General features: G+C 45.1%; 1 protein-coding gene across 3 annotated transcripts; it reads right to left on the bottom strand.

Annotated features, from left to right (window-relative positions):
• Positions 1-32,491: 32,491 nt before the first annotated feature.
• SOGA1 (suppressor of glucose, autophagy associated 1) lies at positions 32,492-105,640 on the bottom strand. Of its 3 annotated transcripts, none has more exons than XM_040434935.1 (15): positions 105,017-105,640; positions 93,235-93,459; positions 86,799-86,957; positions 76,926-76,979; positions 70,246-71,493; positions 63,965-64,096; positions 59,432-59,557; positions 58,228-58,458; positions 52,507-52,596; positions 52,003-52,155; positions 48,821-49,066; positions 38,364-38,423; positions 35,765-35,835; positions 34,178-35,612; positions 32,492-34,030 (listed from the first exon to the last, which is right to left on the bottom strand). In XM_040434935.1, exons 1-15 carry the CDS (start codon positions 105,488-105,490, stop codon positions 33,887-33,889), a joined length of 4,848 nt encoding a protein of 1,615 aa, XP_040290869.1. In that variant the 5' UTR covers positions 105,491-105,640; the 3' UTR covers positions 32,492-33,886. The 3 variants fall into 3 exon arrangements, with proteins under 3 accessions (XP_040290869.1, XP_040290870.1, XP_040290873.1); XM_040434936.1 differs by having other exon boundaries at positions 63,965-64,093; XM_040434939.1 differs by having other exon boundaries at positions 86,808-86,957.
• Between the last annotated feature and the right edge of the window lie 38,539 nt (positions 105,641-144,179).

Genomic DNA, 144,179 nt, shown 5'->3' with positions numbered 1-144,179 from the left:
GTTACCAGCATTCTTGCAGCCAACCCATTGATAGCCGCCCTCGTGATCCAGCCTCAGGGAACACCTAGACCGACAGGTGTCCGACTACATCGGGTTAACGGATGATGTGAATGCTCTGAGAGGCGAGGAACCCCTTGACTACTGGGTGTGCAGGCTTGACCTGTGGCCAGAGCTGGCACAATTTGCCATGGAACTCTTGGCTTGCCCGTCATTGAGTGTCCTGTCCGAAAGGACGTTCAGCGCAGCAGGGGGGATCGTGACCGATAAGCGCACTCGCCTAGCTCACGACAGTGTGGACTACCTCACTTTTTTTTAAATGAATGAGGCATGGATCTCGGAGGAATTCAACACCTGTGATGACCACGTGTAATTGAATTTCCTCATGCCAGCCCACACATGTCCGCCACCACACAGAATAAAGAATGGTCTTTGCCTTATGTAAATACAGCGGCATAAAAGGCCTTTTATGTCAGGTGAATGCTTAATTTTTTGGGCCTGTACTGGCCGACAGTTACAAATTTATCCTGTGACCGCCTAATGTACCTCCAGCCACAGAATCCAAAGTTCTTTGCTGTCAGGTGAATGCCTATTGTCTAATTTTTGGGGCCTGTACTGGCCGACAGTTACATTTTTATCCTGTGACCGCCTAATGTACCTCCAGCCACAGAATCCAAAGTTCTTTGCTGTCAGGTGAATGCCTATTGCCTAATTTTTGGGGCCTGTACTGGCCGACAGTTAAATTTTTTATCTCTAGCCACATAATCACACCCCTGTCTCACTCCTCTGCCTCTCATTATGGTGGCGTATGAACCGCATTCACCATAAGAACCTTCTAATGTCACAGGGTCATGTGGCTGTGCCCCCTTATACCCTGCATTGTTCCCTCTTACCACACGCTGTGCAGTGCCCCTAGTCATTCCCTGTACTGTGCCCTCTTATACCCTTTTATCCGGTCACGGTATGGCGGTGTTATCCGGTCACTGTACAGAGGTGTTATCTGGTCAATGTATGGCGGTGGTATCCAATAACTGGATGGCCATAACTGTATCCCTTTCCCTGCCCACGCCATCCTTTTTTAGACCTGGCATGAGCGTGAAAAATATGCAGATTGCAGTGCTAAGGACCTTTGCGCCACAATCTGTGTCAGAAATACGCCTAACATAGACGTATTTCTATATAATAAATGACCACCTAATTGTATTATTATTTGGGGTAGGGCTAATATCTTTATAGTATATAGATTCTAATGTATTATATTGTGCCCTGTATTTCCCAGTAGAAAATGATCCTTGGGAAACACAGTCCTCATCCCTGACCACCAGGACCAGGTAGTGCTCTGTCAGTACATGGCGGCATCCCCTCTCCGCCACGCTGCTCCGTTATGTACTGGTGCCTATTCTGACACTAGGGCTGGGTTCACATCCTATTTTTGCCATCCATTTAATGCATACTAAAAATGTATGTGTTAACAGATTCCTCAGACTGATGCCCTACAGTGGCGTCCGTTCACCATACAGTTCCATGGTAGAAAAAAAAATTACGTTAACGTGTGCATTTTTTTAAATGGACTCTGCAGGATACAAAAACGTGGAGTGCTGCACATTTGTATACATCAAACCGATAGGAAATAAAAAAAAATTTAGGCTCCAGCAGGGCACATTTTTGAGAGTTTCCCTTTAAGACGCATAAAAATGGCCCCTGATTAAAATACATATTTTTTGTGGGAATTTTTGCCAATGATCCTCCTCTGGTATATCACTGTCCATGTTGTGGGACTATTTGTACACTCATAGTTTGTATTTGGTGGCTGCAAATATAACCTGAAGGTTTTTTAGGTTCGCCTGCCATTAAAGTCAATGGGCGCGATGCGAACGTGTGGTTCGTAAACATTTGATCGCGAACGCGCGTTCGCGAATCGTCCCGGCCGATGTTCGTCCATTACTATCTGACAGTCTGGTTGCTATGGATACACTGGCAGACATTTTTGTCTGGTTGGTAGGGGCAGCACATTCTTAGTAACCAGTTTGTCTTAGGTTACTCAATGTTGAAAACTGCCACTGAATTGAGGATGGAGCAAAGTCAGTAAGAAGTAAAATTAAAAAGGAGAGAGAAATGTTCTACTTTTTCATAGAGTCCAGAAGACTCCTTTTCCCCACAAAGGCAAACGGTCATGGTCCCCATGAAGGGGGGGAAATGAATCAAAGCCAGTGCACCAGTTTTCTGTCATACAAAAGCTTTTAGATTTTACCACAAGCATCACAATGAAGACAAAAGGTGACTTTTGCCCAGGGCTTAGCTGGAACCAATATATTTAACTATAATTTACACATTTTCTATATAGACAAAAGTATTGTAGACATCTACACATTACATCCCATTCTAAATCCACATGCATTAATATGGAGCTGGTTCCTCTATTGCAGCTAAAACAGCCTCCATTCTTCTGGGAAGGTTTTATACAAGATTTTGGAGTGTGTCTGAGGGAATTTTTCATAATTCATCCAGAAGAGGTCAGATACCGTCGCTGATGTTGAATGAGAGGGTCTGGGTCATAATCTCTGTTCTAGTTCATCCCAAAAGTGTTGGATGGCTTTGAGGCTCTGTGGACAGTCAAGTTCTTCCACACCAGACTCCCCACCATGCCTTTATGGACCTTGCTTTGTGCACTGGGGCACACATATGCTGAAACAGAAAAAGGACATTCCCCAAATTGTTCCCACAAATCTAGAATCAAACAATCGGCCGATATGTCTTGGTATGCTAAAGTTTTAAAATTTCCCTTCACTGGAATTAAGGAGCCTAGGCCACCCTAGAAAAACAACCCCATAGTATTATCTCTCCTCCACCAAGTTTCACAGTTGGCACAATGCAGTCAGGCAACGTTCTCCCAGTATTCACCTAACCCAGACTCATCCATCCGACTGCCCCATAGACAAGAGCGATTCATCACTCCATTGAGCGTTTCCACTGGTCTACTCCATCCGACACTTGGCATTATGCTTGGAGATGAAGGCCCTGGAAACCCATGCCATCAAGGTCCCGACGCAAAGGAACTGACTTGTTGCAGTGGTGGCATCTTATTACAGGACCACGCTGGAATTCAGTGAGCTCTTTAGAACAAGCCATTCTCTCAAAAATGTTAGTAAAGGCAGACTAGGAGCTGGATTTTATACACCTGTGGTAATGGGACTGAAGGAAAGAACTAAACTGAATGATTAAAAGATGTGTCCCAATACTCTTATCAATATAAGGTATATTTGATTTTCTGTGTCATAAGAAGTGCCAAATATATTAAGAGACCTGTGCCTCATATGAAATGTCAGTTCTGCTTTGCTTTGAACCAAATAGTTGGGTCGTTAAAAGGTATAACGTTATGGACATGTGATCATGTAGGATCCGTACTTTTTGTGAAAACTAAAGCAAACCCAGTCACGGAAAAATGTTAAAACAATTCCTATATATCTACTCCAAAGTTTGCAAAAAAATTTATGGATTCTATACAGACAGAATATGTGGCCAGGTCAATGCAGTATAAAAAGTTTTCGGCACAAAGGCATTGAAATGTCACCTCTACAATTCCAAAAGTCAAAAAATTGTGGAGTTGTGGAGTTTTAAAGTGGAGCAACATTACTGCTCTTTAAAGAGGACCTTTCACAACTGTACAAAATAAAACCTAACTAGATCAGTGGGGAGAGCGGCGCCCAGGGGTCCCCCTGCACTTACCAGTATGTCTGGGCGCCGCTCCGTTCGCCCGGTATAGGCTCCGGTGTCTGCGCTCCCTCTGACTGATTTCTTGTATGAGGCGTGTCTTGCTGCAGCGCTGGCCAATCGTAGCGCACAGCTCATAGCCTCATACAAAAAAATCAGTCAGAGGGAGCGCAGACACCGGAGCCTATACCGGGCGAACGGAGCGGTGCCCAGACATACTGGTAAGTGCAGGGGGACCCCTGGGCGCCGCTCTGCCCACTGATCTAGTTAGGTTTTATTTTGTACAGTTGTGAAAGGTCCTCTTTAAAGGGGGTTTAAGGAGATTTTAAGGTTGATGACCTATCCTCAGGATAAGTCATCTATAATAGTTTGGCGGGGGTCTGACAGCTGGCACCCCTGCTGATCAGCTGTTTGAGGAGGCCGCGGGGCGCAGGTGAGCACCACGGCCTTCTCACAGCTTACCAAGCACAGCTCCATCCATTGTATAGTCACTGTGCTTGGTACTGCAGCCATTCACTGGAATGGACCTGAGCTGCACCTAGGCCACATGACCGATTAACATGACGTCACTGGCCTAGCAAGAGGCCACAGTGCTCACTGGAGTGCTGCAGCCTCTTCAAACAGCTGATTGCCGGTGAAGCCAGATCTGATATTGATGATCTATCCTGAGGATAGGACATCAATATCAACCCCTTTTAGGGTGGATTTACACATAGTGCAATTATATGCCACTGATTCATGTGTCGTACATGCAGATTTTGCTGCAGACTTGCCACAGAATTGGTGCGGACATATACACGGTGTAACATTATGCCATATTGAATCCACCCTATTGGGGTGATCTATCTGCACTGAGGTGGAGGCTGCGAGCATCTAAAGAGATTTTCTGGATTGCATCAACATCAGTTAAAATAACATTTATGACGGTAGCTGTAATTTTTTAATTATTTATTTTTCCTTTATTCCTTCTGTCTTCCGTTCTGGGCTGTGGTCACATGACCATGTCCATGCAGCTCTTTCTTATTTCCTGTGATGTTATGTTCATAGGCGTTTCAAAGCAGCAACAGGGTTTACATGGCGAAAACAGGTCACGGTAGTCCAAATTGACAAAGAAAAAGCGTAAGAAGATGTATCTGAGGTAAGTAACTACAGAAGCATATCTGTTAAATACCATAGTAGTCCCGGAAACACTTTTAAAACAAGTGCACTTTGGCCAATCTCTCAATTTAAAGGGGTATTCCCATCATAGACAATGGGGACATATCACTAGGATACGCCCCCATTGTCTGATAGGTGCGAGTCCCGCCTCTGGGACCCGCACCTACACCGAGAACGCAGCCCCGAAAATTGTGGAGTGCACACTGCGCATGCGTAGCCGCCCCTTCATTCATTTCTATGGGGCCGCCAAAAATACCCAAGCACTGGCTTGTCTATTCTCGTTGGCCCCATAGAAATGAATGGGAACGGTGGCCGCGCAAGTGGAGTGCGCTCCCGTTCACTGCCATAAAGATTGCGCTTGGTAGTGGCTGGACCTGGGGAAACCCGGACTCCTCCGGCCACCACCTTCTCCGCTCCGTTCTTGGACCCGCACCTATCAGACAATGGGGGCATATCCTAGCGATATTCCCCGATTGTCTCAGATGGGAATACCCCTTTAAGGCTGTAGTCCCCATAATGGGATTTCCACTTACGGAGGGTCCTAAAATCAGCATTGGGACAGGTTCTTTTTAGTGAAAGTGTAACACCGACTAGGGGCCACCTTTAAATCCCCCGAATTCCCTGTGTTACACTGCAAAACTGTATTTTTCTATGCATAAAACTACCAAGGGATAAATGCCCTAATTACTGGCTTACATAATGCAGGAAGTTTCCTCCTTTCCTATTGTGGACGCCAGAACGGCTGTGTAAAATGACACGGGTGCTTGATAATGAAAACAGTGCGCTTCCTGCCATGATGGCAGTGATACCACCAGACCTGGAGCGGCGGTATTTTGGGAGATTTTATTATAGGAAGAATGAATCTACTTCCTGCACTTGTTTCCAGTGGCTGGCTTTTTGTTTAAACTGGAAAAGTAACATCAAAGGGAAAGTAAATTAACGCAGAAAGTGAAGGGTTCTTACCTTCTCTCTTCCATCCTTTGATCTTTAGGCTTTAAAGGTGTTATGTCACGATTGATGTAAAAATAACAGTCTCTTTCTAACAAAGCTAGAACCACCTCTGTACCTTGCATGGATCCACAGATCTCCACATTCACAGCTCCAATTGCCTTTTCAGGCTGACAGCTCAGAAGGTGTGTCCCTTCTGCTACAACTCTCTCCATATCACACCTCTGGGAGGGGGGGGGGGGGGGGGTCCTTGCCACTGCAGCTCCCTCCCTATCACAATTTGGGGTGTGTGTCCTTTGTGCTGCAGCTCTCCCTATCACAGCTCAGGAGGTGTGCCCTTTCTGCTGTAGCTATCTCCTTATCACAGCTCAGGGGGGCTGTCTTTTCTGCTGCAGCTCTCTCCCTGTAATGCCACACCTTCTAACATTCTAACAGTAGATATAGCTGATAGCCAGTTGAAGGATGGAACTGAGCATGTGCAACCACCTAAGCAAGAGGACCTGTACATAACTAAACAGATTAAAAACCAGGGGGCAGCACTATAAGAACAGGAATATCTCACAACTGGTGCAAAGTAAATTACAAAAGAAACACGTTTTTCTCATTGAATTATATTAAAGTAATATTTAATGTTACCTCGACCCTTGTTTCACCGTTAGGCACTATTTTGCAGGTAATGCATAGTGATTCCAGCCATAAAAGCTTTTGTTAGCTTATCTTACCACGTAGTGAATTGAATGGTTCCACATACGGTCCGCAAAAAACCCGGAATGGACGCGAAAAGAAAATACGTTCGTGTGCATGAGCCCTAAAGAGTATGGGAGCAGGTTGGATGGCTGCAATCTAGCACTTGTATTATACTGGTCTAGTAGTATTATGAGTGATGGGTGTCTTAGCTGTTGTCACTCATCTCACAGCAGTGTCTTTAATGCTGGTGTTTGCTGGTTCTTCTGCTGTCTAACTTCTCAAGGATTCATTTGAGGCACAATCAAGTTGATCTGTCTGGAAAATTTATACCAGGAGCAGTAGCTCGAGCTCTGCACTGTGCTTCCTCTCCTCTCTGGACAGGAACTCCTCCTGGCAGGAAGCAGGACCAACCCACTCCTGCCCAAAGGGGAATACAGGGTAGTTAAAGGGGGTTTCCCATCTCAGACAATGGGATATGCCCCCATTGTCTGATAGGTGCGGGTCCCACCGCTGAGAACGGATCGGGGAAATGAATGGAGGGCGCACTGCGCACAGCTCTCCCCGCTCCGTTTTCGCTGTAGGTGCAGGTCCCAATGGTGGGACCGCACCTATCAGACAGTGGGGGCATAGCGGTGCGCTCCCATTCACTTCTATGGGAGCAGCTGGGAGCAGCTCTTGGTGGTGGACGGACCCCGGGAAATCCGGGGTCCTCCAGCCACAGCTCTTCCTGCTCCGTTCTTGCTGTAGGTGCAGGTCCCAGCACCTATCAGACAATAGAGGCATATTCTAGCGATATGCCCCCATTGTCTGAGATGGGATAACCCCTTTAACCCTGTTCCTTGCCTCCACTACCTTTTCGGTAGTTACAGCCTAACAACATGAAAAATACAGCTATACACAATAATACAAAGCTATTTACAATGCAATTCCAGGTCTGGAAGCAGGAAGTAATGGGAGATTTCGGTCTTTGTTTACATCATGGGAGCAATGTCATGTCTTACCAGTACTTGACCACTGAAACCTACCACTGGTCTCAGCAGTCATGTGTCTAACTTCCAGACATCACCTCTAAGGCCAATGATTTGGTGCAACTCTGCTAGCACATAGAAGAATGATGGCAGAGAAAGGTCCATCTGCCCTGCCCATATATTATTACCTTTTTACTTTTATCCTAGGATAGATATAGGTTTAGGTTTACTTAAAGGTAGATAGCGTTTAGAAAAACAAAAAAACTATTAGAAATCTTAATTATAAAAGGCTATCTGCCCACTAGATAATACTCATTAAAAAAGGATAGGAATATCCTCATCACCCTGTATAGTATATGTAGTGTGTAGCTAGGTTGCCACCTATAACTGCTTGAGGTGTGTCTTGGTTCAGTTAGATCAAAGTCACCTCAATCAGCCCAGACAGAGCCACAGTATTTTGGTAACACATACAACTAGCACACACTACATTAAAAGGGTGAAGGGTGAAGCTGACAAACATATGCAGGGTCATGCACAGAGCTCCGCACCTATCTGTGACCTCTTTGTTATGTTAACACATGTGTTGGACGGCACTCCTCTTTATCAATGGGTACGGTGCTCAGTGGTAATGAAGATAATGCAAAAAGTAGACCACGGCACTCGTGTTTGTGATTTAGAATATTATATTTTCATTTTTTCGTTATCAACATCCAGGAATAGATAAATGCAAACTGGCCAACGTTTCGGTCCTAACACGGGACCTTGTTCACGGCCTTAGTAACTTTGCAGCATATTGCCCATTGGATGCGGCAATCCAATGGGCAATATGCTGCAAAGTTACTAAGGCCGTGAACAAGGCCTCTTTGTTATGTTATCACTGGGTACTTTGATATACGGTGCAGTCCTGCTTTCCCTGCCTGTCACTCTCGATTAAACCTCCTAATTCTGAGGCTACATTTGAAGTCTCTCCTTAATGCTCTACGCGTTTCATTGTTGTCACAAGAATCAAAAACTCATCAGGAGCGGCGTGGAGAAGTATATCAGGATAGATTGTATCACTACAAAATAACATCGCTGTGTGCTTCTGATGGCATGCACATAGCTGAACAGAGCCTCCGGCCCTATGACGGCCGTGAGCCGCGGCCGCCCAGCATCAGAGCTAAATGGCAGTAGCCACACCTACAGGGAGGAGGCCGCACACGGGGATGTCCAATCATGGGAGAGGCAGAAAGTACTACGCCTCCCCCCCGTGCAGGGCCGTTTCTAGAGGCGGGCGAGGGGTGCGACCGCACGGGAACAGTAGAGGGGGGCGCCGTCAGCAGGGCCCAACGCCGGAGGGGGGCCCTTTCTGTCCGGAGGCAGCAGGAGTGGAGATGAGCGCTTCCATTGTGGAAGCGCTCATCTCCATATTCATCTGTATCGCCGTCCTCAGGACAGCGATACAGATGAACGGTGCGGAGGATCAGGGGAGAGGCTTCTACCTTGGCCCTTCCTCTGATAGGCTACAGGCCTAGTGCCTGTAGCCTATCAGAGGCCGGTGCAGGCGGTGCGATGACGTCATCGCGCCGCCTGAGCCGTACAGAGCGGGACACAGGCCGGAAGAGGCCTGCATTGCATCACTGACAGCAGCGTAAGGTAAGTATATGTGTTTATTGTTTTTATTATTTATAGTATACTGTGGCAAGAAGGGGGGTGGGGGCCCTATATACTGGCACAATATGGAGGGGCACTATGGAGAAGAGGGAAAGCACTATGGGGGCCCTATATACTGGCACAATATGGGGGGCACTATGGAGAAGAGGGGACACATCTACTGGGGGCCCTATATACTGGTATAATATGGGGGGGGGGCTCTATGGAGAAGAGGGGAAGCACTATGGGGGTTCTATATTCTGGCACAATATGGAGGGGGCACTATGGAGAAGAGGGGAAGCACTATGGGGGCTCTATATACTGGCACAATATGGAGGGGGCACTATGGAGAAGAGGGGAAGCACTATGGGGGCCCTATATACTGGCACAATATGGGGGGGCACTATGGAGAAGAGGGTATACATCTACTGGGGGCCCTATATACTGGTATAATATGGGGGGGCACTATGGAGAAGAGGGGAAGCACTATGGGGGTTCTAGATACTTGCACAATATGGAGGGGGCACTATGGAGAAGAGGGGAAGCACTATGGGGGCCCTATATACTGGCACAATATGGGGGGGCACTATGGAGAAGAGGGGACGCATCTACTGGGGGCCCTATATACTGGCACAATATGGGGGGGTACTATGGAGAAGAAGGGAAGCACTATGGGGGCTCTATATACTGGCACAATATGGAGGGGGCACTATGGGGGCTCTATATACTGGAACAATATGGAGGGGGCACTATGGAGAAGAGGGGAAGCACTATGGGGGCCCTATATACTGGCACAATATGGGGGGGGTACTATGGAGAAGAGGGGACACATCTACTGGGGGCCCTATATACTGGTATAATATGGGGGGGCACTATGGAGAAGAGGGGAAGCACTATGGGGGTTCTATATACTGGCACAATATGGAGGGGGCACTATGGAGAAGAGGGGAAGCACTATGGGGGCTCTATATACTGGCACAATATGGAGGGGGCACTATGGAGAAGAGGGGAAGCACTATGGGGGCCCTATATACTGGCACAATATGGGGGGGCACTATGGAGAAGAGGGGACGCATCTACTGGGGGCCCTATATACTGGCACAATATGGGGGGGTACTATGGAGAAGAGGGGAAGCACTATGGGGGCTCTATATACTGGCACAATATGGAGGGGGCACTATGGGGGCTCTATATACTGGAACAATATGGAGGGGGCACTATGGAGAAGAGGGGAAGCACTATGGGGGCCCTATATACTGGCACAATATGGGGGGGTACTATGGAGAAGAGGGGACACATCTACTGGGGGCCCTATATACTGGTATAATATGGGGGGGCACTATGGAGAAGAGGGGAAGCACTATGGGGGTTCTATATACTGGCACAATATGGAGGGGGCACTATGGAGAAGAGGGGAAGCACTATGGGGGCTCTATATACTGGCACAATATGGGGGGGTACTATGGAGAAGAGGGGAAGCACTATGGGGGCTCTATATACTGGCACAATATGGAGGGGGAACTATGGGGGCTCTATATACTGGCACAATATGGAGGGAGCACTATGGAGAAGAGGGGAAGCACTATGGGGGCCCTATATACTGGCACAATATGGGGGGGCACTATGGAGTAGAGGGGACGCATCTACTGGGGGCCCTATATACTGGCACAATATGGGGGGTACTATGGAGAAGAGGGGAAGCACTATGGGGGCCCAATATACTGGCACAATATGGGGGTGCACTATGGAGAAGTGGGGGAGAAGAGCACCATGGGGGCATTATATAGGGGCATTAAATACTGGCAACCATTTTGGTGCTACTATGGGGAAGGGGGAGAGGCGCATTATGGGGGCATCTATGTGGGGCAGTCTATAGGGGCATTTTATACTGGCACATTATGGAGCACACTATCAGTTGAGAACTCTCAATGTGGGACATTTGACGGGCTCTAACCTGACCCAGGATGAACGTGTGGCCTCAAAAGGCCCTACAAGAAAACCAGAGTATCACTGTAAAGCCCTCTGATAAAGGGGGCAATATAGTGATCTTGGACAGTGAGATATATGTGGAGATGTGCAAAAGAATCCTTGAGGATGAAACCTGCTATAAGAGATTAGACAGCAACCCTACTGATAGATTTAAAGGGGTTCTCTGGGCTTTTAATATTGATGACCTATCCTCAGGACCTTCCTGGACCTCTCCATCAGTGTAAACCAAACCAGGAGAATAGTCCGAAAAATGTTCCGTAAGCAGACGTCCACAAATTCCCTGCTTCAATGGAATAGTGGACATCCATTGCAACTCAAGCGAGGTCAGGGCCGGACTGGGACAAAAAATAGGCCCAGGCATTTTTGACTGAGCAGCCCAATCACATGACCCCCAACAGGCCCCACCCCCTTGCAGTCTAGGGGTGGAGCCAAAACCGGAAGCACAATTGAGGGGCAGGGCCAGCCACCAGTAAGATAGGAAGGCTTCAGCCAAGCTTTGCAACAACCAACATACAGACCTTGCAACAATATAGGAAGCTACAGAAAAGTCTTATAATATCCTCAGTGGATCTTAACCTCCCCATCCTCCACACCCTGTACAGGTCAGTGCCCCCGAAATAGCACTCACAGTTCTCCAGCAACTCTGGCAAATACCACCAATTCCATACACAGGCGAACCACAACACCACCTCACTGACAGCTTTTTCCTGGTCTGTCAAAGACAATACTCTATTGGCTGGGAAGTCTGCTGTGATACTCAATTTCCGCTCAGCTTTATCTGCTGTTGAAAAGTCCACCAGGTCGTTTTGGAGGCTAGTTCAACCTTTGTATTCATGGTGTTTCTTTATTATTAAATTAGTTAAAAAGATGACAGGATGAATTGCACTTTATTAATTCAATGAACTTACTGTCCGATTGACACAGTCAGCAGGAGGATACAGGCTGAAGAAATGGACCCCAGAAAGACTGGTAACAGGGTAGGGTTGGCTAGAGCAATCAGCAGCACTGTTCGTTCGTGCATAAGAAAAAAAAAACTGAATTTGACTACGCACTTCGCGTAGTATACTACATACCATGCTTATCAGAGGCAGAGCAGACAGAAGTAAACGAGCGCCGGTCTGTCAGGTACTAGTGCAGTCTGCATCAGCCTGCTCAGATGACCAACGCTCGTTTACATCTGCCTGCTCGGCCTCTGAGCAGGGCAATGAGAGGGAGGAGCTACCTCAACATGTGCATCGGGCATAACGGCCGTGCCCGGGAAATGGAATAGCGGCCATGCCCGGGAATAGCGGCCGTGCCCGGCCGAACACAATCAGGCTAACCAGGGGTCAAGTCCTGGGAAAAAAAGTGTGGGAACTCCCCCAAGTGCCTCCGCGTGATGTCACAGCGCGCGGCGTTCGCAAGGGGCAGGGGAGGTCGGCTGGAGCAAGCAAGTACTGTATTTCTTGCCCTATTAGACGCACCAGCCCATAAGACGCACCTAGGTTTTAGAGGGGGACAATAAGAAAAAAATATTTTTCATTACACTTCAGGTCAGACCACCAATGTTAATCAGACCTCAATTAATAGCCCCAATAAGATCCCCAATGTTAATAAGATCCCAATAAGACCTCAGATCAGACCCCAATATGAATGACCCCCAATCAGACCTCAGATAATAGCCCCATGCCTCATAGCAGCCCCCAGTAGCCTCATAGCAGCCCCCAGTGCCTCTCATCAGCCCCCCAGTGCCTCTCATCAGCTCCCCAGTGCCTCTCATCAGCCCCCCAGTGCCTCGTCTCATCAGCCCACTGCCCATACTATATGAAAAACGCAGACGCTCCTCTTCTCCTGCTGTCGGCTGTGCTGTGAAGGCTGCGCACAGCGTGACGTCACAGAGCAACTCACTCCTGTGCGCACTGCGCAGCCTGCAGAGCCGACAGCCGAGGACCAGGAAGCGGTGAGTACAAAGCATTCACCGCTTCCTTCCTGGTCCTTTTGCCCTGAAACTTTGGGAACGGCGTTCCTGCCATGAAAAAAGTGCAGGAACGCCGCTCCTACCCGTTCCCCCTTGACTCGATCACTGATGCGGCCCGGCCCACTGGGCAAATGCCCGATCCGCCCCTATGGCCAGTCCGGCCCTGAACGAGGTATCCCCAAAGGTCAGTACCTCAGAGCGCAGCGTAATTGCGCTGAATGGACAGACTTTGGGGTAGCAGCGGATGATCTGCACAGGAGATTCAGGCAGAGAGGCCCTGAATCATCTCTAAGGACGGCCTTTCAACATGCTGCGAGTTGTGACAGGGATAGCCTCCTATACATTGATGTGGCTCACAATGAGATACGAAGGACTCTACAGGATTCATGGCATATTCTCCAATCGGACCCGGTTGTGGGTGAATTGGTGGGAGAATATCCACTAATCACATACAGAAGAGGGGGAAATTTGAGAGACCGGTTGGTGCACAGTCCGTTTAACACTCCGATCAGTGGTACGTGGCTCCTAAGGAGACCACCGGGCACATTCAAATGTGGCAACTGTGTAGCCTGTAAAGTGATTTGTAAAGGCGACATGATAACCAGCTCCGTCACTGGACGCGGTTATAATATAAGAACTTTTATTAACTGCAGAACGGTGGGGGTGGTGTACCTGGTCACATGTATTTGCCGCAAGCAGTATGTGGGGGAAACGAAGAGAGAGTTCAGCAGACGTATAGGGGAGCATCTTTCGGATATTGCCAGACAGAATGATACCCCATTGTCATAGCACATCAAGACATACCACTCAGGAAGATCTGATTGTATGAACTTCCAGGGAATTGAGCATGTGAGATCGCCCCCTAGAGGAGGCGATGTTGATAATCTCCTACTACGTAAGGAGGCAGAATGGACCTTCAAATTACACACTGTAAAACCGAAGGGCCTAAATAAATTTATCTCGTACACATGCTTTATATAGGGATCTTCACCTTTTCTCTCATCTTTTGAAAAAAATCATCATATATCATATGGTACATTAATCCTGGGATAAACCCTTTTAAGTAAAATAATATTTTCTTACATTGCTTCTGATTGTGCCCCTCATTTCAGTTTCCCTTGTGAATCTTGTATAAACCTTTAGCATACATTATAGGGACAAAAGTATTAGGAGACCCCTGTCAACCTCAGGAGCTGAGTGGGTGCCATAGCCGCAGAGTGCCTGATGTCTTTGCACAGCACACACTTGGTGGCATCCACTTGTCTGTGATCGGCGACAACTTTTATCTCCTCAGATGTCGAGTTGAATTGTGACCACAGCATCAGTACGATCAATTACCGGGAGCGTTGCACTTCAGGTGACCGAATGGTTCACCTTGCCGGCAGATTGCATTGAGTTTTCATGGCGACAGGTTCTCTCTGAAAGAAAACATTCAAAGCATGAAATGGATCTTCATAATAAACATGACATGGAGCCAACAGATGATACCTTTTGACAGGGTAAGGGTAGGTTCACACCTTCCTTTAACTGATCCGGCAGTCTGTTCTGGCAGAAAATGGCCTGCTGGAGTTCACTGAATCCAGCCTCGCTGCGTCCATTGGAGGGGGCAGTATTACAAATGGCACGTATAAGGTAAAGCGACAATCATAACACAAGTTGTCACTCAGCCTTCATGAGGTTCTGTACTGCACATGCTCCTAGTTATGCAGCAATATGAAGTAAGGGGAATGCCTTCTATTATAATGCTGACTAATCCAAACACAAAAGTAGAAATTAACATCCGGCTATGAGCTTGTGAACAGCGGCAATGGCCAGCTGGGATAACTATTCTATCATCTGCATTCTGCAAAGTGACTCCATCCCAGCTCCTTCGTGTTGACATACACATACCGGCTGGATAGGTTTTCTCGGCGGCGCAGCAGGAGATCTTGCATATAAAACACTATGCAGAGGATTTAAAGTATGGCTTGGCTAGCTCTGGCATCTATCTAGCTGAATGGGAGCATTAGAGAGATCTGCTCTGGTGGCAGAGGGTCACGGACAAGGCGATTCTATTCATTCCCAGGATAAACAGCAGCTGTTTGGATTAGAAGCAAATCTCACACACTGACACATGTGGGAATCGGATCCAGAGAACCGCACAGCGGGGGACTTTCCAGCACCACAAGACCAAATAGTAATAAAGGCATCCAAGTCCAAATAAAGCCATGCCAAACGATCCCACCAGTGATCTGATGGTGTGATAAATTAACATGTTAAACTGGCTGACCTGCTGCATGTGCACTTGGCAGCTGAAGACATCTGTGTTGGTCCCATGTTCATATGTGACCGCATTGCTGAGAAAAATGACGTTTTAATATATGCAAATGAGCCTCTAAGAGCAACGGGGGCATTGCTGTTACACCTAGAGGCTCTGCTCTCTCTGCAACTGCCGGACCCTCTGCCCATTGGTTGACAGGACCAGCCATGATGACGTGGGGACAGCGAGTGATGATAATGTCTGTAAAGTGCTGTGGAATATGTCAGCTCTATATAAGTGAAAAAACTAAATGATAATACATCTGCAAGGAACCCCTCAAATTTCTTTTTTATTTTTTTTTAAAGGTCAGGTTCATCTTCTCACAAGTATTTCAGAAGTTCTATATTATAATCCCTGAAAATCCCTTTAAAGAAACAGTCGAGCACATGATGCTTCCTATAGGTACGACCACCTCTGTGCACTGCGGAAGATTCATGCTCAGGATTTACATGTTGTAAAACTATACTTTTGGGCAGCCCCTTCAAATACGTTACGAATGGCCCCCGGATTGTGCAGAAGGACAAGTCCCAGCCTAGCAGAGACAGTTCCACAGCAGGTTGCCTCCAAGTTCTCCATCAGATTACGGCTTCTGGTCAGATGCACAGCATGTTGTTGAAAGGGGTTGACTCTAGTCCAGTAGCTATTGAGACTTGCCCGAGCTTGGCTGTACTGGGCCCCCTGAGGACACAGTATTGTGTACATTGCGCAACCTGGAGCTGAGTGACAGCAAGTGAATGGCAAGCCCGCGTTACTGTGGTTACTACATGAAGCATCATTCATTTTCCTTAGGCTTGTATTTTCTTTTCTCCAAAAGAACTGACCCAACCGTCCCGTGACCGCCCGTGGATTCTCAATGAGGGCGCTGAAAGCCTTGTCTGCAGCTGAAAATGCTTCTGAACTATCAAGTAACAGGTTTAGTTAAGTTTTAGGCATTTTTACATGTACGAGGAGTCTGTTACGAAGATCAGGGGCACAGAGACTGCAGAGAACCCTGCACAAGAAAAATATATGGCCTTTGCTAGATTATTGGTCAAGACTGAATCCTAGATAAGTAACCGTAAAAAACCCCTAAGGGTGCTGCCACATGTTCAGGTTTTTTTATGCCGTTTTTGAAGCCAAAACTAGGTGTGGATTCAGAAAAGAGAATACTTGGTGTCTGTTTAAACTTTCTCTCCCTTTATGATCCACTTCTGATTGGGACTTCAAAAACTACATCAGAAAACCTAAACGTGTGGCAGCACCTTAAGGCCTCACGGTTGTGGCAGACCCATTCAACTTGAATGGGTCAGTGATCAGTCCACAACCGATGCGGAGGCACGGACAGAAACACCACGGAAGCGCTCCTTAGTGCTTCCGTGCCTCTGTTCAGTGGCGTAGGTAGAAATGACTGGGCCCCACAGCAAATTTTTGAATGGGGCCCCCTCCCCCAGTAATTTTTTTAGCGACCCCTTCCTTTCATGCCGCCCCCTATTCATGTGGCTAGTAAAGATCGCTCTCTCAGACCAGGGCCGGCTGCTGTTCCATCCATTTTATACACTGTCTATAATTTCATTGTGTAATACTGTTGAGGGGGCCCTGACAAAATCTTTTAGTCCTCCTCCTCCTCCTGGATGGGCCCCTAAGCACCTGCTTCCCCTATAGCTACGCCCCTGCCTCTGTTCCATAACGCTCCTTCCGGATTGCAGACCCTTTGCAGCGCACGGCCGGGTGACAGCCATGTGCATGATGCCTAAGGCTATGTTCACTTTTTAATTTATATTATCCTAAGATAGGTCATCAGTATCAAAATCCTGAAAAACCCCCTTTAAGGGGTCATTTACTAAACGTTATACACCACTTATACGCATATTAAAGTCACAGGCTTTGTCGCATGGCACTTTTGTGGCAAAATCTGCAACTTTTCCCAGCTCACAGCACTCAGGAAAGGAAGTGTGGTGTGGGCGGGGAAGCAGTCCCGGCTTATATCATTTTCCACGCCGGTATTGGCATGGAAAAAGTCTTAAATCTACGCCAGCAAGGGAGCTAGTGTAGATTCAAGTCTGCTGGAGAAAGCACCAAACGTATATAGAGCCTGCACCTCTATATGAATTTAGCACTTCCTCCAGGGACTTAAGACCGGCTTGGAAAACGCTAGTCTTAATAAAAGTCCCCCTTAGTGTTTTTCTTCTGATGTTTTTCATATAGGCTTCACTGTTATAACAAAAAAAACAACAACTTGCTATTAACTGTTTAAAATGCTTGAAAAAAGGCCTAGCTAAAGTTACAGTCTGTCAGTAAAAAGGCCCCAACTGCATATGGATTTATTGGATTTATACTGCGCCCTTTTAAAAGCTATATAAATGTGTACACAGTGAGCTCCCCCTAGTGGTGAAAGCAGGCAGCCAAAATGTTCTATTTTAACTTTATGGCTTTGTCAAAGAAGAAGGAAGTTCTGTATTAGGCTTTGACCCTTATAAACACATAATAAAATTACTTTGCATAGAATACTAGATAAAATAGGAACGCAGGGCCCCAGTCATATATTGGCCCCCAAGGCTAGTACTAATGCTCTTAGATATACATGCATTTTGGGAATAATAATCTCTTTTGTGGGGTATTATTTTAGAGCTATAGGTTTCTGAAGTTCTCCCCTATCAAAGACCACCAAGTCTGTCAATTAGGCTACTTTCCTCTGAGAAGTTTTACCATTGAGGCAGATTAGAACTCTAATATCCTTTAGATAATACCAGGGAGTTTTCGGGGCATTTGAGGACAGATCTGCTAACAGAATATTCTCTCATAACTTTGTGAAGTAACTAGGAGTGCTTTCTTGTATACAACATGATTTACTTGTCAAGATATTGTAAAATATATGACAGTTGGCAGAAAAATACTGAATAGATAAAGAGTTTTTGTATTCTTAGAATTTTGCTAAATATATATGACCTTCAGATGACTTGACAGACAACTTACTATGAATGACAGACTCCCTTTAAAGGGTTTTTCTGAGTGATTAATACTGATGACCTATCCTGAAGATCGGTGGGGGTCCGATACCCAGCACCACTGCCAATCAGTTGTTTGAAGAGGCCACGGCACTCCAGTGAGGACCACAGCCTCGTTGATAGTGGCTGTGCTTGCTATTGCAGCTCAGCCCCATTCAGCTGACTGGGACTGAGCTACACCTAGAACCATATGACTGATGAACGGGTTGTTACTGGCCTAGGAAGAGTCTGCAGTATTTATGGAAAGCCACAGTCTCTTCAAATAGATGATCAGTGCCAGGAGTCGGACCCTCACCAATCTGATACTGATGACCTAAACTGAGGATACACCATCCGTGTCAAACATTTGGACAACCCCTTTAAGAATCACAATGCCTAATTAAACAGTCTGCCAATATAAAACTTACCTTAGCTATATTTGCTGGTCATATCAGTCTAAAACTGCCTAGCACTTTATTCTGGTTTCCAACGGTGGGTGTGTGGGGTTAGTCCAAGATACGGACTCTTTAAAGGATCAGAGAAAGGGTCAGCCCCCCATGATCACAACTTAATCTTACATATGTTAGGTTTTCAGCAGCTTTAAAGGGGTTTTGCCATCACAGACAATGGGGGGGGGGGGAAATATCGCTAGTCTATGCCCCCATTGTCTGATAGGTGCGGGTCTCAGAGGTGGGGCCTGCACCTACACAGAACAGAGCGGGGAAAGTAGTGGAGGGCACACTCATTTCTATGGGGCTGGCTCAGCTATTTCCATCAGCCCCATAGAAATGTATAGGGGTGGGGGCCGCGTATGCGTGGTGCGCTACCATTCACTTGTATGGGAGCAGCAGGGAGAAGTGCTTGGTAGTGGCCGTACCCCGGGAAACCTGAGGTCCTCCAGCCACAACTCTCCCCACTCTGTTCTTGTTGTCTTTGATGGGAATACCCCTTTAAGAATTACTTATAGTACACTTACTTGTTCACATCCAGTCCCTCAAAAGTCCGAGTGGGTTGATGCCATCCTTGTCACTGAATAAAACCAGTGTGAGCGCTGGAATGTTCAGGCATTACACTGTGCTATTTATTAAAAACCAGTTGTAATGTATTGACCAGTTAAGTACATTTTCGGACATTTGAACAACAGTCTCTTACCTTTGTATTAATAACTGAATAAAATATATAAGACTGCGGCTAGAAGTGGCATCAAGATCACCATCTTCCATGTAAAATATCCGTGCAATACACTAATCTTGCCTTCTAGGAGTTTAAAGGAAATGTGTCACCAAAGATTTTATCTGCCAGTTAAAACTACATAGTATCACACATCCTTTTAGGTCTGTTTTTATCTTCCGATTGCAGATTTTTTTTGTTCTGTTTTCTGAACATGATTATGGGGTGGCCTTCTTACCGGAGTGGTTCTGAACAGCATAAAAAAAAATGGTTTATGGCAGCCCCATGGACCATAGACACAATAGACAAGAGGGGACCTCATTGACTTCTATGGGAGAGTTTTCTAGACATGCTCTGTGATCTGTGCAGAGGTCATTGTAAAAGGAAAGAATAGATAAGGGCTCTTTCACACTTGCGTTGTCCGGATCCGGCGTGTACTCCATTTGCCGGAAGTGCCCGTCGGATCCGTAACACCGCAAGTGAACTGAAAGCATTTGAAGACTGATCCGTCTTCAAAATGCGTTCAGTGTTACTATGGCAGCCAGGACGCTATTAAAGTCCTGGTTGCCATAGTAGTAGTGGGGAGCAGTATACTTGCCGTCCGTGCGGCTCCCGGGGCGCTCCAGAATGACGTCAGAGCGCCCCATGCGCATGGATGACGTGATCCATGCGATCACATCATCCATGAGCGTGGGGCGCCCTGACGTCACTCTGAAGCGCCCCGGGAGCCGCACTGACGGTAAGTATACTGCTCCCCCGTTCCCCACTACACTTTACCATGGCAAACAGGACTTTAGCGTCCTGGCAGCCATGGTAACCATTCAGAAAAAGCTAAACGTCGGATCTGGTAATGCGCCGAAACGACGTTTAGCTTAAGGCCAGATCCGAATTAATGCCTTTCAATGGGCATTCATTCCGGATCCGGCCTTGCGGCAAGTGTTCATGATTTTTGGCCGGAGCAAAAAGCGCAGCATGCTGCGGTATTTTCTCCGGCCAAAAAACTTTCCGGTCCTGAACTGAAGACATCCTGAACGGATTTCTCTCCATTCAGAATGCATGGGGATAATCCTGATCAGGATTTTTCCGGCATAGAGCCCCGACGACGGAACTCTATGCCGGAAAAGAACAAAGCAAGTGTGAAAGAGCCCTAAGCTTTGACAATCGCCTGTTGTGAATGAAGGATCCTGTCTTATCTATACACAGAGGTGATATCATTACAGGCAGGATTTTTTGACAGATAAGCAGGTAACTGCAGTACAGTGATCTGTATAGACTAAGAAGTGACGCGTTACTTTTTCTCTGCCTCTCCCGGTTACAGGTGCAGGTCAAAAACCCAGACCAGGTGCAGATCTTTTCATTATACTATATCTTAGCTTCACTACTGGTTTTGGCTCACAATCACTGATCAAATAACTGAAGTGTTAACTCTGCCTGAGCAGCGCGTGTTCAGTCCATTCATCGATACCACGCCCAACAGTGGGTACTGTATGGCACATGCCCAGTGTTGATGTGCACAGGTTGGCTTACACCAGGAGAGGAGTGGCAGTATCAACGATTAACACTGGGGGCCTGGGCACTTGCAGCAATAGACAACATCTCTGGGCACTTGCGAGCTCGTTAGCATATAGTTTCAAAGTTCGTTTTGTGGGCATCACAGCCACAGTACCATTTGTAAACTATGTATGTGACATACGGTGCGATTTGAGAAGTTTTAGGCTACTTTCTCACTAGTGTTTCTATTTTCCGGTATTGAGATCCGTCAAAGGGATTAAGCTACCGTTTTCTTTCCGTCATGGGATGCGGAGCAAGACCCACAATGCAAGTCAATGGGGACGGATCCGTTTAACTCTGGCAGTACTATCTGACACAATAGAAAACTGATCCGTCCCCCATTGACTTTCAATGGAGTTCATGACGGATCCGTCCTTGCCATGTTAAAGGGAACCGGTCATCAGCTTTAGGTTGACCTCACTGAGGGCAGCATACAATAGTGACAGAAATGCTGATTTCAGCGTTGTGTCACTCATGAACCAGCATCATAATTATTGCAGCACAGGCCTTGAAAAGAGTCACATCTACCTGAGAAGAGTCCTGGTTATACATAATCTCCTGCTCTCTCATCCATCTGCTGATGATTGACAGTTCTCTCCTAGAGAGAAAAGGAGAAAACTAGGTAGAAGACGGTCAGTCATCAGCAGGTGGGCAGGAGAGCAGGAATTCATGAATAACCAGGACTCTTCTCAGGTGGCCGTGACTCTTTTCCAGGCCCAGTCTGCAATGATTGTGATGTTGGTTCTCGGCAACAACTTACTTTTAATTTTTAAATGACAGACCGCTGAAATCATCTCACCTGTCTCTACTTTATACTGCTGTTAGTATGGGCAGCATAAAGTTGATGACAGGTTCCCTTTACCCCTTAGTGACCACCCATACGTGTTTTTACGGCGGTCACTAAGGGGCCTTAGGCTGGGCCGCCGCGTTTTTACGGCGGCCCAGTTTAAGCGCTGCACGGCTCCCCCGTGCAGCGGGGAGCACGGACCTGGCTCTCACATGAGAGCCGGGTCCCTGCTCTAACAGCCCCGACCGGCAGGAGTGCCGATCCGGGCTGTTTAACCCTTTACATGCCGGGCGCAATGGCGCCCGCTGCATGTAAAGTGGTGACAGAGGGAGCGGACTCCCTCTGTCTCCCATCAGCACCCCGAAAATGCGATCGCGGGGTGCTGATGTGTTGGGAAGCTTACCTTGCTTCCGATCAGGGCCCCGAGCCTGTCTTCAGTTATTTCCAGCAGGCTGTGCCTCTCTGGCGCAGCCTGCTGGTCAATATTTGAATAGCATTGCTATTGAAATGCAATGCATTATAGAGATAATGCATTACATTTTAAAAGCAATCAAAATACTGTATATTATAGTCCCCTTGTGGGACTATTAAGTAGTAAAAAAAAATAGAAAAAAAAATACACATTAAATAAAAAAAATTCCATAAAATAAAAAAATATGCATTTTTTTTCATTGAAAATACGCTTTTCAATGAAAAAAAATTGCAAAAAGAAAATATCCCCCATATGTTTGGTATTGCCGCGTCCGTAACGACCGGGACTACATAAATATTACATAAATTATCCCCTATGGTGAACGCCATAAAAAATAAAAAAAGACAGAATTTCGAATTTATTCTTAGTTTCCACCGAAAAAAAACGTAATAACAAGCGATCAAAAAGCGGCATTTACTCCAAAATCATACCAATGAAAAATACAAGTCGTCTTTCAAAAATCAAGCCCTCACACAATTCCATATAAAAAAAAAAAATTATGGGTCTTGTGAAGTGGCAATGCAAAATCATTTTTTTGGTTAATAAAAGGTGTTTTATTGCAAAAAAAGTAGTAAAACGTAAACAAAATTATAAGCATTTAGTATCACTGTAATCGTACTGACCCAGAGAATAAAGATATTATGTTATTTGTACCGAAAAATGAACGCCAAAAAATGTATAATGTAAAAACGCAGTGGTAGTATTGCTATTTTTCCCCATCTCCCTCCCAGAAAGTTTAATAAAAGTTAATCAGAAAGTTATGTGTACCCCAAAATGGCGCCATTAAAAACTACAACTTGCCCCGTAAAAAACAAGCCCTCATAAAGCTATATAGATGAAAAAATAAAAAAGTTATAGCTCTTGGAACGAGACCATAAAAAAAGGAAGAAAAACGCTTGGTCATAAAGGCCCAAACAGGCTTGGTCACTAAGGGGTTAAAGATAGTACAACTGGATCCATTCATAACGGATGCAGATGGTTATATTATCAGTAATGGAAGCGTTTTGCTGAGCCCTGCCGGATCCATCAAAAACGCTAGTGTGAAAGTAGCCTTAGATGAGTTAAGTAGCTGACAGACTCTTTAATAGAAAATCTTGATAAAACCTCAGTCTACACCGTTGCAAAAAGCAGAGTGTGTTGCCAGAATGATACACCGTAAAGACATTACCAAAACAGACTGATCTGCCCTATAATTTCACATTATTTTCACCAGAAGAAACTGTTTAAACTAAAGAGGAGGAGCGTTATATTTCTTGTTACAGACCTTAGCGGAGACTCTCCACCAATTGTTTCACCCGCTAGGCAAACAAGCACGTAGGGCCAAGATTGATACAATGTGTTCCTACGCATTTCAAACATACATTCAGCCTAAGTATCAGATACCTATGAAAAACCAAACAGGCTAAAAAGCAATACAATACGCGCACAGACTAGATTTCAGTAGTTTAATTCATGGACTTGTGACAGTTAGTTGACACAGTTACAAAGACACGACTGCAATGAAAAAGGCATGAAAGATAGCAAAGGGCATTTTTTACATCAGACAATTCCATTAAACATAAAAAAAAAAAAAAGGAACAAAAATCTTTGTAACCGCCTCGGCAACAGTGGTGCATGGGGCGGACGTTTAACTCTTAACATGACTGGGTCTTCATTTTTATCAAATTGCATTTCTTAAAAAGCAAACGATTTGTACGAAATTCCATCTCTTTTACATCAAAAAATGGATGGATGCTTTGAAATCTTTCAATTTTAAAACGTCTTGAGCTTGATCTAATTTTACTAATTACAACACATAGTTAGACATATTTACAAAAAACACTTGAGAAATTTTTTATGTTAAAAACTTTGAAAAGTTATTGGTATAAAGTAGGGGGGGGGGGGAATCTAAAAAGTTGACAAATCTAAAAAAAAAAAAAAAAAAATGTAAAATGCTGAAAATTGATGACAAATATTCTAAGAAAGTCGTACAAATTTTTACATCCTAAATGGTAACTGTCCAATTTCATGCATAAATAGTGGGGATTTGGGTACATTATTTATACCTATTATATACCCACATACACTCCCCACTTAAGTTGCTTCCCCAAACATTGCACTTTATGTATCTTCTAGCTGAAATCTAATTAAAAAGTAGGTGCGCAAAAAAAAAGAAATAAAATAAATAAATATTATATACAAGGTGGATTTCAAAAATAGTTCCAAAAACGACACAATTGGCTTATAATAGTATACAAAAATGTTGGAGAATTTTATGGTCACATGATAAGTGCATGTGACGAGACAGAAATATGAGAACTGGCTCCTGTTTATGTCCTATGTATCTCCTACGACTGCCCATATGACTCCTTGCAGTGTCTGCTGGCTTGAATCTTGTTGATCTAAATTTTTCCCCCCATCTGTATTTCTAAACATACAAATATAATACAAAAAAAAGTGTATAATATATTATTAAGGCCTCATTTCCACAACCATGCTCCAAATACAGATAAATTGCAATAATGGTAAAGGGAGCCTGTCAGCAGTTATGACCATGCAAAACTGCTGACAGCACTAGGTAGAGGCTGAGGACACCAGGGCAAACAAAGTTGGTATGATAAAAAAAATAAAAAACATAAGTCCATTAAGTTCAGGGGATGTGAATTAAGGGAAGGGAAATGAGAAGCCAGAATTCTATATATTTTTATAAGAATTGTTATTTAATTCCAAAAATTCATTTAAGCCTTTTTTTTTTTTTTTAAACCATCCACTGTTCCTGCCATTACCATGTCCTAAGGTAGACTCAAGATTAACATACCTTTAGAGTTAATATGACGTTTTAGGCTCCATTCACACGTCCGTGGTGTGTTGCGGACCCGCAACACACCAGGCCGGCACCCCTATAAATATATATAAATACATATATATATGTATAAATACATAAAGGGAATCAACTCGGTAAAGGAGGAGAGCATATTTAAAAGAAGAAAAACTACCACAAGAGGACATAGTTTTAAATTAGAGGGGCAAAGGTTTAAAAGTAATATAAGGAAGTATTACTTTACTGAGAGAGTAGTGGATGCATGGAATAGCCTTCCTGCAGAAGTGGTAGCTGCAAATACAGTGAAGGGGTTTAAGCATGCATGGGATAGGCATAAGGCTATCCTTCATATAAGATAGGGCCAGGGACTATTCATAGGATTCAGATATATTGGGCAGACTAGATGGGCCAAATGGTTCTTATCTGCCGACACATTCTATGTTTCTATAGAAATGCCTATTCTTGTCCGCAGCTGCGGAAAAGAATAGGACATGTTCTATCTTTTGTGAAGCTGCGGACCAGAAGATCGAGACAGCGTTACGCAAATGCGGATGCGGACAGCACACGTCCCCATAGAGAATGAATGAGTTCGCACCCGTTCCGCAAAATTGTCGAACGGATGCGGACCCATTTGCGGACGTGTGAATGGAGCCTTATTCGGACAGATTCTGCTCTTGCAAGTGCCCTGAAGGAAGAGAGTCACTATGAAGTATTCTCTGCTGCTTCACAGGCTCTGTCCTCTGCTCTGAGAGACAGCTGTAGCATCCAACCAGGAGACCACTACAGCTTCCACTCAGAGCAAAGGGAAGAGCCTAAGAAGCAGCTCAATGCAGACAGCACTTCACAGTAAAGCTCCACCTTCAGGGTATGTGCAGGAGCAGAAAAAACAAACAAAAAACTTCATGTTCACTCTACTCCTGATAAAATCTCCCCAAAAGGTATGGTTGTACTGTTTCTCCAGCCCCTACCTTGACCGTGCAGAACTGCTGACAGACTCCCTTTAAATACAAATGCTACATATGAATATACTTTATCTCTGTATTGACTTTTTCTTAGGGGGTCGTCATATGAAGACAACCTGGCTTTAAAACAGAAGGCAGCCTAATGATCAATGGAGCTTTAGAGGTCAAGTGGGACCCCACTGTAGGACATCCATATGTCCTAACAGCTCCGAGTTGTAGCATTATATTTCAGGCCTGATTTTTGTGCCTCTGCTGGAAACAAAACTGGCAAAAAGAATGTGCTGAATATTCACAATCCAACCACATGTATCCCTGTACAAACTAATATGGACTGTATTCAGGACCTTCCAAACCTGCAAAACCAATACGGTTGTGTGAACAAGGCCTATAATTACGGTACGGCGACAAGTGTTGCACAACATTTTATGTAATGTTTGCCAATTGTGTTGTTGTGCAACTGCGATGTGACAGTTGCAAAAAATGCAGACAGTAGAGGATTGTGTCTTTTCTTAGTTGCGCGACAGTAATTTACAGATAATTTGCACATATTTTAGTGTTACGCGACATATGTAGCCGTACCCTAAATGTAAATGGTGCTACAAAGAAAATTTTTACTTATTACACCAGCCTGCTCCTCTATATGTGGGTGCGAGCCCCTCTGATTGACGTTGTGTTTAACAAGGCCTCTCTATAGGAATGCATTATAGAATCATTACAGGCTACGTGCAAACATTAACAAAAGATAAGAAAGATCTATTTTGGTTTTCTAGGTTCAAAATAAGGACACATAAAATGATCCTAAGAAATACAATATAAGTGCTCTGTGATGTGAACTATGAAGCACATACGGCCAGTTATACTCTAGACGAATGATGTGGCAGCTTCGACAATGAAAATATACAAATAATCTACAGTGTGGAATATATATCATATGTGCCTACAATATAAGGTGTACTTTAATACAAGTGCGTGTTCTGCATGATTGTATGTATGAAATGGTCAATACACGGGTGTAAAAAGTCAGTAATAGATAGGATTTATTTACACCCCCAGAATAAAGGTCCCTTTACACGGGGCGATATTACAGCAGATTGTCAGAAAGGAAGCATTCCTTCCCGACAATCTGCTGCTCGCTGGTGGAGCAGAGATGGGGAGGAGCAATTACACAGTACGATCTGCTGTTGGAAAACGAGGATTGTTGTGTTTTCGCACAAAACAATCCAATTACCGATGAACGAGCATTTCGATTCGGGTAATCGGCGGTACAGTTACAGTGCCAATGATCTATGCAACTCTCGGCCCGTGTAAAGGGCCCTTAAGTCACTTATCTGGTAAGGACCAATAGCACTATTGGATTTTCCAAGGTCATAGTCTGAAAGCTAGCAAGACACCTACACTCAAAGTGACTGTTCAACCTAAAGGGGTTGTTCCAAGATTTAAACTTAGCCCGTTATCCCCAGGGCTGTCTTTGGAAGAGCAATAGAGAAGACCACCACTCTATTCATAAATGGGAGACACAGGATCCCTTTTCTGTGATGGGCAGGGATACCAGGAGTTAAATCAGACATCACCTGATCCTGTGGATAGGGCAGAAGTTTAAATTGTGGGACAACTCCTTTAAATAACTTTTCCCCCCATTTCTAAATTATGAACTCCTGACTACTTGCAACCATCACTAGAGGGAGGAGGCCAAGAGCTGGATGCATAACGTTTTATTATTAAAGGGAATCTGTCACCAAACTATGACGTTATACATCACTTACATGGCTCTCTAGCACACCTATCCACGATTCAAATGGTACCTTTGTAATTTGCAGGGCGGGCCAAGGAAGAGGCTGGAGAGGAGTTATGTAACAAGAAGGCAGAGCAGCCTGGGCTCCTACACACTAAACGCCGCCCCTGGGCACTTGCGAGCCCTCATTTACATATTGATTAAACGTTGTTTTTCCTGCTGGTGAAAGTCAGAAGAAAATTACAAAAGGTACCATTTGAATCATGGATAGGTACGCTAGAGAGCCATGTAAGTGGTGTATAACGTCATATTTTGGTGACAGACTCCTTTTAAGTTCAATGCATAAGCAGTATGCAGTAAGTTCTTAGACTCCCCCTGGTGGTGGCTCCAGGCAGCCAGGAATTTAAAGGAGTTCTTCCATCTGGGACATTTATTTATGGGATATTTATGTATTTTACTCACTTGCTGTCTCCAGTTGGGCTTACAATTTAAATTCTCTATCAGTATGTCTTTGGAGTGTGAAAAGAAACCAGAGAACCTGGAGGAAACCCACGCAAACACGGGAGAGAACATACATATTCCATGCAGATTTGAACCTTGGACCCCAGAACTGCAAAGCACAGGTGCTAACCATTGAGCCACCGTGCTGCCCGATATAACAAATAATAGGTGGGGGACCCACCTCTGTAACCCAATCCTTTCTCAAGAGTGGTGCCTGAATTGAATGGAGACCACAAAGTGCATGCATGGCATACTCTTGATTCACTACTATGGGACTTCCAAAAAAAGGCTAGAGCACTTGCTTACTCTTCTGTTTTTGAAAGTCCCATAGCAGTAAATGGAGGATGGCTGCACCTACTCCGCTTACTCTCCGTTCACAGGGCCCCGTTCTGTAGGCAGGAGTGAGTCCCAGAGGTTAGTCCGGCACCTATCACACATTTATGGCATATCCTATTGATAAATGTCCCAGGTGGAAATACCCCTATGGGCACTGTAATGGCAGCCATTAGCAATTATCACCTCTGTTTAGAAGACAGCACAATGTCTGGTCAACAAAGTTGTCCAAGAGGACAACTCAGGAATATTAAACTAGATTTGAAAACTATGACCGCAGTGTATTGGCACTTGCTCTTCCTTTTTTTTTATGTAGGTGGGAGATCAAAAAAAAAAATATATTAATTTTATTTTATTTTTATAGTTAAATTAGAAAAAAATTATTTTTAGAACCCGGCCTTAGTGTTGGATGTCAGGATCTGCTGTGTTAGGATGGGGTCCTACATGATACGACCACCGGATTCCCATGCAGAGTACAGCTAATTGCTGGGCTAAGCCTGCACTTTACATATGAAAACAACAGCAAGTACTAGTGGTAATCCATGTGCGGCTCCCCTGGTCAGATCGCACCAGGTACGGCCAGCCTTGTAGTGCATGAAATAAGATTACAATGTAAGGCTATTTACAAGGTGATGGATCACTACACACCAGGGACTGCTCAGCCTCAGGCTAGTAACGTGAACATATTTCATCTTTATTACTGGACTGAGAAAATGTACATATTCCAAATTAAAGGGGAATACTCTGTTTATTGCTGTTTTGCTTATTAAAAGCGCCATCATCGTTCATAATTCTGTACAATTTACTGTTACATATTTCCAGCTACCTATATTATATACACCTTTAAACTGAAAATGCAGGGCGGCCAAGTCAAAGCTACAGAACTCAGTACTGTAATGTAAATTAAGATTAAAATGGAAGAAGCCAAGCATTACAGGGGTTGTAGGAGGTTAGAAAAACATGACCCCTCTATGGACTGTGTTTGGTTATTACATTTTAAAAAGTTTGAGGTTCAGAAATGCTCGTAGACATAGAACCAAAAATCTCTGTTTAAAAGTCTGTAGCAAATATGTTATATCCCTAGACTCATCTGTACAGATCAGTTTTAGGTGCATACATAAGGCTATGTTCACATCTGCATCAGAGATTAATGTCAGGAGCCTCTGTTGCACATTCTGTCATGATGGACACCTCCGTAAAACCAGATGGACCCAGTGAGTTCCATCAGGCGCCGTTGGGGGTCCATGTTGTGAGAAATCCTTCAATGCCTTGAAGGAACACAACGGGCAAAACTGCTATACTGTGTTATACTTGCAGCAGGGCCTGAGCGGATGAAGCACCACGCAGGGATTCAAAAAGAACACCAAAAAGTAAATCGTACTGCACTAGGCATAACAGCAGTAGTTTTTCTATGAGTGCATCTTTAAAGTGGTATTCCGGCTATAACAAGTTATCCCCAATCCATTGGAATAGGGATAACTGTTAGATCGGTGGACCCTCACCGATCATGTGAATTGGGGTCCCAGTGGAATACCCTTTTAATGAGCTGTCCAATGCTGACATATAGCACAGAAAGGGACCAGAATTGAAGTGTGACCCAGAGACGGAGTGAACATAGTGTTACTGGTATATCATTGGGCATCCCAAAGAGAACACTTAGCCTCGAGACCTTCCCCCCCGAAAAATACATGGGGCAGCTATAATACAAGAGAAGTGCAGGAGCTAGTCCAAGTGTAATGATCATGTCCAAGAAAGGCTACAGAGTGGTGAGGAAGAAGTGGTATGGTCAGTTAACTTTACAGTGGAAAGTTTCCACCCAAAAAAGGAGAACCAGTGAGTGATCGTGTAAACCTATATCTACTTTTCATATACATGGTAGAGTGGTACCTAGTTATCGAGGGAAGTCACATTGGCAGTGTGAGCCGATGTGGCTGAGAGAATACCTACCATGGTACCATCAGCTAGCATACATGGCAGTAACCATCATAGAAATAGTAGTATGTGTATGCAGAATGGCAGTGTAATCCTTCAATACCAGGAAAAGGAGAGTAAAGGCCAATACTTCCCAAGGGAAGGGTCACCAAGTTTGCAGCTCTGCAAACTTTACCAGAAGGAATGTGTAGATGGGTAGTAGGGGACCACTAAACAAAATCAATGTACAAACGCTTGTTCTCCATACTTCTGCCACCTTCATTTCAAACAGACTGTTGTAATGGGATCTTACAGGTATGAGGGACCTTGTTAAAGTGAACATGACGCATGGTCCTTAGCATTTAGGTGCCTTCCCACCAATATGGTTTATAACAAAGTATATACTTTGGAGCAAAGGATATAAAGCAGCTGGAAACCTTAAAATATACATTATGGTTAACACAGAATTCAGTTGGCTCAAACTAAACAAAACCAAAATTTAAAAAAGTGGTGGAAAACCCAGAAAGTACCACCCAGCTCACAAAGCTTTCATAGGGCCAATATCAGTTGAGTCAGTAGACAGATCTGAGATCTGCAACTGGCCCCCAAAAATTTGAATTCACTACTGTAAAGCTTGCTGTATGTAAATAGCATAAAAACGTGATTATGTAAAACAAGAGATCCAGATCAGTGGTGGGCGCAGCATTGTAGTGCCACACGCCAATGAGCTTGTCTACCGTTGGTCAGAATGCCTGTGGACATCAGCAGATATCTCCCCAAGCAACTACTTAGGGCTTGTTCACTTTGCCTTGACTTCTCTATTATTCTGTTCAGTCAGAGGGACAGAAAAAAAACAAAAAACGGACTGAGTGACCCCATTTCTATCCGTCACTCATTGATTATTCCATTTTTCCTCATGTACCCGTTATTTCTGGCAGACAGGACTTAGTGAACAATGAGTATAATGAGTCTGAAAAGAACCCTCTTACAGGAATGGGGATTAAAAAGGGACACCTTTTCTGATGGACAGAATAACAGAAACGTCAATACAAACGTGAACTCAGCCTTACCCAGCTACTCAAAATCAGATCAAAATGCTTATTTTTTTTAAGGCTGGGTTCACACATGCAGTTTGTGGCAGGGTTTGATACAGATTTCTGAGGAGAAGCATTAAGCTCTTCTTGAGGGCTTATGTATATGTGCCTCGTGCTCGTATTGCAGACCCCAAACAGCAGGCATCGGCAGGGTGCACTTTATCACGGATGTGGACCCACTGACTTGAAAGGGTCCGCAATCCTCAAGGTACAGAGCAGAGGCTCACGGAAGCACTATGAAGCTCTTCCGTGGGATTTTCGGTCCATGCCTCTGCACCACAAAAAAAAATGAGAACATGTATAGCATAGAACCTATTTTTATTTTGTGATGCGGAACATATCTTGCAGATCGTGGACCCTTTCAAGTGAATTGTACAGCTATTTGCAGAGTGCTATTCGCGGTCCACAGCACGGGGCTCACACGCTCATGTGCATGAACCCTTATACTTCTCCCTTTTGGATGCACTCCTGGCTTTGGCTCAGAAAAACTGCCACGAAAACCTCATGTGTGATTCCAGCCTAAGTCACCCATAGACAGTTTATAAGCTCGACACATTGATCAAACCACGTATGTTAGCTATTAGGTTGAAATCCTTGCCTATTTTGATGGATAACCATGCCCAAGCGTACTGTAATCTTAACAAGTTTATTTCATGGAAGGGGTTGTACGGGGGTTGTAGAAAAACATGGATCATTTTTCCAGAAACTCCACCACTCTTGTCCATATAGGGCAGCGGGTAGCTTGGCATAACTCCGTTCACTTGAGTGGCATGATTTATGGAAGAAAGACATTTTATAAAAAATCTTGACCAACCCCTTTAACTGTGTTCTAGTCAGTATAGAGGAATGTATAATAGAGAAAAGCTAAACTAACCCCGTCTCCCCCATACACATGCACGCTCAGCTGGGCTGAGCGTGCATGAGTACTGAATAGGGGAGTAAGTTGCTGACAGACTTCTGACAGCTGTTTATTTCCTTGAGAAAAAAGGATTGGACATGTTTAAAGTTCAATAGGCCTGAGCCCTCTTCCCCGCTGACATGTATGGTCAGAGACACCACTGTACACACATACCATATGGCCAACCCTGCTCTGCCCAGAATATCGGCAGTCTCAGGAGCGAGTCTGCCATCTATAACAAAAATGGTCACACCCTATAGAGGAGAGCAAGGGTATAACAATCTCCAGCTAATATATATAACATGAAGAGATACCAAGGCTACATACTGAGGAAAGACCACGTATAAACAATATGATAAGCAAGAAGAGTATTAATCAGCTGAAGGGTAAAAAAAATAATTAAAAAAAAATCAGTGCAGTTCAGAATGACAGTGAATGAGCGGCAATGACGAGATGTATATATACACTATATACACATAGCAAATATTTTCACTTCATTAAAATATTCATATCTACAGAATATTTCTATTAACATGGCAGGTTCTGTCATCCGATATTAGGCAAGTATTTTGTTCCCTTCCCCCAGTGACCACACCAACCACAAACTAATAAAATTAAGAAGTTTCTCCACCCATGACTTGGGTGTGTGGTTGGCACTGTAGCTGGTGCTAATCCTTGGATACAGTTTGACCACAAAATACTTTTTGTATCAAAAACTGCAAAAATGTTGTAGTTTTTTTTTATTTTCATCATCTCGACTGCCTTTTTAATATTTTTTTTTTTGCCATTTAATAAACTAATGTTAATTATTCTCATCATAAAGAGGGTTGCCCAACAGTTTGATTTCTGAACAAAAATAAATAAATGTACTAATGTAATTTTCCAGCCAGGTCTTGCTACAGTTGGGTCACCATGACCCATTGTCAGGACTACATTGTACTGCTGATGCTGTTAATGTGGTTAAGTGAAAATATAAAAGGACTGGTTATCCAAATTGTGCAAGAAAAGGAATGATTAAGAGTTTGGCATAAATCATGGACATGAACTTATCCATCCATGGTTAAGACCAAACATAGTGTATTATCGTGACAGAAGTGTGGTGGTCCTTATGGCAGAAGAGTAGTTCCTAGTAATCTTAGCATTAATACATAAACATACAGTATCTAGAATACAGTGTATGCACACATACCTACTTAAGGTACATAGGTTACCAAAGATTTCAAGGGTAAGTGCTGTATTAGCATCCAGCAGGGCAATAAAGGCAATTGCAATCTATCCTTATGTACAAAACAGAAGCAAAAACAGCTTATCAGATTCAAACTGTACAGCAGACTGTGGGCAGTGAACTGCATCTTGGGAAACATCTTCAGTTGCAACCAGGTCCTGGTTTTTCCTCAGGTGAAGAAGGTTCTTGGTGGAGCTGGCACCTGGGTTGTGTCTGGCGTGAGTTGATTCGGGATGGTCTAGAGAAGCAGGTTACAGGATGTGAGCTGCAATTACAAGAGTAATCCTGCAAGAAAATCAAGGTAATAGGAAGATGAACATGCTGAATGAGGCACATCTACATCTTCTCTGGTTTCACCAAAACAAAAGAGGACAAATTATAATTTAGGAGAGTCGTGTGCACTCAAGTAAGACATAAAGAGGTAGCACTTACTTCAGCTGCAGAAATTACATCAGGGTCTTTGGAGCTTCCATCCTTAGCTCCTTGAGTTGGGAGAGACGGCTTATGGTCATCAGCGACATGTGGTCTTGGGGTCTTCTTGCTCAGCAATTTAGAAACATTGTAGGATGGATGACACACAGCAGAGGAGCAATGGTCATGGTTATCTGGTCTCTTGTGATTTTCTTCCAGCTCTTTCTTTTCAGTGCCTGTACTAGAGCTCTGACCACTACGACCACATACGTTCCTGAAGAACTCCTGTACAATGCCATATTTAGGGGCTTCTGCTTTATTTCTTTCAGCTATGACTGTCTTGGACAGAGACTCTGTGCTTCCAGCATGCTCGACAACATTGAACAAACTTGATGAACCATCATAAATGTTGCTGGGAACTGGGCTGTCTCGAGTAGTTGTAGATCTTGCCCAGGCTGATCCATTTGGTTTGGTCTGATGGAGATTCCACAGGCTTCTATCTTTAGAGGCATCTAGCTTAGAAGACGACCTCCTCTGCAACTTGGGGGAGCCAAACTTGGGTGAACAGCAAGGCCGGTCAATGCGGGAATGGACTTTGTCCAATGATGTGGAAATATGCTTGGTCCTTGCAGACAGTAGAGAGGAACTTCTTGGTGACCAGCTCTTTGCATGAAGACTTGTTCTGGGTAGGCCAGTTTGAAGACCAACGCTTACCATTTGGACAGTCTGGACTCCAACTGTAGACAGTCCAACAGTCTGGCTTGATGTGCTTTTACTTTTCCTCTCTAATGAACTGGAGCGGATTGCTTGCCTAACACAATTGGTGATCTCTTTCATGTCATCACTCATGTTTCCTGAGATCTCCAAATCACCCAATGAAGATGGAAACGCAGGAACGGAAGGTGGCGTTTCCTTAACTGCATCCTTGTCCAAAAGGTCATGCTTCTTCTTGGAGAAATTGCATAACCATCGACTGTAGGAATTAGCAGTCAATGTTTCTGGCTTTTCTGAATCTTTCGGCTTTGCCATGGTGAATAGAAATCCTGGCTCAACCATAAGTTTTTCTTTATTTTGGACCAAAGTAGCTTCTAGTCTTCGCACAACTGGCGGACTGTAGTAAATTCGAATGCCTGTTCTGTCTGGGGCAGTGTAACTTCTCTGTATCTGCTTGTGACCAAGTTCTCCGCTCTTCCCAGATTTACTCAGTGTGTAATCCCAAGAAGAGATACCCAAATTGTCCTTGGCCAAATGTTCAAACAAGGTTTTGTCATTCATATACGGGCAGAGTTTTTGACCGATATCGGAATCTATGGAACTATTAGACAACAGTTGAGAAGCCAGAAACTCTTTCATCCCTTTTTTGTTCCCGCTGTTATCAAGGGGCATTTGTCCAGGAAGGAAAGGAGAACAATCCAACAAGCTTTCAAATTCAGATATGGATGACACAGACTTTGTTCTGCAAAACACAACACGTTTAGTGAAGAGAGGTCTTATTTGGATAGGCATACTCTATACACAATGCCACAATATCGGTTTTTTGATTATGATATTAAACACAACAGTGATAATCCACATGCCGCTCTACAACAGGAGGGAAACGATCTTTACCTTTTTAAATTGGTCCCAGTGGCATCTATGTCACAGTCAATATCTTTATCCTGCATCTCGTCATTGAGTGCCTGGAACAAAGCAAGTGTAACCCATTAATACATTCACATTACACGGCTTAGGAGATCAAAGGAGCCTGTCTACAGCTGAAGAAAGCTAGCTCTAGCTCCGTGCTGCAATGCAGGGCGACAGATACAGAGCAGAACTTGATAAAAAGTCTTTCAGGCCATCAGAAAAAGTGGTAAGCGGAGTTCATGTCTGGCAGCTGAAGGAATGGATTGGGTTACTGTATAGAGCAGCTGTTTCCTACTGATTGTAACCTATTCCCATGACAATCCTATGGTCGCTCACCACAAGTGAAGCATTTTCCGTCAGCTTTACGGTGAAATGACAGCAGCGACAGCTTTCAAGGTCACATTCGCTTTGTGGCTATAACATGATCCATTGTGCATCAAGCCACTTTGTAAAATGTATCTAGATCTGATGTTGACCTACACGTTTCCACTGATACCTATTGCTTGTGGGGGAGGTCTGGCCATTGCATGTTGCAGCCCAGATGCTACATGTTCGTAAATGCGATTTTATAACTAGGGTTTACAGGTTATGTACAGTATAATTATAGTACAAGTGCTGCTCAGCAATAAATTCCTCAAGATTTCTACCTTAAAAATGAATTTTCACTCCTGGACAGCTACATTTTTAAAGGGGTTTTCTGAGATTTTGATACTGATGACCTATCCTTTGGATGGGTCATCAGTATCTAATCAGTGGTGGTCCAACACCCAGGACCCCCGCCGATCAGCTGTTCGAGCTTGAGCTCACCAAGCACAGCGCTGTACATTGTATATTGGCTGTGCTCAGCCCTATTCACTTCTGATCCCTGATGAAGGAGCCCGACGGCTCAGAAACGCGTCGGATGAACTTTGATCTCTGGGAGCACCAGTAGTACTTCGCGGTGACGTCACACGCACAGAAAATCCTGGACGCCGAATCTATAGTCTGCTCCCTCGCACCACACAGCTACCGGCCGGAGCAGTGTGAATGCTGGAAGGTGAGCAGTGAAGTTTTGCCTCTCTTCACACTTCTCTATACACAGGAACGGGAACCGTGCAAACACTCAAAAGAACCTAGATTGTGTTTCCAGCCCACATCTAGAGAAAAGGTAATTACCATCGCGGTGATTATTTCATCGGATCGTCAATTGATATTCATTTTCTATTATAGCGGAATATTCATCTAGCCACTGTATTTAATGTGTTATATTTCTACCTACCAGCGCCAGTGTAAGTTTTAACCGTAAGGTAAATCAACATTCAATCAATTTTGTATCTTGGGCGTCAGCAGCAAAGCCCATTATATACACTGTGCAGCGGACCTCCAATTGGAGGTTGGTGGATTTTTTGTATGGGAGCGCAGGAGTGTTTTTGATTTTCTCTGTAATATCTCAATTAACCCTTTTTTTGTACATTAGATGAGATGTCTGGCCATCTGACTATTTGGAGGGTAGGTGGCGATATACACAGGGCATAGGTAGAGGTGGGCGATATAGACGATAGGCGATATAAATTTGGCCAAATGATAGAGCTTTTGTTTATATCGCCATATTGCGGTAGAACATGGCATGCGCCGCTCTCGGCGCGCACCATGTGATCCTTAGTCGGCACAGTGGAGAAGGAGGGAGTCCCTCCCTCCCCACTGTGTGCGGCTGCTGCTGATCACCAATGAGAACAGAGTAGGAGGAGGAGGGGAGAGACTGTGGCCACTCCGCCACCAATGAGAACAGAGAGTAGAAGGAGGAGGGACTGTGGCCTCTGCGCCACCAATGAATATAGTTAATACGCCTGAATACAAACATAGCCTGCATGTGCCCGGCCTCTATGACTGCACGCTGTGATCCACCGCAATTAATCCCCCAGGTCCTGAGGGGTTTATTGCAGCGGATCACGGCGTGTAGTGATAGAGGCCAGGTATGGGATATGGCCGGCACATGCAGGCTACGATTGTATTCAGGCATATTAACTATATTCATTGGTGTCACAGTGGCCACAGCCTCTCCCTTCTACTCCCCCTCTTCTAAGTATTATATTAATTGCGGGCCCCCCCTCCACACGATTAAATCATTGGTGGCAGCTTCTGATCGGAGCCCCAGCAGTGTAATCGCGGGGCTCCAAACGGTTACCATGGCAGCCAGGACGCTACTGAAATATAGAATATATTGCAATATATATCGCACATGCTTAAAATTATATTGCAATATAGATTTTAGGCCATATCGCCCACCCCTAGGGTTATAGACTGTTTTGTAGGCAACATGGTTATTCACTTGTGCAGTTGTCCCTTTGACGTCACATTAAGATATAAGGACATGCAGGAGTAAAATGTACATATTTTTCGGATGTTTGCAGCTGCTTTTTCCCCCCTAATTAATTCTTTTAGAAACAGCTCATATAAGCAACAACAGTTTTTATATTAAATTAGAGCTATTTGCCTCTGATACAAATAACGAAGTGCTTGCAATGATCGAAAGGTACGTTTTTATAGAGATGTTTCTAAATTGGAGTATGGCAATCTCTTTATATCAGATGCATACGCTTCATACCTCCTTCCAGCATCCACTCTTCCTCTCTGGGCCTCTGCTCACCCAAGAATTCTCTTCTTTCTATTTAAAAAAGAAATAAAAAAAATCACATCACAAAAAAGCATGCTGGTGACTTAGCCAGGTACGGATATTCTGCCTTTTATACTTTTTCATATCTTGAAACATAGAAATTGGCTTTTTTTCAGAAGGAACATTGAGGCACATTTATCAAGTTTTAGACGTTGGTCTTAATAAAGCCCTGCACTGATCCACCAAAGGCGCCAGCCTCTACATAACTTAGGCGGATCCAACGCCGCTTCTAAATGTAAGACCGCTTCATAGCCGTCTTACATTTAAGACCATTTTCTATGCCTAAAACAGTCCCAGACGCAGATTGCGGCGCAATGGACCTTTGTGCCGCAATCTGCGCCTGAAATACGCCCAATATAGGCATATTTCTGTTTCATAAATGACCCCCATTGAGTTTTAAGTTTGGCTGATCTCCCTTTCTCAGGCTTGCATATTGACTTACAGGGTAGCTACCTATAGGTGGCAGTAGAGAGGAAGTTTTCTTCATTCTGGAGGAGAGTCAATTTGCATACTTTTCCCCAGGGAGCATTGCCTGCAGGAATCCCTCTATCACATCTGTATCTCTGCAAGGAGAACCAGTGCCCTCCGAGAGCTCACATCATGGCTCGTGAGCGTCACGGCTACACCAGATCTCAGCTTCAACTGAAGATGGAAAAAACTGATGGATCTACAGGGAAACACTATTAGCATTTTTGAACAACTGAGATCTATAGGAAATGCTTTTATTAGACTGATGATTTCTAATGTTACAGTTGTGGTTCTGAAGTATGGGGCAGCAGGTACTGTGTGCGCTGTTATATGGTACCTCCATACAGCGCAGTATTAGGAAGAATAATACCTATGCAATTTAGCGGCCGATGGGAGAGCTCGTGATTTTTTTTATAGGATTCATATGGAATTTGTAATACAGTTGCATACATAAGCCTACTATATAGCGATCTGTACACGGTAAAGAATCTTTTCTTTCTGCACATTACCTGCTTACACTGTATTTAGTGTACGGACACTTTACAGGTCACATTTGGAGTCATACATTTTCTGATTTACATAAACACTACAGACGGTTTTATGCAGAGATCTGTGATGTGCTGATCCGCCACACCGAAGAGAAATCGATGGCATGACATGTTATTTGACACTAGAGTCCCTGCCCCCACCTTTAAATTTATTTTCTCATTACAGAGCACTCTGCTAATTAGGTGTAAAATGTCTTATTAAGCCCTGCTGCCGCTATTACGAGAGTGGATAAGTATAACCGCACAGTAATGGGCTATCGCTAACTCCACAATCCCAGACACAAATTTATTCCATTCGGCAGCCGTGGAGAATTTGACATCATGCAGCGCTGGGACTCCGCTCCATTCCTGCCTCTGACGATGGAGGGTTTTAATATATTTTGGCAACTGTAGGTTTCACAAAACTAATCCCATCAAAATTAGGTTATTGCTGGGTAGAAAATGCCAACACATGGAAATGACGAGAGCCGTGGGGATTACTAAGTGGGGATTAGCCTCATTGCAGCAGAGGCCGTCCATGTAGAAGGCTGATTGATTTATTGCTTTAGTCCATAAAGACATTTATTTCTGGGGAACAATGTGTACGCATGTACACACCTTCTCATTCAAAGAGTTTTCTTTATTTTCATGACTATGAAAATTGTAGATTCACACTGAAGGCATCAAAACTATGAATTAACACATGTGGAATTATATACATAACAAACAAGTGTGAAACAACTGAAAATATGTCATTCTAGGTTCTTCAAAGTAGCCACCTTTTGCTTTGATTACTGCTTTGCACACTCTTGGCATTCTCTTCATGAGCTTCAAGAGGTAGTCCCCTGAAATGGTTTTCACTTCACAGGTGTGCCCTGTCAGGTTTAATAAGTGGGATTTCTTGCCTTATAAATGGGGTTGGGACCATCAGTTGCGTTGAGCAGAAGTCAGGTGGATACACAGCTGATAGTCCTACTGAATAGACTGTTAGAATTTGTATTATGGCAAGAAAAAAGCAGCTAAGTAAAGAAAAACAAGTGGCCATCATTACTTTAAGAAATGAAGGTCAGTCAGTCAGCCGAAAAATTGGGAAAACTTTGAAAGTAAGGGCTATTTGACCATGAAGGAGAGTGATTGGGTGCTGCGCCAGATGACTTGGCCGCCACAGTCACCGGACCTGAACCCAATCGAGATGGTTTGGGGTGAGCTGGACCGCAGAGTGAAGGCAAAAGGGCCAACAAGTGCTAAGCATCTCTGGGAACTCCTTCAAGACTGTTGGAAGACAATTTCAGGGGACTACCTCTTGAAGCTCATCAAGAGAATGCCAAGAGTGTGCAAAGCAGTAATCAAAGCAAAAGGTGGCTACTTTGAAGAACCTAGAATATGACATATTTTCAGTTGTTTCACACTTGTTTGTTATGTATATAATTCCACATGTTAATTCATAGTTTTGATGCCTTCATAGTCATGAAAATAAAGAAAACTCTTTGAATGAGAAGGTGTGTCCAAACTTTTGGTCTGTACTGTATGTACTCTATGTATGCATGTACGCCACTATTGCAATCATTTTCTGATTGCTCCAATGCATTTACAATGAAAAATGAAGCGATATGTTTCTTTCTATGTATACATACGTGTATATGTATGTAAACCACAATAAAATTATGTAGTCTGATCCTGCAGGCATTCCATCTCCTACGTCTTTATTTCATATATTCGGCAGGTTGGTGATAAATAGGAGATTGATGGGAGTGAGACTGCAAGATCAGAATACATAGGCTTTTATAAGATTTCAGGTCCCCCTCCATGGTGATCAGGGAGAGGGCAAAGCTCACTCTGCTCATGTATTATATGGTCAGCCATTCATCTGCATGACTATCATGTAATACTACATTCCCTCTGCTGTGGTCACCGCAGGGGATATGTATAAAGAGATGCAGTTTTCTTCGGCCATTACAGCTGAATGTCAAGGGGAAGATGATCCCGACTGGCTGCACTTTGCTGCTCAATGGGTTCTTTTCATGAGACACCCCCTATAAATGGAATCTGTCACTTTGAACATAGTGTATGACAGCCAAAAGCACGTGATAGAGCAGGAGGAGCTGAACATACTGATTTAGGGTACATTCAGACGACTGTATGTGTTTTGCGGTCTGCAAAATACAGATACCAGCTGCGTTCATTCCGCACACAGGCAGCCCTATGCTAAAAATGCCTATTCTTGTCCGCAATTGCGGACAAGTATAGGACACGCTCTATCTTTCTTGCAGGGCCATGGTACGGTGCTGTCCACAGCTTTTGCGGCCCCCATTGAAATTAATGGGTCCACATCCGCTCCACAAAATTGCGGAACGGATGTGGGTGGACCCATAAATACAGTCGTATGAATGTACCCTTATAGTTTTGTGGGAAAAGATTCAGTAGAGTTGTGTTTTATTCACTTAAAGGCTATGTACACCTTTGGGGGCAATCATTTTTTATGATTGCATGTTACCAATTTTTGGCTAAAAATAATTTTTTCAATTTGCCTTTATTAAAATCTAGCAGAAGGACCCGGCTTCGCACGGGTATATTTCATTTAATGTTGGTGTGTGTCGTTAAAAAGATAGACAGTATCCACTATAACAGTGACATCTACAGCACCCCGCCCCGCTGACAGCAGAACCTACACAGCGGTCTGCCCCCTTAACAGTAACATCCACAGCCCCCTCCACAGCGGCAGTCCCTTTATTAGTGACCTCCACAGTACCCAGTCTCGTTAACAGTGATTTCCACAATAACCCGCCCCCTTAACAGTGACCTCCACAATAACCTGCCCCCTTAACAGTGACCTCTACAGCACCCCGCTACTTGACACTGACCTCCATAGCAGCCCGTACCCTTAACTGTGACCTCCACCGTTCCCTGCCCCTTTAACAGTTACCCCCACAGCAGCCGCCCCTTTAACAGTGACCTCTACAGTGACTTTCAGACTCCCTGTCCTCCGTCTGGTGCAGGGCCTGGACGGACACAGGGATGTCCTTTTGAATAGCTCACTCCCAGACAGCAGCACTGTGCTGTCTGAGCGTGATCTGCAGGGAGAATCCCTCCCACCCCTGCAGCTGACAGAAGTTGATTTTTACCTTCATTTTGCCCCGTCGGCTGCGGAGTGGAAGGGGGCATGGCCTAATCAGGTCGGGGCCTGGTTTAGCGGAACCTGGGGGCGGGGTTTTTAAGTCAGTCTTTTGAGGGTGGCCTGAATGGCCACCCTATCTGCCCCCTGAACTGTGAACGCCACAGCACTCCGCTCCCTTATCAGTGTCATACACAGTGCCCTGCCACTTTAAAGCTGACCTACAGCAGTGAAGAAAAATGGCTTGGTTGTTATTGAAACCTGGTTTAAAACTGTATTTGGAGACTAAGGGCCTGCAAACTTCTATTGGCTGATAAGGGTCATGTGACCAGGCTTCTATTGGCTAATGCAATTTTCGGGAATCTCTCAGGAACGGTACGTGCTAGAGAGCAGAGACCCGGTCTAAAACCTTCCCGGACACCTGATGTACCTGAGTGCCAAATTTCGTGATTGTAAATGCGACGGTGCAGATTCCTTTAGCGGACATACATACACACATACAATCAGCTTTATATATTAGACACTAGCAGAAGGACCCGGCTTGGCACGGGTATATTTCATCTATTTAATTTAATGTTTGTGTGTCTCGTTTAAAGATAATCGACAGTATCCCCCATAACAGTCACCTCTACAGCACCCGCCCCTTTAACAGTGAACACAGTCCCCCCACCCCTTAACACTGACCCCCACGACAGTGCCACCACTTTAAAATGGGACCTTCACAGCAGCCCATCCCCTTTAACAGTGAGTTTCACAGCACCCCACTTCCTTGACAATGACCTCACAGTACCCTGCTGCCTTAAAGGGGTTGTCCGTGATTGGGGACATTGCTACAAGTGAACACCAAGCACAAATATTACATACAGTCCTGTCCTACCTTTGCCAGACTTTTCTAATGCCCTGTTTTCATGTCATAAATCCTCTGCCGGAAGTGCCGCTTTTCAAAGATTCAGTGACGTACCGGGTCCCTTACTGCAGAGCGAAGCCTCTGCTTCTGCTTCGCAGGGAGCCTGGTGATGTCACCGTCAGCCTCAGTGTATATGCAGAGTGCACTTAGGGGCGGAAACTAGGTGGCAACACATGATGCTAAACCCCACCCCTCTGGTCCGGTGACGTCACTGGGCAGTGCGCTTTCTTCTCAATGAAGGAGGCGGAGCACTATGCTACTTAGCATAGTAAACGCCTCCTATGTAAAATACAGGCAAATGCTGCAGCAGGCTGGAGAAAGAATGATTCAGGGGGGCGGATGCACAGAGGAGTTGACGATGTGCGGCAGGAAGTTAGCGCTAACATAAACATCGAGGTCAACAATGAGTGGGGGACTGTCGGAGCCCTGTAGAAGAGGAGAAAATACAAAAAAAACATATGTGGGACCTTGAATCGGCTATTAAGAGTGAGTAAACTTATTTTTAAAAAAAAGGTTTTGATCCCGGAGAGCCCCTTTAACAGTGACCTCCACAGCAGTTGCCCCTTTAATAATGGCCCCTGCGCCCTTAACAGTGACCTCCACAGCGCCCTGCCCCTTTAACACTAGGGCTACACGATGACATGTGTCGTGTGACATTTTGTCTCAACAATTTTTATAATAATAGACTATGGTGTCGCGCTGCGACATGTGACATGCTGCGACTGCGACACGACAGTTGCCAAAAATCCATCCAAGATGGATTTTTCTGCGACTGTCCCGTCGCAGTGCGACACCATAGACTATCATTAAAAATGTCGCTCAACACAGTGTAGTTGTGCCCTATGTGTCGTGTGACACATGTCGTTGTGTAGCCCTAGCCTAAATCTGACCTACAGCAGTGAAGAAAAATGGCTGGGTTGTTATGGAAACCTGGAATAAAACTGTGTGTATGTGGAGTCTAAGGGGCTGCGAGCTTCTATGCTGTGACCGTCTGTATGGCAGTTGGGATATGAAGAAAAAGACTTGCAGGCTTGTATTTGCTAATGCAGGTCATTTTAGGGGAATATCTCAGGAACGGTATAATTATATATATATATATATATATATATATATATATATATATATATACACACACACACACATACACACACACAGTACAGACCAAAAGTTTGGACACACCTTTTGCTTTGATTACTGCTTTGCACACTCTTGGCATTCTCTTGATGAGCTTCAAGAGGTAGTCCCCTGAAATGGTCTTCCAACAGTCTTGAAGGAGTTCCCAGAGATGCTTAGCACTTGTTGGCCCTTTTGCCTTCACTCTGCGGTCCAGCTCACCCCAAACCATCTCGATTGGGTTCAGGTCCGGTGACTGGAGGCCAGGTCATCTGGCGCAGCACCCAATCACTCTCCTTTATGGTCAAATAGCCCTTACTTTTAAAGTTTTCCCAATTTTTGGGCTGACTGACTGACCTTCATTTCTTAAAGTAATGATGGCCACTCGTTTTTCTTTACTTAGAATTTGTATTATGGCAAGAAAAAAGCAGCTAACAGTCTATTCAGTAGGACTATCAGCTGTGTATCCACCCGACTTCTCCTCAACGCAACTGATGGTCCCAACCCCATTTATAAGGCAAGAAATCCCACTTATTAAACCTGACAGGGCACACCTGTGAAGTGAAAACCATTTCAGGGGTCTACCTCTTGAAGCTCATCAAGAGAATGCCAAGAGTGTGCAAATCAGTAATCAAAGCAAAAGGTGGCTACTTTGAAGAACCTAGAATATGACATATTTTCAGTTGTTTCACACTTGTTTGTTATGTATATAATTCCACATGTGTTAATTCATAGTTTTGATGCCTTCAGTGTGAATCTACAATTTTCATAGTCATGAAAATAAAGAAAACTCTTTGAATGAGAAGGTGTGTCCAAACTTTTGGTCTGTACTGTGTAATATAATTATATATATATATATATATATATATATATATATATATATATATATATATATATATACATATACATATATATATATACACACACACACATACTCATATATACATATACATATATATATATACACACACACACACACTGTTCGGTCACAAAGGGTTAATTGTTTTTCTAGCTGTGTCACATTGTGCTGGTCATAAACACATATTTAAGCCACATTCTTATCAGTAAGATAAAAATGAGCTATAATGAGTGTTTATGTCAGAGAGCAGAGATCAGGAGCCAGTCAGCTCCCCAACTGACGGAAAAGAGAAAATCCAAAAGGGTGCTACTAGAGCATGTCAGCTCTGTACAGAAAAAAAAAAGGACTCCATATTTTTAAGAAAGACCAATTTAAAAAAATCTCTAGCTCAAAATTAATGCAATGCACTAATAAAAAAAGAATGTTCCCAAAAGTGTACAAAGCCTTTAAATCTCTGCCCTATCTAGGCTTAGGAGTCCAGTGGGCGGTCCTATCAGTGACTGACCGCTATCTCTCTATGCACAGTCATGCAGAGTTAAAACAGCTGTCCAGCCTTTTTTTTAAGAGATGGCTTATCCTGAGGATAGGCTATCACCAGCTGATTAGCGATGGTCCAACCCCCCGAACCCATGCCGATCAGCTGTTCTATATATTTGCATCAGCACCAGAGCTACATAGCACAGTCATCATTGTAGAGGACAGCGCTCGTCACTGCAGTGTGCTGTCCACTACAATGTAGATATTGCGGTGTAGTTCCAGCGATGGATCTACGCAGAACAGCTGATCAGCAGGGTGCAGGGTGTCAGACCACCACCAATCAGCTAGTGATGGTCTAGCCTGAGGATAGGCCATCACTTTAAAAAGGCTGCACAACCCCTTTAATAAGCTATACTGAAAACTATATATCAATCTAATCAGCTCCTCCTGCTCTCTAACCTGCTGTCCACAGCATTTATAAAGGCGATGGGTTCCCTTTAAGGATAAACGTTATGTAGACATTACGTAGCATCCACTTTGTAGGACATTGAGGGTATTTAGAACACACTGGATTTATACAGAATAGCGCGCACCGGAGGACGTGAATCTCAGAGGTTTGTAGTGGAAGCATTGCACCCATTTTTTTGCGCAAAGGTGGCTATACTGGCTGATAACCAAGAAACAGCCAGGCAGAAGAGGACAGCTCAAGGACTTCAATGTAATTGGATTTTTATTTTATTTTTTTAAAACCCCTTTAATCATTAATGGCTCGTCCCACACAATCCTTTGTACAGGCAACAAGTGATCTCTTACGCTGGACACCTGGTTGGAGTAGGCATGTATTATTCATACCCGTATATCACTAGTGGATATTCCTATGTTCCCATACAGCCTGTGACATCTGCTTACACGGAGGCCCGTGGAGCACCGTCACCACCCAGCTGCACCAACCTTGTTCAGATAAAGAATAGAAAGCGCTGAGGACACTTCTAGCACATTGACTCCAATTAAAACAAATAAAATGGGTCCTTGAGTGCTCTTCTTCAGTCAAGATTTTGAAAAGGCTACCATGACCCTGCTGGGGGGGCAATCAATATGACACGATGGCAGCTCTTTTGGTCTGATGCAACCCTGCTTCACTAGCTAGAGGGCCTAATTGTGCAGATTTTGCCACTTGAAGCCTGGGAAAGCTTGGAGATTACCAATAAGAATACAATTCCAGCTCTGAGAGGGAATATCAGCCAAATTTAACATGTACACACATAGGCAAAATAGTAACTTAACACCAAAAGCTTGAACTAAAGAGGGCATGTGACGTAGCTCATCTCCTGTGAGAACAAAGGCTCTAGCGTGCTGAAATTCAACATGCCCGATCATTCTTTTCCACTCCCCTCCCCTGACATCTGCCCTGTGTACGGCCAACGTTAGAGGTTGTCTCACACAAACACATTCTACAGGTTTCAAACCAACCGCTGGATCTGAAAACTTTTGTCATTTTATGTAATTAAAAATTTTGCATAGCCACAGAGTTCTTTAATAAAAATCATCGGCATAGCTCCACTTGCTGATTGTTTTTTTCTTATTTCGTTATCTGATTCGCTGAGATGGCCGCACATGCTCAGCTTCACCCTTCAACTGCCTCCTGAGCTGTGATAAGGAGACAGCTGCAGCAGAAGGGGCATGCCCTTTGAGCTGCCAGCTTGATATAAATCTAGCAGAGCAATTGGAGCAATGAATGGGGAGATCTCTGGATCCGTGTGAGGTGCAGGGCTGGTTCTATGTTTGTTAGAAAGATATTATCATGTAATATATACGATGCCTGATTTTCATGTTTTTACATTAATCATGGGATAATCCCTTTAAGGGATATTCCAGACTCGGTAAATAAAAGGATATTCTTTGTGTAATAGAAAGATATATATTTCTGCAATATACTTTTTGTATACATCTCTGCTTGCTGTCATTCAATATGAACTTTCGCGGTTTACTTCCAGTGAATAAGGCCAGGGATACGTGGGGACGTGTCCCATGCAGCAGAAAACCATTTTAGAGCTGCGATTTGGCTTTAAAAAACACAGCAAAGTCACATTTGACTGTTGCACCATGATACCACTAGCAATCAGAAGTTATGTCACACGACACATTTTGTTGTGTAGCCCCCAGTCTAAAGCGCGTTCCGGCCATGCGATGGGCGCACCGCGCGTTCCGGCCATGCGATGGGCGCACCGCGCGTTCCGGCCATGCGATGGGCGCACCACGCGTTCCGGCCATGCGATGGGCGCACCACGCGTTCCGGCCATGCGATGGGCGCACCGCGCGTTCCGGCCATGCGATGGGCGACTGTATCGAGCCATGATCTATGCAATCATCGCATGACCCGGACAGATTGATATCTACTAGTAGTTAGCAATGAAGGTTCCTACCAACTGATTGCAAGCAGAGATCTTGAAAACCATGAGGATTGGATACAAGAAGTATATTGAAAAATTACACAACTTATTTTACTAAGAATTATAACCAGAATACCCCTTTAATAGATGCTGACCCCTGAATCTCATTGTATAAAGCTAAAAAAACAAAAAAAAACTAAACTATCATCCCTTGCTGCATTGTGATAATTTGCAAATAGTAGATGTTTTGTTAATGCAGAAAAGGAGTTGCCAACACAGGAAATTGTGAACAACCTGATTCATGTGAAATCATGACTATAGGTACGAGTCATCCCGATGATTATTCACACTGTATTCAAACCCTCCTGCGGGAAATGGCTAATGATCCGCAATCTACTGCAGTCTTAAAGGTACAGTAATGTTTGCAGAGTATAATACAGGTTCACGTTAGCTTGGTAATATAATCCTCAAGTGTGCGCTCACTGTGGTGACTTGTCCCCATCATGCCCCCCTCATTCTGTCATCGTCCTCTCACCTGGTTTAGTTTATTCTGCAGCTCTTTGACTCGCTCTTCCGTCTGCTTGCGCTCTTCCTGGAAGCGAGCCAGCATCTCCTCCTTCTCTTGCGCCCAGTTCTTCTCGCTGACCTGCAGTTGTTTTGTGAGGTCCATGACGGCACTGTAGGATTCGGCCAGAAGATGCTGGTGATCCTCTCTTTCCCGCTTTAACGCGGCTTTGATATCTGGTGAAGCCCTGTCTGCCCCAAGTTTCCCAGATTCCAGCTAAAAAGAAGAACAATCAGGGTTTCATCATCTCAAGGCAACAACCAAATAAGCTATAGGACAAAAAAAAAAAGACAGACATGTGACATAATGTGATTATTTTCTGCACTTTCCAGGTCCCCAAATCATAAGCCTTACTTCCTTTAGAAAACACTGAAGTTAGAGAAGATTTCCCACAGGAACGTGAGGCCATGGAAATTCTTCTTGTGCCCTGGATTCTGGGGCAGCATGTGCCAAAAAAAAAAAATGCTATTTGGGTAAAGTATCTTACAAAAACGACTGGTCGTAACTGCGCGTACATGACAGGCCTCGTGAACATAATTGCTTTTGTCAAGAAAAATGGCTAATGTATAGCGAATTGACGCCTTAAAACTCACTTTACACCTCAGGTCTGAACATATCCATAGGCCCTCAATCACCTGGCTGAGGACAAGGAGTCTGGCGGGTATACATTTTTTGCAAATGTATAGGAAAGAGCAGTGTACTATGCTTTTCCATAAACCACAGAAAACAATGTGACGTATACATTTTTATTTACATTGGGACCAATGGGTGACATCCCACTGTATTGCTATATACTGTCTTGCGTCAAAGACATACGGATAGGTCATTAATATCTGATCGGTGGGGGTCCGACTCCAGCACCCCCGCCAATCAGCTGTTTGAAGAGGAGGAGGCGGCGCTCATATGAGAGCTAGTTCCTCTTCACGATTACATTGCACGTCTTCTGGGATGTCTCGGTGGCACAGTGTATTTACAAATGAATGGGACGAGCACTTTTACTTACACTGCGCAGCCACTGCAAGCGAGCCGACGCGCAGTGAAATCTTGGAGAGGAAGCAGTGCTCGTACCAGCACCACCTCCTCTTCAAATAGCTGGCCGGCGGGGGTGACGGGAGTTGGACCCCCACCGATCGGATACTGATGACCTATCCCGAGGAAGTATACTGGCTGCACAATCCCTTTAAGTTTCATTATTAAACGCGTCATACAAGCTATGAAACTCTAAGGAGAAACCGGGCACTACTAAAGGTTTACTCAACTGCGGCGTGTGGCTCCGTTCAGTCACCCCCATAAAATCCATCATGCGCAGAGTCTATCCCACTTCATGAATGGCTATCATTTTCCTAGTGACTTCTCTTTGTGACGCAGTGATCATGTTTCCGGACTCTCCTACTGCTGGAATGACTATCACATTTCCAAAGTCTCTCACATATCTGAAGCAGATCATTTATCCGTGACTGGACTATGAGGGACCATCACACAGCGGTTCAGTGACCGCTTGGTCATGTGCGCAGCGCTACACCTACCTGACTATCCCAGGACACATCGGAAACTAACGTCTTTCCATCTCCATCCGTGTATCTATGATTTACTGTATAGCTGACAACCAGCAGCCATACATGTATTATTAATACCGCATGCTGCTGCTCACAAGCTGTTATCCTTGTACATAGGTGAGCATTAACAAAACACAAGGGATCAGTTACCGACCCAGGGTACATATATAGTGGCAACGAAGAGCAATAAGGAGGCCGGGGAGCTTCAAAAAAGCACCTTAGATTTTAAGTGGTTATAATAGTTGTAAAAAAAAAAAAAATTGCATTGAAAAGAATAAAAAAGTGTGACCGCTGCTACATTCAATTGTGATGGGGATCCCGGACAGTCAGACACTTATCTCCTACCTAGTGAATATTTCTAGTAATGGGATAACCCCTTTAATATATAAGCTGTAGATAGCAACTGGGGGCAGATAACCTTTCCATAAATATTAGCTGTAGGGGTTTCTAGAACATAGTGTAATCTTGTACAAGGGGTTTTCCAAATGGTCTATTTCTTCCACTTTTGTGCATTCACCGTGTCTGGTATTGCAGCCCATTCTCACGCAAGTGATTGGGACCGAGTTGCAATACCAGATACAACCCATGGACATCAGGCTATGAAAACTCTGGGTGTGGCCCCAAGCCTAAAATGTCCAATTCACCAGCTTGCTTAGCAAAACTAAATGAGCAGATAGGCAGCCGTCTGTTTCAGGGAAAGCCACCCAGCACTCCCTGCACATGTCGTCTTTGAAAAGAGATCATTATAGGATATAATTGGTAGTTTTGCTTTCAGGGATTGTAGAGGAAGCAGCTATTTTGGAATCAGAAGCCACGGTTTAAAGAGATACTGCAAATCTGTGATTTTAGGATAGCTGGCAGAGGAACAATGCACTGGTAATACAGGCAGGAAGCAGAGGTAAAAGGGTAATACCCACGGGGACACGAAGGCAGTGATGACACGGGATAAATACTCAGACAGGAAAGGAGAGAACTGTGATGTAAAAGCCAAATGAAAAGAAACAAGACAACGACAAGGAAATGCTCCTGTACGTCCAACGTTGCGGGGAGGAACAAGGCGTCGCTGGCAGTACAGCAGCAGTGTGTACAAGGAAGGAGCGAACATGAACACTTCTTCTGACCAATAATCACCCTGTAACAGGCAACAATTGTGTTCCCCCATTTGTAGGCGCATTCTACAGTATGCAAATGTAATGCATGGAAGGGAAAGTGTTTGCAAATTGTTCCAGCCCCAAAGGCAACCTTCTTAGGTTAGGTTCCCACTTGCATTAACGAATCCAACAGGCTGTTCAGGCAGAGAACCACCTGCCAGAGTTCACTGGATCCTGCCTAGCCAGATACTGCCATTACTGCCAAACCTCACGGAATATAATGGGATCTGGCCACTTTCTGGGATTTCACAGGAGAGCAGCCGGATCTCAATATAGGCTGGGAAGGATCGGTGAACCCTGGCAGGCTGTTCTCTGCCTGAACAGCCTGCCAGATCCCTTTAAAGCAAGTGTGAACCTATCCTCACTGAAGATTTAAAAGTGGCTTCCATTACATGTTATATAATATACATATGTGTTCCCACTGTCTACGTTCTCAGAAACCAACCTGGAGTTCAGTTCTCTCCATCTCCCAGGCTGCTTTAGCTCTAGCAAATTGCTGCTGAAGCTCATTCATTCCTCGTCTCTCCTCCTGCAACTCATTGCAAAGGTCTTTCAGGATCTTCTTAACATCAGACAACGTCTTCATAGACTCTATGGTCTGTAAGGTAAAAAAGAAAAATATCAGGTCTATTGGTCATCAAAGTCTTGCATGCCTAAAAGGAAAGCCGACTGCAGCATAGGTGCAGCTTCCAAATGGTCATCAATGGTCCTCCTAGGTGTGCCACTGTAGTTCTCCTAATTTTTAATGACTATTTTACTCATATACAAAGATGTGACAAAGTTATGTCATAGTGAGATTTCCAATTACTGTTTTCTTCCTCTACTGTCCCAAATTTACTGTAAGACCTTCAGAGATCACTAGAGTTAAGGAGATTAGTTTTCTATTGGGCGCAATATCAAGGTTAAAGGGAATCATTATAGAGGCTTTTCCACCTCGTTCTGTATTTACCATATTCTGCGGCCGTGTTTCTCCATCGCAGGAGGGGAGGTTTAATTCTTCCTCCTCAATCAGCATGTACAGTTCTTTTACGCTATTTATCTAAAAGGTGGGAAAATAGGGAGAAAAGTGAAATAAAATCAGTGAATGTGTTGAATGTACACAAGAACAGATCCTTAAAGTACTCTAGTAACCAGTTCATTCCTTCAGTAATGACCATATGGACATATTCCCATAGGGCAATAATGTGAAAATACCTCAACAGGGCTGACATTGCCTTTAATCACAGGACACAATTATGTTACTTACAATGCATTTCCAGAAGTTAAATGGATCCCCAGTGAGTTCAAGTCCCCCAGCTGGCCCTTCTTTTCGGTGGTTAGAAATGCTGTTCAGCTGTTCCTCAGTGACATCCGTATCGTCTTCAAGCATATGACCATGGGCAAGGGTTCCCAGACTACTAAATTGCAATATGCAATTTAGCTCATCACATTTATAATGAGAGCCAATGGCAGACATGAGCAATGGTATACTTAGGCTACTTTCACACTTGCGTTCAGAGCGGGTCCGTCTGCATTATAGTTTAAAAAAAATTCTAAGTGTGAAAGTAGTTCAGACGGATCCGTCCTGACTTTACATTGAAAGTCAATGGGGGACGGATCCGTTTGAAGATTGAGCCAGTTTGTGTCATCTTCAAACGGATCCGTCCCCATTAACTTACATTGTAAGTGTGGACGGATCCGCTCGCCTCCGCACGGCCAGGCGGACACCCAAATATCAGTTTATGCTATATAGATCACTGCATCGAAAGACAACTGTCATTAAGGAGTCTGGACAAGCTGGGGAATCACCCCCATGCTCAGGGGCATCTTATTACTTGCAATTCTTTTACTTAAAGACAACCATACCACGTGTAAAGTGGCGTTTCCCTACACTAGGACACTGTCTAATCAATGCTGACAGTTTCAGAGTGTATGGGGAGATGCCCTATTAACAAAGAGAATGGTAACGTCAATTCATACAATTTTAGGAGGACTTCCAGGATGCTTCAAAATCGTTAGTTCATGGAATATACTTTGCTAAAATAGACATGTTTGGAGAACAAGCAGGTCTCCTTTTTAGGGGTTGTCCCACCATAAGAACTTCTATCCACAGGTATTTGATCAGTTGGGGTACAACTGCTGGGATATCTAGAAGAATGGGGCGAGTCCTAGGATTGCCTGCTGCCACTCCATTCAACTTTATGGGACTGCTGGAGATCGCCAGCTGCTGTACTCTGCTGCTCGTCTGTGGTCCCACAAGTTGACTGGAGCGGAAGCGTGCATCCTGTGGATAGGAGAGATGTTCTTATGGTGAAACAACCTATGGGAAAACTACTAAATAGATGTATACTTAGATAGATAGATGATACATAGATAGATAGGCAGCCTATTATACCCCTATTATGAAGAACTCACAGTGTCTTGGCAACATTGACCTCATGAAAAACTTAGAGGTTGTGCCATGAGGTAACGCGTTAGCCAACAGAAAATTAGTTTAGTGCTGTCTCGAAAGCTCGCTGTGTAACATCATTACTTCTATTTTTGTTAGCCATTAAAAAGGTATCAAAGATGCAATACTCTTATTTTGTTTCTCTTAATGAGAGCACTAAAAAAAAAAAAAAATTTAAATTTATTTTTCAAAGAAGCCCCTGGATCTCAATACTTTTGCAGTTGCATACAATTACAAATGTTGTATAGCTACTGATCTATTCAATAAAATCTATCGGTATAGCGCCACCTGAGGTTTGTTCTTTTCCTTATTTCTCAGTCCACCTCAATGAAGTGGCCACACATGCTCAGTTAAAAACTTCAACTGCCATATGTTCTCTTTCACACGAACGATACAGATTCTCTCAGGGCGCGTTCAGTGAAACACGCACTATTTCGCAAGCAAGTTCAGTCAGTTTTGTCTGCGATTGAGTTCAGTTTTTTCCGCGCGGGTGCAATCAGTTTTGATGCGTTTTTCACACGTGTGAAAAAACCCCTGAAGATTTACAAAAAGCTCCTAGCAACAGTCAGTGAAAAACGCATTGTATCCGGATGCAGCCCCATTCACTTCTATGGGGCCAGGGCTGCATGAAAAACGCTGAATATAGAACAGGCTGAGATTCTCACACAATGCAGAACTGATGCGTGAAAAACATTGCTCATGTACATGGGTCAGGATTCAGTGCGGGTGCTATGTGTTAACTTCACGCATCGCACCTGAGCGGAAAACTCGCTCGTATGAAAGGGGTCTTAGAAGCTGTGGCGGTTACAGGGCGAGAGCTAAGAAAGGACACCCCCCCTAAGCTACCAGCCCGAAATACATCTAGCAGAACAATTGAAGCAATGAATGGGGAGATCTCTGGACCCATGTGGGGTACAGGGCTGGTTCTAGCGTTGTTAGAAAGATTATCTTGTACTATATGATGTCTGATTTTTTTCACATCAACCATGGCATACCCCCTTTAAGTATCTCTCTTCTCCATGGAAGATTCTTCAGTAGCACTGACCCTCTAACCCATTTCACCGTATCATTTGTTTAAATGGCATATGCTGCCTTCCTGTAACTCTGAGCAGCAGATAATCAGATTGGTCCAGCGCTGTCCATGTAATCCACATTAGTCTAATACATTCCTGGCTGGGCTGCCTGCTGGTGAAGCTCAGCTAGAAAATAGGTTTAGTCACATGCAGAGATTCATCCACAACAGCTGCTGTCAGGACCAGGAAAGACAACGCCTGAGGCAGCAGTGCCGCCCGAGACGATGGCTCCCCACCGAGTGCTGTAACAGCACCATGCGAGGAACGCAGTCTGGTTTATATATAGATCCCAGTGACTGGGCAGAAGAAAGACGGCGCTTTGTGATCGATCCCACCCCTCCTCGGGTAGGCTGAACAGTACAGCTTGGGGACTCGATGACAAGATCTTAATTATGGAGTGTAAACCCGTTGGCACCTTTAATTTGCACCCAGTATTTTGTAAGCCTTTGTTCACCAAAAGGTCTCGACTGTTTTTCTAACCTTCACTCTCCGCTTAGTTGGCACAGCACGCAACATTACCAGCCGAGCGCATCAACTGGTATTAGGGTGGCATGTTGTGATTACCCAGCTACTTAGCATGACAATATCCATTTGCCGTATAATTCTTGAAAAGACACATAAGAAAGCCAATTAGTCAGCTTAAGAACAATTAGAGGCACGGAGTCCAGTAAGGAGACATCAGAGGCCCGTATGGGGCCTTACATGTACGGCAGCTCTGTTCAGATATAGAAGATTAAAATACATTTAGTTAATTAAGACTAAAATGTATCCAAGCGGAAATGGGAGGAAGGGATTGGGGCGATTTAGCGGCACTCTTTTTTTCTCCTAATAAAAATGAATGGACTTTAAAAACAGAAAAATGGCGGCAGAAAAAGACCCCCTGGTCCATGTAGCCTGTCCTTCTATTTAAAATATCCTAGGATGAAAATGAAATCATTTATTGCCTTTTCATTTTCATCCTAGGATAGATACAGGTTTACATTAATTTACTCCCATCTGCTGGAAACTTGTTTGCGTTGTCTTCTGCCGTTTTTAAAGCTGGCTCTTTTTGGACACGAAGATATGCCTTTACTGTTAGATACGTGCAGGTCCCACCTCTGGAACCTGCTCCTATCTCCAGAGCAGGGCCCCCTGAAATGAAGGCAAGCGTGCTTGGCCGTTTTCGGAAATCCCATGTTAATAAACGTAGAATGCACTGCGCAGGCATCGCTGCATTTACCGCTATGGGACTGCCAGAAATAGTCGAACCAGCACCCAAAGCAATGAATGACGCGCATGCGTGGCTGCTTTCCGTTCACCTCAGGGGCCCTATATTGGAGATAGGAGCGGGTCCCCCTTATCTGACCTCCTAGCGATATGCCATCAATATTCTAGATGGGCTGCCCCTTTAAAAAGGAATCTGTCACCATTTAACCCTGACAGCAGCATAAAGTGGTGACCGGTAGCTTGACTAACACACTGGGTCACTTTCTAGAACTGACCCAGTTTTGCAAAAATCTGTATTGAATAGCTCCAGTGTGTGGAAAGTGCCAGCGTCTGCTTAATACACCGCACCAAGGAGTCCTCATATTTCATGTGCTCCCGGGGTCACCTCAACACTTGCCATTGATTGGACCAGACATGTTAATCAGCAGTAGGGGGCAGAGGAGAGCCGCAAGCTCATGAATGTGAGGACTGCCTGGTTTGTGCAGCATATTGTATGGTCTCCAGTACTTTGTACATTTTAGCAAAATAACTTGGTCAAGTTAGGAAAGTGACTTCATCACTTTGTTCAGGGTATCGGTCATCAGTTTGTGCTGCTTTCAGATAGGGCGGCATAAAACTGGGGAAGATTAAAGATTCCCTTTAATGCTTGCAATAGGCCAGTTTAACAGAAGTACATTACAGCCGAGACCACTGATCTACTGACCAGAACTTCCAGCATTATAGATCTGGATTAAGCCAGGAACTTCAACCATGATATGGGTGCACAAATGTGGTCGTAATAGGCTCATGTGAAACTGGACCCAAGCTTTTTATAAATGGACAAAGAAGAGGCCTTGTAGTTTTAGAGGAATGTCTGCTACCGTACTATACAGAAAATGGACCAGTAGTGTGTACTATACAGATATCCTAGATGTTCTAGGTCTCTAAACTTGGAGACATGCAGGATGTGAGGACAGAACAGGATGCCTCAGATGTAAAGAAGCGCATTTACACCAGATACAAACCTGTTCTGCGAGGTCGGTAACGCTCCAAGATTTGGCACCAAATACACCAGAGAAATTAATTTCTTTTGGGGATCAGATACCATTTCTGCAAACAATACATCCCGCTCTGGTCTGATATGTAGCACCTGAGTAGATCATATTGTCAGATACATGCAAATAGACCTTTTCCTTTTTTGAAGCATCAATACCCTAGCAGGCACATTGCAAACATAGCACAAGCAGGGAGAGCCTATAGGAAATGTAGTACACATATGTGCAGTGTAACAATCTCCACATCATACACAAAGGGTAACAAGGAGGATAGCCCCCGAGATGCTCTCTATTTACCCCATACTTCATCGCAACATCCAGCCAACGCTTTTCCCCCAGCGTAGGGTGGGATTTATTCTGTCTACACATTCTAGGGAGACAACTCTCAAGGCAGTGGGCAGCCATCTTCCTGGCATGATAGAGATTAAGTTCTAATGTGATTCTCAGATCCTCATCTTCAGTCATATCATCCAACCACCCCAACATGCATGTCAATGGGGGAGAGAGGAAGTTGGAGCTGATATTCTATTTAAATATGTGACAAGCGGCCATTCCAGAAATGACCCAATGGTATACAAGTCCATTATATCTGCTGGTTCTACTCAACACTGAGAATACTGGGCATTAGGATGCACACTAGTTTTGTGTAAGAGCATCAGTATTCTGTACATGAGATGTAGAAATTAAAGCCGAGAGAGCCTGTGAGCGTCACGGTAGGAGAAATGTGGAGCAGAACTCCCAAGTCAGCTCTCATTTTTCATTATTATCGGCTATAGAAATTCAGTTCCATTGTAGAGTTTTGCAGAAGAAAATTCTTCCAACACAAATCTGTCAATTGAAAAACTGTACATTCAAATAAGAAAGGGACGTGAAGGCTTCTTATGGACTGCCTGAGTTTTACGGAAAAACAATATACAGTGCATACTTGCCTCCAGAAAGTCTTCTCCATCACCCTGGAGGACTTTGCCTTTCCGCCAACGTTGAAGAAACCACTTGAGCTTCATGAAGGTCAGGAAGAAACTCTGTTTAAATTGCTGCATCTCTTGCACCAGAACATTCTTCTCCTGGCTCCAGAACTTCTGCTCTAACCTCCTTTGGAGGCCCAAACTCTGGAGCTCAAACTCGCGTCTCAAAAGCAACTTCTGATGATCCTCTTTTAGCTGCAAAAACAAAGCATTTATAAAAAATAAAGTTTCTATATTACTCAAATACGTAAGGTCAAAGGTTTGAGGCTCCTAACCAGAGGGTTCGGTTCACATCTGCTCTATAAGCCGCTCTTGGGGGGGTTCTGGCAAACAAACATTGTCACTTTTGACAGCAAAAATATCACAGCATACAGAGCTATACTTAGTGTCAAAACAAAGGAACCCCTGAGGGATCTCCAAAATCAATGAGGTACATTGGGTGCAGTTTGAAGTTGATGTACGATGGAACAGCACAGTGTCCTGGTTTCCATCATAAATGGAAGCTGTAACTCAGACGTTAAAGGTAATCTATCACCAGTGACCTCCCTATCCAACTTTTTGCATAGACACATAGCTGTGGTTCACCTGTTATAAGCTCTGTTCTTGTTCTATGGTTGAGCCGAGATTTTGTTCGCAAGTTATGATACTTTGTCTAATATGCAATTAGGCATTTGGCGCTACCAGGGAGTCACTGCTGCCCCCAAGCTTCACTCCTTTTTGGGACCAGCCGCTACCTGGTCCTGTCAATCAAAGCAAAGCATCAAGGGAGAGGCTGGCCGCAAAAAGCATTATGTTTCTGAAATGCTACAACAGTTCAGGGTAAAACATACATTAGTATGCTGTAGTAGCTACTTGTTAATTTAAAGGGGATGTCCAGGACTAGAAAAACATGGCTGCTTTCTTCTAAAAACAGCACCATGGGTTTTGTGTGGTATTGCAGCTAAGCTCCATTAGGTTCAATAGGGCAGACCCGTACTACCGCATACAGGCCTTGTTTTTTTATATATATGTAGGGAGAAGAAAGTCTACTTGGAAACTGGATATGTGGCTGGAAAACCATAATGGAGGGGAGACTCGCCTAAACTGGATCATGGGGATGGAGAGTGAACCCAATGGTGAACCTAATGTTATAGTCAAACTTGATGCTATGATGGTAACAGAAAGTGACCTGTGCAATCTTCTGGTGGAAGACATCCTCATCTTCTTTCCGTAATTGCCTTTCCTGCGACAGCTGTTCCTGCATCCCCTGGATGGTCTCGTTGGCATCAGACAGTACCAACTGCAGGTCTTTTATCTACATGGAAGACAACATTCTTACTATTAAGGTCTTCATAAGAATTCATATTGAGCGCTGTTGCTTTGTAGGAACCATTATGTGATGCACATGCAAGACTGCTATAATCCATTTCTATTAATTAGAACTATAATATACACATTAAAAATAAGTAACATTTTCAGCCATCTGCCCCCCATCTTGTAAACCTACTAGGTATACATTGCATTCGGAAAGTCTTTCACTTTTTTCACATTTTGTTATGTCGTGGCCCCACCCCATCATAATGAGAAAGGGAAAACAAATTGTTAGAAATCTTTGCTAATTTATTGAAAAAGAAGAACAAAACTCTTGCAGTATTCAGACCCTTTACTCAGGACTTCGTAGAGGCACCTATGGCAGCGATTACAGCCTCCAGTCTTCTTGAGTATGATGCCTCAAGGTCTGCACACCTAAATTTGGGGATTTTCTGTCATTCTTCTCTGCAGGTGGACAGCCATTTTCAGGTCTCTCCAGAGATGTTTGATTGGTTTTAAGGCTCTGGCAGGTCCACTCAAGGACATTTAGAGAGTTGTCCCTAGGTTGTCTCATCTGTCTGCCTAGGGTCATCATCTTGTTAGAAGTTCGGCCCACAGCACACTAGATCAGGTTTTTATTAGGGGGATTTTGATACTGATGACCTATCCTTCAATTAGTTTTAAAAGACAAAGCCTGGCAATCAATATACTATACCAATGATGGTGAACCTTTAGAGACAGAGTGCCTAAACTGCAATCCAAAACCCACTTATTTATCGCAAAGTGCCAATACGGCAATTTAACCTGACTACTACAGTCCAATATAGTATATCTTCCAGATCAGATTTATTGAATTCTGACGTTCACATACTGTAAGACTTAGGCCTCTTTCACACGGGCGTTGCGGGAAAATGTGCGGGTGCGTTGCGGGAACACCCGCGATTTTTCCGCGCGTGTGCAAAACATTGTAATGCGTTTTGCACGCGCGTGAGAAAAATCGCGCATGTTTGGTACCCAAACCCGAACTTCTTCACAGAAGTTCGGGCTTGGGATCAATGTTCTGTAGATTGTATTATTTTCCCTTATAACATGGTTATAAGGGAAAATAATAGCATTCTGGATACAGAATGCTTAGTAGGTGATCAATTGAGGGTTAAAAAAAAATAAAAAATTAACTCACCTTCTCCTCTTGTTCGCGTAGTTCTCCCGGTCTTTAGTTCTTTAATGAGGAGTTGTGGGCTAAAGGACCTTTGGTGACGTCAGATCACATGCTCCAATCACATGGTACATCACCACGGTGATGTACCATGTGATTGGAGCATGTGATCTGACGTCACCAAAGGTCCTTTAGCCGATAGTTCATCTTTTGAGAAGTAAAGAAGAGACCGAGAGCTACGCGAACAAGAGGAGAAGGTGAGTTAATTTTTTTTATTTTTTTTTAACCCTCAATTGATCACCTACTATGCATTCTGTATTCAGAATGCTATTATTTTCCCTTATAACCATGTTATAAAGGGAAAATAATACAGTTTATAGATGGTCACCTAGCAACCATGCGTGAAAATCGCACCGCATCCGCACTTGCTTGCGATTTTCACGCAACCCCATTCACTTCTATGGGGCCTGCGTTGCGTGAAAAACGCACAAAGAGGAGCATGCTGCGATTTTCACGCAACGCACAAGTGATGCGTGAAAATCACCGCTCGTGTGCACAGCCCCATAGAAATGAATGGGTCAGTATTCAGTGTGGGTGCAATGCGTTCACCTCCCGCATCGCATCCGCGCGGAATACTCGCTCGTGTGAAAGGGGCCTTACGTATATGACCGTATGTATTTTGAGGTCTGTTAAATAAGTATTGCGTCCGTATTGAGTCTGCATTTTTTTTTATTCAACAGGTCCATAGTCTGCATTTTGTGTCCAAGGATAGGACATGCTCTGTCCTTTTGTGGAAGAGACATACAGATCATCTGTGTGCCTTCCGCATCTGTATGCCCCTTTCCTGCAAAAAGGTAGACTTCACAAAACGCATTCCCCAGACCCATTGAAGTCAATGGGTCTGCAAAATGAATGCGGACGGCACACGGACTGCATCCGTATTTTGAGACTACGTGGTTTGCGGAACGCAAAACGGACACAGCTTTGACATGCCAGGATTCATTTAAGAGATGCTTGGAGGAGACACACGACTTTCCCCAGAATTACAGTAATACCTGCCACATGGGGTGGATTTTCACTGCAAAATCCAAATGAATTACATGCAGATTTGTCGCAGATTTTACTGTGCATGGGAAAGTGCGAAATCCATGCACATACCATCATGCTGCAGATTTTAAATCCGCACCACGGGTCAATTTCTGCAGCAGATTTTTTCTGCATTGTGTGGATGAGATTTTGTAGAATCCTTTGCATGTGAACATACCTTTAAGGTATCGTTTCAAACCACAAACCTAATCTCAGCACCACAGTTTATAACCACACAGGTTGACTAGAGAAAACAGAACAACCCAGATGGAACAGTTCCGAGTGTGAAACGGTTAAATCAGCTGTTCAGCAGATTGGCGCATTTTTTTCCATCCAGGGACGGATAGTAGCACGGTTGCTTGGCAACCAGGGCAGAGTTGCTAGGCAGTGCAGTGTGGGATACAGCCGGCACCCATAGGTTTGCACTGTTCTCATCGGTTACATGCATCACTGTTGCTGTGCAGAAAAGGGTGTGAATGTTGTGAAGGATGAGCGATCATCTACATCATCAGAGTCCAGCTCTGGGGAGTTCATCGTGCAGAACGGAGGCAGAAGGCATAGAAACGACGCATCCAGGCCCCAGAGTAATACTGCACTAAGTCCACACGGTATAAAACAGGACGAGTCGCTGGTATGGGGGTCTCTGTCACAAACTGGTGATCATGGGGGCAAGGATTTTCTTCTAGACTTCCTGTTAATAAATCAGCCTCTCCGCTGCTGGTAATGCACACCCTGCATTCAGCTACATGGCAAAAAACATCTAGAAGGGCATATGCCCAAGGTGCCAAGATGTCACTTGTTCACTCGCATTTGCAAGTTACAAAAATCTTCTAGGTTTCTCTTTAAAGGGCATCTGTCGGCAGATTTGTACCTATAAAACTGGCTGACCGGTTACATGTGCACTTGGCAGCTGAAGGCATCTGTGTTGGTCCCATGTTCATATGTGCCTGTATTGCTGAGACAAATTATGTTTTATATATGCAAATGAGCCTCTAGGAGCAACGGGGGCGTTGCCATTACACCTAGAGGCTCAGCTCTCTCTGCAACTGCCACGCCCTCTGCAGTTTGATAGACAGGTCCAGGCAGTGTAAACGTCATCATGCTGTAATGGGTACCAGGGGTGATTTATCAGAGTTGCAAAAAGGGATGATTATTGGCTCTCGGCCCAGGGCGGCAGTATTTCTAAAACTGTGCAGTGGTGAAAGTGTATCATGAATGGACAATTTCACAATGGTGCCATAAGTGATGTGAAAACTGCAGAGCACCAAGTCATTGATGTAAGAGGTGAAAGTCAGCTACAAAGGTGTGCAAAGGTAGACCAATACACTACAGTGGAGCAACGCATCGCCAAGATGACCAGGGGCTACCAGATGTGTGTCAAACAGTTCAGCCAACCCTACTGCGTATGGGGGCTCTGAAGCAGACGGATCGTCACTGCACCTCTGCTAAAGAAGTTGTATCAGCAGAAAAGGCTTCAATTATCGCAGCAATATCGGAATTAGACCTCCACTGATTGGCAAAGGGTTGCCTTCTCCAATGAGTGACATTTTCTGCTTCAACAAAAGGATGGTGTCAGACGAGAAGCATCAGAGAACAAACATCCTACAACCGTTGCTGGAAGATCACAAGCTAGTGGTCTGCAGAATCTTTTTGTGGCAGTCTTTGGGCCCATCCATCCATATGGAAGGCACTCAATCGGTTAGGGTATGAATCCATCCTTGCAGATCTCGTACACCCATACAAGCTGATTGTCTTCCCTAGGGAGGGTGATATCTTCCAGCAAGACAATAAGACATGTCACTTGGCTAATAGTGTCCAACATTGGTTGGAAGAGCATGACCAAGACTTCTAAGTACTACCCTGGTCTCCTAATTCCCCAGACTTGAACCCAACTGCGCATCTGTGGGACCACCTTGATCATCATGTTCGTTCAATGGATCCTCCCCCCACACACCTTCCAGCAGCTGTGGGACACACTGCAGTCAGCATGGCCCCAGATACCTGAGACAACCTACCAGGACCTTACTGAATCACGCCCAGCCAGTCTAGCTGCTGTCCATGCTGGACACAGAGATTACTCTGTATATTAGATGGTGGTCATAATAATGTGACTAGACTGCGTATGACCACTTTCACACAACTGTTTCAGATAAACACACATAGACTTACCTCTGCAGCATAGGACTCATTGTCTTCAGACGGATAGCTTTTATGGCCTTTGGTCTGTTCAATATTATGATCGTTTTCAGTCTTCTCCCAACGAGTTCCCTCCTTCTCTCGACAGTTCCTACACTCAGGCTGCTGCATGCATGGGCAAGTTAATGAAGAACAGAACGAGAAAGGCCAAGGGAAGGAGTAAAAAGGAACACAATAAAAAAAGAAATAAATAAATAAAAGACAAAATATAAAATAAAAGGGTGTCAAACAAGAACACAACAAAATCAATGGAATAAGGGAAACAAAGTTACATAATAAAAAAAAGGAGGAACAGAAAGAAGAGTTTGGCGACGGAGGAGAAAGACAAGGTGGAGAGGAAAAGAAAACACGCAATGAGTAGACACGTGGGCTGGGGGATTGTCAGAGAACAAAGACAGGAAGAGAAAAAGAAGGGAAGAAGATGTGCAAACACCGGTTATGGTGCCCATGCAGTGAACAAGGGAGCGGGGTTTAGGGAGCAGCAGGTAGAGGAAAATTAGCTGAAGTCTAGCATCATGCAGGAAAGTAGAACTCTGGGTAAAGAGAACATGCACAGAACAGTCCCACAACCATGAATGCCCGGCACCTCGCCCTAGGACCCAGATACTAGAAGGCATGACCACAGCTGGAAGCTCTTTTACAGTATGCAAGAATAATAGCCGTACACATTTAAACCCAAAATGAATATTCAGATCAAATTAGATGGAGCAGGAATTTGTCAAACTAAGTCCTAAATGTCCCTCATGCATAGGAACGTCTATAAAAGGTGTGCTCCTGGAGATCAGCCACACATGGGGGCTTCTGGTGACAACGGACTGCATCAGAAGCCCCCCAGTCTGTGAAAGAGCCAAGATTGAGCTCTGCCCTTTCTAAGCATCACTCTTCAGCCAGTCACTAGCCAAAAATGTAACAGACCAGGAAATTAAATTGTGTTGTCTACAAGACGGTTTCAGGGACAAGCAGAAAATCCTGCAGACAATGTGGCCAGGATAATCACCTGTTTACGTTCTTCATTCATTTCCAGGTTTAGTGTTCCTTTAAACAGGATGAGGCGCTCAGATTTGTGAGGGTCTTATAAGAAATACCCAATGCTATTTAAGGGCTTCCAGAAGATACCCGTAGCTCTCAGTGGTCCATCCTACAAACAGATTTGCTCCCTACTGGACACCTAGCTGCAAGGTGTGTCTACGAGGAAGCCTTTTCCCAGTGAATGTGAAGTGCACTTTGGCGTAGTCCACCACTTACAGACAAATGTGTAGACTCCAGACTAAAGCGAGATAGAATAGGACCTCAGCTAGCTAGGGCTGCTTTCAGGCAAGAGACCAGCGAGGGACTGTGAAACGAGCAGACATCTGTCACTGCTCCTTATTGCCTCCAACAAACTCAATGTGGCGAAGTCTTCAATATGTCTTATTAAAATTACCGTACACATACAAAAAACCAAACAGACGCGTGTAGACATACAAATGAGCATGAGAGATTTTCACAATATGGTGTCAAAATCCAGGCCAAGGTTTGCAGACAGTCTTGAGTAAAACGAAGCCGCTGTTTAGTAGATTTAATGAAGGGCAAAAGTGGCAGACATAAATCAGCGTCACACAAAATGAGCAAAAGTTACTGAGGTTTAAAAGCACCCAGAGTTCATTCCCTTAATATACTGCAGACGCTGCAGGGTCCTACCGGCTTATGTCCATATTTTGGATATTTTCTCTGCATCTCTCCTGTAGTCAAGACCAGGAAAGTCATGTTGGGTTTCATAGACTTGCAAAGAATAATGGCAATGCCTGTAACATCCCGTAGAAAAGGTGGGGAATTTATCTTGCCCTGCACTCCAGAATTCATTGGAAAACAGACAACTAATGTGACCTTTTGGGATTATTTGCACAAAAATGTTTCAACATTCTGCATATTTACACCACTCACGTCAGTCTTGAGAAGTAGGTGGGAAGATGGGCATAGTTAGCTTGTCTAGCTGATTTAGGCTACATGCACACATTTAGTTTTTTTTCCTGCGCATATTTTTGCGTGTAAAATCCGCAGCACAATACAGTACCAGCAAAGTGTAAGAAGTTAGACAAATCTCATTCCTTCTTTGCAAAGCAAAGGGCGAGATCTGCGGCAAATTCACAATCAAAAACGCAGGTAAAAACACTTGCCATTTTTAGTGTGGATTCAGCATGGAAAAGATTTTCTGTTTGCAAACCTGCACCAGTGTGCAGGCAGCCTTGAGCTAGACTTAATCAACTGGGAATTGCGCAAAAGTTGTCACAATCTTTCTCCACTAAAGGAGTGGGATAGAACATGGAGTAACATCCCAAGTGTTTGACTTAAAGGGGTTATCCAACTATCCTCTTCTGCCTCATCCAAAATAAAAGGAATGTGTCCCAAGAGATTAGCTACCCCCCTTCTTCTCACAAAACCCATATCAGCTCCCTTTAACTGTAGGGAAACTGGCTGCAACATGAGCCCTCCTCCACTGCTCCGAAAGCCTTGCCCTCTGAATAAGGCTACTTTCAAATTAGCGGCAGCCTGTTCCAGCGGGTGAACAGCCTGCTGGACCCATGCTGCCACTCGCGCCAGCGTGCCGCCGGAGGTCCGCTCTGGCCCCATTGACTAATTGGGGCGGGCCGGAGGTCCCGGCAGCACGGCAAACGTGACGAGAGGCGGCCGGAATAAAACTACGGCAGGCTGTTCACCCGACGGAACAGCCTGTCGGAGAAGGCTGCCGCTAATGTGAAAGTAGCCTAAGCCCAACTCCTCCGCAATCTACCAGCCAAAAGTTAAAGGACATCTGTCAGCAGATCTGCACCTATGACACTGGCTGACCTGTTACATGTGCGCTTGGCAGCTGAAGACATCTGTGTTGGTCCCATGTTCATGTGTGTCCTCATTACTGAGAAAAATGAAGTGTTAATATATGCAAATGAGCCTCTAGGACCAACTGCCGGACCCTCTCCACTTTGATTGACAGGGCCAGGCTGTGTAAAAGTCATCACACCTGGCCCTGAATTCCACTAAAGTCAATGTGGAGAGGGCGTGGCAGTTGCGGAGAGAGCTGAGCCTCTAAGTGTAACGTCAACGACCCCGTTGCTCCTAGAGGCTCATTTGTATATATTAAAACATCCTATTTCTCAGCAATGAGAACACACATGAACATGGGACCAACACAGATGCCTTCAGCTGCCAAATGCACATGTAACAGGTCAGCCGGTTTCATAAGTACAAGTCTGCTGACAGATTTCCTTTAAATAAAGGGAGAAGTTGTCTAAAGGGTTTTCTGCATGTGTCTGTTACATTTAGTTTCACTATTAATTTCTAGGAAAAAGGGACAGATAAAATGGCATTGTACTGTCATAGTCCTGAGTATGCATATACTACCGTCAGGCTCGGACTGGCCCACAGGGGAATAGGTGAATCCCCCCATGGGCCCCTGGGCAAGGTGGGCTCCTCGGTCCCAACCCTCTGCACAAGTTGCAAATGACCCTGACTGCACTTCAAATAGATACAGCACAGTACAGTACCTAGTTTATGGATCCATCAGGTGGCTGAGATGACCTCTAGGCACAAAGGCAGGCCAGCCAGTATCCCATTTCCCCAGGAACCTGCCCTCCCAAAGTCACTGCAGGAGCTCCCCCAGGTACCGCAGTCTGACACAGACTACCGCTATCATCATGCCTAACCTGGTACGAAGCATTACATAAATTACAGGCAGCTCACGATTTTTGTTAAAAGGTAAGTCCAGGTTTCGCCGCCTCCTTCCCCAGTTAAATCCATACCAGCTAGACATTTGTCTGGCTAATCTTTCACGCCTTGCAGAACAAAGAGCTGCATAGTATAATGCCGGGGATAATTAGCTGCGACTTCAGCCTGAGGGCACAAAAAGGGTCTGAGCGAGTGGGCTAAGAGACCATTATTGTACTACAAGGATTTTATTGCTCAAAACCAATTACACCTCAATCTCCTGATCATAAAAAGCGGAGCACAGGCTCCGAACGGTCACAGACGGGGCATTTACTAGATGTCTGTCTACTCAACAGCATGAACCTCATAAGATAATGTACTCCACCGCTGTCCAGGACTTTTACGTAATGGAATATGAAACTGTGGTATTCTGAAAGTGGTTGAGACAGAATGGAGGCTTACACCTTCAATAGCTGCTGAATAATAGTCGTGCAGCTATTCTTCACAACCCTCACCAAACATATGCATGCTCTATATGATGTGTAAAAGGAAGTAAGCTGCCAAACATGACAGATGGTGGCTTATTTCCTCCTTGGACAAAAAGGATTGGGCACTGAAATCCAACATGCCCAATACTTCTTTCCCCCCTCTCATCATCTATCATGGGAGAGGAGAAAGGTGATTATAAACACCAGGTTTGACCAACTTTACTCTTATGCATAGGGAACCTACATTGTGAACTCCATTGAGGACAACAAGCAATGTTAATGTCTGTAAAGAACTGAATAATATGTCAGCGCTATACAAGTTAGTAAAATAAATACATAAAGTTGATCAAAACGGACAATTTCAACCAAAACGAAAGTTTGTTGGTTGAAATTTAACCACGAACGATTATTTTAGCCGACAGTTGATATGTTTAATATTTTCGGATGAAAGATCATTCGTGAAAGGAAGGGATTTCTTTGACGGTATGTTACCAGAAAGCGCTTTCGTCCATTGCCTGGTTTCATTGAACATGAATAACCGCTAAAATGTGTATGGCCGTTTCTGTGAAAGGAACGTTCACCAGATGATTGTTTGGTTATCTGATGTTCAACCATCAACCAACTTCATTCTAAGGCTACTTTCACACTAGCGTTCGGGTGTCCGCTCGTGCGCTCCGTTTGAAGGGGCTCACGAGCGGCCCCGAACGCATCCGTCTGGCCCTAATGCATTCTCAGTGGACGCGGATCCACTGAGAATGCATCCGCCTGCCAGCGCTCAGCCTCCGCTCAGTGAGCGGACACCTGAACGCTGCTTGCAGCGTTTGGGTGTCCGCCTGGCCGTGCGGAGGCAAGCGGATCCGTCCAGACTTACAATGTAAGTCAATGGGGACGGATCCGCTTGAAGATGACACTATATGGCTCAATCTTCAAGCGGATCCGTTCCCCATTGACTTTCAATGTAAAGTCTGAATGGATCCGCTCAGGCTACTTTCAGACTTAGAAAATTTTCTAAGTAATAATGCAGACGGATCCGTTCTGAACGGATGCAAACGTCTGCATTATCGGAGCGGATCCGTCTGATGAAACATCAGACGGATCCGCTCCGAACGCTAGTGTGAAAGTAGCCTAAGGCATGTTGCAAGGCCTCTTAAAGGGTCGAACAAGGACGAATTAAGTGAACTTGGTGGTCTCCACAAGGAGAAACAAGATCATCCCAAGGCCCATCCATAGAAGACTAACACAACAAAGAATACAAGTTTTCACTGTTTAGTCACATGACTCAATAGGAATCTGTCATGATCCAACTATTTGCTCCTCAGGCTTTTCCTTATTCAATATATGCCTCAGCTGGCTTATCAGACGTGACTCGCATGATACACTTTATATGCTACCTCATCTTACAGTAAATGTCTCACCATCACAGCAGCTTTGCAGAAATCCATACAACAATTGAGAGCTCTGAAGCTTCTCTAAAGCCGTCCATGCTGCTGTGATCATGAAATGCCCTCAATTTACAGCCTCGTTCCATTGTAATTTAGGCCAGTGAAACACCTCAGGCAACAATATTGATATTCTGCCAAGAGGGAGAGAGTGGGGAACGGAACAAAAAATATCTGCTCACTGACCCTTGTTCCTGGACTCGAGCCTCCTTTTTACATTTGCTTCATTCAGTTTCCTAATGTGGTCTAGAAACTGAACACACAATGAAATGGCTAGTGGGCACACATCAAGGTCTACTGCCGCATCCCACCTAATAAGCCTCGAAAATGTACTTCACATCCATGCACTGCTGGGTAACCTCACTTTCCTGCTCGTATGCTATCTATACCAACAAAATGTCCTGCCAACATGAAATATTAGCATTCATGGGAATAACAAATGCCCTAAACATTAATTTCATGCACACTGGAAGGGCAGAGTACCATCTTTAGCGTCCTCACCATGCAGTAGGTTTCATTAGTATTTATTAGTATACAAGTAAAGGTTAGGTATATAATAAAAGCGGTTAAGAGAGGTTATTGCTATATGGGGGGGGGGGGGAGAGGAGAGGGAAAGGTTCTGCATGGTAATGTATGTAGCACTCACCTGTAAACTAGAGCAGTTGTCCTTCTTGGAGGAGTCTTTTGAGGTACCTGGACAGGTTGTGTCTGGCAGTAATGACAAAGAATCCAGCTGTCCTTTACAGGACTCTCCAAAGGCATCTACTTTCTTAGTAAAGCAGTTTAGTTCCTGTTGAAGCACCACTAGTCTAGAAAGGATGGCATTAACTAGTTTGGAGTCACTCGTTACTTCACTGTTATCAAAGGCCTCTGTTAACAAGAGGTCTCCACAATCGTTATCTGTACAGAGTTTAACACCCGAAGGAAACCCGTTTGCTTCAGATGTTAAGACCTCAATGGCTCTACTGATTATTTCCACTTGTGCTTTAATGCCAAAGAGACTTTCTAAGTCTTTAATCTTTGGTAACCTGGACGGAGAATTGTTACAAACATCTGGAGATTTTAAGATACCTTTCATGGCGCGTTCTTTTGAGTCTGTAGAATCAGTTTCTCCACCTATTGGTCCCTCACGCCAAAGAGATGTTGGAACACATTGGGCAGAGTCTCCAGCTTCTGCATCAGTTTCCATTAAGGGCTTTGTGGTTTGACAAGATGCCAGGTCATAACGTTGAAGATTTGAAAGAAGCACCCTGTTTTCGTACTGGAGTTTTTTTACTTTTCCGCTAAGTTCACCGATTTGCATTTTGGCAGTGGTGAGCTCTTCTTGTGAAGGTTCGCTGATGACAGAACAGCTATCCTCTGACAACGTAATGTCCAGGTCATGGTCAGACTTATATTTATTCAGTTCATTCATGAGAAGTTTATTTTGGTCCTCCAGCTCCATCATTGATCTTCTAAGCAGATCAGCCTCTTCTTCCACAAACTGAAGATGTCGTCTAAGCTCTACAAAATTGTCCACAGACTCTCCAGCTGGAAATGCAAATCTGGAGTCTTGACCTAGATATTCTCGGTCAGCATGAACTTTCATCTCATCCATCTCTGCTCGTAACCCTCGATTTTCAACCTCTAGCTCTACTATCCTCCGACTCAAGAGGTTGGCTTCTTCTTCAACTAGTTTAAGATGAGACTTTAACTCTGCTTCTCGGGAATGTGGAGAGTTTGCTAGTTCTTCTACAGATAATGAGCTGTCCAGATCTCCATACATAGCCCTGTATTTTACCAGTTCATCTTTCATGATGTCATTATCTTTTGCCACTTTTGTCAGTTTTTTACACATCAAAGCAGATTCTTCTTTTGCAAAATGTAGCTGGCATTTTATATCAGCGCTGTCCTCCTAAAAGTGATTAAAAAAGGTTGTCTTGTAAATACAGCAAATGAAGCCTGCATAATTATAAAATTTACACTAGGACACCTGCTATGTTACTTTGTTTATGTAAAGGCTCTGTTCACACTAACATCATAGGTTCTATTCTTAATGGTGTCCCATTGGGTCCATTAAATTAAAAAAAGGCAATGGAAACCTGATGGAAAGCAGCCTGACACCAAAGTGATCAAAGACTAAGCAGCAATTATGGCAATTTCATGAATACTGGCGTAAAGATAAAAGTAGTAAATGAAAAAAATAAATACATTAAAAACGCCTAGATAGAAGGAATCTGCCAAGTTAATCAGAATGGCGCATGTAGAATGATAAATTTAGTGCAACTCTAGACCTGGTAGATTTTTATGCTACCTCGTGACTGGCATACTTTTTACCAATATTTTACACCAAAGAAATAGGGCATGGCATTAATACATTTGACACCGCTTAGCCACTCTCCATACTTTTTAAAATTGTTGAAAAAGGAGTCTACAGAAAAAAAAAGGTCTACAACACAATAAATTAGGCACGCACATTTTGCTTATTAAATCTCTTCCTTGGGCTGGTCATATGATGACCTATCCTGAGGACGAGTCATCAATATCAAGAGAGTAAAGACATAAAATGGTTTTCCAATGTGTAGACATAAAGATTAGGAATATGCGTCTCCTAATTAACTTTTGCCCTCCAAGTAGATTCCAATCTAATACCGATACACATACATTGTTTTCACATACACCCATCCCTGCAAACGTACTAAATGCCATGAGAAAAACCTAGACCCAAAATAAAAAAAGGGAAAACAATACTGCGGCTCTTGGAAAGCATGCCTTCTCTTTAATGTGTGCTATTTTAAGTCTTAAAAACAGGGGGCTTGGCATGTCTGGGTGTGTCGCCCACCATATATTTGCTCTATGTTTGTATTACAGTTTTCACCACAGTTTGGGATGTCTGCACAACAGGAAACTCTGGAGAGAGATAAGTTATAGGGACAAGAAAAAAAAAGCTACATCTTCTAGACATCAAACATATAGCCACAAAGCTTCATGCTCTAGTGAAGGCTTGGCCAAACTGCGGCTCTCCAGCTGTTGTAAAACTACAAACTCCCGTAGACTAACAGCTGAAGGTAGTCTGGGCATGCTGGGAGTTGTAGCTTTGCAACCGCTGGAGAGCCTCAGGTTGGCCATCCCTGCTCTAGTGGACATGGCCCCATGACTGCAACATCAAGGTCATGGGGGGGGTTGCTATAAAAACATGCAAATGAAGAGTCAATTTACACCTAGAAAGTGTTCTTCAAACACAAAGCAAGCCCAGATCCTGGATCCCCAGGCAATCCGCTATTTCTACTGGGACTTTTTTGTGTCCCAACTTATAAAAATATCCACAGGATACAAGATAATTATCGGATTAGTGGGGCTCTGACCACTGGCCCTCCATAACCACAAGAATGGGGGCTCCAATGTTTCCTAATTGAACGGAGCAGCGGTTGAGCCTGTGCACTGCTGCTCCATTCAAACTCTATGGGGCCCAGGTTTGGGACAATCCATTTAAAGGGGTTCTCCGGGATTTTCATATTGATGGCCAATCCTAGGTCATCACTATAAGATTGGCTGGGCGCCAGTCTCACTGTTGTATGAAGAGGCTGCAGTGCTTCGTGAGCGATGTGGTGTCACGTTCATCGATTACATGGCCTAGGCGCAACTTAGGGCTCTTTCACACCTGCGTTGTTGTCTTCCGGCATAGAGTTCCGTCGTCGGGGCTCTATGCCGGAAGAATCCTGATCAGGATTATCCTAATGCATTCTGAATGGAGAGAAATCCGTTCAGGATGCATCAGGATGTCTTCAGTTCCGGAACGGAACGTTTTTTGGCCGGAGAAAATACCGCAGCATGCTGCGCTTTTTGCTCCGGCCAAAAATCCGGAACACTTGCCGCAAGGCCGGATCCGGAATAAATGCCCATTGAAAGGCATCAATCCGGATCCGGCCTTAAGCTAAACGTCGTTTCGGCGCATTGCCGCATCCGACATTTAGCTTTTTCAGAGTGGTTACCATGGCTGCCGGGACGCTAAAGTCCTGGCAGCCATGGTAAAGTGTAGTGGGGAGCGGGGAGCAGTGTACTTACCGTCCGTGCGGCTCCCCGGGCGCTCCAGAGTGACGTCAGGGCGCCCCAAGCGCATGGATCACGTGATCACATGGATCACGTCATCCATGCGCATGGGGCGCTCTGACGTCACTCTGGAGCGCCCCGGGAGCCGCACGGACTGTAAGTATACTGCTCCCCCGCTCCCCACTACTACTATGGCAACCAGGACTTTAATAGCGTCCTGGGTGCCATAGTAACACTGAACGCATTTGGAAGACGGTTCCGTCTTCAAATGCTTTCAGTACACTTGCGTTTTTCCGGATCCGGAGTGTAATTCCGGCAAGTGGAGTACATGCCGGATCCGGACAACGCAAGTGTGAAAGAGGCCTTAGTCCCATATTCAAGTGAATGGTATCCGAGCTGCAATACCAAGCACAGCCACTATACAATCTACAGTGCTGTGCTTGGTAAGCTGTGAGGAGGCTGCGGCACTCACTGGAGCTCCCTGGCCTCCTCAAACAGCTGATCGGGGATCCCCGCCGATCTCATATCGATGACCTGTCCTGATGATAGGCCATCAATATGAAAATCCCAGAAAACCTCTTTAAACATATGGTGAGGTATGGATAGGAAAAACAACAACAACAACAACAACAACATACTGTACTGTATAAGCCTATACATTTGCATATACCCTACACTGCAATGCACTGTATGTGCATTGCAGTGTAGGGTATATGCAAATGTATAGGCTTACTATACATATGTCTGAGCAGCACTCTTCAAATCTGCACACTATTCACACTACGTCCGGGCACAGAGATAAAGATAAAGCCAGTGTTCAGTTCACCACATTTTGGGACTACCCTCAGCCATGATAAACCTCTCCTCTGTACGGGCAGAACCAAATGGGGCGGTCGGCATGTGGTTGAGATGCAGAACGTGAGGTGAATTTCAAACATCTTAAAAACCGACTGTCAATCATTTAGTTATTGCTATGGGACACCAGCATGTGTATATCTAATAACAAAACGGGACCGTTAACAATAACCAGCTAATAGCAATATCAAATATGGCAGCGCGGTTTTGGCTCGCATCCCAACCGGCCGCCACGCCTACCGCTAATGAGCCCTGGATTCAGATTCCGCTAATAAGCTCCAGGTGGCTATGAAAATCATGCAAAAGTGAAACCCAAGACAACATGGCATTGTGGTAAGTGTGCCTGCCACTAGAGCTCGCTCTTAAAGAAAAACACAGATGTAGCGGCCTTTTGTCCCAACTTGTACAAATATTATGAGCGCGGCCCGCTCTGGCTGACTGCGGCTCTGTGCGCTGCACACAGCTTCCTCTCTGTCAGTAATCTGCCATACCACTGCACTGAACAGAATAGCATTTGTCTGCCATTCCCCAGCCCCCAGCCCCCAGAAATTAAATCCTTCTCAGATGCCTTTACACTGTAATCAAGGGAAAGCGTTTCAAAGCCCCCCCTTTATACTTAACGAAGGCAGAAGCCCAAATCAAAGCCCCATTGAGATGTAGATTGGAACGCGGGAGTAGAATACTAATGATCTGGCATTAATGAATATATTCAAACAAGCAACAAGAAAATGTAATGAGAAAAGGGAAGACACTTTAATTAGTCCCAGAATAGTCTAGCAGCACATTGCCCCAAGTCTACCGTAGAATGCCTTCTTGTTCCTTTTTGCAGCAGAAGGACACCCGCCATCCACCTATCCTTGTATTGACAAAAAGCCACCCAGCTGTTATAGGTATGGCTGAAAACAAGAGCGTGCAATCCATCAGGCTGGTGGCAGTGCGCCAAGACATGGCACCTAAGAAGTCCCAGTGCTCTTGGGGCAGATCAGGAATGGCTGCACTTTATTCAGTGCTACACCAAACAAAACACCTAAATATTTCCCGCTGCCAATCAGATCACAGTCTTTTACGTGGCACGATGCAAGCGATAAAACAAGTGGATCGGCGTTTCAGTCTTTAAAAGGGCCAGTCAAAACTATGGGGGACAAACGATCATTAGTACGATTGTTCTTCCCCCTTACATTATGTTGAGAGCACATCCCCCCCCATTTACTTCCTTGGAGAGCAGGCGTTTTTATGCTCGCATAAATCATCCGATCATCTGACAAATGGGTGCTTGCCCGTTTGGGTCGGCTGATCAGCGAGGCGGTGTTTAGACAAGTTGGCAATTAGCCAGCCGAGCGAACATTTCTTTCTGATCACTGGTCCATGTAAAGGCCCTTTCAGGTGGTCTTCAAAATCAGCTAAAAACATTGCAAGAGATTACCAAACTAGAATTCTGCCTCAATTTGCACTAAAAAGTGGGTTACATGTCCTGTGCCACATTTATTGTGTGTTGTAGACACTTATTAGGCAAGGGGTGTGGCTTAGAGGCGAGGGGTGTGGCTTAGAGGGAAGGGGTGTGGCTTTAAATGCAGCAAAGGTGCATCAAATTTAGTAGAGACAACCAATAGGTGGTGTAAAGTTAGATGAAAGTGTCCACTCCTAGCAAGATGCATTCAAATGATCGTCCAGCCTGAGCCACTGCAATGTGGCCCATCTTTAGACAGAATTCGTAAATCTGCCCCATTGATGCTCTCCACTATTCACCAGTGTTATCAGGGGCTTTTCACAGTGCTGTACATAAGGTCTAAGGGTCCTATTACACCTGCAGATGAAGCAGGCGATTGTCGGGAGGGAAGCGTTCCGTCTCAGCAATCGCCTGCTCGTCAGCGGAGGAGACCGATGCCATTACATGCAGCAATCTCCTCCGCAGTATAGGGTGGAGCAATCGCTAATGCCATGGCTCGTCCCCATACTGAATCACTGTTTGCCAGCAGTAGATGGTGATTACATGGCATGATCGGCCGACGACAAACGATTGTTAAACCTGCTAAAAGATTCCAGTTACCAGATGAACGAGGGTTTTCTCGTTTATCGGTGGCAGTATTACACATACGAATGCTGGTTAGCGATAATATCAACGATTATCTTCAGGTGTAATAGGGCCTTAAGGCTGGAGGCCGACAACCACTGTATGTAGCACCAGTCCAGGGACAGATGGCACTACACAATCTTGTGGCTATGAGACACTGGCATCACAAATTAACGGTAAGACTGCTACACAGACGTCTCTAATAGTTCACATATGTTCCGGTTGACACCACTATACATACCGCTGACCAGTTCTGGTCATCATATTAGACAGGAAGGGGCTCTGGCACAGCGCATGCGTCTGGGGTGCATTCTATGACTCCGCAATGCACAGGAATGGCGATAGTTCAACTGGACCCTGCCGAGTCTTACCTGAGGGGATGGCTTCTTGTCCAATTTGCCCGATCTTCTCCTTTTTAACGAGTTCTGCAAATACAAAATGCATGAAATTTCAGCTGAGTGTGCAGAGAAGGGAAGGAGTCTTACAAACGTTATCAATATACATCTGTACATACACATACAGTAAATACACGGCTTGAGCCATTTGCTTCTAGCTTCTTTCTATACACAGACGTACATAACATTTCTAAAATCATGGGGCTATAGTGTGAATTTGCATGGAATTAGTGGCACAAAGTGACGAGATATTACATGCGCTGCCAGAAGGAGAGGACGACTGTTCATATACAGAAGCTGGAGATATGGATTCATGGAATTGGAGATTCCCCCACAAAACTCCTGCCACCGATAACAGAATATATCCAAAGTGACAATATAGTGCAGGCGTCAGCGACCTCTGGCACTCCAACCGTTGTGAAACTACAGCTCCCAGCATGCACACTTGCTCAGTTGTTCTTGAAACTCCCACAGAAGTAAATGGAGCATGATGGGAGTTGTAGTTTTTGCAACAGTGCAAGGAGTTGATGACTCCTTTCATACTGTATATGAAAATCACATCTCCCTAGGCAGATATTGTTCGTTTCTCTGGACCCAGGTCAGTACTGGAGCGGGCGTACGTCATTGCATCAGATCTCGTCGACTCCTTTAAAAAGGGAATGGGTCATGATAAAATTACATATTGTGTAAATCATGCATATATGTTGAACGTAGTTTTAAATAATTTTTGATGATTATTTTTAATTTTCCATGTCAATATATTTCAAGTACCATAAAATCCTGCAGTTTTCACACTGGCCACTATGCCTAATAGGTGTCATTTTGTGGTCTGTACAGATCACTTCACTGCAGTTATCTGCTTATCATTACAGGAAGGATTACAATGACAGATATCATCTCTGTATATAGAGAACACAGATATCACAGCTTATCTACTCGCTCCTGACCTCTGCACAGGTTACAGAGCATGCCAAGAAAACTCTCCCATTGAAGTCAATAGGTTCCCCTCCAGACCATTGTGTCTATGGCCCATGTGGCTGCCGTAAAGCAATTCTCTGAATACGTTTAAAAGGACAGCAGATTTGTACCTATGACACTGGCTGACCTGTTACATGTACATGTGAGCTTGGTAGCTGGAGGCATCTGTGTCATTCACATGTTCATATATGTCGGCATTGCTGAGAAAAATTATGTTTTAATATATGCAAATGAACCTCTAGGAGCAACGGGGGCGTTGCCATTACACCTAGAGGCTCTGCCCTCTCTGCAACCGCCGCACCCTCTGCACTTTAATTGTCAGGACCAGGCAGAGAAAAACGTGATCATATTTATACTGCCTGGCCCTGTCAGAGGGCAGATCAGTTGCAGAGAGAGCTGAGCCTCTAGGTGTAATGGCAACGCCCCTATTGCTCCTAGAGGCTCATTAACATAGTTAAACGTCTAAATATTCACATATATCAAAACAGTACTGAGGGCACATACGAACATGGGACCAACACAGATGCTTCCCGCTGCTAAGCGCACATGTAACTGGTCAGCCAGTGTTATAGGTACAAATCTGCTGACAGATGCCCTTTAAGAACAGCTCAGGCAAGATGGCAGCCCCGGTAATCATGTCCAGGAAATAGAATAAAAAAAATAATTTTAATCCAAAAAAAAAAAAAAATGATAAAAAAAAAAAAAAACACGTGCGTTACTATCTGGTTATAACTGGCAGAAAAACAATTTTGGTGACACATTTCCTTTAAGACCGCATACAGAAATCTGAGAAACTAACACCAACTGATTGAAGCACTTGAAGGTGTTAAAAGCAAATTAATTCAGCTCGTCCTGTTAATTAACGAGCTGCTTTTCTGGGCCAATATTAAATAAAACCGCCAAAGGACAAGCTTACAAAAACTGCGAGATGAATTATACATTAAAAAGAAACTCTTTTCATATACATATGCAATACAGATTTTGAAAACAATTTTTTTTTTACTGAGCTTTCTCTTATTAGCGGCAGTTACCGGTAATCAGCGCCATTTATTATAAATTACTTCTAAATCTGCCAGCCCTAGCCAATATTTCTCTAGAAACAAAAGACGGTCCTGAAAACGCCGGGCGTGCCATGTCAGACTGCTATGCGGTCAGATAAGGGTCTGGTGGCCTCAAATAGCACGGAGATCACATGTCACTCGGTGACCCAGAACACAGAGCCCTACTCGCTGCCCGCTCGCCCTCCTTCACACGGTGAGCACATGGCCCAGCTGTCCTCTCACGACGGAGGATTTCTGCCTCCTGGAGGCAAGGATACTGCACATATACTGAAAGGGAGGATTTACATTGTACTGTATGGGTACGTCCATGCCTGACTGAAATGCTGAAGACTTCACTTTTTGTGCAGAAAATCCACACAGTACCAGCAAAGTGGATGAGCACCAGGAAATACATGGTTAAACCAGGCACAATGGGGGAGATTTATCAAACTAGTGTAAAGTAGAACTGGCTTAGTTGCCCATAGCAACCAATCAAATTCCACCTTTCATTTTCCAAAGGAGCTCTGAAACATTAAAGGTGGAATCTGATTGGTTGCTATAGGCAACTAAGCCAGTTTTTCTTCAAAGTCTTGTAGAGCTAGCTCAGCTGAATGATACCTTTCACGTTGAGATCTGTTGCTTCAATATACTGAAAATGTACTTTTAATCTATATGCAAATGAGCAGTTAAGTGCACTGAGGGAGGGTCTAATCCACTCTGTGCACCCTTGCTCCTCCTGCTTCCTCTGCCAGCCCCGCCCTCTCCTTCTTGAATGACAGGGCCAGGTTCTTGCATAGTCATCTCTCTGTCCCTGTCATTCTGGAGAAACAGTATTTTTAATCCACATGCAAATGAGCAGTCAAGTGCACAAAGGGCGGGCCAAAGCCACTCTTGCCCCTCCTCCTTCATCTGCCAGCCTCTCCTCCTCCTTGATTGACAGGGACAGAGAGACGACTATGCAGGAACGTGGCCCTGTAATTCAAGGAGAGGGAGCGGTTGGCAGAGGAAGCAGGAGGAGCAAGGGTGCAGAGGGACTTAGGCCCACCCGGTGCACTTAGGCTCGGTGCACTTGACTGCTCATTTGCATATGGATAAAAAGGACTTTTTCTCCAGGATGCAGAAATGGATCGCTAATTGAAAAGGTATCATTACATTTGGTAGACATAGCCATACAGGGAATTTGAAACCTGTAGCATGTCAACTTATACTCAAGATCGCCCCATGGGAATTAACCCTTTGCAATGGAGAGTAAACCAGCAGCCATTTCTGCAAGAAAATCTTGCAGAAAATCATGTAATACATGCGGTTTTTGCCGCGTACTTGCAGCAAAATCCACAGAGAATTTTTCTGCTGTATTTTCAGTAATGTGTGGACGTATGCGATAGGTGGATAAGGGGCAGCCAGACACATCAAATGCCGCTTATCCCATGTAGCCATAATATTCACCTTGTTCAGTTCAGATTGTGGCAGTACGGAGTGCTTTTAGAGATGGACTACCCCATCCTTACAAACTGGAGGACCGCCGTACAGTCCTGGAGGTTCAGCTGAAGATCTTCTATTTCAGACACCACCATAGGCAGCCATTGCATTAATGGCGTCGCCCAGACGTGACGCAGTGTAAGCAGTGCTGGTGTCCTATGTATACACACTATATGCAAGCGATGAACTGCGACAGGAAACAGGCACGGCTTGCGGTATACAGGATTACATGGCATATACGCATTAGTCCCCGGCATGGTTTAGGAGACAGACTCCTACTGACAATGATTGTTGTTGTAATCTCCCCCCGGCAGTGTCATCTGTTTAACCCCCAACATGTTAGAATGGACAACCCCCCACAGAAACCTGATTTACATGAGAGAAGTGGGAAGCCACACGTGAATATAGAAAACCCTCTTCGCTCCATATCCCGGAGCGGGCGATGATTTATCTCTGGAAATCTCACAAAGCAGCCATCTGCTCTCACCCGGGTGCATGTCTCAAGGCCACCAGGCCACTCGCCTTCTGATCTGTGCACCTCCTGCTGTCACCCTAACATGCCCGGATGGTATGAAAGAAGACAGCAAGTGTCAGACATGTTACTCCGAGGCACAGAGCGACGCTGCGGCCGATCTGTAGCCCTGGATATCGCTGCGTCAGCCAGAATCCATTTCTGCTATCTGAATGGAAGTGGTTTATCTCCATGTCAGAGGCAAAAGCAGAAGGGTCTGTTCTGCTGACTCTGCCAGGCCACCAACCAAGACAAAACCTTGCTGAACTATGATAAAGTAAGCAGCCACCTTATACCGAAATCCATACAAAGCTGAAAACCTCCCAGCCAGATGTACAGATATCATACACATGCGGCGTCAAAAATATCCGCATGAAAATGGACATGTAGAAGAGGATTTTATAGGCTGTGGACATCACTGGTGCAATATTTTTTTATGATTATTATTATTGCTTTATAATTATTTGAAGCCAAAAATCTTTTTTTTTTAAACAATTTTTCCCCTTACAGCTTTTCGTTTGTTTATTTGGAAACCAGCAGGCTCTGCTTTACATTGAATCCACCAGAGAACTGCTCTGTAGCCCTCATCTCTGAACGTCTGACAGCTCATAAACACTCATTTAAGCAAAATTCTTATGAAATGGATAGGACCAGTACAGAGATAAGGGCTACAGATCCAGCCGGATTCAGTGTGAAGCAGAGAGCCCGGCTAGGCTGCAAATGAAAGCTGTGAAAATTTTTTGAACATTCTTAATAAAGACCATATTACCATATTTAAAAAAAAAAAAAAGATTTTTAGTACAAAATGATTAGAAGGCAATAATAAATAAAATAAAAATGCCCCCCAAAAGGTGCTTATAGCCTTTACATTTGCAGTATGTCAATTTATGGATTTTCACCATGGACATCCAATGCAGCGCATAGGGTTAAATCAATGAGAAAAATCTACATGTGAAACATGCAAATTTGGCTGTGGATTTGGCATGGAACCAGAATGACTATTTCCCGTCCCATCTGTACCCAATTTTAGACACAATTCAGGATCAGGGTTAAAGGGGTTGTCCCGTCTCTCCTTTTCCACAGCAACATGGGACTAGGTGCTGGCCCCAGAAGGCCAGGCTTGCAGCTGTGCGGTGATCCACGGTTTCCAGCTTCCTGTCCAGACATATATGCTTTGTGGCGTTCAATGGAGGCAGAAAGGACACGCCTCCCTAAGATGTCAGGCTGAAGATAATCTAGCAGAGCAATTGGAGTAGTGAACGTGGAGATCTCTGGACCCATGTGAGGCACAGGGTTGGTTCTAGCTTTGTTAGAAAGGAAATGTCATGTACTACAGTGTATATGACGGACGATTTGTATTTGTACTTCAACCATGGCATAACCCCTTTAAGGTGCGTTTACACTGCATTAATGAGCAGGCAATTATCGGGAAGGGACCTTTCCTTCCCGATAATTGCCATGCTCGTCGGTGGAGGAAAAAGCTGGATTTACATGCAGCAATCACCTCCACTGTATCGGGAGGCCTCTGTTCACACAGTACAACCTGCTGCCCAGACATTATGATTAGAGATGAGCGAACTTCTGTTTTAAGTTCGGCGTCTAAAGTTCGGCTTCCGGTTAGCGGAGGATCCCGATATGGATTCCGAATTCCGTTGTGGTCCGTGGTAGCGGAATCAATAATGACCATTATTGATTCCGCTACCACGGACCACAACGGAATTCGGAATCCATATCGGGATCCTCCGCTAACCGGAAGCCGAACTTTAGACGCCGAACTTAAAACAGAAGTTCGCTCATCTCTAATTAGGATTTAATGTGCTGTATCAATGATGTAAATCACCTGGTGAATGGCCGCTTTGCTAGTTCACAATGTGATCGGCAGCATGTTTACATGGGCCGATTATGGGGGAATTAGTATTCGTAGTAACGGTCATTCCTGATAATCTGCCCGACCACTGGGCACTATACCTAGACAGCGATTCCTAGTCTAGTCGAAGCAAACTCCGGGGACCTGAGGACGTAACCAACTGCACACCCAGGAAATATGATAGCTACTGACGGTACTTTTTCTCTTAAGCTGGCATGAATTCCCAAAATTGCCTAGACGAAAAGAAAACAAAGAGAAAGCATACTGGTGGTCCTTTGGCTTAGGCAAAAAGGGGTTAACGAGAACTACTTTCATCATGTTCCTCTCTGGGATCAGACCACAAGTCTTACTACTATAAAACATAGCAGGCAATTTATGGTACCCACCCCGGCTTCCTAAAATGGCAACGATATAACTGCTAAACGCCTTGCCGGTCTCTGGCGGCCTCGCTACGCTTGGCCTTCTGCCACATTACGAACATGGAGCATTTTTTGAAAGCACTCTTTGTGTATTTCTGAACTTGGGGCAGTTCTGCATATTTCAACAGGAACCGCTGGAGAGAGCTTCCAGCTGCTTATGATCTAATCCTTCGTTCCCCCCTCCCCCCCCTTTTTTTCCCTCTGTTCAAACCCGTACATTCAGCCAAGAAGAACAACCCTGTCAAATCTACGTTACCAGCGGCTGCTGCGAGCAAAGTCCTGGAAGTAAAGCCATGTGATTGCACTGTATGGAATGGGCATGTGATCGGATACGGATCCGTTATATCTTCTCCATCTGTCTCCAAGTCGTTTAGGACATACAGACACTATAGTAGTTGGAAACCAGAAATGCGTTGGAGGCAACTATATATAATTACAAAGTAGTACGTTGATTAAAAAAAAAAAAAGTTCACTTGAAGTGGTTGTGCCATGGAGATAAAGTGCTTGGGGGGTGATTCGGACCACCTTTGAATGATGCAGCCGCCATTCTATATGGGACTGCCGGACAAAGCACAGCACTGTGGATAGGGGAGAGGTTTAAATCTAGAATCTAGGCACAAGTTTTTTTTTGTTTTTTTGTACACCAAAAAATGTAAAACACACTTAGAATAGTTCATTTTAGGCTACATTCACACGACCGTAAGTGTTTTGCAGTCTGCAAATTGCAGATCCGCAAAAACACGGATACCGGCCGCGTGCGTTCTGCATTTTGCAGACCACACATGGTGCTACATGGAAAATACCTATTCTTGTTCCACCAGATTTCGGAACGGATGCTGACCCATTCATCCGGGCGTGTGAATGACATGGGCAAGGCTGCAGTGCTGCTTTTCACTTCTGCCGACTGCACTACCTTGGAGCTCAACATCCAACTCCTTTCACACAGGCTGCGTGCTATGGAAACAGCACTGACAAGGGCTTGTCACAAATGTGCCTAGCAACTAGTCCATCTTAAATTACTCAGGCTATGGACACCTTTGGGGGCATATTATATAATAAAATATATATATATAATATATATATATATCTCTATCAAGAATTTTACTCATTTTGGGCCAAAAAAATAAATAAAAAAAAAATAAAAAATTATATATATATATATATATATATATATATATATATTTATTTTTTATTTTTTTTTTATTTTTTTTTTTGGCCCAAAATGAGTAAAATTCTTGATAGAGATATATATATATATATATATATATATATATATATCTCTATCAAGAATTTTACTCATTTTGGGCCAAAAAAAAAAATAAAAAAAAAATAAAAAATTATATATATATATATATATTTATTTTTTATTTTTTTTTAATTTATTTTTTTGGCCCAAAATGAGTAAAATTCTTGATAGAGAGATAGAGATTATATATATATATATATATATATATATAGATATATAGATATATAGATATATATATATATATATATTTGTAGAAATAGTGACAACAATACTGGTTTCGCTCCTGCAGACATGCGCAATGGCGTGATGCCATTGTGCTGATTATGACCGCGCGGGGCGCATGCACGAGAAATGGAGAGCTCTCGCGAGTCCTGCTGGGTCCCGGCGCATTGCGTATGAACGCCAGTAACGAGCGTTTTGTGCGCATGCGCGGGACTTGACAGGATCTCGCGCTTCACCGGCATACACTGACGCCTGCGCACCAGACGCCAGGGGACGCCAACATGAGATCGCTAATGGATTTTCGTGACGTGGGTTTGTCCCTCTTTTCATTTCCTTTCTAATGTTTTGATTTATGTACACTTTAGCACAGCTGCACTTTATATAACAATCAGCGATACTTATGTTGTTATGCTGATCTGACATGTGATTTTAAGTTGTGTTCACATTGATGTATACACTATGTCCACATTGTGATGGCACATGTATATGAATACACTGTAATGAACTGTATTATCATGTTTTATACGGATATTGGCAAAATATATTTAATGAGCAATCATGTTATTGTAATTAGATTCACCTATATAAATATGTTGAGAGCACTGTGTTCACTAGCTTGACAAAGGCTCCATTGAGAGGGCTGAAATGCTGCATTGCGATTGAGTGTGAATAAACGTCACTGAATTTCTTCACAAGACCGGAGTGCTGCACATTAATTTTCTACTTCTATTGTACGGCTCCCGTCCAGGAGCAAGTGTGGAGTTGCACCCGGCATCCTATAGAGTGCTGCTGATATAACTTTCTGTTTTTATTTATATTATATATATATTTTTTTTATTATTTTTTAAATTGGTGTTGATAAAAAAAAAAAAAAAAAAAAAAGCTATATATAAATCTATTCTCTGTTCACAGGGGGCGTCTTCAAGTGCAGCTCAGTGCCATTCACTATCAATTGAACCATGCAGCAGTACCACCCACCACCTATGAACAAGAGTGCCGCTATTTTTACAGGAAATTAGCCATATTTTTCTGAAGCTGTACAACCCCTTAAGCTTAAAACCAAACTTTCACAGAGAGGACGGACGGACACCGGGTTGATAGTGACAGCATGGCTGCCTGGACGCAATCCTGACTTTTTCTTCTCTACGGACTGCAATGTGATCGTTTTAAGTCCAGTCAGATCTGAAGACTGCCACTTGCCAATAAGGATATACCCAAGACATCATCGTTATTCTTACAAAACCGCATAAAAAAGGAATCTGTCCTGTCTGCTTTATTAAATACATGTATTGCCAAAGAAATACCAGTACTGGAGTATTTTACACTGTGCTGTTCCTCTGTTATTCTATTTGGAAATTATGAATGAATAAAAACTGGTAGCTACTGTCCACTGGTCATTACAGTGTCCTTACAAACTGACAAGGGTCTGACATGCCTTACTGACAAAGCCCAGCTGCCAATTTACACATTTCCAGGATGAATAATAAAAAGCAACAGCACAACACGGCTGTATTAAAAGGTGTTGGCCTATGTGGGTCATTGATGGCATATTGCTAGGATATGCCATCAATGTCAGAAAGATGCCAGTCCCACCTCTATTACCCGCTCCCATCTAAAGAACGAGGTCCCCAAAGTGAAGGAGAGCATGCACAGTGGACTCTCCATTCAGCACAATGGGAGTTCCAAAAATAGGCGAGTGAGCGTGCTCAGCTGTTTTCAGAAGTCCCATAGAAACGAATGGAGAGCGCACCGCGTAAGCACGGCCACCTCCCTATTCAACTCTATGGGAATATCGGAAATAGCCGAGCGTGCTCACTCCCCTATTTTCGGAACTCCCATTGCAGTGAACGGAGGGTGGTCGTGCACGCATGGCTGCTCTGTGTTCAGTTTGGGGCCTCGTTCTGGAGATAGCTGCAGGTCCCAGATGTGAGACCAGCATCTATCTGACAATGATGGCGTTTGCTTGCGATATGCCATCAATGTTCCAGATGTGAAGACCCCTTTAACAGGTGCTTCAAAAATACAGGAGAATGCAAGTATGTACTAAGAGATGCCAGGAGATCTCGGGGGTCTGCTCTGATCTGTACCTCCTTCACCTTGTCCATCTCATTCTGCAGGACTTGTTTGGCGAGGTCTGTCTCTATCAGGCGCTGACGCAGCTCCTCGTTTTCCTCCTCCACCTTTATCCGCTTCTTCTCCACAGCTTCCAGCTCATTATGAAGACGCACAGAGACATCTTTGGCCACCTGATTAAGAGATTCAGATTCAGTCAACAAGGCAAGAAAATGCGTTGCAATATGACACGGAAGCGGCACAGGGGGCCATTGGCAGGGGCCACAGCACCGCTCACACCCTGGTGGTCAGCTTTCAATGCACATGGTGGGAAAACAAGTTTTATAAACCACTGCATGCTTTAGATGTAATCCCCTAATTTCTTTGCATGCGTTTTAAGATTTCCTAGAGCTGGAAATTTTAAGATGTTTATTTTATTTTATTTTTTTTACTGCATGTGACAGTTTTCCAAGATTTAATAACTATACCCGCCGATCAGCTGTTTGAGAAGGCACCGGCGCTTCTATGCGGCCTTTTCCCTGCTCACTATGCACAACTCCCCATTTAGTTCTATAGGGCTGAGCTGCGCCAAGGTCATGTGACCGATAACCTTAATAGCACATGACCTAGGCAAAGCTGAGAGAAGGTCACAGTGCTACTGCGAGAGCTGCAGCCTTCTCAAACAGCTCATCGGCAGGGGGTCCCGGGTGTCGAACCCCCAAAAATCATATCCTGAGGATAGGTCAGTTATAAAGTCTCGGAAACCCGCTTTAAAAGGGGGTTTCTCACTTCTGCACATTTATCAGGTAGAGAAAGTTGATACAAGGCACTTACTAATGTACTGTGATTGTCCATATTGCCTCCTTTGCTCGCTGGATTCATTTTTCCATCCCATTACATACTACTTGTATCCAGGAGTTACCACCACCCTGCAATCCATCAGCAGAGGCCATACTTGCGCACTATAGGAAAAATAAAGTGCCGGCCTATGTGCGCTCCCGGCCAACAGTGAGGCACTTTTTCCTATTGGGTGAATGCACGACCACCGCTGCTGGATTGCAGGGTGGTCGTATCTCATGGATACAAGCAGTGTATAATGTGATGGAAAAATGAATCAAGCCAGCAAAGGAGGCAATATGGACAATCACAATACATTAGTAAGTGCCTTGTATTTATTAAAGGGGCATTCTGGTTAGACCTCCACAGATCACAAAAACGAGGGCCCCGTACCCCCTGCAGCCCTCTGCAGAGTGGCCACTTCATTCATTTCTATGGGAGTTTTAGAGATAGCTGAGGACAGTGCTCGGCTATCTTCGGAACTCCCATAGAATTTAATAGACTGGCCATGCACATACCTGACCGGCCACTCCATTCATATCAGAGAAGCTTGATCAGTGGGGGACCGATCTAATAGTTATCCCCTATCCACAACATAACATAATCCATAACTTAATCTAACCAAAATACCCCTTTAAGGATACTTTCACACTCGCATTTTGGGCAGATCAGTCATGGATCTGCAAAAAGGGATCTGTTACAATAAGGCTCCATTCACACATCCGCAATTCCAATTCCAAACGGAATTGCAGACCCATACATTTCGGGTCCGCAATTCCGATCCTGAAAAAAATAGAACATGTCGCATTCTTGTCCGCAATAGCGGACAAGAATAGGCATTTTCTCTTAGTGTCGGCAATGTACGGTCCGCAAAATGCGGGACGGACATTGCCGCTGTACGTGTTTTGCGGATCTGCAAAACACACACGGATGTGTGAATGGAGCCTTAGGCTGAGTTCACATCAGCGTTCAGCCTTTCCGTTCTCCTTCTCTGTTATAGAAGCAGGAGAACGGAAAGGACGGATTCGGCACATAACTGAGCCGAACGTATCCTAAGGACCCCATATAGACTATAATAGGGTCCGTTAGGTTTCCGCTCAGAGGAAGATTTTTGAATCGGAGACAAAAGTCCTGTGCTCACAACATTTGTCTCCGCTCCAAAATCATCTTCTGAGTGGAAATCTAACAGACCCCATTATAGTCTATGGGGTCCTTAGGATCCGTTCAGCTCAGTTATGTGCCGAATCCGTCCTTTCCGTTCTCCTGCTCCTATAACAGAGAAGGAGAACGGAAAGGCTGATCGTCGATGTGAACTCCGCCTAAGGTTCCATTCACACGTCCGTAGAATGGGTCCGGATCTGTTCCGCAACGTTGTGGAACGAATCCGGACCCATTCATTCTCTACGGGGCCGGAAAAGATGCGGACAGCGCACAGTGTGCTGTCCGCATCCGCATTTCCGGAGCGCTGCCCCGAACTTCCAGTCCGCGGCTCCCGAAAAAAAAATAGAACATGTTATATTCTTGTCCACAATTGCAGACAAAAACAGGCAGGTCTATGAGAGTGCCGGCCGGGTGTATTGCAGACCCACAATACACTACGGACGTATGAATGGACCCTAATACAACCGCATGAATTCGTCATGAACGGATCCGTTTGTATTATCTGTAACATAGCCAAGACGGATCAGTCATGAACTCCATTGAAAGTCAATGGGAGACTATCAGTTTTCTATTGTGTCAGAGAAAACGGATCTGTCCCCATTATGTGTCAGGACGGATCCGTTTGGCTCAGTTTCGTCAAGCAGACAGCAAAACGCTGCATGCAACGTTTTGGTGTCCGCCTCCAGAGCGGAATAGAGACGGATCCGAGGCAAACGAATAGATTCTGAGAGGATCCTTTTCCATTCAGAATGCATTAGGGCAAAACTGATCCGTTTTTTACCACTTCTGAGAGCCCTGAACGGATCTCACAAACGGAAAGCCAAAACGCCAGTGTGAAAGTAGCCTAACTTTGTCTACATGATAAATACCAATTGCGGAAGTGAGACAACCCCTTTAAGGATCAACATCCTACTTCCCAGTATAAACCAGTCCATCAGTGGACAGTGCTGTTTAACAATGATATGCAAAGTAATGGCTTCCCACAGAGCTGCCGCTTGTCATTTTCCATGAGTCATCCCCTCATTTCCCTTCTTGTTCATTGTCCTCAGGGGGAGGACACAAGGCTCTGTGCAAACGTACAGACTTCATATTGTACTCTACCAAATCCCATAGATCACACAGGTAATATATAAAATCATGGGGATGAGTACTGTGATAGAGACCCACACATGAGTGACAGGGTTATGTTCCTGTTGGCGCTATTTTGGTTTTCAGACTTCATACTGTAACTCAATTAAACAGAAAGCATCAAATAAAAAAAAAAATATGTAAAAAGAGGCAAAAAGATACATGCTAAAAAGAGGCCAAAAAAAAAACCTAAATGTCATATCGGTGGCGGCCCACTCCTTTAGGAATCCGAAAACACAGAGGGGAGTGTGCGCAGAGTACACTGTGGGTCTGCACAGTGTAAGGAATGCCATCACACACAGGAGGGGCACTGGGCTTTCCTGCTGGCGCTCAGCTCGGGGATGATGAAATCCACTGCAATCCTAGCTCTCCAGCTGTACAGTACTGGTCCGCACACAGCTGGATCACAGGCCTTCACCTGCCCCCAGCCACTACAACGCCCCTAAATTAGCTTCTAAAAAAAAAGATGAGCAGAGAGGCAGTCCATATTTTCCATACTATTAAACAGCAGACTACTTTGTTGCGCCAAGTAACATGCCTATGCCAGGCCCTGAAAGATATACCGGCCTTTAATAGAGGGGTCATTTTTTTTTTTTTAGGGTGGGTTCACATTACGTTTTATGACTCCATTTGACATATACGTAAAAAATAAATAAAATAAAAAACACTTTTTTTTATACAATAGAACTCTAGGGTGAAAGGATGCCACTGTATGGCGTCATTCTGAGGCATCCATTTAACTTATACGTTTTTTGTATACGTTAAGCGGATGGGAAAGATGTGATGTGAACCCAGTCTTGAGGATTGGTTAAAGGGGTTGCCCAGTAATTACTTATTAATGACCTATTCCTAGGATCGGTCATCAATATCAGATCAATAAGGGTCCAACCTTTCGAACCCTTGCCGATCAGAAGCTCCAGTTCCAAAACTATAGAGCTGCGCCCACTGGTAGTGACCGTTCCTGGTTACTGCTCCCATTCAAGTAAATGGGAATTACATAAACAGCGTAGCATGGCAACCTAAGCGAGCCCGGCATCTCACACAGCTGAGCTCACTGGGCTACACCGTCATACCCATTCACTTGTATAGAGGGGGCACTGCACGGCCAGCTCTGCTGTTCCATAGTGCCGACCACCTCTGGCCATCGGTAAGAAGGGGTCATCCTAGAGAGGTGCGAGTCCCAGAGGTTGGGCCTACATCCAGCAGGCATTTCTAGTGTATCCTGTCAAAAAGTAAATGCCCAATCTAGTGATCAAAAAGGTTTACCGCGCGCCGTCAAATCTGAAAAGCTCAATGACAACCCTACAGCAGCCATTTGTTGTATGTCACCTTTAGAAAACAAAGAGAAGAAATAGATGACCTCCGGCACTACAACTCCCAGCCTGCACACTGGCTCAGTTTATCCTGAAACTCCCATAAAACTGAATGGAGCATGCTGGGAGTAGTAGTTTCACAACAGCGGACCCCTGGCATAAGGCATTTTGAAGAAAAGCCACAACTCTCAGATGTCCTTCTTCTAGTACCATCCTCCCCTTCACTATTACACCTCCGGCAGCTAGCGGCCTCCTAAATACTGAGCGTCTTTGTCTGGAAGAAACAGACACTGGCAGCAAGAAGTGCGAGAATGGGAAACGGAGCCATGTGAAATAGGAAGGTCGGAGTCAGCCGTGTAAACACAGGCCAGAGCCTGCTCACAGTTGCTAGGCAACCAGGGCAGAGCCGCTGCTTCCTGCCAGCCGCTTGGAGACTCCTGCACAGTAGCTCCTTACCAAGTGCAGAGCGGCGCAGCGTGTAGGCCTCACGTATCAGTGTCTCAGGAGGCCATTAAATCCTACTGTTTCGCCACTGTCAGCTGAATTTCATAGCCGTGTGTTCACCGAGGGGCGAGGACTGCATCAACAATCATAAGTATTAACACAGGAGCACTGTGCTTAGCATGTAGCTTTTACATGTAACCTTTAGGGATGGAGCACAACACACCATAACTAACCCCTTAATGACCAGCCTCTGGCAGGGCCTAATAGGCTTCCGTATGCGGCCGCCATTGCTAAGTCCACAGCTACCACAGTAATCACCACTACCCCACTACTGCATCGCAGGGGGGCAATGGGCTTCCTCTGAAACCATTTAGATGTTGTGTTCAGTATAGACTGCAGCATCTAAAAGGTAAAATGGCCAGGATTGGGGGAAAGGGGGTTTCTCTAATCCCAGTCATTACAGAATGAGCCCAGATGTCGTTAGACTGACGAGCATCCCGTCTCCTAAAATAGGACACCGATGCAGTACTTCAAATGGCGGCTGCTCACCCAAGGCCCTTAAGAGACCTTCTCTGTGTAAGTGTGTATACAGAGGTAGCGATCAGTTACTGATAGTTTTACACAGGAGAGGTGTTATCAGTGATTAATAGCATTCTCTGTGTAAATGTATATACAGCGATAGTAGGGCTGCAGCTATGGATTATTTTAGTAATCAAGTATTCTATCGATTAATCGAGTACTCTAATAAGAAAAAGAAAAAGAAAAAAAAAAAAAACACTAAACATTTTCCTTTATAAAAACTCAGACACCCACATGCCATCAGTCCTCTGTGCAATCAGCTCCCCATGCCATCAGCTCCCCATTACATCAGTCCTCTGCACCATCAGCTCCCCCCAGTGCCATCAGTCCTCTGTACCATAACCCCCCCCCATTCCATCAGTCCTCCGTGCCCTCAGCTCCCACAGTGCCACCATCTCCGCTCCTAGCCATTCCCCTTAGCCAGTCCCCAGCTTACGTGCACCATGTCCTGACGATGTGTCTGGATACAGGGCAGCGAGGTGCAGGCCGGCAGGTGACCACGGAGCATGAGTAATAGCAAGCGCGACACTCACACGCCGTGGTCACATGACACAAAGGAATCCTCGATGCAAAAAATTTGCATCGAGGATTTTTTGTGTCGAGTTACTCGATTTATTCGAGTAATCGTTGCAGCCCTAATAGATAGCTGTCAGTCACTGATAGTTGTACACAGGGGAGGCGTTATCAGTGATTGATAGCATTCTCTATGCAAGTGTGTATACAGAGATAGCGGTCAGTCACTGATAACACCTCCCCTGTGAACAATGAAGTCAGAAAGAGCAAAAAGAAATAAATGTATAAATTAGTCATTTTACTGAAGCTTTTCCCACAAAGCTATATTATACCAATCTGCTCATCTCCTCCTGCTCTATGACATGCTGCCTTCAGATTACACTAGATTTCATGGTGACACGATCCCTTTCATCATAACAGTCCTTATAATAATAAAAGAACAAAACACGAAATTCAAATAGCTTGGATTTGATCCATGCGGCAGTCTAACAATTACCTTGACATCCTGCTCGAGGGTACTGACGAGTTCACCGTCCACCTGCCCGCTCTGTGCCACTCGCAGTCCTCTGCGCTCGGCTTTCTTCAGCCTGTATTGCAGGATTCGGCAGGTCTTGTGTACTTGCTCCAGCTGTTGCCTGAGTTCCTGGAGCTGATATACATCTTCCTCCATGTAGACATCTCTCATTTCCAGCATTTCAGATCTCAGCTCCTCAATTTCATCCTGTGTGAATAATGCAAAATAGGTTACATATCAGCCTTAATAAAAGTATACAGTCTAATTCGGGTAAAGGGGTCGTGCGGTGTCATGATATTAACAACCTATCCTCAGGATAGGTCATCCATAGTTACCTCATAATATACACACAAAGATGCCACATGCCGCATGCTAATGAGCCGATTTGAGTCCAGCGTTTTTTTAATTCAGAGCTATAGCCACTCCCCTGCCCACCTGCTGCTGATTCATATGGAAAATAACTGTCAATCAGCAGCAGGTGGGCGGGGAGAGTCAGGAGCTCATAAATATTCATGACTCATCATTATCAGCTGGAGCTTTTCAATACAAGATGTTGGCAGATTTAAAGAAATAAAAAATAAAAAAACTGAAAGATGCTGCCACTTTAACTGATCAAAGTCCAGCTTAAATTATTATAGACTACAGGTTAGGCTATGATCACATCTCGCTTATCGCCTCCATTTAACTTATACGCCATGATGTATACATTAAACGGTTGCCATGTGTCACCAGCAGGGTTCCAATAAAAATTATATAATAAATATATATATATATATATATATATATATATATAGAAAAAGAAAAAACACAGGCGGCACCACCTAACGTACAAGGTGGGTGCAAAGTCCAAGCACGGCAGCAGGTGCTTACCCAATCGTAGAATCGAAAAAAATTGGACTGCACTCCAAGCGTATCTTCAAACAGTGTGTGTTTATTCACCCATATGTGGCATAGCGACGTTTCGGCTTGAGAAAGGCTCAGTTGGAGCCGAAACGTCGCTATGCCACATATGGGTGAATAAACACACACTGTTTGAAGATACGCTTGGAGTGCAGTCCAATTTTTTTCGAATATATATATATATATATATATATATATATACACATATATATATATACATACATATACATATACATATACACACACATACATACATATATATACACATACATACATACATACTCACCTAAAGAATTATTAGGAACACCTGTTCTATTTCTCATTAATGCAATTATCTAGTCAACCAATCACATGGCAGTTGCTTCAATGCATTTAGGGGGTGGTCCTGGTCAAGACAGACAATCTCCTGAACTCCAAACTGAATGTCAGAATGGGAAAGAAAGGTGATTTAAGCAATTTTGAGCGTGGCATGGTTGTTGGTGCCAGACGGGCCGGTCTGAGTATTTCACAATCTGCTCAGTTACTGGGATTTTCACGCACAACCATTTCTAGGGTTTACAAGAATGGTGTGAAAAGGGAAAAACATCCAGTATGCGGCAGTCCTATGGGCGAAAACGCCTTGTGGATGCTAGAGGTCAGAGGAGAATGGGCCGACTGATTGAAGCTGATAGAAGAGCAACGTTGACTGAAATAACCACTCGTTACAACCGAGGTCTGCAGCAAAGCATTTGTGAAGCCACAACACGCACAACCTTGAGGCGGATGGGCTACAACAGCAGAAGACCCCACCGGGTACCACTCATCTCCACTACAAATAGGAAAAAGAGGCTACAATTTGCACGAGCTCCCCAAAATTGGACTGTTGAAGACTGGAAAAATGTTGCCTGGTCTGATGAGTCTCGATTTCTGTTGAGACATTCAAATGGTAGAGTCTGAATTTGGCGTAAACAGAATGAGAACATGTATCCATCCTCTGATGGCTACTTCCAGCAGGATAATGGACCATGTCACAAAGCTCAAATCATTTCAAATTGGTTTCTTGAACATGAAAATGAGTTCACTGTACTAAAATGGCCCCCACAGTCACCAGATCTCAACCCAATAGAGCATCTTTGGGATGTGGTGGAACGGGAGCTTCGTGCCCTGGATGTGCATCCCTCAAATCTCCATCAACTGCAAGATGCTATCCTATCAATATGGGCCAACATTTCTAAAGAATGCTATCAGCACCTTGTTGAATCAATGCCACGTAGAATTAAGGCAGTTCTGAAGGCAAAAGAAGGTTCAACACCGTATTAGTATGGTGTTCCTAATAATTCTTTAGGTGAGTGTATATATATATATATTTTTGTGGTCCCATTTCAACGGGACCACAAAAGATGTGGATAAAACACTGTACTTTCCCTATCCGCACGTCTGTTCCGCGGCCCTACAAAAAAAAAAATAAAAATAGAACATGTCCTATTCTTGTCCGTTTGGTGGACATAATAGGCATTTGTAACATAGGGCAGCACGGCGGCTCAGTGGTTAGCACTGTTATCCTTGGTCGGATTCGAATCCAGGACAACATCTGCATGGAGTTTGTATGCTCTCCCCGTGTTAGCGTGGGTTTTCTCCGGTTTCCTCTCACACTGATAAGGATCTTAGTTTGTGAGCCCCATTGGGGACAGCAAACTGTGATAATGTCTGTAAAGCGCTGCGGAATATGTCAGCGCTATATAATAATAATAATAATTATTAGTATTATTAAGTGTGGGACCTGCGGAAGGGTAAAATGCTGGATGTACATGGCCGGTGTCTGTTTTGCAGTCCGTAAAATGGACAGAGTCATGCAAATGAGGCCTAAAGTAATATTTTTATTAAGCATGATACTGGGAAATCAGTATGGTATAACACAAAAGTAAAAAAAAAAATAATAATAATAATCCATACAATGAATGAATGATAAAACTAGTTATGGAAAGAGGCTGTACGTGTGATAACGATTCAGCACCAGAACAGTAATGGTGTAACATGAAAACGTTGTACACGCGTTACCATGTGCGTTGGCGAGCCGTCTCCCCAAGCACCTGAACTCTATATAACACTATGATCAAACACAAAGAGATTAACGTCTGGGGTCAGGAGGGGCTCTTCACGCATGGCAGGGTAGGAGCAAGAAAGGAGAAGTGACAGCTTGAGAGGAGGCCCAGGCAGCTGTCCTGCGCAGGCCGACAGCTACTCACCTCCCGGACAGGGAAGCGCTTTTTTTACTGTGATTTGGCAGCACTCTAGACCAAGTTGAATACACCATTAATAATTCAAAGGAAAGTAACATGTGCAATCCGCCCGACACCGCCACATATTCATGACATGAAGCGCAGGGAGGAGAACGCTATGATCTGCTCACTAAATGGACACTTATTTCCTAAAAGGCACTGGCAGTAAACAGGGTTACACCCAAGGATGAAAATTATCAAGTGAAATGACACAATGCAGCCATCGCCCCCAAAATGGATTTATTCTCCAAAACCTTTCTAACACCTCAAATATCTGCATATTCCTTTCCCAGCCTCCATCCGGCCAGTTACAAATGCCAAAAAACACACAATATGTAACATGGAAAGATTTTGGACAAATTTCTTTCTGATAAAAATACAATGTAAAAAAATATATAAATGCAGGAGGGGTGCGCAGTACCACAATCCAAAAGACATTACTTGAAAGATTTTAAAAAGAGGTGTTGTCACCTTCTGCATCTTTTCTTTGAACTTTTTTTTTTTTTACATTTCCAGGAGGAATAACAGAGTAACAGTACAAGAAAAGCTGCACTAGAACGGTTCTTTTGTGGCAAATGCAAGTATATTTATAAAAAAAAAAAAAAAAAAAAAAAAAAAAACAACACTATGGCTGGGTTCACACGAGCGTGTCCGGATTAGTTCCAGATGCGTCGCGGTGTGTTGCGGCAAACCCGCGCGAGTAGGAATGCAATTGCAGTCAGTTTTGACTGCGATTGCGTTCCGATGTTCAGTTTTTATCGTGCGTGTGCAATGTGTTTTGCACGCGCGTGATAAAAAACCGACTGTGGTACCCAGACCCGAACCTCTTCACAGAAGTTCAGGTTTGGGTTCGGTGTTGTGTAGATTTTATTATTTTCCCTTATAACATGGCTATAAGGGAAAATAATAGCATTCTGAAAACAAAATGCATAGTAAGTGATCAGTTGAGGGTTAAAAAAAATAAAAAAAATTAACTCACCTTCTCCGTTTGTTCGCGTAAGTCCCGGTCTCTTCTTTACTTCTCAAAAGATGAACTATGGGCTAAAGGACCTTTGGTGACGTCAGATCACATGCTCCAATCACATGGTCCATCACCGCGGTGATGGACCCTGTGATTGGAGCATGTGATCTGACGTCACCAAAGGTCCTTTAGCCCAAAGTTCATCTTTTTAAAGAACTAAAGACCGGGAGAACTACGCGAACAAGAGGACAAGGTGAGTTAATTTTTTTTATTTTTTAACCCTCAATTGATCACCTACTAAGCATTCTGTATTCAGAATGCTATTATTTTCCCTTATAACCATGTTATAAGGGAAAATAATACAGTGTATAGACAGTCACCTAGCAACCGTGCGTGAAAATCGCACCGCATCCGCACTTGCTTGCGGATGCATGCGATTTTCACGCAACCCCATTCACTTCTATGGGGCCTGCGTTGCGTGAAAAACGCAGAATATAGAGCATGCTGCGATTTTCACGCAACGCATAAGTGATGCGTGAAAATCATCGCTCATCTGAACAGCCCCATTGAAATGAATGGGTCCAGATTCAGTGCGGGTGCAATGCGTTCACCTACCGCATTGCACCCGCGCGGAAATCTCGCCCGTGTGAACGCAGCCTATGTCAGGAGAGAGGGCAAATCTCATTTAAAGACCTCCCCTACAGGATGAAAAGTTACCCTCTCATATAAAGGTATTTTAATTTAAAACATTCGCTATCTATGTGCCTTCTGCTGTCTGTTCATTTACGTCTTCACCACTGATCCAACATTCTGTTTATGAACCAGGATGAACAGTGCCATGAATCCTGCCCAGTGTTTGAAGCGGAGAGGTCTTCTATGGGTCTGCTGGATGACAAATTCTACAGAAGCTGTGATCAGCGACTACTGGAGAACCTACGGTGGTCCTGCACAGAGGCCCCTGAGAGGGGTCTTTAAAACGCGTGGCTTTAAGACACATGACAGGGCTGCTTTTCTAAGGAGGAAGAGACTATTTTGGTGCCCATCAAGCAGGAGGGTATAATTCTCACACACTAGAAATACTGCGGCTTTGTATGGAATGTAGAGAAGATGTGACCGCTCCTCAGGCCGTCAGTCTCCCCCTGACAGCTTCCCAGCAGCCCTTACATAAACAGATATTATCCTGCACAGTTTCCCAACAAACCTGATCACAGACGCCGCTTATCATATGAAAATACAGACAAGACAAGTCTAAACTAGAGGTGGAGAACTGTAAGGACACATGCTTGGTCACGGGGCAATCTTCCAAAGCGGATATATGGTGGAGAAACCCAGATTTCAGACTTATTGCAACAATGGATTACTCTCTTCACTCCGTGTTACGGCTCGTAAAAAAGGGGATGTTCCTTTCCCCATAATCCAAGCTTGTAACCTCACCACCAACATGACTTTAACCTAGTCATGCCCCAAGATACCCATCAGTCCTTACTAGCACCCTTGTCGTATGAAGCCCCCCTCACATCTTCTAAATACCCTGCAAAAGGGCACAAATGTACCCACTACACGCCCGAGGGCTAGAAAATAGTTAGGGCTCATTCACGCAACCCTAGGCCGCACGGCTACCGGCCGTGTGAATCCCATACTACGACACGGATCCATTGACTTGAGTGGGTCCGTGATTCTCAATATATGGCAAAAGATAGAACATGTCCTATCTTTTGTGGTGCGGAGTCACGGATCTGAAAGCCCACGGAGGCACTTCCAATCCATGCCTCCTCCCTGCGCCGTATCTTTCAAATTGCAGACCCATTCAAGTCAATAGGTCCGCATCCATGATATGGGATTCACACAGCCGATGCCCGTGTATTGCAGAACCACCGTTTGCAATCCACAATATGGGCACAGACTGCCTACGGTCGTGTGAATGAGCCCTTAACCACACACCCCTCATACAACTGACCCTCTCTCACCCACTTAGACCCAGCTTCTGCCTGGGGGGCAATTTGGTAAGTTATGCCCAGCTCCCATACAGGATTCCACAGAGGGCATTATTTTTAGGAAGCCTGCCTGTCCCTACAGGAAAACAAATGGGTAAAATATACTCGCCTATCTCCAGCAGTCCCATGGAGAATGAATGGAGTGGTAGGACGCATGTGTAGCCTGACGCTCCATCAGTTCTCAGGATCATGGGGGTCCCAGTGGTCAGACTTCCATTTCATCCACTTTGCTGGTACTGTACAACACTGGATTTGCCGCACGACAACAAATGACCCTTAGTGGGTGTCCATGCGCTCTACAAGAACTCCAATATATACTTCAGTATGTGTCCACGGGTAAAATAAAGACTACTACAAAGGTTAAAGTAAAAAAAATAAAATAATAATAATAATAATAATAATAATAATAATAATAATAATAATAATAATAATATAAAAATAAATATTGCCTCCCTGACCACCACAAAAGACTTCAAGCCTGAGATCTGCAGAAATAAGGATAAGGAGAACAGTTCAAAGAAAGACTGAAAAACTGCTGCACAGCATCCACCATAACTACAGGAACAATGTCTGAGGAAAGGGGAACGATGGAAGCCTTCAAGTATATGGAGTCATTAAACAAAGCTCAGGAAGGAAGCAGGATTGCTAAAAGGAGCAGTAGAACAAGAGGTCATGTGCGGAGGCTACAAGGTGGACTACTCCACCATTTATTTACATTCAGCCACATGTGAAGTAGTGGTGAAAGAAAGCCGACAGCGGCCAAGAAACGAGATAGAAGAACTGTATACATGTAAAGAGCCAGGTCCTACAGGAATGACGTGGCACCACACAGGAGATGTGCTGGAGGCAACAACCCCCAATATCTAGAGCAGAACCCAGCTGTTTAAGAGTAGCTCTGTCCATCGCAGTGGATGTAGCTGGTTACTGCAGCGCTCTCATTAAATGCGTTGTCTACAGGATGGGGCATATTTGTCTGATCAACAGGGGTTGACCGCTGGGGTCCCTGCTGATCAGAAACATATCCCCTGTCTTGTGAATGGGAATACATTGTTATAATGGTGCAGCTCCACTACACAATGGACGGAGCCACGTAGCTCTGGCACCACTCTGAAACATCTGATCGGTGGGGTGCAGGGTGTAGGAGCCCAGTCATTCAGATACTGAGGGCCTATCCTGAGGACAGGCCAACAACATTAATATCCTGGAATATACCTTGAAATGGGTTGCTGGGGCTTTAATATTGATGACCTGTCATACGGTGGGATATGTTGGCCACAGGGTCCAATTGTAAAGAAAAAAAAAAGAAAAAAAATGTATATATATTTCTTTGGAAAATATATATACACACACACACACACACACACACACACACACACACATATATATATATATACACTGCGTGTACATTTTGACTGCATTAGAGTAATCTACCACACAATTTTTTTTTTGGGTGGATTTCCTACATTTATTGGCCTAATGGAGGCCAAAAGGACACTCTTCTGGCCTCCAATGGTTGGAAACTTCTCCTGGAACACGTTTAAGAAGGCCATTGAATAGGGCCTTAGACACCAGCAGCAAGTACCTCCTCAGGTTTGTACAATGTCATCAGCCACCTGAAGGGAGGACACCGCCTTTTCTACCCCCATCTTACAGCTCTGTAAATACAGCAATGACACTAGGGAACAGCAGGAATAGCACCATCACCATCGCGATCCACGCCTGGGGCTCTATTACGTCCATGGCACTGAATTGTCAGTAGACTAATTAAGGTTCATGCTGCCCGGTGCCGATGCTCACCCGCCCGCTGTATTCACTGGAAATGCAGACAAGCAGGGACAAGCTTGTCGGAGAGCGTGTACATATACCTCTGGAGATAAGATCTCCCTAGAATTGCTGTATTACACCAACAGATTTTATCTGACCAGTTTCTGTGCAATCAGACCAACAATTGGTGTGTAAACGGCCATCTGACCAAACATGTCATTCTCTGGCCAAAGCCCCAACCGTTCGTAAAAAGCAGGTACCGATAGTCGCCCATGACAGAAGGGATTACAGCAGTTTCCGGGGTCATGGAAGCAGACACAGAGGGACTGTGTGAGAATTCTGGGTCACACGATGTTCCAAGCTCTAGGAGTCATCTGGAAGCAATTATGCTGAAAGTACCAAGGAGAAGGGGGGGGGGGGGTGGACATCCTGTGTGCCGGGTCTCTGTACAGAAAAGTTTACAAATTGAGCCAATGAGAGTGCGCGTGGCTGACGAACGGTTCATTTTAAAAATAAGCAGTCAAAAATTAAGGAACCCAGATGGAAGAATAAGCAGGTATGAAACATCATCATCATCGACCTGCAAGCTACAAAGGCTTCCCTGTCCGGGGCCGGCCTACAGATGTGACCACTTATCACCAAGTTCTGAGGGACAATGAAGAACCTAGGAACCTATGGATGTCTGAATGAGGTTCTGGGTCCTCGGGGATCAGAAGAGTTTATTTTTACTGATTCAGAATAAACCCATGAGAAAACATCTTTGCACGAGGAAGGGCACGCCGGTCCAGGGCATCAGGGGAAGGGCACGCCAGGCAGAAGCATACTGGTGGAAAATCAAGCCAGAGTTTACAGAAGGGGGGGGGGCAAGCTCTGTAAAGGGAAGCGTGGAAACAATTGGTAATTGTAGCGACACAGTTGAGAAGAAGACAATAGGTCTGGGTCAGGCTGCAGGTTAATAGATATAATGGAGGCACCAATCCAGGATGGTGAGGAGAAGCAACATATACCTTGTTCTGTACAGGACCAGCACAGAATGCGGCACTACAAAGGGCTCTGGCAGCTGAAGGGTGTGCAAGGGACTGAAGTTCCAGGCCCTGAAACATTATAAGGGTCCATTCATACTAGTGTTTTCAATTCCGCTATTGACATCCGTCATAGGATCTCAATAGCGGAAGAAAACGCTTCAGTTTTGTCCCCATTTTATTGTCAATGGGGACAAAACTGAACGAAACGGAATGCACCAGAATGCATTCGGTTTTGTTTGGCTGCGCTCCCATCCTAGACAGAAAAACACTGCAAGCAGCGTTTTTCTGTCCGCGATGTGGTGCGGAGCAAGACGGATCCGTCCTGGCACACAATGCAAGTCAATGGGGACAGATCCGTTTTCTCTGACACAATCTGACAATAGAAAACGGATCCGCCTCCCAATGGAGTTCATGACGGATCCGTCATGGCTATAGAAGACATAATACACCCGGATCCGTTTATGATGGATGCATGCGGTTGTATTATTGTAACGGAAGCGTTTTTGCAGATCCATGACGGATCCGTAAAAAACGCTAGTGCACAAGTAGCCTAATAGGATACTGCTATATGAAAAAACTCTAAGGCTGGTTTCACACGGGCGTTGCGGAAAAAGATGCGGGTGCGTTGCGGGAACATGCACGATTTTTGCATGCGCGTGAGAAAAATCGACATGTTTGGTACCCGAACTTCCTCAAAGAAGTTCGGGTTTGGGTTAGGTGAAGAGAAGCCGGGCTGCGCGAGAACAAGTGGATTAAGGGGAGTTAAATTATTTTTTATTATTTTAACCCCTCCAGCGCTATTTTACTATGCATCCTGTATTCAGAATGCTATTATTTTCCCTTTTAACCATGTTATAAGGGAAAATAATAATGATCGGGTCTCCATCCTGATCGTCTCCTAGCAACAGTGCGTGAAAATCTCACCGCTTCCGCATTTGCTTGCGGATGCTTGCGATTTTTACGCAGCCCCATTCACTTCTATGGGGCCTACATTGCGTGAAAAACACAGAATATAGAGCATGCTGCGATTTTCACGCAACGCACAAGTGATGTGTGAAAATCACCGCTCATGTGCACAGCCCCATAGAAGTGAATGGGTCCGGATTCAGTGCGGGTGCAATGCGTTCACCTCACGCATCTCGCCTGTGTGAAAGGGGCCTAAGGCCTCTTGCACACGAACGATACGGATTAGGTCCGGATGCGTTCAGTGAAACTCGCACCATTTTGCAAGCAAGTTCAGTCAGTTTTGTCTGCGATTGCGTTCAGTTTTTTCCACGCGGGTGAAATGCGTTTTGATGCGCGTGATAAAAAACTGAAAGTTTACAAACAACATCTCTTAGCAACCATCAGTGAAAAATGCATCGCACCCGTACTTGTTGCGGATGCAATGCGTTTTTCACGCATCCCCATTCACTTCTATGGGGCCAGGGCTGCGTGAAAAACAGAATATAGAACATGCTGCGATTTTCACGCAACGCAGAAGTGATGAGTGTTTTTTTTACACACAAACACAGACCCATTGAAATGAATGGGTCAGTATTGAATGCGGGTGCTATGCGTTCACGTCACGCATTGCGCCCGTGCGGAAGGGGCCTAATAGTCCAAGAGCACCCCACTCCCCAGCGATCCAACCATGAGCGAGGAGTATGGTCGGCCAGTGACTGTGTCCCCTCTCCACGGCAGGAAACCAAACAACTAAGGCAACTGGTGGCTAATGGCCATTGCTGACATCATCCACCTGGAAGTAGTCAGCCCCAAAAGTGAACGTGGGGGAGTTGGCAAAGGATAACAATGCATCCTGGGTCTTGTAGTTCCCTAAACCCCAGGCTTCATCTCCCTGCTGTCAATTCTGCGCGGCCAACCACTTCATTCTCTCTTTTCTGGGCAGGGTGCCCACCAATTTCCAACGTTAAAGCAGGCCAACTCCAAACATGGAATAAACGTTCCCCTCCAAAAACACAGGTGGAAGACACCTGGTGCAACATCTCCACAGACAGCTGATATGACCAGGCTGAGGGATCTCAAGTACTTCCTGCAGTCATGGAGCCCTAACGTCCCATCTTCTGATCGTCTCCCATAGCTAGAGAACCTAACGTCAGAAGAGGAGAGGGGTGGGATTCTGCAGTCTGAGGATGCCAGCAGTACAAGACACGCATGTCCATGACGGTAAGTAGTCACATGGTGACTCATTACCAGAGACCACTACCATGACTAAAGGATTCTACACTTCTTAGTGTCTTCCGCCTCTGCATCTGACCTGTGATCTGCCTTGGAAGCCTCCTACACCTCCACCCATTGGAAAGAGAGCTCATTTGCACATCTTTTTCCCAGAAATCCAGAGGAGCGTCATCTGGCCTGTAAGACTCCTCATGCATACTAGGTGCTCTCCATAATGAGAAATGGTACCCCCTCAATAGTAACACATCCGACACATGAGGTGACATTGAACACAGAGGACAGTTTGAAGCCCCTCTAGGGCTTGGTCTATATGTGCCATTGTAGAATTTTTCCATCCTATACATCAATGGAAACTGAATTCGCATACGATTTCCACCAACTTCCATTTCCCTTGATCCTTAGCTGCTGCAAATCAGACACATTCATTTAACCCATTGACTGCAATGGCTGTGATATGGCTTAGAACACAGCATCTAGCTCCAGCCATAGGTAGGAGCTGAGCCCTGCATACAGACTGTGGCCCTTTAATTTGGAACCAGACTGCCACCATAATGAGGGTGTGGCCATGGGCAACAAAGTATCCTTCAGTAACCAGGCATATAGATAGATGCATGCCTGAATGTTTGTTTACAGCGGACCACGCCCTCCCGCTGCGCCGCTAGCCCCGCCCCTGCGGACCCTCACCTTCAGGTAGTCGTTCTCAGAGCGCAGCTCGTCCATTTCCCGCAGGAGGCTCTCAGTGCCCCCGTCCAACAGATCCTCGGTCAGGTCCGAGAAGGCCATGGAGGTGCTGAGGGGCAGGCGGCTGGAGGCGGCGGACACCCCTCCCTCCTCGCTGCTCCCCCGGCTTCTGCTGTTCTCCTCCGAGGCACAGGACCCCTCCGAGCTGCTGTCCGTCCCCCGCCTGGTCCCCGCAGTCGCTGGCTCCTTGCTCTTTCCTGCCGCCCGGGCAGAGGAGGCCGCCGGCTTCTTGGTGCCTGGAGAAGGGAGCGGGCGGCGGGGTCCTGGGGGGATAACATTGAGGGACACCGGGGAAGGTCTACGAGACAGCGACCACCCGGTCAGATCCTTGGGTCGGGCAGGAGATGGAGCCCGGTTTAGCTTCTTCTTTTCGGGTACCGGGGGAGGAGCACCCCCTCCGGGCCCTGCCGGCTCCATCACTGCCCCGGTCAGCTCCGGGACCTCTAGGGCTCGGCTGGAGACGAATGCACTAGTACGATGGAAACCCTCCGGCCGATGCGTCCTCCTTCCCCCGGGGTTGTCAATGGTACTGGCCGGCGTGTGCTCCCATATAACGGACGCTGATGTGTCTGCTGTGCGCATCGGATTCATCTACTGCTGGGAGGAGGGGGAGGCGCTGGGGCAGAGGACCGGCCCAGAGCAGGGAGGGGGCACATCCTGCAGCAGGCTGGAGAGTGACTGTCATCAGTGTGCTGCGTGTGGGGAGCCCTCAAAATGGGGTGTGAGAGGGCACGCACATATGCCCACATCTAAACTGGCACAAGGTCCATTACATGGAAGGTTTCTGTGCGGAAATTGACCTGTGGTGCGAATTTTGAAATTAGCATCATGTCAATTGTGCGTATAAAGGGTGAGATCCGGCAAATCTGCAAGTGATTAGTGCGGAAAGGCTACATGCACACGACCGTATGTGTTTTGCGGTCCGCAAATTGCGAATCCGCCAAAAAAACGGATGACCTCCGTATGCCATCCGTTTTTTTTGCGGATCCATCATAACAATGCCTAAAACGGACAAGAATAGGACATGTTCTATTTTTTTGTTTTTTTGCGGGGCTACGGAACGGACATACTGATGCGTGCTGTCCGCATTTTTGGCGGACCCATTGAAATGAATGGGTCTGCATCCTATCCGCAAAAAAAAAATGGAACGGACGCGGAAACAAACAACATTCGTGTGCATGTAGCCAAATCCAGACAAACGACCCCCTTCCCGTCTGCATGTACCCTTTGGCCCGTTCTAATGATCGATGGTAAACTGTTCTGTTTTCCGGCTCATGCACACGACCACATGTATTTTGCAGTCCTCAAAAAACGGATGATGTCCGTGTTGCATCCTTTATTTTGGTGGATCCGTTATAACAATGCCTGTACTTGTCCGCAAAACAGACAAGAATATGACGTTTTGTTTTTTTTTGTGGAACGGACATACAGTCATTTCCGTTTTTTTTCAAGCCCCATTGAAGTGAATGGACATGTAAAAAAAATGCAACAGAAACGGAAAAAAAAAACGTTCCTGTGCACAAGCCCTAATGCTGACGATTTTTTAAACGGACTGCAGATGGATAGCACCCGGGCGCTGTCTGTTCTCATCCTACACCCCTTCACCTGAATGGGTGCGTTTTGCGAGAAGGTCCGAGCAGAATGCTGCATGTACTGGCTTTCTCTGCATGGATCAATGGTCCGTGTGAATTGGACCATTGACTATAATGGGTTAGTGTTTGGTCCGGGTGCTGTCCCCCAGACATGAACATCTCTTGTCTGAATAAGCCCTCCTGCTTTTGGCGCTACCAAAACTGCATCTGGAAACCTGAACACGCGGTCCTATCATTAGGCCACCTGCACGCGGATGCGAGTTTACAAAAAGAATTTCCCGAATGCACCTCAATCGGCATGCGTTACTTGCGTATTTGCCCCGATCTCCCCCTTTACATTGCACCAAATATCTGCAAAAACAATCTGCAACATGTGCAGGTAGCGGTAAGGAACGGTGGGGGTCATTTACAAACATTTTTAGGCAAGCATTTGGCCTAACAATGTCGCACAGATCCCTATTTGAACGCCTGTGCGACAATATTTTGTCGGACAGGCATTTAAGCGCTGTGTTGGACACATAGGACTGTTGAGGGTGTGGCAGGGGCGTGCCAGTGTCCAGGACTTCAGCCCCAACAAATTTACCAACTGGAAACAGACGTAAATGTTGGCGAAAAACGACTCCAGTCAGGAGCCGGCCGGGTTTTTCCTTTAGGTGCACGGACTGCGGAAGGCGCACCTCAACGTTGGGCGCATCTTCCGGCAGCAAAGCCAGTGCAAAAGGAGAGATGTAAAAAGCCAGACTTTGTAAGTGACCCCCTGTGTTTGTAGGTCTTTTTACTACATGTCTCCTCTGTAGATGACCGCAGTAGATAGCTGGGGGACCCTGTACAAAAGTTACATGGCCACACATGGCGTATATTGTGGAAGGTCCGCCGCAGTTACATGCAGATTTCATCCTCTGTATGGCAAAAGGGGAAATCCACAGCAGAAATTCACGTGGCAGCAGTGGTGTGCCTAGGGTGTTTGGCACCCGGGGCAGGTCCTTTCTTTGGCACCCCCCCCCCCCCCCCCCCCCAATATTTTAAAAATATTGTACCCCCATACAGTAGTATTGCCCACATTGTACAACCATTACAGTCGTTTTGTACAGATGTGTGCCCCCTCACAGTAGTTATGCCCACATTGTGCCACTTCACAGTTGTAATGCCCTCTTTGTGCCCCCTTCACATTAATAATCCCAATTGTGCCCCTTCATAGTAATAATCCCCATTGTGTCCCCTTCATAGTAATAATCCCCGTTGTGCCCACTTTATAGTAAAAATGCCCACTGTGCCGCCTTCATAATAATAATGCCCATTGTGCCCCCTTCATAGTAATAATACCCATTGTGCCCCCTTAATAGTATTATTGCCCACTGTGCTAATAATGCCCTCTGTGCCCCCTCCATAGTAGAAATCCCCATTGTGCTCCCTTCACAGTAATAATGCCCACTGTGCCCCCTAACAGTAATAATGCCCTCTGTACCCCCTTCATTGTAGTAATGCCCTCTGGCTCTGTGTCCCCTCCATAGTAGAAATGCTCATTTTGCCCCCTTCACATTAGTAGTGCCCTCTGTGCCCCCTCCATAGTAGTAATGCCCTCTGTGTCCCCTCCACAGTAATAAAGTCCTCTGTGTCCCCTCCATAGTAGTAATGCCCTCTGTGTCCCCTCCATAGTAATAAAGTCCTCTGTGTCCCCTCCATAGTAAGAAGGTCCTCTGTGCCCCCTCCATAGTAATAAAGACCCCTGTGCCCCCTCCATAGTAATAAAGTCCTATGTGCCCCCTCCATAGTAATAAAGACCTCTGTGCCCCCTCCATAATAATAAAGACCTCTGTGCGCCCTCCATGGTAATAAAGACCTCTGTGCCCCCTCCATAATAATAAGGTCCTCTGTGCCCCCTCCATAGTAATAAAGACCCCTGTGCCCCCTCCATAGTAATAAAGTCCTATGTGCCCCCTCCATGGTAATAAAGACCTCTGTGCCCCCTCCATAATAATAAAGACCTCTGTGCCCCCTCCATAATAATAAAGACCTCTGTGCCCCCTCCATAGTAATAAAGCCCTCTGTGCCCCCTCCATAGTAGTAATGCCCATTGTGCCCCCTCCATAGTAATAAGGTCCTCTGTGCCCCCTCCATAGTAATAAAGTCCTCTGTGTCCCCTCCATAGTAATAAGGTCCTCTGTGCCCCCTCCATAGTAATAAAGACCCCCTGTGCCCCCTCCATAGTAATAAAGTCCTATGTGCCCCCTCCATGGTAATAAAGACCTCTGTGCCCCCTCCATAATAATAAGGTCCTCTGTGCCCCCTCCATAGTAATAAAGTCCTCTGTGCCCCCTCCATAGTAATAAGGTCCTCTGTGCCCCCTCCATAGTAATAAAGACCCCTGTGCCCCCTCCATAGTAATAAAGTCCTATGTGCCCCCTCCATGGTAATAAAGACCTCTGTGCCCCCACCATAATAATAAAGACCTCTGTGCCCCCTCCATAATAATAAAGACCTCTGTGCCCCCTCCATAGTAATAAAGCCCTCTGTGCCCCCTCCATAGTAGTAATGCCCATTGTGCCCCCTCCATAGTAATAAGGTCCTCTGTGCCCCCTCCATAGTAATAAAGTCCTCTGTGTCCCCTCCATAGTAATAAGGTCCTCTGTGCCCCCTCCATAGTAATAAAGACCCCTGTGCCCCCTCCATAGTAATAAAGTCCTATGTGCCCCCTCCATGGTAATAAAGACCTCTGTGCCCCCTCCATAATAATAAGGTCCTCTGTGCCCCCTCCATAGTAATAAAGACCTCTGTGCGCCCTCCATAGTAATAAAGTCCTTTGTGCCCCCTCCATAGTAATAAAGTCCTCTGTGCCCCCTCCATAGTAATAAGGTCCTCTGTGCCCCCTCCATAGTAATAAAGACCCCTGTGCCCCCTCCATAGTAATAAAGTCCTATGTGCCCCCTCCATGGTAATAAAGACCTCTGTGCCCCCTCCATAATAATAAAGACCTCTGTGCCCCCTCCATAATAATAAAGACCTCTGTGCCCCCTCCATAGTAATAAAGCCCTCTGTGCCCCCTCCATAGTAGTAATGCCCATTGTGCCCCCTCCATAGTAATAAGGTCCTCTGTGCCCCCTCCATAGTAATAAAGTCCTCTGTGTCCCCTCCATAGTAATAAGGTCCTCTGTGCCCCCTCCATAGTAATAAAGACCCCCTGTGCCCCCTCCATAGTAATAAAGTCCTATGTGCCCCCTCCATGGTAATAAAGACCTCTGTGCCCCCTCCATAATAATAAGGTCCTCTGTGCCCCCTCCATAGTAATAAAGTCCTCTGTGCCCCCTCCATAGTAATAAGGTCCTCTGTGCCCCCTCCATAGTAATAAAGACCCCTGTGCCCCCTCCATAGTAATAAAGTCCTATGTGCCCCCTCCATGGTAATAAAGACCTCTGTGCCCCCTCCATAATAATAAAGACCTCTGTGCCCCCTCCATAATAATAAAGACCTCTGTGCCCCCTCCATAGTAATAAAGCCCTCTGTGCCCCCTCCATGGTAATAAAGACCTCTGTGTCCCCTCCATAGTAATAAGGTCCTCTGTGCCCCCTCCATAGTAATAAAGACCCCTGTGCCCCCTCCATAGTAATAAAGTCCTATGTGCCCCCTCCATGGTAATAAAGACCTCTGTGCCCCCTCCATAATAATAAAGACCTCTGTGCGCCCTCCATGGTAATAAAGACCTCTGTGCCCCCTCCATAATAATAAAGTCCTCTGTGCCCCCTCCATAATAATAAAGACCTCTGTGCGCCCTCCATGGTAATAAAGACCTCTGTGCCCCCTCCATAATAATAAGGTCCTCTGTGCCCCCTCCATAGTAATAAAGTCCTCTGTGCCCCCTCCATAGTAATAAAGTCCTCTGTGCCCCCTCCATAATAATAAAGACCTCTGTGCCCCCTCCATAGTAGTAATGCCCATTGTGCTCCTCCATAATAATAAGGTCCTCTGTGCCCCCTCCATGGTAATAAAGTCCTCTGTGCCCCCTCCATAGTAATAAAGTCCTCTGTGCCCCCTCCATAGTAATAAGGTCCCCTGTGCCCCCTCCATAGTAATAAAGTCCTATGTGCCCCCTCCATGGTAATAAAGACCTCTGTGCCCCCTCCATAATAATAAAGACCTCTGTGCCCCCTCCATAATAATAAGGTCCTCTGTGCCCCCTCCATAGTAATAAAGACCTCTGTGCGCCCTCCATAGTAATAAAGTCCTCTGTGCCCCCTCCATAGTAATAAGGTCCTCTGTGCCCCCTCCATAGTAATAAAGACCCCCTTATTATGGAGGGGGCACAGAGGTCTTTATTATTATGGAGGGGGCACAGAGGACTTTATTACTATGGAGGGCGCACAGAGGTCTTTATTACTATGGAGGGGGCACAGAGGACCTTATTATTATGGAGGGGGCACAGAGGTCTTTATTACCATGGAGGGGGCACATAGGACTTTATTACTATGGAGGGGGCACAGAGGACCTTATTACTATGGAGGGGGCACAGAGGACTTTATTACTATGGAGGGGGCACAGAGGACTTTATTACCATGGAGGGGGCACAGAGGACCTTATTATTATGGAGGGGGCACAATGGGCATTACTACTATGGAGGGGGCACAGAGGTCTTTATTATTATGGAGGGGGCACAGAGGACTTTATTACTATGGAGGGGGCACAGAGGACTTTATTACTATGGAGGGGGCACAGAGGACCTTATTATTATGGAGGGGGCACAGAGGTCTTTATTACCATGGAGGGCGCACAGAGGTCTTTATTATTATGGAGGGGGCACAGAGGACTTTATTATTATGGAGGGGGCACAGAGGTCTTTATTACCATGGAGGGCGCACAGAGGTCTTTATTATTATGGAGGGGGCACAGAGGTCTTTATTACCATGGAGGGGGCACATATTATTGGGAGGGGGCACATATTAAAGTCCTATGTGCCCCCTCCATGGTAATAAAGACCTCTGTGCCCCCTCCATAATAATAAAGACCTCTGTGCCCCCTCCATAATAATAAAGACCTCTGTGCCCCCTCCATAGTAATAAAGACCTCTGTGCCCCCTCCATAGTAGTAATGCCCATTGTGCCCCCTCCATAGTAATAAGGTCCTCTGTGTCCCCTCCATAGTAATAAGGTCCTCTGTGCCCCCTCCATAGTAATAAAGACCCCTGTGCCCCCTCCATAGTAATAAAGTCCTATGTGCCCCCTCCATGGTAATAAAGACCTCTGTGCCCCCTCCATAATAATAAGGTCCTCTGTGCCCCCTCTATAGTAATAAAGACCTCTGTGCGCCCTCCATAGTAATAAAGTCCTCTGTGCCCCCTCCATAATAATAAAGACCTCTGTGCCCCCTCCATAGTAATAAAGACCTCTGAGCCCCCTCCATAGTAATAAAAACCTCTGTGCCCCCTCCATAGTAATAAAGACCTCTGTGCCCCCTCCATAGTAATAAAGCCCTCTGTGCCCCCTCCATAGTAGTAATGCCCATTGTGCCCCCTCCATAATAATAAGGTCCTCTGTGCCCCCTCCATAATAATAAAGAACTCTGTGCTCCATGGTAATAAGGACCTCTGTGCCCCCTCCATAATAATAAGGTCCTCTGTGCCCCCTCAATAGTAATAAAGACCTCTGTGCCCCCTCCATAGTAATAAAGACCTCTGTGCCCCCTCTATAGTAATAAGGTCCCCTGTGCCCCCTCCATGGTAATAAAGTCCTCTGTGCCCCCTCCATGGTAATAAAGACCTCTGTGCCCCCTCCATAATAATAAAGACCTCTGTGCCCCCTCCATAGTAATAAAGACCTCTGTGCCCCCTCCATAGTAGTAGTACCCATTGTGCCCCCTCCATAGTAATAAGGTCCTCTGTGCCCCCTCCATAATAATAAAGAACTCTGTGCTCCATGGTAATAAAGACCTCTGTGCCCCCTCCATAATAATAAGGTCCTTTGTGCCCCCTCCATAGTAATAAAGTCCTCTGTGCCCCCTCCATAGTAATAAAGTCCTCTGTGCCCCCTCCATAGTAATAAGGTCCTCTGTGCCCCCTCCATAATAATAAGGTCCTCTGTGCCCCCTCCTTAGTAATAAAGACCTCTGTGCCCCCTCCATAGTAATAAAGACCTCTGTGCCCCCTCTATAGTAATAAGGTCCCCTGTGCCCCCTCCATGGTAATAAAGTCCTCTGTGCCCCCTCCATGGTAATAAAGACCTCTGTGCCCCCTCCATAATAATAAAGACCTCTGTGCCCCCTCCATAGTAATAAAGACCTCTGTGCCCCCTCCATAGTAGTAGTACCCATTGTGCCCCCTCCATAGTAATAAGGTCCTCTGTGCCCCCTCCATAATAATAAAGAACTCTGTGCTCCATGGTAATAAAGACCTCTGTGCCCCCTCCATAATAATAAGGTCCTTTGTGCCCCCTCCATAGTAATAAAGTCCTCTGTGCCCCCTCCATAGTAATAAAGTCCTCTGTGCCCCCTCCATAGTAATAAGGTCCTCTGTGCCCCCTCCATAATAATAAGGTCCTCTGTGCCCCCTCCTTAGTAATAAAGACCTCTGTGCCCCCTCCATAGTAATAAAGACCTCTGTGCCTCTGTATTGATGGAAGCGCTCATTGCTTCTGGCACCCCCTGAGAGCCGACACCCGGGGTGGTACGCCCGTTATGCCCCCCCTTAGTCTGCCACTGCGTGGCAGATTTATGTGCAGATATATTTCCGCAATCCCATCCATCTTGCTGCTACTGTAAATGCGGAAAATCCGCAGTATATACGCCGGGTATATTAACAAATGCAGGTTTTAAAGCTAAAATCAGGTGTGGTTCAAAAAAATGTATTATTTGGCTTAAAAAACTGCATTAAAAAAGACAGTGTGTGACTATACCCTTAGGGTGAGCACAACCTGTTAGTGTTGTGACACACAACCTGAAGGCATACTAGTGTCTGCGGTAAGAACATTAGATTGCAAGCTCTTCTGAGCCATGTCTCATACAATATGTGTTTGTCTTCCATACAGAATCCGTCTTTCTTGTACAGTTCAGCAGATCTGTCTGTAAGATGGGTGCGCACTGCTGTGTGCACTCCTGTGACACACACACTGGGCTGTTTTGCTGACATACAGTCTAGGGAACAAAAGGGAGGCAGCCGCACTTCTCCCCATACGTGCTGGTACAACAGCTCCCTCTGCCTTCCTGCACCTAGTAGAGGTCATGCCATCCACACAGGGCAGTCACTGAGACTGTGCTATTATCAGATACATTATACTGTCATGCTCTGCTTTGAAGCCACTTTACATTGGCAATTCCGTAATATAATGAGACCAAAGCCGGTCTCTTCACAAGCGAGAGGGACCCATGTTTCAAGCTAGGCTTTCACTCAGGGCTGCCTTTACCATGTATCTAACTATCCTGGCCAAGGCAAAGTGGCACCCAGGGCACGTGCCCCAGTTGCCCCACCCAGCTATGCCATTGTCATTGTCCTGTGATTCTGGAAGCCTGCCTTCAGTGAAGTCATTGCCTGGAGAAGCTGGAAAGGTTTTCTTCATATGTACTGTCATTTTCTACTACAGACAAATCCCCACGCAGATTTTGCGGGTGATTAGTCCACAGCTGACCCTTTAGCTTTCTGCCAGCTTTACAATTTGTCAAGTCGGATCTTTTGGACTGTGGTCGGCAGGACCAATGTGTAGTTTATTTTTGAAGCTGACTCCCGGATCGGCCAGTTTAGTCTGGCATGTTGCTGGTGGGATTGTTCTTACAACCGATCCCACGAAGGACTTATTGGTTAAAGGGATTCTGTCACCAGGATTTACCCTACAGAGATATTCATATGTGCCCATCAGTCTCCTTGTTTTGTATGAAATGATCCCACTCTAACTGCTCTGTGTGTCTTTTATTCGTCAAAAAAGCGATTTTATTGCTATGTAAATTACCTTGGTAACGATCCCAAGGGGTTGTCCCACGATCCGTTGGAGCCCGGCCGCGCCCATCGTTCCGGAGACCAGCACCGCCTACCAGTTAATTTATTCACTGCACTTGCCCTAACGTCATTCCTTCCAAATTCCGTAATTTCGCGTGCCAGGGAGCCGGCGCATGCGCAGTTGGATCGGCGAAGCCTGTGCCAGTAGTCCGCACGGGCGCAGACTACTGTGTACACTGCGCCTGCGCGAGATTACAGCGCTTGGATAAATTAACTGGTAGGCGGTGCTGGGCTCCGGAACGATGGGCGCGGCCGGGCTCCAACGGATCGTGAGACAACCCCTTGGGCTCGTTATCAAGGTAATTTACATAGCAATAAAATCGCTTTTTTGACGAATAAAAGACACACAGAGCAGTAAGAGTGGGATCATTTAATACAAAACAAGGAGACTGATGGGCACATATGAATATCTCTGTAGGGTAAATCCTGGTGACAGAATCCCTTTAGGTTCCGGACGATCAGCATCTTAAGGTGGATTTAGACGAACTAATAATCATCCAGATTATTGGTAATGACCGTTCCTGCGAACACTTGTTCCCGACCGTCTAAGTGTGCCACTGATCACCCGGTGAACAAGCAAAACGCTTGTTCATCGGGTGATCCTATCGTTCTTGCAGGCACCACCGATCATCGTTTCTGGGCTTTATTGATAATATGGGGGACACCCAGTCCAACACTGACTAGATAGCTGTTGGCCTAACTGCTGTTTCTTTTTACTTCCCCATATACATGCATACTCAGCTCAGACGAGCATTCATGTGTTCCCAGTAGAGACAGAGGAGTAACCTACCTCTCCGCACCTCTAGCGGCAGCTTATCTCCCTTAAAGCGGTTCTCTCATCTGGACATTCTCATCCATCCACCTATGTCCGATAGGTGCAGGTTCCACCTCTGGCACCTGCTCCTATCTTGAGAACCGGCCCCCATCTCACGCCACAGGGAATGATGAATGATGAGAATGTAGACGAGCATGTGCAGCTCTCTCCCTGCACGTCTAGCGCACATACTCGCTATTTTGAGAAGTCTCATAGAAATGGAGAGAGCTGCATATGGGTGTCCACTTCTCCATCTCGGGCGTTGAAGACCAGGCCCCTCCTTGAGATAGGAGCACCTATCAGATATTTATGGCATATCCAAAACTTAAGATGGGAGAAACCTTTTAAGAACGAAAAGTTTGGGCAAATTAAATTCCAAGGGCCCAATCCTCTCCCCCGGCAACAAAGTTGGGAGGCCCCTATATCACTCAATGGTTAATTAGTCCTGACGGTTAGCAGCTTAAAGGGGTTGTCTGAGGTCATGAAAAACTTGCCCAAAGCCAAGATTTGTGTTAAAATAAGAGAAGAAGAAACGGTTGTAGTCCTGGGGGCACTTGTTAAAAAGGTCTTGTGTAGGGGTACTCAGCTAACAAACACTGTCCCATTACAGTCCCCATTGTTTTTTGGTTTCTCGGGATTTTTACAGTATATCAGCAGAAGTAGTGCCTCCAAAGTAGTCACGGCAATTAAGGAATTATACAAACGAGAACAAAGCTGAACTGCCCCCGAGTGACACCAAGACCGGAAGGTACCAGCCAATGTCTAATCCTGAAATAGGGTTATTGTAATTAAGGACTTAAGTAGGTTTTGTGTCATCCGTCACATTCATTTTATCATTACACTATTTGACACCACCCAAGTCATCCTGCCGGTTCTTACACCCAGATGTGATCAGCTAATTCCAGGAATGTCATTCTGGTTGAACAGTTCACTATGCTGTCCGCACTCCAGACCAAACGGTGGTGACTGTGCTCTACCTAGTGCAGGGCCTGAGAGGGAGGTGCATGGTTTTCCATCCCTGGTGTCCCTTGAATGACTGTGTCATGCTCCTCCCCCTCAGGCCCTGCACTGGGGATCAGTTTTGCTTGGAATTATTTTCTTATTCTTTAAAATTTGTGTCATTATCTACAGTGTGTTTTTAAGAAGTATATTATAATGTTGAATGCATTCTAGGACCTGTGGGAATTTTCCATTAACTTCATCATTCTTCATTTGGAACAGATTTAGCCAACCAACCAAGGTTATGCTTGATATCTACAACCAACATTCATATCCATAGAGCTGGAACCAGCAACTTGTGCCCTGTGTCAACCCGGGTTCAGGTACTGAAAGTACTGCCCCATTATAGTCTGGTCACATAATTATTTAGGAAAGTGCAGGAAAAATTAATAATTTCAATTAAAATATACATTTTGTAGTCATATGGCTTGGGGAAAAGTCTATGATCAAAGACTACGTGATACATGACTACCTTATTCGGCTTCGTTCACATCACTGTTCAGCCTTTCCGTTCTCCTGCTTGTTTAGGAGCAGGAGAACGGAAAGGACGGATTCGGCACATAACGGAGCCTACGGACCCCATAGACTATAATGGGGTCCGTTAGGTTTCAGGTCAGAAGATGATTTTGGAGCGGAGACAAAAGTCGTGCATGCAGGATTTTTGTCTCCGCTTCAATAATCTTTCTCTGAGCGGAAACCTAACGGACCCCATTATAGTCTATGGGGTCCTTAGGATCCGTTCGGCTCAGTTATGTGCCGAATCCGTCCTTTCCGTTCTCCTGCTCCGAAACGGAGCTGGAGAACACAAAGGCTGAACGCTGATGTGAACGAAGTCTTACAGTGACTAATGTCTGTCTGGCATACACGTCAGTCCATCAGTCACTGTGAGGAGGGTGGGGGAACACTGACCTCATGAATACACCAAACTCATACACTAGTATATTTCTTCATCACTTCTGGTGCACAATATTTTTTGGTGCCACTTTGGCTAAAAGAAGAGTAGACCTGTCCCCTGTGCGGATGATGGACGTCTCTAACTATCAGTCTGTTTGTTTGTCTAGCTTATTTCTATCTTTCTATGTCTGTCTATCATCTAATCTGTCTATCTCATCTGTCTTTCTATCTGCAGTGACCCACAAGGGGAGCAAGCTAGAGAAAGACCTGTTTGCTGTAGCCAATTTGGCCTAGAGAAAGGCCTTATCCAGGAAAACATTATTCCTGAGAGTGGAAAGCTGCCAGAATAGCAACTCCACTAAGGATTATCCTCTCAGAGAAAGAAGCATTGATTTATTATAAAAGGTGGAATACCATAAAGGCGTGTTTGGACTGAATTAGTAAAAGTAACTCACACTTATGGCTTTGGATTTTGCTGCACGTGGTGAGGGTTAATTGCTTCTGGCGCCATCCCTATATATAGCCTTTAGGAGAAACTTGCTATGTTATATACCTACTTATTTAATATAACCAGATGGCCCTGGTCATTGCCTCCACCGTCCGCCAGCCCTCTTCACCTGTTCTCCTGCCTTGCACTCTGTTACCCATTCACCTAATATCAAGGGCACTCCTGCCACTATAAGGCAGGAGATCCCAGAGTCCAAGGTGTGCCCTGAGTGGGGAGAAGGGTTGGTCCTCTCCAGGCATGGGATTCAGCTAGTTCGCTCCAGTTCTCCAGATCCGGTTGTTAAAATTACAGCCGGATCGGAGAACCGTGTTGCTGGCTGAATCCTGATCCGGAGCGCGGCAGCAGGTCAGGGGGAGATGCAGCAGAGCAAGGGAGAGGCGTCTCCCCTTCCTGCTCCTCTGATAGGCTGCAAGCCTAGTGCCTGCAGCCTATCAGAGGCTGGCGCAGGTGGAGCGATGACATCATCGCGTCCGCCTGAGCTGAGATTTGTACTGCGCGGGACACAGGCCGGAAGAGGCCTGCATCGCTACCAGCATGGAGGTAAGTATTAATGGTTTTTTTTCTTTTATGTCGCGCACTATGGGGGCATCAACTGGGGGAATTACTGGCACATGATGGGGAACACTATGGGGGCATTACTGGCACATGATGGGGAACACTATGGGGGCATTACTGACACATGATGGGGAACACTATGGAACATTACTGGCACATGATAGGGGACCCAGTGGGGGGCATTACTGGTACATGATGAGGGATAATATGGGAGTATTACTGGCACATGATGGGGAACACTATGGGGGCATTACTGGCACATGATGGGGGCATTACCGCCACATGATGGGGGATACTATGGGGGCATTAGTGGCACATGATGGGGGATACTATGGGGGCATTACTGGCACATGATGGGGGATACTATGGGGCCATTACTGGCACATGATAGGGGACTCTATGGGGAATTACTGGTACATGATGGGGGAAACTATGGGGGCATTACTGGCACATCATTGGGAACACTAGGGGGGCATCTACTGGCACATCATGGGGGACACTATGGGGGCATCTACTGGCAAATCATGGGGGATACTATGGGAGCATTACTTGCACATCATGGGGGACACTATGGTGCCATTACTGGCACATCATGGGGGACACTATGGGGGTAACTACTGGGGGCATTGCTGGCACATGGGGGACACTATGGGGGCATTACTGGCATATCTTTGGGGACACTGGGGGGCATCTACTGGGAACATTGCTGGCACATGGGGGCATCTACTGGGGTCATTGCTGGCACATGGGGACACTATAGGGGCATCTACTGGGGGCATTGCTGGCATATGGGGGACACTATGGGGGCATCTTATACTGGCACATTATGGGGACACTATAGTGTTGGAGGGGGGGAAGAACACTATGGGGGCATATTATATAGGCACAATATAGGGGCACTAAGAAGGGGCATTTATACTGGCACATTCTGGGTGACACTATGGGGGAATCTTATACTGGCACATTATGGGGGCACTAAGGGAAGAGGAGAGGAGCACTATGTGGGCATTTACTAGTCACATTATATACAGTCAGGTCCATAAATATTTGGACATCAACACAATTGTAACATTTTTGGCTCTATACACCACCACAATGGATTTGAAATGAAATGAACAAGATGTGCTTTAAAGAGGACCTTTCACTTGTATACAAAATAAAAACTAACTATATCAGTGGGCAGAGCCAGGCTATGAGCTGTGCGCTGCGATTAGCCAGCGCTGCAGCAAGGGACACGCCTCATACAAAAAATCAGTCCAGTAAGCGCAGACACCGGAGCCTATAGCAGGCGAACGGAGCGGCGCCCAGACATACTAGTAAGTGCAGGGGGACCCCTGGGCGCCGCTCTGCCCACTGATATAGTTAGTTTTTAGTTTGTATACAAGTTAACTGCAGACTGTCAGCTTTAATTTGAGGGTACAAAAAATAGTGGTAGGTTGTGGTGGCTCACTAGCAAGTAGTTAAGGTATGGTGCTGCAAGCTCAAATAGAGGGAATCACCCCACCCTCTCTTAAAGGCAAATGTAGTAATAGGAAAATGAGCGAGCACTCATACACTTGGCAACCAAATTGACATGTGCAGAAAATATTTATTAAATCCCCATAAAATACAAATAATAAAATTTATAAGAACAATGTAGCAATAATATACAACATTACAATCACATATATTGTGGTAGATATGATCTATACTATATTCGATAGAAATATTCGATAAATTGAATGGTAGAAAATTCAATGTTGAAATGTTCGATACCACTCAATAGTGTCGATAAATTCAATAATCTATATCACACCAAAAAACTTCAAGTATATGCTGTTATTTGGGAAAGAGGGGCTTCTAGCGCTCTATCCCAATTTGGGAAACTGAATGTCACTGAAAATACATTCACTGGGAGCGCAATATGTTCATGAAGTGTCCACAGGAATCCTGATAATGTGAAAAGTCTCTTATAGCATATCCTTTTAAGGTCCATATAAGCTTTGAATCGAAGAAAACTTTAAATCGATATTTGGCTTACCGTCTAGCGTCTGTTGTCTCCCTATTACTTCAATGGAGCTTTAAATATTTGCCGGCTTATTCAGTCGCTCCATACAGCAAGCTGGTTTAAATTTCGCGGGAGTTCAAAAGATCGCGGGAGTTGCCACTCTGTTCCGCAATTTCCTTTGGTGCAGCTTTCGACGATAAGAATAGTTAATCCTTTACTGTAGAAATCTTCTTCTGTATGGCCATACAGTATTATCGGAGGCTTTTCAATGCAGGTACATCACTTGTTTCACCATACGCGTTACGGGTAGATTCACTCTCCCTTCCTTTTTAAAGTTTTAAAGTTTTCTTCGATTCAAAGCTCATATCGACCTTAAAAGGATATGCTATAAGAGACTTTTCACATTATCAGGATTCCTGTGGACACTTTATGAACATATTGCGCTCCCAGTGAATGTATTTTCAGTGACATTCAGTTTCCCAAATTGGGATAGAGCGCTAGAAGCCCCTCTTTCCCAAATAACAGCATATACTTGAAGTTTTTTGGTGTGATATATATTATTGAATTTATCGACACTATTGAGTGGTATCGAATATTCTATCGAATATTTCAACATTGAATTTTCTACCATTCAATTTATCGAATATTTCCATCGACTATATTTTTATCGAATATAGTATCGATCATATCTACCACAATATATGTGACTGTAATGTTGTATATTATTGCTATATTGTTCTTATAAATTTTATTACTTGTATTTTATGGGGATTTAATAAATATTTTCTGCACATGTCAATTTGGTTGCCAAGTGTATGAGTGCTCGCTCATTTTCCTATTATTTAATTTTAGGGTATTTACATCCAAATCAGGTGAACGGTGTAGGAATTACAATAGTTTGCATATGTGCCTCCCACTTGTTAGGGGACCAAAAGTCGTGGGACAATTGGCTTCTCAGCTGTTCCATGGCCAGGTGTATGTTATTCGCTCATTATCCCAATTGCAATGAGCAGATAAAAGGTCCAGAGTTCATTTCAAGTGTGCTATTTGCATTTGGAATCTGTTGCTGTCAACTCTCAAGATGAGATCCAAAGAGCTGTCACTATAAGTGAAGCAAGCCATCATTAGGCTGAAAAAACGGTACGCCCTGATTTCCCGACCCTTAAGGACACAGGACGTACCGGTACGTCCTATGCATTTCCGATCACCGCCGCTCGGCGGGCGGTGATTGAAACCCGCTACCTGCTCAAATCATTGAGCAGGCACCTTGGCTAAATGAGAGGGGGGATCCTGTGACGGTGGGCGAGGGGGGGTCCTGTGTAGGCGATCGCAGAAAACCGCAGGTCAATTCAGACCTGCAGTTTGCTGCGTTTCCGGGTTATTCGGGTGTCTGGGGAGCCGATAACCCGGAACAGGATGGTGATCAATGGTGTGATAATACACCACCAATCATCATCCTTAGATCCTGAGAGGTGATGGTGACATCACCTCTCAGGATCGCTCTCATTGGTCGGCTGGGCTGGCGGGAGGTTCAAATCATCGCAGCGCTCCTCTCATCCTCCTTTTCAGTCCGGAGCCCGAGGAGAGAGGAGCGCTGCATCGTGTCTCAGAGCCCAGGATCCAGCCAGCACCCCATCTGTGCCCCAGCACCACAAGGTATTTAGGGAAAGGCTAGGGACAAGTTACATTAGGCAGGGATATTTAGGGAAAGTTAGTTGAAGAAAAAAAAAATATAAGTTTTGGTTGCATCACCCTAAATTGGGTGTCTGGGGTCCACAGCACAGCTGTGTGACCCTAGACCCCCCAGGGGTGCTGCAACTTTTTTTCAGTGACCACTTTGTAAATCTAATGGTGGAGCAAACAAACCTGTACACCCAACCGTTTGTTGCTCAACACCCGGGCTCCTTTTTGGCTAGGCCCAGTGGCTGGATTACGGTCAGTGCAGCCGAGATGAGGACATTTTGGGGCCTCGTGCTGCATATGGGCCTAGTCAAGAAACCTAGTGTCAGGCATTACTGGAGTGGGGACGTCCTCTACCAGACCCCACTTTACAGTACGGCCATGACACGCTCGCGGTTTGAGGCCATCCGGAAATGCCTGCATTATTCAGATAATGCAGCATGTCCCCCCAAGGTGATCCTGCCTATGACCGCCTGTACAAAATCAGGCCGGTCATCGATCACTTTGGGGCCAAATTTGTACAGGCCTATGTACCTGGAAGAGAGGTCGCGGTTGATGAGTCTCTCATTGCGTTCAAGGGGAGACTCCTTTTCCGCCAGTATGTTCCCTCTAAGCGGGCGAAGTATAGCGTGAAGCTGTACAAACTTTGTGAGAGTACCTCAGGGTACACTTACAAGTTTTGTGTGTACAAGGGGCGAGATTCCCGTATTCAACCCCCAGAATGTCCCCCCCCCTCTGGGTGTTGGTGGGAAACTTGTGTGGGACCTTATGCACCCACTGCTAGATAAGGGTTACCACCTGTACGTGGATAACTTTTATACTAGTATCCCCTTGTTCCAGTCCCTCGCCGCCAGATCCACGTCCGCTTGTGGGACAGTGCGGAAAAATCAACACGGCCTCCCAACCTACCCCCTCCAGGTACCTATCCCCAGGGGTGAGACCGGTGCCCTTACCACTGGAAACCTGTTGCTGGTCAGATATAAGGACAAGAGGGATGTCCTTGTACTGTCCACAATTCATGGTAGCTGCATCACCCCTGTCCCTGTGCGAGGTACCGCGGCAACGGTCCTCAAGCCCGATTGTATCGTCGACTACAATTGGTATATGGGAGGAGTTGATCTCTCTGATCAAGTCCTCAAGCCATATAACGCCATGCGCAAAACCCGGGCATGGTACAAAAAAGTTGTGGTCTACTTGGTGCAGGTTGCCTTGTACAACTCTTTTGTGCTGTCCCAGAGCGCTGGCAACACAGGGACATTCCTTCAGTTCTATGAGGCAGTCCTCAAGGCCCTGATCTTTTCTGACCGGGAAAGAGCAGGCCGGAGTACCTCGGGAACTGTAGGCGCCCGGATCGTCCCTCGCAAACACTTTCCAGGTGTGGTCCCCCATACTGGAAAGAAGGGGCGGACCCCAAAAAAGTGCAGAGTGTGTCACAGGAGGGGGATACGGAAGGACATCACTACTCAATGTGACACATGCCCCGATCATCCGGGCCTCTGCATTATTGGTTGCTTCGGGGAGTACCACACTTCCATGGAGCACTAAATTTCTATCCCAATTTAGCCACTGACAATCGGATAAAAAACTGGTTCTCAGACTTGAGACACTAAAACAAAACAAAAAATTTCAAAAATATTATTTTGTAAAACTAAAATAAAAAAATTAAAATTAGACATATTAGGTATCGCCACGTCCGTAATAATCTGCTCTATAAAGTTTTTTTTGTCACCTTACATCACAAAAATTGTAATAGCAAGCGATCAAAAAGTCATATGCCCACCAAAATAGTGCCAATAAAAACGTCCTCTCATCCTGCAAAAAATTAGCTCCTACCTTAGATAATCAGCTAAAAACAAAAAAAAAATGACTCTTAGACTATGGAGATACTAAAATGTTTTTTTTTTGTTTATAAAAAGATAATCTAGTGTAAAACATTAAAAAAAAGTAGACATATTAGGTATCGCCGCGTCAGTAAGAATCTGCTCTATAAAAATACCCCTCCCCCTAACCCCTCAGATGAACACGGTAAAAAAAAAAACGGTGCAAAAAAAGGTATTTTTTGTCACCTTACATCACAAAAATTGTAGTAGCAAGCGATCAAAAAGTCATATGCCCACCAAAATAGTGCCAATAAAACTGTCCTCTCATCCCGCAAAAAATGAGCCCCTACCTAAGATAATCGGCTAAAAACAAAAAAAAAAGACTTATAGTGTAATATAGTGTAAAACATAAATAAATAAAAAAAAGTAGACATATTAGGTATCGCCGCGTCCGTAAGAATCTGCTCTATAAAAAATTCCCCCCCTAACCCCTCAGATGAACACAGTAAAAAAAAAAAAAAAAAGGGCCAAAAAAGCAATTTTTGGGCAAATTTTCAATTTTAATCAGTTTTTTTCCAATAACAAAGTAAGGGTTAACAGCCAAACAAAACTTAATATTTATTACCCTCATACTGCAGTTTACAGAAACACCCCATATGTGGTCGTAAACTGCTGTATGACAAAAACGGCAGGGTGAAGAAGAAACTGAACGCCGTATGGTTTCTGGAAGGCAGATTTTGATGACCTTTTTTTTTGGCACCATGTCCCATTTGAAGCCCCCCTGATGCACCCCTAGATTAAAAACTACATAAAAGCGACCCCATATAAGAAACTACACCGCACAAGGTATCCAAAACTGATTTTACAAACGTTGTTAACCTTTTAGGTGTTCCACAAGAGTTATTGGCAAATGGAGATGAGATTTCAGAATTTCTATTTCTGGTAACCTTGCCTCACAAAAATGTAATATAGATAAACCAAAAATCATATGTACCCTAAAAATAGTCCCAACAAAACTGCCACCTTAACTCGTAGTTTCCAAAATGGAGTCACTTTTATGGAGTTTCTACTCTAGGGGTGCATCAGGGGGGCTTCAAATGGGACATGGTGTAAATAAACCAGTCCAGCAAAATCTGCCTTCCAAAAACCATACGGCGCACCTTTCCCTCTACGCCCTACTGTGTGCCCGTACAGTAGTTTACGGCCACATATGGGGTGTTAATGCAAACTACAGAATCGGGGCAATAAATATAGCATTTTGTTTGGCTGTTAACCCTTGCTTTGTTAGTGGAAAAAATGGATTAAAATGAAATTTGAGAATTAAATTTTTTGGGCAAATTTTCCATCTCCATTTGCCAAAAACTCTTCTGCAACACCTAAAGGGTTAACAAAGTTTGTAAAATCAGTTTTGAATACCTTAAGGGGTGTAGTTTCTTAGATGGGGTCACTCCCAGGCTGTGAGCTCTGCGATGCGATTGGCCAGCGCTACAGCCTAGGAGAAGGAGACGCCCGCAGAACAAGGGCAGACTCCGCCTACTATAACCAAGTCCCCAAACATACCGGAGGACATAACGGGAGAACGGAGCGGCGCCCAGGGATAATAGTAAGTGCAGTGAGATCCCTGGGCGCCGCTGTATATGTCATGATACTTAGTTCACAATGTCAGGATCGGTGAAAGGTCCTCTATAAAGTGACACTGGTCAGATTTGCAAAAAATGGCCTGGTCCTTAAGGTGAAATAAGGCTGTGTCCTTAAGGAGTTAAGGGAAAGAAGTGGAATGTTATGCAATGGCCAAGTCAATCACCTGACCTGAATCCGATTGAGCATGCATTCCACTTGCTGAAGCCAAAACTGAAGGGAAAATGCCCCAAGAACAAGCAGGAACTGAAGACAGTTGCAGTAGAGGCCTGGCAGAGCATCACTAGGGATGAAACCCAGCATCTGGTGATGTCTATGCGTTCCAGACTTCAGGCTGTAATTGACTGCAAAGGATTTGCAACCAAGTATTAAAAAGTGAAAGTTTGATTTATGATTATTATTCTGTCCCATTACTTTTGGTTCCTTAACAAGTGGGAGGCACATATGCAAACTGTTGTAATTCCTACACTGTTCACCTGATTTGGATGTAAATACCTCAAATTAAAGCTGACAGTCTGCAGTTAAAGCACGTCGTGTTCGTTTCATTTCAAATCCATTGTGGTGGTGTATAGAGCCAAAATGTTAGAATTGTGTCGATGTCCCAATATTTATGGACCTGACTGTAGGGGTATTTTATACTTGCACACATTATAGGGGCACTATGGGGACATTAGCTCAACTAGGGCACTAAGGGAATTTTTTTGTACTGGCACACAGAACGGGAGCATTTTTGAACTAGTGCACATGATTATTATTGAAGGTGGTAGGTGAGTGGTTAAGAAGGTAGGAGGATGATGGAAAAGTAGGAACCTAAGATGTCTTTTGTTAAACTGTAGAGACGAGAGATTGGTGAAAAATCATCATGGCGGTCTGCTCTCAAAGGAGAACATGAAGAAAGAGAAGATCTGCATCAGAGAAGAAGTCACTTGATGTAAGAGGTATGTGGTGCTGTATTCTGGATAGCACAGAATATAATATGTCTGCAAATATGTCTTTAGTGCTAGGTACAAATGTGTATAAAATGTATATAGTGTAGGTAAATCTACTGTAAGTGTAGCCTAGGTGTCCTTTATATACTGTATTGTATATTGTATATGTGATCATGTGAGTGTATTGTCTATATAGTCTGTTTATGTATGCATACCTCCCAACCATCCCAGATCTGGCATAACTACTGTGTCGGGGGCACAATGGAGACTAAGCAGGGTTGGGACATGTACAGATAGACATTGGGAGGAGTTAGAGGTGTGGGCCAGCGCTGGAAAAAAAAACTTTGCGCGACACTGATAGTTTAGCTCCTTAGGCTTTTTAAAAGTTTTGTGATATGTGTGTGTAGTGTATACATTGTGTATTTATGTATGTGTACCATGTATATGGTGTATTTATGTGTATGTGTGTTGCACATACAGGTGAAACTCGAAAAATTAGAATATCGTGCAAAAGTCAATTTATTTCAGTAATGCAAATTAAAAGGAATTGCATTAATGCAGCTTAAAATTAGAATTTTGTGAAAAGGTTCAATATTCTAGGCTCAAAGTGTCACACTCTAGTCAGCTAATTAATCTATATCCCCTGAGCAAAGGGTACCTCAAAATTGAGACTTTGGGGTTTTATAAGCTATAAGCCATAATCATCCAAATTATAACAAATAAAGGCTTGAAATATCTCGCTTTGCATGTACTGAGTCTATCTCATATGTTAGTTTCACCTTTTAAGTTGCATTACTGAAATAAATGAACTTTGCACGATATTCTACTTTTTCGAGTTTCACCTGTATATGGAGTATGCATAGGTAAACATGTGTCGTGACGCTGCGTATCTGCCGTTGAGTAGGGAACCTGTTGTTAAAAATTTGAGTCCCACCCCTGGTCCTCTCCAACCAATGCTCTGCACATTTCTGTCTGCCTGCCTATCTATGTTTGACCTGGGACACAAAGGTGGCAATTATTCTAGTATGTAGCACTTAAGAGACATCATTACTTTTTAGGGAGCCACATGAGGAATTTTTTCTCATTAAAGGGGTTATCCAACCCCAAAAATGCTCCCCCAAATGCCCGGACCCCTCACACAGATTGTACTTACCTCGCTTTCCAGCACCTGCATTGCTTCTGATGCCGGCACAGCCGCCGCTGCATCTTCCCGTTGCGCGGATCAAAACATCTGGTGAGGGGGGCGGGCAGCCAATAGCAGGCCGTGACTGGGACGAACCTCCCTGGCGTCACCCGTGATGCTAGGGAGGCTTGTTCCCATCGCGGCTTGCTATTGGCCTCCCCTCGTTGCCGGATGTTTTGACCCACGTGACGGGGAGATGCAGGGGCGGCTGTGCCGGCATCAGAAACAACGCAGGTGCCAGAGAGCGAGGTAAGTACAATCTGTCCGAGAGTCCCGGGCATTGGGGGTCAGGGGCGCATTTTTGGAGTTGGATAACCCCTTTAAGGGGTCATTATTACAGTTATAGAGGGACAATCAAGGGCCACTTTATTATTTTTTGGGACACACCAGAAGTATTCTTACTTTCTAGAAAGTATCGACAGAATGGGAGGATAAAGGTAGGAAAAAGGTATGGAGGATTCTGGAAAAGGGAGGCGCTACAGACGTCTCTGTTGCAAACGCTGCAGACACAAGTCGTAGAATGAAGAAGTCATCATGTTGGTCTGGGCTGGATGGAAAAGAAAAGTGAACAACTAGAACAGGAGAACATGCACGTTAACTAAAATTCATCGGATTTTATTGCACTGTAATCAGTTATACGGTCTGCAGAGTGCAAGTGTGACATGAATATCTACCAGTGTATGGTCACTGCATGGGAGTGATATTTATCTTTGTATAGTGGATTTCATTCAGTAAAAATATTCAGTCACAATGTGGTGCTAGTTTTCTAGTGGTATTACTGGTCTTTATACAGTATTTTGTTCACTAGTAGTGGTCATGTTGTGGTGTTGCATAGGTTGGGGGCCCATTCAGATGACAAATATCTATTTATCTTTGAAAAGTCAGCCTTGCTCTCACAAGTGAAGCAAATTCTTTGTATGAATTTTCCCATGTCTCAGGAGTAAATATCTAAACAGGTTATTCCAAAACCCATCAATTTCTGAATTGACTGGCGGCTGATAAGACGATGGCACGAAGGGCTTTGTTTGCACACTTTGGTCCAGTCACCTGCATTCGGAGGCCACTCTGTATAACACTGTAAAGACTCTTTTGTGATTTGCAAATTCCTGAAGATTTTGTAGCGTAAAACAATTTGAAGTCTTTCATCAGCTTTGTGACCAAATAGATGTTATGAAAAGCAGCAGTAAGTAGGAGGCTCTGCGTGTTGTTACACGACCTGAACATCTGGATTTGCTGAGCGTTTGCTTACACTGCCTGCATTCATGTCTTTTTAGGTCCCAGATTAACCCTTTTGTCTATAGGATTACAGATGACTGGTCATACATATTACATCTGTGTTGGTCGAATCTGTCAATTTCAGTGGGTTTGGCAGACAATCTAATGTGTATCGGGGCTCCCGACTCTTCCCTGATGGCAGATGTCATGGATTTTTAAGGATCAGGCATGCTGGATTTCAATTGCCCAATCCGTTTGTTCTCAGGAGATAATCTACTGCTAGAGGTGTCTGGCAGCTGCTTTTTCCATAACCACTACATATACATGCTTGGCTGAGATGAACATGCATACTCTGACGAGCAAAAGGGTAACAATGTTTTGAACTTTTGACTTTCAGGCTCCATATCTCACCATCTACTACAGCTTTGAATGTGAGACTACCATCATTTTATCGACAATCATCTCGGCTATCTCATACATAAATTGGACATGCAACTATTTAGCATATGATTAGTTATGCAGATTCTTGTCATGTAACTGCATTGTTACTGTTTTGCTCCTAAAATTCTAATTTTTTATTATTTTGTTAGTATTTTGTAAATCCACCTTTTGGCTTTCAAAGCTGCCTGAATCCTTCCAGGCATGCTCTCGATCAGATTAAAGCATGTCTCAACCAAAATCTTTTCCCATGTCTCTTCTACACTTTCCCAATGTTGGTTCATACTGGTCGACTCACTTGGGTACGAATACAGCTTTTTCTTCAACTCTGCCCACAAGTGTTCGATTGGTTTGAGGTCTGGGAAATGTGGGGGCAAATCCGGCACCTCTACTTCATTGTCATTGAACCATTTCTTCGCCAATCTCGACGTATGTTTTGGGTCATTTTCCTCCTGGAACACTATGTTGTCCTTGTCATACCCATAGTACTCAAGTGTACGAAGTAACTTGTCTTGTAGGATACGTATAGCTCAGCATTGAGACCACCATCGATCCTGGTCAAATATCCAATGTCTTTGGCTGTGAAACAACCACATATCATCAGGCTTCCTCCACTGAACTTGACAGTTCCTTCAATTTCTCGATCCGTTAGCCCCTTTTTTCCTTGTTTCTTCCAGACCCATTTGCACCAATCAGAGCCAAGTCTATTGACTTTCATCTCATTACTCCAAATCACCTACTTCCAATCTTTTACTGTCCACTGTTCGTACTATTTTGCAAACTCAAGCCAGTGTTTCTTATGACAATATTGAAGTCTAAGATTCCTCATCTTTTTTTGGGCCATCATTCCAGACTTGTGTAATGCGTATCACACAGTGCATGCATGGACGTCTGTGATCTCACTATTGCAAAGCTTACGAGCAACCTCCACTGCCATGTTTGCAGCGCCAGAACTGATAGACCTTGTGATGAGCCGACTTGTTGACTCCAATATTTTGCCTGGATGTCCACCTCTTGTCTTTGAAATAGATGGACGGACTTTATATTGTATTCTACCAGCTGTCATGGCACTCACATGATGCAGTTTGGCAATTTTCCTGGCCGAGATACCGCTGTCGATGAGCTGGATGATACTGTTTCTCTTTTCTTGGGAAATCTTCTTTATGGCTGCTCCTCGATTTAAACCATTGACCTTTCACTTGGGAATCAACCTAATACACACTGAGCTATTAGGGAATGTGAGAATAAGTTGTAATTTGTAGCATACAAGAAGAAAAAGACTGTTCCACCACCAGGAGCAAAACAGTAACAATGCAGTCACATGACATGAATCAGCATAACTAATCATATGCTAAATAGTTACAAGTCCAATTTATGTATGAGATAGCCAAGATGTTTGTCTATAAAATGATGGTAGTCTCACGTTCGAAGATGTAGCGGATGGTGAGATATGGAGCCTGAAAGTCAAAATTTAAAACATTGCTACCCTTTAGCTTTCAGTGTATGAATGGGGGGATTGGGTTGGTTGGTCAATCTTTCTCTTATTTCTATGGCCGGCTTAAACGGCGTAACAGTTGATACAAAAGACTAGGCTACTAAGCTTTGTTGGAGATGGCCAGGACCCTCAAATTATTTTAACAGAGTCAGGGCTCCTCGTTGGACCAGACCAAGCAACTAGTAAGGAATCTTATGTTGCCCCTTAAAGGTATTCTCCAGGATTTTCATATTAATGGCCTAACCTTAGGATACATCACCAATATGAGATCGATGGGCATCCAACTTCAGGCACCCCCACGATCAACTGTTTGAGGAGGCCACAGTACTTACTAGAGCACAGTTGAGCACTGCGGCCTCCTTACAGCTTACCAAGCACAGCGCTGCTCATTTGATAGAGGCTGTGCTTGATATTACAGCCTATTTAATTGAATGGGACTGAGCTTTGCCTAGGCTATGTTACCGATTAAAGTGATGTCATGGCGTAGGAGGAGGTCTAAGGGCTTAAGGAGCACTGTGGCCTCTTCACACAGCTGATCTGCGGGGGTGTCAAGTCGGACCTCCACCGATCTGATATTGATGTCCTGTCTTTGTTACAGACCTTCCATCTTCTACCGGATGTACAGCTATCTGGGTGGTCGTGGACCGGTTCTCCAAGATGGCTCACTTTGTGCCTTTATCCAGATTTCCCTGAGCTGCAAATCTTGCTAAACTGTTTGTAGAGCAGATTTTTCTGTTGCATGGACTACCTCTACATATAGTTTCCAATCATGGAGTCCAGTTTACCTCTAAGCTCCGGCTGCTTGAGATTGAATTAGACTTTTCATCTGGATACCACCGCAAACAAGCAGGCAGGTTGAGCGGGTCGATCAGATATTAGAAAATTACCTCCAGCACTTTGTCTCCGCTAGAGTTGAGCGGACACCTGGATGTTCGGGTTCGACGGGTTCGGCCAAACTTCACAAAAAAGTTCGAGTTCGGGACCCGAACTTGACCCCGAACCCGAATTCCATTGAAGTCAATGGGGACCCGAACTTTTGAGCACTAAAATGGCTCTAAAAATATCATGGAAAGGGCTAGAGGGCTGCAAATGCCAGCTAAATGTGGTTAAGAGCATAGCAAGTGCTCTGCAAACAAATGTGGATAGGGAAATGACTTCAAATAACATCAAATACGTAAAAAAAAAAAATTATAATCTTGATCTAGGAGGATGAGGTCCATATGGAGTAGGAGGTTGAGGAGGCAGTGGATGTGGCGGTGTAGGTGGAAGTGTCGGTGGAGGAGGAGGTAGCCTACACTGGTTTTTTGTTTTACATTTTATTTTTTATTTTTTTAATTAGGGTACACCCCAAAACATTGGGAAATATAACCTGTGATAACCCCCTCCAGCCGTGCTAAACAAAATTATTGAAGTGCAAATGTGGGACAAGTTGTTAAAGCTTAAGCATTGAATGAAAGGAGGGCGCGCGCATCAATTAAAGAAGAATTTTTGAAATTTAATTCCCTGTCACCTATGCAGAGTAGGGGTTTGTATACGGCTAAATTGGTAAAATGTCACCTGACAATGTAACAGACTATTTTTTGAAATTTATGTCCCTATCACCTATGCAGAGCAGGGGTTTAATCAAGGCAAAAATGGTCAAATGTCACCCAAGAATGTTACAGACAAATTAGTGAATTTATTTTACCTGTCTACTAGGTATAGCAGTGGTATATCACACCCAAAAATTTGTGAATTTCACCCAAAAATGTAACAGACAAATTAGTGAAATGTGGGCAACTCGGCGGTCATTGCGGAGACACTGCAGCATGTAATCGCTCATGTGTGCCAGGCTGCCCAGAGGCAACGAAAAGCTGGCCTCTGTGGGAGGTGTATCGTCTGTGTCCTCTGTATCCCCCCCATCCACGCACCAGTGATGGCCATGAGCTGGTTTGGGTGCCACCCTGCTGTGAACACGGTTCCTCATCCTCCACCTCCTCATCCTCCAGAACTTTGCCCTGGCTGGACAATTGTATACCTGGCGTTTGTGGGTGCAGGAACCCACCATCGGAGCCACTTGTGAATGACTGGCCGGAAACCCTATGAAATGATCCCTCTTCCTCCTCCTCCTCCTGTGCCACATCCTCTTCCATCTTCGCCAGCTGTGTTTTTTCAAGGAGGCATAGAAGTGGGATAGTAACGCTGAGAACGGCGTTATTGGTACTGGCCATGTTGGTGGAGTACTCGAAACAGCGCAACAAGGACACAGGTCTCGCATGGCGGCCCAGTCATTGGTGGTGAAGTGGTGCTGTTCCGCGAGCGACTCACCCGTGTGTTCTGCAGCTGAAACTCCACTATCGCCTGCTGCTGCTCACACAGTCTGGCCAGCATGTGCAAGGTGGAGTTCCACCTTGTGGGCACATCGCATATGAGGCAAGGCCGAAGTTACGCTGCAGCGCTGACAGGCGAGCAGCAGCAGGGTGAGAATGCCGAAAGCGCGAAAAGACAGCCCGCACTTTATGCAGCAGCTCTGACATATCGGGGTAATTTTTAAGGAACCTCTGAACCACCAAATTCAGGAGCACTATGGGGGTATCTGGGGGGCTCTAAAGGGGCTTTTTTTAATTATTGGCACATTATGGGGGGCACTATAGGGGAGAGCGGCACTATGGGGCATCTGGTGTTACTATAGGGGCATTATTTGGGGGCACTATGGGGAAGTGGGGGCTCTAAAGGGGCCTTTTGTATTGGCACATTATGGGGGGCACTATGGCATTTGGTGGCACTAAGAGGGCATTTTTTACTGGCACATTATGGGAGGCACTATAGGGGAGAGCGGCACTATGGTGCATTATTTGGGGGCACTATGAGGGAGTGGAGCACTATTGGGGCATATGGTGGCACTAAGAAGGGGCATTTTTTACTGGCACATTGTGGGGGAGAGGAGCACTATAGGGGCATCTGCTGGGGGCACTAAGAAGGGGCATTTTTTTACTAGCATATTATGGGGGACACTATGGGGAAGGGGGAGAGGAGCACTATGAGGGCATTTACTGGGGCACTATATAGGGGTATTTAATACTGGCATACATTATGGGGATATTAGCTCAACTGCGGGCACTAAGCGGGCGTATTTCATGTATTGTCAAATTATAGGGAGAATTAGTACTACTAGGGGGTATTATGGGGAGCTTTACTACTACTGGGGGGCTGAGGAACATGATTACTAGGGCACTATAGGGGCATTATTACTACTAAGTGTGCTCTGGCAGAGAATTATTTCTATTGGTGGGATTTTGGGGAGCACTGTTACTTTGGGGGCACCCTGGCATAGTATCAGCTTAGCACAATTATTTTTGGGGGCCATTATCTTTATACTATTACCAGTTATTTTTTAGAGCACTGTGTGCCAATAATTGTTTAAGGGGGCACTATCTGTGTGGTAGCACTATTTCCAGGGAGACTGTTTCTGCAGTATAGAATTGGGGGCACTATCTGTGTGGTAGTAGTATTTCCAGGGGGACTGTTTCTGCAGTATAGTATTGGGGGTGGCAGGAAAGGGTGTTCAGAAGATGTGAAGATGATGGAAATGTGGGAAACTAATGTCTGTTTCTCAATCTCTGCAGAGACGGGAGATGGGAGAAAAATCATCATGGCGGTCTGGTCTGAATGGAGAAGATAAAGAAAGAGAACGTCTACAACAAAGGTGACATCACTGGATGTAAGAGGTATGTGGAGAAGAGATGCTCCGGCTCCTCCCCCTGCCATTTGCAGAAGGAGGATTCAGAGCTGGGTGAGGACGGCGAAAGGGGGCAGCAGGCCACGGGCGGGTGGCAGATGGTGGGGGGAACCACAAGCCTTGAGCAGGATCTGGAGAGGGAGGAGCTTCCTGGCTGTAGCCTGCTGTTTATTGTATAATGCGAAGCAGGCAGTGCAGCCAGGAGAGGCCCCCCCTCCCCTCTCCGTATGATGTGTAGAGACAGGCCTCAACAATAGAATTACAGCTGTACAGTGTTTGTTGGGAGTGGCCTATTATATGTAGGAGGGGCTTTTAATAATGGGCGGGGCTAAAATGGGCCACTTGACTGGATTTGCCCCCCAGGACTAAGGCTGCCAGCCCTCCCCTGCCCCTGGCTGTGCTGAAGTTGGTGGTGAAGGTGTTACGCTGACCAGATGAGGAGCCGGTAGAGGATGAGGAAGCGGAGTAGGAGGAGGAAGCAACATGAGGCAAACTGAAGCGCCCTGCAATCCTCGGTGGTGGAAGGACATGTGGCAAACTGCTATCCGCCTCAGGCCCAGCCGCCACTGCATTTACCCAGTGTGCTGTTTTGGAGATATAACGTCCCTGACCGTGCTTCCTGGTCCATGTATCCGTAGTTAGGTGGACCTTGCCACAGATGGCGTTGTGCAGTGCACACCTGATTTTGTCCCCCACTTGGTTGTGCAGGGAAGGGATGGCTCGCCTGGAAAAGTAGTGGCGGCTGGGCTCAACGTACTGTGGGACAGCCACCGCCATAAGGCTTTTAAAACTCTCCGTCTCCACCAGACGGAATGACAGCATTTCAAAGGACAGTAATTTTGAAATGCTGGCATTCAGGGCCAGGGATCGCGGGTGGGTAGGGGGGTACTTCCTCTTCCTCTCCAGTGTTTGGGAGATGGAGAGCTGAACGCTTCCGTGGGACATTGTAGAGATGCTTGGTGACCCATGTGGTGGTGTTGCTGGCAGATCCTCTGTTTGCGGGGTGGCAGGTGGCACTGTCACTCCAGAGGTGGATGAAGAGGCCGAGACTGCAGCAGAAGAGGAAGCAGGAGGAGCCAGAGCCCTCTCTTGGTTTTTGAGGCGTCTACTCCACTGCAGCTCGTGCTTTGCACTTAGATGCCTGGTCATGCAGGTTGTGCTCAGGTTGAGAACGTATATGCCTCGCTTCAGTCTCTGATTGCACAGCATGCAAACCACTTGTGTCTTGTCGTCAGCACATTGTCTGAAGAGCTGCCACGCCAGGGAACTCCTTGGAGCTGGCTTTGGTGTGCTCGGTCCCTTGCTGCGGTGGGCAATAGGATGCGTAATGTCTAGGGGACAGCCGCTCCGCTTTTGCACCCTGCTCCCTCTTCTGCTGTGCAAGTGGCTCTGTGCGACCACTGTCTTTTCCTCCGAACTACACAGGTCCCTCGCATGACCTTGATTCCATGTGGGGTCGAGGACCTCATCGTCCTCCACATCATCTTCCACCCAGTCTTCACCCCTGCCCTTCTTGTCGGTCTGCACACTTTCGAAAGCCACAACAGTTGGCACCTGTGTTTCGTCATCATCCGAGATGTGCTGCGGTGGTCCTCCCATGTACTTATCTTGAAACCTAAGTGGTTGGGCATCGGTGCACTCAATATTCCACTTCTGGGGCAGGGCTAGGTGGATGGCCCTGGGAAACCCTGCTAGCAGAGTCATCAAAAAGCAGAAGAGACTTCTGCATGACTTGGGGCTCAGACTGCTTGGCTGATTTGCAAGAGGGTGAGGTGAAAGACTGATGGACATCGGCTGCAGGTGCCAACTCTGATCTTTCAGCAGGAGACTGGGTGGGAGACAATGTAAAGGAACTGGAGGCACTGTCAGCAACCCAATCTACTATCGCCTGTACTTGTTCTGGCTTCACCATTCGTAGAGCCGCATTAGGCCCGACCAAATACCGCTGAAGGTTCTGTCGCCTACTCACACCTGAGGAAGGTGTTTCACTTGTGCGTGTAGCTGGCACAGATCGACCACGTCCTCTCCCTGCAACAGGAGCTCCTCTAGCAGCACCACGACCGGGGCCACGTCCCTTATTTGACGCTCTCCTCATATTTCTCAAATTTAGGATCTTGCCCAAAATGGGTGTTTTTTTAATAACAGAATAGAACAACAGTATCTAAAGGGTGTATCTCACACTGACAGATGCAGACAAGGCCGCAAATTTAATTTTCGCCCCAAAATGGGTGTTTTTTAAATAACAGAATAGAGCAGCAGTATCTAACGCATGTATCTCACACTGACAGATGCAGCAAAGGCTGCAAATTAAGATTTTTGCCCAAAATGGGTGGTTTTTAATAACAGAATAGAACACCAGTATCTAACGCGTGTATCTCACAATGACAAATGCAGCAAGGGCTGCAATATTAAGTACTTTGCCCAAAATGAGTGTTTTTTTAAACCCAGAATATTATTGCTGTATTTCAAGATTGTATCTGACACTGACAGATGCAGACAAGGCCGCAAATTAAGTATTTTGCCCAAAAAGGGTGTTTTTTTAATAACAGAATATGACAGCAGTATATAACGCTTGAATTTCACACTAACAGATGCAGACAAGGCCGCAAATTAAGTATTTTGCCCAAAAAAGGTGTTTTTTTAATAACAGTATATGACAGCAGTATATAACGCTTGAATTTCACACTGACAGATGCAGACAAGGCCGCAAATTGAAGGGATTCTGTCACCAGGATTATCGATATAGTGATACCGTATTTTTCGCCCCATAAGACGCACCCCCCCCCCAACAAAAAAATGGGTCTTATGGGGCGAATTCTGCCAGTTTTACATCGCAAGCTGCAATGTACGAGCGAGCAGGGAGGGACTGGGAGGAGGAGCTGGGGGCCGGCAATAGCGGCGGGGCGGTGCAGTCACTGTGCTATAGCCCCGCCGCTCCAGTGCTGCACTATACAAATATAAAATGTCTTATTCAATTAAAAGTGATTAAACATGTCCCCCCACTCCTAATATTACCATACATCCTAACCGCTTCTGTAGAATGCAGGCAGGCCGGGCGGGCGGCAGTGTAACTCCCTGATGTCACGTGCCTGCGCCGCCTACTTTATGAATGAAGCAGGCGGCGCAGGCAAGTGACGTCAGTGTGTGACGCGCCGGCCGCCCGGCCTGCCTGCCTGCATTGTACAGAAGCGGTTAGGATGTACGATAATATTAGGAGTGAGGGGGCATGTTTAATCACTTTTAATTGAATAAGACATTTTATATTTGTATACTGGAGCGGGGGGGGGGGGGATCTGTGGATGGCACTGTTATGGGCTGGGGGGTCTGTGGATGGCACTGTTATGGGGTGGGTGGTCTGTGGATGGCACATATATAACAGCGCCACCCACAGATCCCCCATAACAGTGCCACCCACAGATCCCCCCTGTAACAGTGCCAGCCACAGATCCCCCTGTATCAGTGCCAACGACAGATCCCCCCTGTAACAGTGCCAGCCACAGATCCACCCTGTAACAGTGCCAGCCACAGATCCCCCCTGTAACAGTGCCAGCCACAGATCCCCTTGTAACAGTGCCAGCCACAGATCCCCTTGTAACAGTGCCAGCCACAGATCCCCCCTGTAACAGTGCCAGCCACAGATCCCCCCCGTAACAGTGCAAGCCACAGATCCCCCCGTAACAGTGTCCGTCATCCACAGATCCCCCCATAACAGTGTCCGTCATCCACAGATCCCCCCATAACAGTGTCCGTCATTCACAGATCCCCCCCATAAGTGTCCGTCATCCACAGATCCCCCCATAACAGTGTCCGTTATCCACAGATCCCCCCATAACAGTGTCCGTTATCCACAGATCCCCCCATAACAGTGTCCGTCATCCACAGATCCCCCCATAACAGTGCGTCATCCACAGATCCCCCCATAACAGTGCATCATCCACAGATCCCCCCATAACAGTGCGTCATCCACAGATCCCCCCATAACAGTGCGTCATCCACAGATCCCCCCATAACAGTGTCCTTCACAGATCCCCCATAACAGTGCCATCCACAGATCCCCAGTAATAGTGCCATCCACAGACCACCATTAGTTCCAAGCCCACCAAAAGCACACCTTTTGGTTAAAAATATTTTTTTTGTTATTTTCCTCCCCAAAAACCTAGGTGCGTCTTATAGGGCGAAAAATACGGTATTTATATGTGCCCATTAGTCTCCATGCAGTGTTCACAATGATCCCTCTGTTTATGCTCTGTGTGCCTTATATTCTTATAAAAAGCTATATTATTGATATGTAAATCACCTCTGTCAGGAGCCCAAGGGGTTGTCCCACGATATGTTGGAGCCCAGCCGCGCCCATCGATCCAGAGCCCAGCACCGCCTACCACTTAATTGATTTACTCCACTATCCTGACGTCAGTTCATCTCAGCTCCGTAGTCTCGCACAGGCGCAGTGGACACTGTAGTCTGTGCCCATGCGGACTACTGGCACTGGCTTCAATGAGTCAACTGCGCATGCGCTGGCTCCCTCTGCGCCAGAATACGGCACTGAGAAGAACTGACGTCAGGGATAGTGGAGTGAATAAATTAAGTGTTTGTCGGTGCTGGGCTCCGGATCGATGGGCTCCAACATATTGTGGGATAACCCCTTGGGCTCTTGACAGAGGTGATTTACATATCAATAATATCGCTTTTTATAAGAATCTAACACACAAAGAGCATAAACAGAGGGATAATTGTAAACACTGCATGGAGACTAATGGGCACATATAAATATCACTATATCGATATTCCTGGTGACAGAATCCCTTTAAGTATTTTGCCCAAAAAGGGTGTTTTTTTAATAACAGAATATGACAGCAGTATATAACGCTTGAATTTCACACTGACAGATGTAGACAAGGCCGCTTTATTTTGCCCAAAATGGGTGTTTTTTTAATAACAGAATATCACAGCAGTATCTAAAGCGTGTATCTCACAATGACAGATGCTGCAAGGGCTGTAAAATGTATTATTTTGCCCAAAAAGGGTGCTTTTTAATAACAGAATATGACAGCAATATATAATGCTTGAATTTCACACTGACAGATGCAGCAAGGGCTGTAAACTTGAGTATTTTGCCCAAAAAGGGTGTTTTTTAAAACCCAGAAAATGATTGCTGTATTTCTAGCTTAAATTGCACACTGACTAATGCGGCAGAGGCCCCAGATGGAGGGTATTGGCAAAAATGGGTGATTTTTTTAAACCAGTAGTTCAAGCTTCTATTTGACTGTCACAAATGCACATATGCTGTGCTATTGCACAGAACTTGCATAAAATGGCCGCCGCTGCCGCCCACCTAACTAACAGACGGATAAAGTTATTTTTCTGGGTCACTGGGCTCAGGGCAGGGTAAAAAGATTGTGCACTGCATCCACAAAACAAAATATAGGTAGTTCGCTAAGTTAACAAGCACATCTGATTAAAGATTCTGTCCTATTCTTTACCTCACAGCAGCAGCATCCTCTCCCTACACTAGTAACAGCAAAGTGACGTGCAGCGCTACGTGACTCAAGCTTATATAGAGGCTGGGTCACATGCTGCACTGGCCAATCACAGCCATGCCATTAGTAGGCATGGCTGTGATGGCTTCTAAGGGCACAGAGTTAAACGCTTGTTGATTGGCTGAACTCGCCGAACACCGAACCCAAACTTTTACTGAAATGTTCGGGTTCAGGTCCGGGGTCCAAAAATCCTATAGTTCGGTACGAACCCAAACTTTACAGTTCGGGTTCGCTCAACCCTAGTCTCCGCCCAATACAACAACTGGGTACAATTGCTACCTTGGGCAGAGTTTTCCTAACCATAACCATTCTACCATTTTGTTGTTTACGGACAACATCCTCGTAGTCCTCTTCCAGTTCCCACGTCCTCTGAGGTTCCTGCTGCGGATTCCTCTTTTAGAGATTTCTTGAAGATATGGCGTCAGACCAAAGACTGCATTAATAAGGCTATGACTCGGATGAAGGTAAATGGAGACAAAAGAAGAAGAAAATCTCAGTTCTACCCTGGAGATAAGGTATGGCTCTCCTCTAAAAATATTCACTTAAAGGTCCCAAGTTTCAAATTCACTCTTAGGTTCCTAGGACTTTTTGAAGTATTGAAGAGTATCAACGAAGTCTCCTATAAACTACCTCTGCCTCTCTGCGGATTCCCAACTTCTTCCATGTGTCTTTGCTAAAACCAGTAGTTCTCAATCTCTTTTCTGCTGTTCCGTCTACTCCGTCTCCGGTGTATTTGAAACCAAAAACATCCTGGACATCAAGAAGACCTACTGTTTGGTGGATTGGAAAGGTTTTGGTCCCGAGGAGAGATCTTGGGAACCAGAGGAGAAAATGCATGCCCCAAATCTGAGGTTCCTGTCTCGTCTTGGACTCAAGAAGAGGTGGCGTAAAGGGGGGGTACTGTAACAGCAGTTGCGGAACGCCGGTGTTCGCCTACTCACCACCGCAGTCCCAGGCTCCGTGCTCGAGTGAGCACTGCCCTCCCTGGTCGCCTCCATTATTGCCCGCGTCCAGCTGCATTACAGGGCAGGTAGCACTGGTGATCTGCTGCCAATGTCTAGCGCTGCTCCGGTCCTGGACTCTGTGCCTGTAGATGTTGTACCTTCTGGAATCCGCTCCACAGTTTCCTTTCTGCCCTGGACACAGCATGCCTTCTAGCTTGTTTCCTATAGCACCTTAGTAAGGGTGGCACGCATCACTTCCTATGATTTAAAGGATTTGCACATGTGGAGGAGGTTGTCACGTGGTACAGTGGGTTCACAACCGCTGGTTTGTGACAGTTTCCCTATAGGAAGTCCAAGAATTCTGACCATATTGAAGTCTACAAATTGTTTTGTGACTTATTCCACCATATGAAAGCGTGAAGATTATGTAATAGTTGTGGTAATTTGGGATTTTATGAGATCCCAGAGCTTGTGCCAGGGCTGAAGCCTGTCTTATCCTACCTCAGTAACACAAGCCAAAATAGGAAACTGTTACCCCATTGGCCGTACTTGAACACCAGGGATGGGCTGCATAATGTACCAATGACCACTTTACCAGTTCAGGGTGCTTGAGGGGGTTGTCCCCGACCAACATGTTTTCTAAATGCATGTCACTGCAGGGTCGTTTGTGTTTAATAAAATGGAAAAAGGCAGAGAAAGTGTCAAAAGAATAAAATAATGTGTACTCCTCCTCTGCTCCAGCCCCGCCACTGCAGGATTTGTTTACATGACTGCAGTTGTAACAAGCAAATATATCCTGCATTTGACCACTGCAGCCAATCACTGGCCTCAGCAGTCTTGTGCTGTATACCAGTGAGGACAGTGCTGCAGCAGTCACATAACCTCTGCAGCCAAGCACATGACATCATGGCTGCAGCAACAGGGAAGATTGGAGGGTCAGTGCTGGAGCAGTGGGGGTCTGAACCTAACAGTATACATTATTTTATTGTTTTAAAACCTCCCCTGCCTGCTTCCTTTTTTAAAAAGCTTGGACAACTCCTCCAGTGTACCCACCAGACACAGGACATTGCAACGATGACCATCACAGACTGTTCTACTGTTCTACTCATCAGTGATGCTGGAGAGCAGATAAACCACTAAACAGGCCATGCAGCTACTATCCCACTAATGGCCAGGGTTCATGTGCTGAATATCTCAGTAGATGGCTACTGCTGCACACGTTACACACTGATGAAAACTGATCAGAACTGATGCTCAAAATAACGGATCCGTTTTCAGTTTTTTTCCTGTTCTTCTTAAGGATCAGAAGAAAGGAAATATAAACCTAGATGTGAACTCTGCTTAAGGATAGACCTTTAAAAAAAAACCCTCAAGCATACAACAGCTGCTTAAGAGGAGCACACTATTATAACCATTGTAGTTCGAGATCATATAAAAGTGGGAGGTATATTCACCATGAGTCACTTAATGCTCCTGAGCCTTTATTCTTGTTTTCAGTGCCTCTGGAAGCATTGTTGCACTTATAAAACTGCCCTTAATGTATGTACTTCATTCATGTATTTTGAAGGAGTTGGTGGGTGTCATGGGGTGCAACGCAGGGATCACTTAAAGGGGCCGACCGGCAATAGTGGTAGTGTGGTTCCAATCAAGAGGCCAGTGGAACAAAACTTCTTTACTGGCTATATTGGTGGCAACGCATAAATACTTGTACTTAGCAGTAGTCACAGTTCAGATTATGCATGGATTGACAGATCTAAACGTCTCACAGTTCTTGAGGCTGTAAATATGGAGCTAACATGCCAGTTGTTCTCTCTCGGAGTCAGTCTTCCAATATTTCTGTACTTTCTCTCTCTGTTCCAGCCAAAAGGGTTCACTCTCCCAATATAAATATCTCTCTCTACTCATCATCAACTTGTGGGACTACAACACCCAGGCTGAGGAGTGTAGTCCTGCGTCAAAACTGCAAAGCCTGGAAAGTATGCCTGGGTGATTGAGGCTTTCTGTTCCCCTGACAAGCTTGCTGTGAAGCGCAAAGTCTTAGATAGACATGGTCTGCACAGTCTATATCACACACCTGTACTTGCGCTGTAATCGGCTATCTTCGGAACTCCCATAGAAGCGACAGCATGCATTTGCGACCAGCTGTTACGTTGATTTCAGCCCCGCTGAAATGATCTCTTGCAGAATGTCCATGGGTCTCCCTGACTAAGGCCTCATGCACACAACTGTATGTGTTTCACATTGGCAACCCATGAACATGCAATGCACAGATAATGGCCACGTGTGCAGTACCCCAGACCTGTATGTTATGTATAATGTTTCATGTTTATTTTGTGTATTCCTGCATATGAGATATGGTTGGCAGGGACAGGGCCAACCACCCTGTTCCTTCCCTCTTGGTAGGAGTGGGCTAGTCCTGCTTTCTGCCAGGAGCGGTAGTTTGAGTCTAGACAGCAAGGAGATAGGAAGCACATGCTAGAGCTCATATTCCTAGAGACCATATCCAGTTCTCCTGTGAGACCTTCACTTCAGGAAGATAGAATTGAGAACGTTGCTTCCAAAGAAGCTTCAGTGTGCCTAGACAGCAGGGTGACTAGCAAAATCACAGCTTTACAGACCCTGCTACAGGTGAGGGACTACAGCTCAGACATCCATCACCTAGTGTCACCGCCAGTTCTGTGAGAACGTCTGGCAGACGTTCTTCTCTACCTCTTGCATGACGTTCTTTGTTTTGGTTTCACTTTGTCATCTCCTTTCCTTCTCCCAGGTGTCACCTATTTAGACTAATTGTCTCCCTTTATATTCCCTCCCATACTGCCTCACTTTGCGGTTTATACTACTTCCTGGATGAGGTGTTCACTGCTGGAGGCTGCTGCTGCTGTTGCTAAGATAAGTCTTTTTCTTTATTTGTGTTTCCTTGCTGGCTTGATTCTAGGTGACCCTGACTCCATCCGTATTAAGTGCAGGGAGACGGTGGTCATGTCCCCTCACTATTATAGGGTCTTCAGGTGTCACACAGTCTTAGGTACGTGGGCATGCAATCGTCTACCATTGAGACCCTTGCATGGGCATAGCAGTCAGGGAGAGCTCTTAGGGTTTTATAGGGCTCACCCACATGCTCCTTAGTTTGGGATCAAGCCAGTCGGATGTTTATTTATAAGTTCCAGCTATCTGCAACATCATCCGTG

This window comes from Bufo bufo, chromosome 6 (genome assembly GCF_905171765.1).
Source record: "Bufo bufo chromosome 6, aBufBuf1.1, whole genome shotgun sequence".
NCBI lineage: Eukaryota > Metazoa > Chordata > Amphibia > Anura > Bufonidae > Bufo > Bufo bufo.
This window is presented reverse-complemented; position numbering and strand designations above follow the sequence as displayed.

Coding starts and splice junctions, on each gene's coding strand:
- SOGA1 (XM_040434935.1), bottom strand. CDS start 105,490: ATGGAGCCGGCAGGGCCCGGAGGGGGTGCTCCTCCCCCGGTACCCGAA. Junction 93,460..105,016: donor CTGAGAACGACTACCTGAAG/GTGAGGGTCCGC, acceptor TTATTCACACAG/GATGAAATTGAGGAGCTGAG. Junction 76,980..86,798: donor AGATGGACAAGGTGAAGGAG/GTACAGATCAGA, acceptor TTGTATTTGCAG/AACTCGTTAAAAAGGAGAAG.